This window comes from Eucalyptus grandis, chromosome 8 (assembly GCF_016545825.1).
Source record: "Eucalyptus grandis isolate ANBG69807.140 chromosome 8, ASM1654582v1, whole genome shotgun sequence".
Taxonomy (NCBI): Eukaryota; Viridiplantae; Streptophyta; class Magnoliopsida; order Myrtales; family Myrtaceae; genus Eucalyptus; species Eucalyptus grandis.
The window spans coordinates 58769067-58913245 of record NC_052619.1 but is presented as its reverse complement, the minus strand read 5'-3'; the positions used below and the strand labels follow the sequence as shown (position 1 = coordinate 58913245).

The window sequence follows — 144179 nt, the reverse complement described above, 5'->3', positions numbered from 1 at the left end:
AATTTTCAAATTGATCAAGAGGGAAAGGTTTCTAATGGGGCTGACTAAGAGAGAGAGTCAAACATTTTGCAAAGGGAGTTAGCTAGGCGCCGGGTGACACGTGTCGTCCGGTGAGTTGACTCATATGATGCGACACTTGCCATCACCTTGACGTGTTCGCACATGCCAAATCGGCAAATTATTAAAAATTGCTCGCCCCCTCTATTTAGCCCCCAGCCTTGTTTCGGTCAATTCCTATTATAGGAATGACGCACACAGGCTCTGCACACTGGATTGCATTACTTTTTTATTTTTTTCTGCACTCCCCCTCAACGCCCCTCAACCTTCCTCACCTTCGAACCCTAAGTCGCTCTCCTCACCCTCTCACATTATGAATGAGGGTGACACAGCTGCACTTTTTGCAGGCGATTACTATCGTGCGTTCGATTATCAACGGGAGTTGATTGTTGTGGCCTCTTATGGGCCAACCTCTTATGTGAATTTCGACGGCACTTTGGGGCAGGGCTTGGACGGCATCAAGTTTGTCTACACGAATGTACTTAATACTGTTTATCGTGTGAGAGAAGTGAATTCGCACATGAATTCAATAACAGGGTGTTGTTCATGTGTTTGCACATGATAAATATGCAAATTACCAAAAGCTGCTTGCCCCCTCTATTTAGCCCCTGGCCTTGTTTCGATCAATTCCTGCCATAGGACTGACGTGCATAGGCTTTGCATGCAAGATTGCATTACGGTTTTTTTTCCTTCACTCCCCCTCATTGCCTCTCAACCTTCCTCACCTCCGAACCCTAAGTTGCTCTCCTCAACCTCTTGCACTATGAATGAGGGTGACATAGTTAGGCTTTTCGCAGACGACTACTATTGTGCATTCAATTATCAGCATGAGCTGATTGCCCTGGCCTATCATGGGCTAACACCTCTTCTGTGAAATTCGATGGCACTTTGGGGCAGGGCTTGATGGCATCAACTTTGTCTACACGAATGTACCTAATACTGTTCATTATGTGAGAGAAGTGAATTCGCACATGAATTCAATAACATGGCGCTGTTCACATGTTAGCACATGACAAATCTACAAATTACTAAAAGTTGCTTGCCTCCTCTATTTGGCCCCTAGTCTCATTTCAGCCAATTCCTGCCCTAGGAATGACCCGCACAGGCTTCCCAAACCAGATCGCATTACGGTTTTTTTTTTCTTTTCTGCAGTCCCCCTCATCGTCCCTCCACCTTCCTCACCTCTGAACCATAAGTCGCTCTCCTCACACTCTTGCATTATGAACGAGGGTGAGACAGCTACGCTTTTCGCAAGTGATAACTATCATGCGTTTGATTATTAGCGTGAGCTGATTGCGCTGGCCTATTATGGGCCAACATTTTTGGGGAATTTTGACAGCACTCTGAGGCAAGGCTTGGACGGCATCAATTTTGTATACAGAAATGTACCTAATACCGTTCATCGTGTGAGAGAAGTTGATAAGCACATGAATTCAATAATAAGGCGCCGTTCACGCGTTCACACATGCCAAAACTGCAAATTACCAAAAATTGCCTACCCGCTCTATTTAGCCCCCACCTCGTTTTGGTCAATTCCTGCCCTAGGAACGACATGCACAGGCTTTGCACGTGGGATAGCATTACATTTTTTTTTTCCTACACTCCCCTTATCTTCACTCAACCTTCCTTACCTCCGAACCCCAAGTTGCTCTCCTCACCGTCTCACACTATGAACGGGGTGAGACAGCTGCGCTTTTCACAGGTGATTACTATCGTGCGTTCAATTATAAGCGTGAGCTGATTGTGTAGGCTTATTATGGGCCAACCTTTTCGATGAATTTCGATGGCACTCTGGGGCAAGGTTTGGACGGTATCAACTTTGTCTACATGAATATACCTAATACCATTCATCGTGTGAGAAAAGTGAATTCGGCACATAAATACAATAAGAGGACGTCATCACGCATTCGCACATGCCAAATTTGCAAATTACCAAAAATTACTCGCCCCCTCTATTTAGCCTCTTCCTCGTTTCGGTCAATTCCTACCATAGGAATGACACGGACAAGCTCCGCACGTCGGATTGCATTACTTTTTTTTTTTTGGCACTTCCCTTCATCGCCCCTCAACCTTCCTCACATCCGAACCCTAAGTCGCTCTTCTCACCCTCTCGCACTATAAATGAGGATGAGACAGCCGTGCTTTTCTCAGGCGATTAGTATCGTGTGTTTGGTTATAAGCGTGAGCTGATTACCCTGGCCTATTATAGGCCAACCTCTTTGGTGAATTTCGATAACACTTTAGGGCAGGGCTTGCACAGCATCAACTTTGTCTACACGAATGTACCAAATATCGTTCATCGTGTGAGAGAAGTGAATTTGCACATGAATTAAATAATAGGGCGTTGTTCATGCGTCATCACAATCTAATGCAAACCAAAACCTTCTTCGAGTTCATCACAATCGAAAGCAAACCACAAACAATTGATAGCATTTTCTTATTCCAATTCAACGCGAAGTCCACAAAAACCGGAAATCACCTAAAGCAAGCGTTGCAAAGAACCACCGAGAACTCACTAGAGTCAACCAGATGATGACGAAACGTTAGAAAAAGTTCCTTTTTAGGTAGGGCTTCGGTTCATGCGCGCGGCGGCGTGCACTGGAAGTATAACCCATTTTACTGATATGGTTTTGTTGTGGGCGAGTCCAGAATCATCATCTTTCCTTTTCTGGGTTCGATCTTTTGGTTGCACCTAAGCTAGCTCATCGACGCGTGAAACCACTGCCCATGCAACTTTCCACTTAGACACTCAAGGAGCCGTCGGATGAACCACACTACCTTTGCCTTTGCCCTCCGAAGCGTGGTGGCGGGCGTTGTCATCCATTGGAGGAGTAGTGGATGAAGGGACAAAGGGGAACGAGAAAAATATTATTTGCAGCTTGGATGCAGCGGCGGCTGACGAGGCGAATAAGGAAGCGGCAGTGGCATGGTTCCTCGAACATAGGCTCCATCGTTCGTCGGAGAAGGAGTAGCGTGACTAAGGCATAGAGCGAACGAGAAAAATATTAGCTGCAGCGACGGCCGACAAGGCAAATACGGAAGCTGCGGCGGTGTGGTTTGTCGGATAGAGAGGGCGAAAGTCCCACGCTCCATTCAAATTAAGCGCGAGAGAGATGGAAATATGTTGTGTGGCCCAGTTAATATTTTCTGGAAGAGAGTGATCCGAATTTTTCAAATTGACCGAGAGGGAAATGTTTTTGATGGGGCTGTCCAAGAGAGAGTCAAAAATTTTGCAAAGGGAGTCAGCTAGGCGCCGGGCGACACGTGTCATTCGGTGAGTTGACTCATATGATGTGACACTTGCCATCACCTTGACGTGTTCGCACATGCCAAATCTGAAAATGACCAAAAATTGCCTGCCCCCTCTATTTAGCCCTCGGCATTGTTTCGGTCAATTTTTGCAATAGGAATGACATGCACAGGCTTTGCACGCAGGATCGCATTGCGATTTTTTTTTCTTCACTCCCCCTCATTGCCCCCTCAACCTTCCTCACCTCTGAACCCTAAGTCGATCTCCTCACCCTTTGGCACTATGAATGAGGGTGAGACAGCTGCGCTTTTCGCAGATGACTACTATCATGCGTTTTATTATTAGCGGTAGCTGATTGGCCTAGCCTATTATGGGCCAACCTCTTCTATGAATTTTGACGACACTTTGGGGTAGGGCTTGGGAGGTATCAAGTTTGTCTACACGAATGTACCTAATACCGTTCATCGTGCGAGAGAAGTGAATTCGCACGTGAATTCAATAACAGAGCGCTGTTCACGTGTTAGCACATGACAAATCTGCAAATTACCAAAAGTTGCTTGCCCCCTCTATTTGGCCCCGGTCTCGTTTTAGCCAATTTTGCCCCATGAACGACCCGCACAAGCTCCGCACACCAAATCACATTACGGGTTTTTTTTTTCTTTTCTGCAGCCCCCCTCATCGTCCCTCCACCTTCCTCACCTCTAAACCCTAAGTTGCTCTCCTCACACTCTCGCATTATGAACGAGGGTGAGACAGCTGCGATTTTTGCAAGCGATAACTATCGTGCGTTTGATTATTAGCATGAGCTGATTGCGCTAGCCTATTATGGGCCAATATTTTCGGGGAATTTTGACGGCACTTTAGGGCAGGGTTTGGACGACATCAATTTTGTATATAGAAATGTACCTAATACTGTTCATCGTGTGAGAGAAGTCAATTCGCACATGAATTCAATAACAGGGCACCGTTCACGCGTTCACACATGCCAAAATTGCAAATTACCAAAAATTGACCGCTCGATCTATTTAGCCCCCGGCCTTGTTTTGGTCAATTCATGCCCTAGGAACAATGCGCACAAGCTTTGCATGCACAGATCACATTACATTTTTTTTTCTACACTCCCCTTTATCACCACTCAACCTTTGTCATGCCTCGAACCCCGAGACATGTGAACAACCCGCCATGGTCATGTAAATGCGACATTCCTATGTAGTGTCGCTGACCCCATTCATTTATTATGCGCATGTGGAACGTACTAAGAAAACCCTTACAAAACTTACGGATGGGAAAGCAGGAAACCAAATCTTTCACAAACATACTTTCATATATAATCATTATAGAGTTTACATACATCCAAAAATGGGTCAGAGACTATGTGCATAAAAAATGGGTTAGTCTGCATAATAGGGATTGGTCCACCAAAAAGAGGAATAGTCCTAAGACTACTAGTTGGACTCGTTCGTCAATCTCACATCTTCCACCTCTAACTGCACTGGGTCTAGAGACGACAGATTGTCCACTCCACCATCAGGAAGGTCAGCTACACCTTCACCCAAAATGGCATCCACCACAGCAAGTGGAATATCAAAATTATCGAGTGGACCAATCCTAAAGCCATTGGCCCCAAAACGGAACCATGCCTTAAACCTATGTGGCACCCTGGCATCCACGGTCTCTTGAATCCAGACGGTGGACCTGATCAGCTCATAGACCTAATGACTTTCAGGGTTAGGAAAACTGTGCACTTGCTCGACAATGTGCACTGGGATGCCATTTTTCTCTGGAGGTCCTGCCATCTACGGCCCTGTAATATTTTCCCACAATGGGGTGAGACATTGTCTCAGTAAGTTCACCCCTCCTAAACTCATATTAGAAAGAAAATACGCCCAAGAGTGGTCTAGTAACACATCACAGAAGACTCACCTCGTCTTATTCCCTTCCTACAGATTAGTACAGTTCATATCACTCAATCATAGGTAGTAATAATAACTTAAACCATTGGAACACAATCAATTTCACATAATTTACAATCATAGCATGTGTTTCAATTATTATTCACTACCACACAAGGGCATAGCCTACTCGCAGTTCGGCTATCTACTGACATATAACCAGGCATCGCCTCCCCACCTTGGAGCGCGGCTTCGTCAGAACGTCGACGGTGTTCCCGAAGAAGCATGAGCCTAGAATCAACTGCGACCCGCATCCGTTGTATGGGGCATCCCATATAAGGGCAAATTCAGCTCAATAGCTCAAGACAATTCCTCTTAATTATCATACAACAATTCATACTCAACTCAAGACACTTTGCATATCACTCAAATACTCCAATTACAATATTAATTCTTAAAAATCCCATTTTGGTGCCAAACCCGAACACTTGGGATTTTCTAAATAAAATACATATTTTTCACAATCAACACTCAATTTGCATTATCCACCCATCAAATTTAAATTCTAAATACATAGCGGCGATCAACACGAAATTTTGCGCAATTGAGATCAGAAATATTTTTTTTCGATTTTTTTATAATATTATTTTAATGATTTTTGGTATATAATATATTATTAAATAATCCAATAATTTCGAAACATTTATTTAAATCATATATAAATTCCTTTAAGTCACATCAAGGCTTATAAAAATAAACACTTAGTCATCAAACTAAACCACTCTAATGAAGATTTAATGAATAAACTAAATAAATGACGAGATGAGCTTCAATCAACAAAGCTAAACACACTTAGGCATCATTAACCCTCTAATGAAGATTTAGGATCTCACTTTCGGTTCCAGGCGGGCCGGGCTTTCGGGGTTGGGAAGCTGGCCAAAACGAGCCAAGACCAGGCTGCAATGCCCACTCGGCGAGCTGCTGAAACGGGGTTGAGAGGAGGTGGATTTGGGCTCGATCGGGCGGAGGAACGGCGGAGAAAGATGGCGGTTGCTCGGGCGGTGTTGGATGGCGATGGAGACAATGAAGGAGGCTCCGATGACGGCGAACGACCAAGGGTAGCGGCTGGTCGATGGGGCTTGGTCATGCGGGCGTAGGGGAGATGGCGAAGTGACGAGCCGTTGCACGGGTGACACGCGGACGAGCGACGACCGCGGCGGTGACGACGACAACGGCGACGGTGAATGGGCGGACGGGCGGACGGCGTTGCACGGGGAGGGGGCGAGCTTCTGGTTCCCGTCGGTCTCCTCTCTCTCTCCCCAAGAAATCCCAAAATTCCCAAGCTTGAAGATGATGGAGATTGGTGAGGTGATGTCCCACCTTTTTGGGGTTAGATCTCAACCCTACACTTGTCAACTTCTTCTTCATTTGCCCCAACTACCATGACCTAAGATGACATCACATTCCACTCACTCAATCCTTCACAATCTGTTCCAATGGGTTCAATTTCATTTTTGCGGGCATAAAATCTTGTACAACAACTTCTTCAATTCCACTCGATTCTCTTCCATTTGAATCAAATTGAACTCCATAAAATTAATCCAATGTCACCACACTTCAATTTACATCTTCACTTGTCCATAGAACCAACTTAAGTCCCAAAAGCATGACCAAGGGCGGGCCTACTAATTTCACGAGCCAAATTAGCAATTCCTTGATTAATTTGCTGAAAAATTCTAATTACATGAAAAATCTTCCGAAGATGAGTCAATGTTCCTAAAATGATTTGACACACCATGACTTCCAATTTCTGAATTCAATCTCAATTTCACGATTAATTTTACTTCGACACGATACTAGCGCGTTCTAATCTACCGGACAGCTTTTAAAAATTTTCAATGCATTTGACCTGTGGTTGATCAATTCAACCCACAATGTACATCTTTGATACATTGGTGACTTTCGGTTGTCGGGGTAATTTCAATGTTTCAAATACGGACACAGGGTACCCAATCGATAAAAAAGTCGGTCTAGTGCCGATCGACAAGAATTGTGCGATCTGGTGGAATCACCCACACTCGATCACATGCCTCTGTCGAATCGACATATCTCCGGTCTTTAATTGATTTTTAATTGTGCCGTAATGACCCTTGCATATTAGCTTGGTCGAAATGTCGCTTCTTGGTCAAATTCTCAAGTCTGATGCATTCGAATCTCTAATGGCTTTACCTGATAAACTAGTTTTCACATGAGTGGCCGACTCAAGGAAATGGACTATATGTGTGCCAACGCAATGCCCGTCTCAATTTACTGAAAATAGAATTGGAAAATCAAGATGTCACAACCTTGCTCACCTTCGAACCCCAAGTCGCTCTCCTCACCCTCTCACGCTATGAACAAGGGTGAGACAGTTGCGCTTTTTGCAGGCAATTACTATCATGCATTCAATTATAAGCGTGAGTTGATTGTGCTTGTTATAGGCCAACCTCTTCGATGAATTTTGACGGCACTCTGGGGTAAGGCTTGGACGGTATCAACTTTATCTACACGAATATACTTAATACCGTTCATGGTGTGAGAAAAGTGAATTCGGCGCATGAATACAATAAGAGGACATCGTTCACGCATTTGCACATGCCAAATTTGCAAATTACCAAAAATTGCCCGCCCCCTCTATTTAACTCCCGACCTTGTTTCGGTCAATTCCTACCACAAGAATGACGCACACAAAATCCGCATGTCGGATCGCATTACGGTTTTCTTTTTTTGGCACTCCTTTTCATCGCCCCTCAACCTTCCTCACATCCGAACACTAAGTCACTCTTGTCACCCTCTCGCACTGTAAATGAGGGTGAGACAACTGCGCTTTTCGCAAGCGATTACTATCGTGTGTTCGATTATTAGCATGAGCTGAATGCCCAAGCCTATTATGGGCCAACCTCTTCGTTGAATATCGACGACACTCTTGGGCAGGGCTTGCACAACATCAACTTTGTCTACACGAATGTACCAAATACTGTTCATTGTGTGAGAGAAGTGAATTTACACATGAATTCAATAACATAGCGCCGTTCATGCATCATCACAATTTAATGCAAACCAAAACCTTCTTCGAGTTCATCACAATCTAAAGCAAACCCCTAACAATCGACGACATTTTCTTATTCCAATTCAATGCGAAGTCTGCAAAAACCGGAAATCACCTAAAGCAAGCGTTGTAAAGAGCCGCCGAGAAATCACTAGAGTCAATCGAATAGAAAAAGATCCTCTCTAGGTAGGGCTCCGATTCATGTGCACGGCGGCGTGCACTAGAAGAGTAACCCATTTTATTGACATGGTTTTGTTGTGGGCAAGTCCAGAATCTTCATCTTTCCTTTTCTGGGCTCGATCTTTTGGTTGCACCTATGTTAGCTAATCGATGCGCGAAACCACTGCACACGCAACTTTCCACTTAGACACTCAAGGGGTTGCCGGATGAACCACGCTGCCTCCGCCTTCACCTTCCGAAGTGTGGCAATGGGTGCCGTTGTCCGTCGGAGGAGCAACACGATGAAGGGGCAAAGGGGAATGAGAAAAATATTAGTTGCATCTCAGATGCAGCGGTGGCCGACGAGGCGGATGCAGAAGCGGCGGTGGCGTGGTTCCTCGGATGCAAGCTCCGTCGTCCATCGTAGAAGGAGCAGCGTGATGAAGGCACATAGCGAACGTGAAAAATAGTAGCTGCAGCTCTGATGTAGCGGCGGCCGACAAGGCAAATGTGGAAGCGGCGGCGGTGTGGTTGGTTGGATAGAGTGGGTGAAAGGCCCACACTTCGTTCAAATTAAGAACGAGAGAGACGGATATGTTGTGCAGCCCAGTTAATATTTTTTGGAAGAGAGAGATCCGATTTTTCAAATTGACCAAGAGGGGAAGGTTTTTGATGGGGCTGACCAAGAGAGAGAGTCAAACATTTTGCACAGGGAGTCAGCGAGGCGCCGGGCAACACGTGTCGTCCGGTGAGTTGACTCATATGATGCAACACTTGCCATTATCTTGATGTGTTTGCACATGCCAAATCTGCAAATTACCAAAAATTGTCCGCCCCCTCTATTTAGGCCCCGGCCTTATTTTAGTCAATTCCTGCCACAGGAATGACACGCACAGGCTCTGCACGTTAGATCGCATTACTTTTTTTTTTTTTGCACTCTCCCTCATCGCCCCTCAACCTTCCTCACCTTCGAACCCTAAGTCGCTCTTCTCACCCTCTCGCACTATGAACGAGGGTGACACAGCTGCACTTTACGCAGGCGATTACTATCGTGCGTTCGATTATCAACGTGAGCTGATTGCAGCGTGAGCTAATTGCCTTGGCCTATTATGGGCCAACCTCTTATGTGAATTTCGATGGCATTCTAGGGCAGGGCTTGGAGGGCATCAACTTTGTTTACACGAATGTAACTAATACCATTCATTGTGTGAGAGAAGTGCATTCACACATGAATTTAATAACAGGGCGCCGTTCATGTGTCATCACAATCCAAAGCAAACCAAAACCTTCTCCAAGTTCATCACAATCGGATGCAAACCACAAACAATTGACGACATTTTCTTATTCCAATTCAACGCGAAGTCCACAATAACCAGAAATCATCTAAAGCAAGCGCTATAAAGAACTACCGAGAAATCACTAAAGTCAACTGAATGATGATGAATTGTTAGAAAAAGATCCTCTCTAGGTAGGGCTCCGATTCATGTGCGCGGCGGTGTGCATTGGAAGACTAACCCATTTTTCTGATATGGTTTTGTTGTGGGCGAGTCTAGAATCTTCATCTTTCCTTTTCTAGGTTCGATCTTTTGGTTGCACCTAGGCTAGCTTATCATCGCACGAAACCATTGCCCATGCAACTTTCCACTTAGACACTCAAGGGGTCGCCGGATGAACTACGCAGCCTCCACCTTCGCCCTCCGTAGTGTGGTGGTAGGCGCCGTTGTCCATTGTAGGAGCAACACGATGAAGGGGCAGAGGGGAACGAGAAAAATATAATCTGTAGCTTGGATGCAGTGGCGGCTGATGAGGTGGATGTGGAAGTGGCGGTGGCGTGGTTCCTTGAATGCAGGCTCCGTCGTCCGTCGGAGAAGGAGCAGCGTGACTAAGGCACACAACGAACAAGAAAAATATTAGCTGCAGCTCGGATGCAGCGGCGGCCGACGAGGCAAATGCGAAAGCGACGGCGGTGTGGTTTGTCGGATAGAGAGGGCAAAAGTCCCACGCTCCATTCGAATTAACAATGAGAGAGACAGATATGTTGTGCGGCCCAGTTAATATTTTATGGAAGAGAGAGATTCAAATTTTTCAAATTGACTGAAGAGGGAAAGGTTTCTGATGGGGTTGACCAAGAGAAAGAGTCGAACATTTTGCGAAAGGAGTCAACGAGGCATCGAGCGACACGTGTTGTTTGGTGAGTCGACTCATATGATGCGACACTTGCCATCACCTTGATGTGTTCGCACATGCCAAATCTGCAAATTACCAAAATTTCCCTCCCCCTTTATTTAGCCCTCGGCCTTGTTTCAGTCAAATCCTGCCACAAGAACGACGCGTACAGGCTCTGCACGCCGGATCACATTACAGATTTTTTTTTCTACACTCCCCCTTATCGCCCCTCAACCTTCCTCACCTCCGAACCCTAAGTCGCTCTCCTCACCCTCTCGCACTATGAACGAGGGTGACACAACTGTGCTTTTTGCAGGCAATTACTATTGTGCGTTCGATTATCAGCGTGAGCTGATTGTAGCGTGAGCTGATTGCCCTGGCTTATTATGGGCCAATCTCTTATGTGAATTTTGACGGCACTCTGGGGCATGGCTTAGACGGCATCAACTTTGTCTACATGAATGTACCTAATACCGTTCATCATGTGAGAGAAGTCAATTTGCACATGAATTCAATAACAGGGCGTCGTTCTTGTGTTCGTAAATGTGAAATCTGCAAATTAACAAAAATTACCCGCTCCCTATATTTAGCCCCTGGCCTTGTTTCGGTCAATTGCTGCCCCCGGAACAACGCGTAGAGGCTTTGCACATCGGATCCCATTATGATTTTTTTTTCACTCCCCCTCATCGCCCCTCAACCTTCCTCACGTCCGAACCCTAAGTCGCTCTCCTCACCCTCTCGTACTGTGAGCGAGGGTGAGACAGCTTGCTTTATGGAGGCGATTACTATCGTGCGTTCGATTATCAGCATGAGTTGGTTGCGCTGGCCTATTATGGGCCAACATTTTGGTGAATTTTGACGGCACTCTGGGGCAGGGCTTGGACGACATCAACTTTGTCTCCAAGAATGTACCTAATACCGTTCATCATGTGAGAGAAGTGAATCCGTACATGAATTCAATAATAGGGCGCCGTTCACACATTCGCACATGCCAAATCTACAAATCACAAAAATTGCCCACCCCCTCGATTTAGCCTCGGCCTCGTTTCGGTCAATTCCTTGCTCAGGAACGATGTGTAGAGGATTCGCATGCCAGATTGCATTACAATTTTTTTTTCTGCACTCCCCATTGATCCCCCCTCAACCTTCCTCACCTTCGAACCCTAAGTCGCTCTCCTCACACTCTCCCATTGTGAACGAGGGTGACACTGCTGTGCTTTTTGTATGCGATTACCATCATGTGTTCAATTATTATCGTGAGCTGATTGCGCTGGCCTATGATGAGCCAACATCTTCGGGGAATTTCGACAACATTCTGGGGCATGGCTTAGACGGCATCAACTTTGTCTACACGAATGTACCTAATACCGTTCATCATGTGAGAAAAGTGATTTCGCACATGAATTCACTAACAAGGCATCGTTCACGTGTTCACGTGTTCACATGCCAAATCTGCAAATTACCAAAAATTACCGGCCCCCTCTATTTATTCCCTGGTCTCGTTTCGGTCAATTCCTTCCCTAGGAATGATGCGCACAAGCCTTGCACGCCATATTGCATTATGGTCCTTTTTTTCTACACTCCCCTCATCGCCCCTCAACCTTCCTCACCTCCGAACCTTAAGTCGCTCTGCTCACCCTCTCGCACTATGAACGAGGGTTAGTCAACTGTGCTTTTCGCAGACGATTACTATTGTGTGTTCTATTATTAGCTTTTGAGCTGATTGCCTTGGCCGATTATGGACCAACCTCTTCGGTGAATTTTAACGGCACTCTGGGGCAGGGTTTGGACGGTATCAACATTGTCTACACAAATGTACCTAATACCATTTATCGTGTGAGAGAAGTGAATTCACGCATGAATTCAATAACATGTCGTCGTTCACGTGTTTGCACATGCCAAAAATGCAAATTACCAAAAATTACCCGCCCCTTCTATCTAGCCCCCAGGCTTGTTTCAATCAATTCCAGTCTTAGGAATGATGTGCAGAGGCTCCATATGCCGGATCACATTATGGTTTTTTTTTTTTTTTCTTCACTCCCCCTCATCGCCCCTCAACCTTTCTCACCTTCGAACCCTAAGTAGCTCTCCTCACCCTCTCGCACTATGAATGAGGGTGAAATAGCTTTGCTTTTCGCAGGAGATTACTATCGTGCGTTCGATCATCAGCATGAGCTGATTGCGTTGGCCTATTATGGGCAACCTCTTCGGTGAATTTCAATGGCACTCTGGGGCAGGGCTTGAATGGCATCAACTTTGTCTACAAGAATGTACATAATACCGTTCAGCATGTGAGAGAAGTGAATTCTCACATGAATTCCCTTGGCCTTATTTCAGTCAATTCTTGCCCCAAAAACGACATGCAGAGGCTCCGCATGCCGGATTTCATTACAGTTTTTATTTTTTTATTCTTTTTTCTGCACTCCCCCTCATCACCCCTTAACCTTCATCACCTTTGAACCCTAAGTCACTCTCCTTATCCTCTTGCATTGTGAACGAGGGTGGGATAGCTGCGCTTTTCGCATGCTATTACAATCGTGCATTTGATTATGAGTGTGAGTTGATTGCGTTGGCCTATTATGGGCCAACATCTTTGGTGAATTTTGATTGCAATCCGGGGCTGGGCTTGGATGGCATCAACTTTGTCTACACGAATGTACCTAATACCATTCATCATGTGAGAGAAGTGAATTCGCACATGAATTTAATAACAAGGTGCCATTCATGCCTTCGCACATGCCAAATTTGCAAATTACCAAAAATTACCTGCCCCCTTTATTTAGCCCTCGGGCTCGTTTCGGTCAACTCCAGCCCCAAGAATGATGGGCAGAGGCTCTGCACGCCGGATTGCATTACTGTGAGAGAGACATATATGTTGTGGGATAGAGAGGGCGAAAGTCCCACGCTCTGCATTCAAATTAACCGCAAGAAAGACAGTTATGTTGTGCGGCCCAATTAATATTTTCTGAAGAGAGAGATCCAAATTTTTCAAATTGACCGAGAGGGAAAGGTTTCTGATGGGGGCCACCAGGAGAGAGAGGCAAATGGAGTTTGAGAGGCATCAAATGACATGTGTTGTCCATTGAGTCGACTCATATGATGCGACACTTGCCATCACCTTGATGTGTTCGTACATGCCAAATTTGCAAATTACCAAAAATTGCCCGCCCCCTCAATTTAGCCCCCGGCCTTGTTTTGGTCAATTCTTACCATAGGAACGATGTGCACGGGCTCCGCACGCTAGATCGTGTTACGGCTTTTTTTTTTCCTGCACTCCCCCTCATTGTCCTTCAAGCTTCCTCACCTCTGAACCCTAGGTCGCTCTCCTCACCCTCTCGCACTATGAACGAGGATGGGGTAGCTGCACTTTTCCAAGTGATTACTATCGTGCATTCAATTATCAGTGTAAGTTGATTACGCTAGCCTATTATGGGCCAACCTCTTCGATGAATTTCACGGCACTCTGGGGTAGGGCTTGGATGTCATCAACTCTTTCTACATGAATGTACCTAATACCGTTCATTGTGTGAGAGAAGTGAATTAGCACATGAATTCAATAATAGGGCGCCACAGCTTTACATTCTTGGGACCTATGCTCTGGGTATCGAGGTCAGATATTTCCATCAGGTATGTTTTGTTTTATTGGTGAATAGATTGCGTCGAGAGTGCTCCCAAATTACAGTGGTAGATGATAGGGTTGAGGAGTTGTTTTACCATTCCGTCAATCATATATTGGTTTTAGACATGTCTTATTACTCCTTGCTTCGTTGAAAAGAAAAAAACAGAGAAAAAAGAGAATAATACTGACGGTGCAAGCATTTAGTTTCTGTTGGAAGTTATAGGTTTGAAAGAGAAGAAGCGGTTGCTTGAAGTATTACACCAAGGCCACTAGGAGAGAGAGGCAAAGGGAGTTTGCGAGGCATCGGGCGACATTTGTCGTCCATTGAGTCGACTCATATAATGCAACACTTGCCATCGCCTTGACGTGTCCATTGAGAGCAAAGGGAGTTTTGGTCAATTCCTAAGGCATGTGCACGGGCTCCGCAAGCCAGATCGTGTTGCGCTACATAAAAGCTTCCTGCGAGCATATGCTCATGAAATGCAATATGTACTAAGAAAGTGTGTTGAAATTTGTTTACTAAATGATATGACAACTGATTATTGTTGGATGAAACACCCCAATCTTTAATTATTTGGCAATTCATAATAAAAGCGTATCATATGTGCCGCCACATCATTTAGTAAAGAATATTATAGCAAATACTTCGTGTCCCTAACGTTGCTCTATGGCCATGTCAGGTGAGTCTTGACCCATTCAGCATGAAACAAAACTCTCAATAGAATACTTGACACCAACTCACGGCACCTAAGAAACTAGGACTGCCAACTTATAGTCGACAGACAAAACCAAGATTTGAGGACCTCTGCCCATTAGGCAAAAACATTTGCCGATTCTACTTCGACTTTGCAGAGAATCTCTCTTTCCTCAGATTAGCCATTACCCGGTGACAACTTAAACACATGGAACCAAATATATTAGCCCCAGAGGTTCCCATGCATTTTTGTTGATGCGCATAACCTTGCCTTGACTCACTTGCAGTTTAGCCTAAAGTATTAAACAAAAACCAAACTGAATAATCCTTGCTTGCCAGTCAAGCTGGCTGACGGATAATGCATTTGAAGGATCCATGAACACCATATAAACCATCATTCGACACAACCACCTTGACACAAATTATGAAAGGGTAAAGTGGTTTGACAACCGCTGCAACGAGAGGACGACAAGACTGGCTTTCAGACAACCACATTGTAGCAAAGCTGGGCGACAACTCTGGACCATCTCAACCCTCAAATAGGTCCTAGTACTCACTAGAACGGTAGACAATTGCTTATCAATGAATGCACGAATCAAGTCGCACTATAAAACAAATCGAGGATAAAAACTTCATGAACATTTACTGGCTCAACATGGCTGTTTATTATTTTTCCAACGAGTTCATTGATAATTTTCTAGATGGTTGAGAGAAAACAACGATAAATTCAGGTAGCGGGATTATAGGGAGCACATTACACAATGGACCTAATCATTTTCATCCTCTGCTGGAAGGGGAGATTCCTTAGCCACAGATGGTTTGTCGGCGCCTCAATTCTGTTTGTTGCACTTTGTCCAGAATGGATAATTTATGTTACCGCATTGCTCACATTTCCAACTACCCTCAAGCATTTTTTGTTTTGAAAGCAACTTTACATATGAGTACTAATATAGACAGACACGAGGCAAGCAACGTGGCCACTAGTGATAACTAACCGTAGCTTTTATCATAGTTTGAAAACTGCAGTTGAAGAGCATAAAAATCTGTTAATTTAGACCAATAAGCACTCTTCGGCTAAAACAAATTGGTGAGAGCAAAATTAGAGCTCAGGAATACAACAAACACATAAAAGAAAGCCACAAAGTTCAATCTCCTCAAGCTGCTAAGTTGTTTGCCAAAGCAACACAAACCAGTGATCCAGGCTTAGAAGCATTGCACTTCCTCATGTTGCCCACTGTTCTAAAGGAGAAGTTAACATTTCCACAATTCGGCACATCCAAACGTTATCATGTGTTGCATCTACAATGTATTACAAGGAAATCTAACATCAGTTGGAGAAATTAGGAGCTCACACAGAGCGCTGTGACCTCCTGTTGCGGCTAACATCAGTGGGTGTATCCCTCGGCATCAGGGGTATTCACATAACTTCGCTCATTAGGACACGAACCAGATCAATTAGTCCATCCTGTGCCGCATGATGTAGACCATTAAAACCAAGAGTATTATTGAGCCATTTTTGAACCTTGTACTCTTGTATAATTGCTTTGAATGTTCCCCATTTGAGTCCACTCTGATAAGCTTCTCACTGTATCACCTTGCTTGTTTTTCAGTTTTCCGATGGCCCCGGCAAAGACAAGCAACCCGAGAGCTTCCATGTGACCATTTGCTGCGGCTCTCATGGCTGGTGGATATCCATCGGCATCCTGTTATCATGCTCAATAAGCTTTTGCAAAGCTTTGATGTCATTTGCTTAAGTTACAAACATCAAAGGACAAAACATCTTGGCATTGCTCAATTGAGGAACTTTCCCAGCTCCAATGACATCCACGACCGCTTGCTGGAAGCCAAGAGTCCATTGAACTGATCTAAGATCTATTCTACTAACCAACTAGCTGAACAAACCAATGCCATGTCTATGCCGGCTGAAGCCAAAACCTTCACACATTCCTCATTCTGACATCTTGCAGCAATCATTAACGCAGTCTCTCCACATTCTGTCTGTGAATTCAGACTGTAGCCAGCAGAGATCAAGCAACTGAAGAACTTTAGGATACCCATGGGGCACTGCCAAACGAGCGGGTCATATTCCAGTTTTAGGATAATGAGGAGAGATGGCTTAGACCGGATAAAAATTTTCCATGGAAGAGGTGGGATAAATGTGGATAGGAATTTCTAGCATCTATAATTGAAAAGTTATTTTTCTTGAATGAACAACTTTTAAATTAACAAAATTAAAAGTATATCTCAATATAAATAATATTTGAATTCTAATGTAAGAAATTTAAAATAAAAAAATAAAAATTTAGTTATTTTAATTTAATCTTATATTTATTTATATATATATATTCTAATTTAATTATATTTTATAAAATAATTTCAATATATAAATATATATTTACATTTATTATATGTTTTAGGCATTTTAGTATTTAGGTTTTATTAGTGCAATCTAATGATTAATAAAATTTTATTAGAGAATGATGGGAAGGGAAGAAAAAAAGATATTAATTAATAAAAGAAAGGAAAATCAAATGAAAAAATCAAATAAAATAAAGTAAGCAAGAGTGTCGCAAGAGATTTTTATTATCTCCGTTTGTAAAATTTTTAGTTCATTTTTACTAATGTGTCGTTTATATTAAACAATATAAATGATATGATGTGAATATATCCGATTTTATTAGTGCAATAACCAAACAGTGAATATGATATATCAAAATCCCTTAGATTTCATATCCTATCATATCCAGTCATATCTTGATTAGAAATTCGGATGACCAAACGTAACCTTAGAAGATTGAAGCAATGCCCTGTCAGTTCCATTGACAAACAATGGATATGACATATCAAAATTCCTTAGATTTCATATCCTATCTTATCCTATCCAGTCCTATCATGATTAGAAATCCGACGACCAAACGTAGCCTTAGAGATTGAAGCAATGCCCTGTCAGTTCCATTGACATCCGCACCTTACTGCATTAAGCGATATTGCAATCTCAGTTGACATCTCATATTCATCAAATAGAACGAGATTTGTGTGTTTCGCTTAGAAGAAATGGGTAATTTGCTCAAAGAGACAAATACAACTTGGAGCAACACAACTAAACTTTCCCTGGTACGAATAGCTAAGGTTATTGCACTTAGTTCTGGCTATCAAAGTCAAGAACCTATTCATTTTATCCGTGACTTCGAAACTGGCAATTTACATCTCACGTAATTGTTGAGCCAAATGATGGATAAAGACTTGATTTCACAAAATTCAAATTTTGCTTTAAGCCTTAGTTGGGGTTGATATTTCCTGATTCTGCTTGTAAATCTCTGTGGTTATGAGTCCACAGAAGATGAAAAAGACTTCTTCTCGTGACTGATCAGCCATACCCTGATGAGTGCATCAACAACCGCAACAAACCCTCAGTAGCATGCAAGGAAAAAAGCACGAACAACAGCATGCGGATCAACAACCGCAACAAACCCTCAGTAGCATGCAAGGACAAAAGCACGAACAACAGCATGTGGATGGATCATTTTCCAGATCTACTACTTTACTTTTACCAATGAAAAAGGTTAGAAAAGAAAAGAGAAAAAACAAGGTTTGCTATCCAATTGATGAACCAAGATCAGCATGTAAGGATCAATATAATTACTGTCTTTGTTATGTTTCAGAAACAGCGTAATGTTATAATGTTCTAATATGGAGTCAGATGTTTTTTTTTTCTTTTTTTTTTTTTTTGGTAAAGATATGGAGTCAGATGTTGCACTATAGATATCACCAAGAAAATGGATCAACAGTGTTGGCCTAAAAAAGCATAAGATAAGCAATATATGAGGTTAACTACAGATTAAAATCCGTACAAGCATATAAAACTTTAATTAAAGAGCCGAGACTAATATTTTCAGATTAAAATCCATACAAGCATATATTTAAGAAGCCAAAACAAATATTCAAGTCATAGAAAGAAGACCACTGGTGACTAAATTCCTTATGTTCTAAAGGGGAGTCGCGGCGATGGCCGACACGTATGCGGTTTTTAGGGTTTATTTTCTTTTAACTCGACCGGAATCCAAGACCGGTTTTCTCTCTTTCTTTTTCTGTCCCCCTCTTTACCACCCCCAGAAAAAAAAAAAAAATCTAAAACCTAAACACAGCCCTCCCCTTCGTCTAGTGGACTAATAAAACCAGTTAATGTGTTTTGTTTAACCCATCTATAATGGATGAGCCTGCATGCTCAATAATTATTAAAGTTGTTGAAAATGTGTTTTTTCAACACGTGCTGAACAACAGAGAGCAATGATGGACAATTTAAAATTTACCTATAAACGTGTCACGTAATATACTAATTTTATGATCAACGCTAAATACCAAACACAGGTTACAACTTCTAATGCATTTAATTTTTCTAATTATCCTTAATCAACGTTTTGAAAATGAAACGGTTCATCATTTAGAATTCTTCACAAATACGTCAATATTCCATTTCAAATTTTAGGGTTAAGTTACTCGATTATGCAAAAAGATGACTAGAAGGAAAAAGCAATGTTTGACCAAAGTTTCAGTATGTTTTGCAGATTGGCCATGCTCAAACTTTGTTTCCACACATGCTCCTGCAAATTACTTCCATCGTTATGAACAAGTTGACGACTCAACCAACATATGTAAATTCAATTTTGAACAGCCTTTTTGCGACTATATTTGCATGTGTACACAAAGTAATTGCCATGCAGCGCCTTAATCAAAACAATTGCTCAATCTTGATACCTTATATAACCTCCGTAAGAAGTGACCACGCAATGAGCTGTGTTTGCCTTCTCGGAACTGAGAAAGATGAAGAACTTCAAACAAGATCAAGTGATCAATTCTGAAGATGATTTGTATTTCAGAATGATGATCATATCATTGTATCTTCGTACAATTGAAAGACAGAATGTGAATACAATTTCTCTGTTCTATCTTCTAAGAGTAATTGTACTTAACTTGCTTCAGCATTACGAACTTGAGCTGTTCTTCATTCTCTGTAGCTCTCTTCTCTTAGTACTGAAATCTCTTCAGCATTCGTTGATGATCTTGATACCTTGTTTAACTCTTGCACTTCCTCTCTCTCTCTTCTTTCTATCAGTTTTTCATCATCAATTATGTAAAGCAAAGCAGAGTATTTATATCAGGATATGTAACAGAACTTGGTTACAGAGGAAAACTGAATATAGTAACTACTTTAACAGAACAGCCTAGTTGACTATGTTAAAGACTTTGACTATCATCCGAGTCATTGATTTTGGCGATCCGAGTCATTGATTCCTTGAGCATCTTCGTTCATTGATCGTCGATCCAGGCTGGTCTTCTTTTAAGATCTTTGCCACTGATTTGACTTTATGACTTAGCGATCCAAGTCATTTGCTGGCGATCCGAGTCCTCTGTTTTTGCTTTGCTGATTTGCCGAATCCTCGAGTCCTCTGTTTTTGCTTTGCTGCATTGAGCATCTTTGTTCCATGTATACTTAATAGGAACAACCCAAGAATTGGCTAACTAGAGTCATATTCCATTCATGTATAATGAGTAAAAATTTGCACCAGAAAACTTCGTGATACAAAATAAATCTCACTGGATAGCAGAGATTGCAAAGCCCATATCGGTTCGCTACAAAAGTAATCTCACTCGCCAGCCAAAGAAACATCATGCAATTTCAAATTTTCAATGCCTTTTTTCTCCAAAGTAGAACAGCTCATACAACCAAACGTCTCATACAGCCACATGATTTAATTGCAACACTTCATAAGATGATTGTTTCTGACAATTCTATGTTATTTGGCATACTGCCTGAAACTTGGGAGTATAGAGCCTGATGGAAAACGAAAAATCGAGAGGAGACAGCAGTAGACCCGTGGCTCCAAATAAAATTTTGCCACCATCTTGTCTTTCTGCTCCATTATGTATGAACAACCTAAAATTGTCTCTAAAAGAAAATGGTAATCCAAAAATCCCTATTGTAAATCTTTAAAGGTTTGTTCAATTTCGGATTTTATTTTTTATCAAAGGATTTTAACAAATTCCTGAGTTGGATTTTCCAGTTGACGCTTTTTTCCATGTCTTGTATTGTTTTTGTAGCTTCAAACCTTCAACAAAGCATCAAAGCCATCATCAGATAGAGCAACCTATGTCTACTTCACCTTAAGTTAGACCCATAAACATGCGAAAATCTTACAAATAGAGCTTGCTCCCAATGGCCAAAACAATTTGAATATAAAGGGTCTGTTCATTTCACGGAAAATGACTTCTGGGAAAATACTTTCCGGATTTTCCAGCGTTCGTTTCACGGAAAATGAACTAGTCAAGGAAAATGTTTTCTATCATTGGAAAAAACAACATTTAAAAGTGAGGAAAATGAAGTGGAAAACATTTTCCATAACTTCTTCCATCTTGCTTCTTTTTACCAATATATTTTCGTTTTCTTTTATGCTTTCTTTTTTTTTTTTTTTTAAATCGAGTTTTTAATTTTTTTTTTCCTTTCTTTCTTTTATTTTCATCTTCTTCTTTGGCCTTGGCCAGTCACCAGCCACGACGGTGGCCAGCAACCGACTGCAAGCTAGCTCGAGCCTCACCCCAGGCCGGTAAGGCCGAGCTCGACCCTCGCCAAATCGGGCAAGGCGGAGCTCTCGCCGGCCTGGGACAGAGCTCGGGCCTCACCAGATCCGGCAAGCTGGGCGGAGCTCTGGCCTCACCTGAGCTCGCCGGAGTTCGCCGGGCTCTAGCGAGCCGCGAGCTCGCCAAATCTGGCGGTGGAGCTTGGGCTACCAATCCGGGCAAGCCCAAGCTCGTTGCCAAATCCGGCGAGCTCATGGCTCGCTAGAGCCCAAAGAAAACTCGGCGAGCTCGGGCGAGATTGGCCGAGCCTTGAGCTTGCCGGATCTAGCAATCGGGTCTTGGTCGAGTCGCTAGGCGAGCGGGCCATCATCGGGCATGCGGCGGGAAGGAGGAGGAAGGAGGAAGGAGAAAGAAAAGGAAAAAAAAAAGAAAAAAAAAAAAAAAAAAAAAATTTCGATTTTTTTAAAATAAAAAATAAAAATATTTTTTGGTCAATTAAAAATATTAAAATTCAATTTTTGATAATTTTTCCCAAACAATTAAATTAGTTAACAGACGGTGAAAAATATTTTCCACTCAAAGTTTAGGTTTCGGCCAAACATCTGAAAATGGAGTTATTTTCTTGTAAAATGTTTTCCGGAAACATGATATTTTTGCGAAACGAATGGACCCTAAAAGAAAAATAAAAGAACTAAAGCCTGAGACTTCTGGGTAAGTTCAATTTCTAGCCAAATTTCATTAATTATTTCATTATGAACTGACATAGAGATGACAAGATATACCATAAACTAACAAAATCTGTTTTGGTTGTGTAACACTTCTTACATGGACAACTAGTACAAGAATATGCTTTTATTATGTAATTATGCTTTCTACGGTACAAAATGTACAACAAAAACTAAAGAAACCAAGATGGACCAGCAAAACTAATGGTTCACAAAAATATTTGGTATGGATCAAAACCTTGTATTGGCTATGATGATGGCCATGCTATCACAAACAAAACCAATTTGGACCATTGACACCCCAGAACAAAGCGATGAATTCTTTTTACCAGATTCAACAGGGCCATATATCAAATAAAAAAAGACACATATCCTTCCATTCCCAGCATCTGGATATCCATGAAGCAAGCATAGAAGCTGTGTGGCGGCGTAAGCAAACTAATCACCTCTTTTCCACTTTCTGCGCAGACCACTTCGGGTCCATATTTTTTCAATGCACCCGCAGCCACTTTAAGATTCACCTTAGTGTGATCAACAATTAGAATTTTTTCTTCCTAGGAGAAGATGCTGCAGATATAACCCGGAGACTTCGCCGTTGTGGCAATTTCCCTTGTTCCCCACGTTACCCATGGTTCGCTGTAGAGAAGCAGCCACCATTCTACCCTTTAGAGGTTTGACTATGAGCACCGGAAGTCACATTGTCGCTCTGGGTTGAGCTAATGGATTTCTCTTAAAGGAAGAGTTTTGGAGAAACCTTTTGGTCTGAAGCCTTAACTGATCAAAAAAAAGAACTGACAAATCCAAATCATTGTCCCGACCTCCTCTTCAGTGAGCACCATGTGGATTCTGGGGTTCCTGCTTTTTAATGACGACAAAACTTGATTAAAGTCTCAGACGATCTCGACTTGGATTCAAAGCCTCTTGACATGATGCTTGGATACTGTGGCTCGAACGGATCTGGGATCCACCACTAATGCTTTCATGCCCTCGACTTCAAGTTCGCAGAATTGGATTGATCTTTCGTTTGCTGGCTCGTGTACTCATTCAAATTGAACAGCCGTTATTGAAGATGGCCGTGAAGGTAAACATGGATCCCACATTCGGTGTATTCACAAATCTTGTCTCTCCATTCATGAGTTCAACCAAACACTTGCTCATGCTTAGTCCTATGTCCGTCCCTCCATGTGTACGGGATATGGAAGGACATATGGAAGGACCAACTTGCATGAAGGGAGTAAGAACACAAGATTGGGCCTCAAATGGGATCCCAACTCCCGTATGCTCAACTGATACAATTAGATTGATGGGGTGGTACGTAAACGAAGGGTAAGGACAAACACTGTATTCTTGGCTAATGGTCTTGAATTTCTCCCAGCGAGTTGTCTCTCAGCAACTTGGAAATCACTCAAGGTATTCTTCGATGATGACTCGGTCTCAACATCTAAGGAGTCCATGACCTCTTGAGCAAGATGCACTGTGACAAAGATACGGACTTTCTCTGTGTACTAAATTTATAAACTCAAATTTAGTTATCCATATGGATGCACCAAAAGATCAAAAGAAACAGTTCAGACACATTCTTGTACAGATCGGCAAAATTCAAAACAAGTTTGACATAGTGTTATATGGGTTGAAGATTTCTCTGGAGGCAAAAATTAATTTTGAAATGCAGTCATATGGCCTACAAGATACCTACTGAAATCTGAGTTTCCCGGAAGGTTGGTTATGATTTGTTGAAATCTTCCAGGGTCACCAATTAACTTCTCTGGAACCTGATCGGAAATGAAAATGGCCAACTGCAGATTTTTAGAAGTTGAAATGTCATCCGTGAGACTAGCACCAAACTGATATATTAAGTACAGATCTAATTCTAGAAGATAATAGATACCTTCACTCCTTTTCCTGAGACTTCCCAAAAAAGAGGGACAATACATCATCGAGTTTTGCATGCAGATCAAATTGTACCGCCTCAAGTTCAAGTTTACCAGATTCATTGCTTTGTAGTGTCAATGATTGCCGTTACCCTCCTATACATTATATTATTATATGAATTTTGCATTCATCTATTGTTCTCTTTTTGATTGGATCAAAGATAGTTATTCTTTTTCTAGTAAATGATCAGAAATTGTAATTGCTTTGGTATTGACATGTCTTTTTTCTTCTCAGGTGATACTTTGGGGGGTCATCTTGATGAAGGGACGCAGACTGGAGCAAACCTATAGTTAGCTTGAGGTACCTCATAGTTCTTCCCACCTTTCTCACGAGTTTGCTTGAAGAATAAAGATAATGGAGTAAATGTTTTTGGAATCTGACAATATGTACTTCCCTGACAGTTTGGGATGCAAAGCTATCTTTCTCTTGGGAGGGGAGACTAGACACTAGACAGGACCATCCAATGGCAGTGTTTATTCAATGTGGAGATGTTGTACTTATGGCCGGAGAAGCAAGGGAATGCTTTCGGTACAAGTTCCTTTGCTGCTTTATTCCTTGCTTTCATTCTTACTTAAAGTTATGCCGTCTTATCTTGAAGCGCTTGAATGTGATTCTGAGTCTACACGAGTTACTACTCTTCGATGTATCATATGTTCAGATGTAAGATAACTATCCAATATGTTGGTCGTGGAAGTTCCTCACCCCTCTCTCCTGTCTACACTTTTAATTACTCTTCAATGTATGTCCAAATCAGAGGAGCAGAACCGTTAGTCTGGCCAAATGACGATCCTTCTCCTTGGTCAGAGGAATAATAGTAAGAGACATAGCTTAACGAATAATTTTGCCATTCGATAATTCCAATGATATAGTTGGAAACAGAGGAGAAAATGTGACTTCAAGTTTTGCTTGGTTCTAAAAATATTATTCTCATGTTTTGCTAGATCCATGTCCATTTCTCCTTCAACTTGCTTTGGCTACTGAAAAACAGAATTTCACGATTATAGAGTGCCTTGCCAGGAACATTTGGCCTCGTTCACTTTTTCTTGTTCGACTTGGTTATGAGTAATATCTATTGCTGCTTTAATTGTCACAATAGAACCTTAAAGGATTGTCAAATTGAAGCCTTCACTCCTGTAATAAGCCTCCTAGCCAAAGCAATTCACCAATAGCATTCGCCAATGTAAAGATAACTATGGCACCCATCGTGATTTTTAGAGGGGAGCAGATATTTAACCTTCTAGGAAAAATTTCACATAATTCCCTTGAATTTTGGAGTTAATAACACATTTAGACCAAAATTTTCAACTTTTACCCGTTAGTTCATGGACTTTTATTTTGTTACATCTTTTCAAGCAAGTGCGATGCTTTTATAAATTTCGCAAGTATTTTTATATAAATTAACCATTTTAATATACAAAATTACTAACCAGTATTGCAAGATGAGAGGGACAGCAATTTTAGGACCTACACTGCCGACAATCGCAAGTGTAAAGGTTGATAAATCCTTAAAGCAGCAACTAAAGCATTCACAGGCTCTCCTCGGGTCTACTCTTTGGAGGTCACTTATCTTTATGGGCTGCAGAGATAATTTTAGCTCACTTCGGACCTTGGAATTATCATTTTGGAAGCAAAAACTGAACTAAAACCATGTCGCGAGGCATACCCTGAAAATGTATGAGTTTCCATGATTGATCTCTCTCAAACAGTTTACAAAGGCATTATAGGGATCCCTCTCTTGAGCACAGACTGCAGCTTCGGCCATCTGCATGACAAATTTGACATCCTCTTCTCCGGTTCCACACTGGAGGTAAATAGTTCATAAATAAGCTGCTGATTTCAAAATGAAGAGCTCAATATTAAACACCTGAGCAGCAGTGATAAAACATAAAATGCATATGCAAAGTGCTAGGGATATTCAAAGAAAACAGAAAGCACATTTCCACGGAAGATGTCAAAATAGGGCATATCCTCACTTAAATAAATCTAAACACTGGACAGCTATACACTCAATTAAGAGAATTTTATCCTTTCAAGAAACATAGGATGTAAAAACACAGGCATCATGTAGTCTTTTAGCGGATATCTGAATACAGACAGGCTAACCAATTGATAGTATAAGCTGCAAACAAGGCATTCGCAACTCTTGCTGGTTAGGGTTCTAGAAGACTACCAAACCCAAATCATAGGACGACCTCAAATACCAATCTCCAAATAAACAAGATCACAAACAGATGCTGCTGTCATTCATATATCTACACATGGAGGGTGCCCAAATGTCTGATCTAATATTTGGTACATGACTTTATAATCTTTTGTTTTGGTAGGAGAGCGAGACAGCTTATCTTTTAGACAATCTAATTCAACGATGTCACATAAAAACGAGTGTAACTGCATAATGCAAACTCCTATTTTTGTATCCACGGTTTTTCTCACATTCGTGGTTGATCCAAATCTGCAGATCTTAAAAAAATAATAATAATAAATTAAAAAAAAAAAATTTAAAAAATGCAGGGGCCTGATTGCCTCAACACTGGACTGAGATTCACTTTTTTTTTGGGTTGTGTTGAAGGATTCCCTCCAATATGATGTTCATTCTTCTAGTGTAGTGCTTCATAACTTCTTTTGACAACTCTAGGTCCCTCATCTCTATTTTTTTCTTTGCTTCCTAGAATTGTTCTTTTTGTTCCTTTCAGTAGCCTTGAGACAAATCTAAATATGCATGATTTAAAAGACGATGGATAAGCTCACACTAAACCAGTCGATTTGGAATCCAATTCAGGGTTTTACTTGGGAGCTAACAAGAAGGAATTGGTTTGGAAGGAATCAGGAGAAGAAAGAGCCATGGGTAATGAATGGGAAGATTGCAAAATTGGAACGGAATATAATTTTTTGGTTAGACGCGTCAATTAGGCTAAGCATTCTCTTCTCAGTTGCCCTATACTAGACAAGTTCGTAAAGATCCTCGTATTAAAGTTGATGAAGATCAATCTTGCAAGGCCTAACACTGAACTCGGTCTTAGTAAAGAAGTGGTCACCGATGTTAAGGAAAGTCTGAGGAATGAGGTTTAACAATGCAAAGACAGTGAGATAAGCATAATAAATAGATGGATTGAGGCTGGAAGAATATACCTCTTCCCATAGTCTAACCAAGTTTATGCTATTTAAAAATGCAACAAAAAAATAGGATGGACAAATTAAGACCTACTGTTGATCTTTCAGAAACCAGGATATATAACTATTATATGTAGCAACGACATGCCTGTATTCTTCAGTCATGTCAATAGAATTACCATTAGGCCGGTCTAAGAAGTCAAACCACAGAGCAGTTTCCAGGTCTGAAGGAGAGCAATCCCCAGAAAAAGACCTCATATAACTTTCCAACAACTTTAGCCCTCTTACCAGCAAGATATCCATTAGTACGGGAGGTCTATAGCCATATACACCATTTTCTCCAACAATTATTGATTTCATAGAGCATGAAAAGAATTTCATTCTCCGGTACTTCAGACAGACCCCCATATGGAAAACCAGTACACAGGACCGGTAGTGCAGAACCATGTGACGTATGAGGTAAAATTGAGAGAATGCAGTAAACAGAGAATCTCATAATTTCTGCAAAATCTCTCATCAGGCAGGATGATATGTATCACAAATATGAACAAAACAAGATCATCCTCACTGCACTTAAAAATCAGATTTTTCACTAAGAAGTTAAAATTTGATATTTGGCTGGACAAATTAGTTAGTTCCTTCATCAACAATCTGAAGGAATCCATTGTGTCAAGCCCTTCAGCATATTAGATATTATTTATGAGTTTAATAACCAACAAAATCTTACCGTGCATCCCCATTGTATTGGCTTCAATGATGCCATGTCCAGATTAATCACTTCATATGATTTAAGACGACATCGAGCCTTATGCTATCTTGCTTGGTTTCAATAAACCAGCTGGCCAGATTTACTTTCTGGAGCTTCTTTCTCACTTTTGGGAAAGCGAAATTCGTATCATGGCACGAGCCTGGGCAGAGGATACAAGAACGAAGAAAGCAGAAGCCAACGTAACCATGCTCGCCAATACTGCTGATAAACATGATGACATAAGAGTTTGATATACATACAACATTCAATTGAGGTGGCCAGGTAGCAAATTACCACCGTTCCCAATTCGGCACAATTTAGAGGCAGAGTGAGCAGCCAGTCGAACAGGGGAAAGGGGCCGAACTGGAGAAAGAAGAAATAAGAGGGGCTTTTTAGTCTTTTCGCTGGCCTCGGTTCGGTCTATAAAACAAAGCTTTTACGAAGCCCTTACGTCGGTATTCCGATCGGAGCCCTAGGAGGAGGAGAGATGGAGAGGATCCCGAACGTCGAAGTCCTAGAAGGAGAGATGCGGAGGATCAGTCTTGCGACCACGACGATCGGTCGAGAAGAGATGGATCTGAGGATGGCGGCGGCGAAGCAGTTCGTGGAGGACTACTACAAGACGTTCGACACGAACCGGGCGGACTTGGTGAATCTGTACCGGGAAGAGTCGTTCGTGCTTTTCGCGGGCCAGAAGATCCAGGGCAAGGAGGGTATCGTCGCCAAACTCACCTCCATTCAGCAGTGCCGGTACCAAATCACCAACCTCAACTGCATCCCCGGCGTCGTGCCCGTCGGCGTGCTCGTCGTGGTCGCCGGCTACATGTGGCTAGACGGCAAGCCTGATGCCCTCGTTTTCAGCCATGTCTCTCCCTCTCTCTCTCTCTCTCTCTCGGTTCAAGTATCTATTAGATATTTTTATTTAATTCTTTTCGAGTGTCCAAGTTTGCCTGAAGAAATCTACCCTTCTTTTTTTAAGTCATTAGTTCTTGTGAACTCTTTGCAATTTCTCTATCAGTCGTCGTCCTCTCAATCGATTTAATCGATCGCAGTTGTGTACCCTTACCCTTGGAGCACATCTCAAGTTTCTCTAACGCTCTCTGCTCTGATTCTGCCCTCAGACGTTCCATTTGATGCCGGCACCAGAAGGAAGCTTTTATGTAGCGCAACAGCTTTGGATGACCTGTGCTTTCAACCAGCCTCGGACCCCCTTGGCATCGCCAGTGTTCCCCTTGGCATCGCGGATGTCCAGGATGAGCCTTGTGTAGGACTTTACAGAGACTCGGTCTTTTTTCTTTTCCTTTCTGGGTCTAGTTATGAGTTGCTCTACTTTGTTGATGGGAGTCAGGAAGTGGAACTTTGAAATTTCAAGGCCATCAGGGTCGTCCCTATAATAGGTTTCCTTCTACATGTTCCTGGCATTCTCTCTGAGCTGCTGCTTATATTCAAAATTAAGCACAGGTGTTTATTGTACAGAATGTCGAGAGAAACAACAATAAATTCAGGTAGCGGGAGTACGGGGAGCACATTACACAACGGACCTGATCATTTTCATCCTCTGCCGGAGGACGAATGAGTACCGATATGGACAAATATGAGGCAAGCAACATGGCCAGTAGTGATGACTTGCTGCAGTTTTTATCAGAGATTGAAACCTGCATTTGAAGAGAATAAAAATCTGTTAATTTAAACCAATAAGCACTCTTCAGCTAAAACAAATTGGTGAGAGCAAAATTATAGCGCAGGAATACAATAAACACATAAAAGAAAGCCACAAAATTCAATCTCCTCAAGCTGTTAAATTGTTTGCCAAAGCAACACAACGCTGTGATCCAGGCCTTGGAGCACTGCACATCCTCACGTTGCACGCTGTTCTAAAAGAGAGTTGACATTTCCACAATTCGGCATGTCCAATCACTATCATGTGTTGCATCTACAATGTATTTGAAGGAAATCTAACGTCGGTTGGCGATGAACCAGTCTTCTTATTGTTGATTCTCAAAGCAGTAACCAGCCATGGAATACAAACCTGCCCCCTTCTTTTGAAGTCTATCACCAGGGAAAAGTCCCAGCCATGGTCCCTGGGAGAATAAATACCAGAACAATGACATGGATAACATCTGAAAGAGCAACACTGAATAACGTAGTTGTATAGTGAAAAGGAAAAAGCAGCAACATCCGCAGACAAAAGAAATTTCACATATACCATGCCACCGGGGCCCATCGGAAGCCCCAGCCATATCTGTCCATCATAGGAGGCATCCCATACATTCCACCTGAGAAGGAACAAAAAGCAGCCATTACTGACAAGCTTTAACAATCAGCAACTATATAGTATCTTGTGGAGACTTCCTAAAGACAATACGCACGCAATGTTAATTAATGCTTTTCATTTTCACTCGTGTAACTCCACTAATCTGTGATTTAGCACAACAAGTGGAAAATCTTTCAAGAGAAGATGTACAGCATGAAAGATGAAAGCCAAAATACTCGGGCCAAACAATATTAGAAAACAACCACATAATTTAGAAGCAAGGATCTTTTACCGGCAGAAGTCCACCACAAGTGCCATAACTTGGCACGCCGGGACACTTAGGTGCCATAACTTCAAAACGGTACACTTAAGTGCCACTTTTTTTTTCGAGTGGGACACTTAAGTGCCACCTCCGGCGACCCTTGCCGGAAATCCTATGTGGCAATATTTTATTACTATTTTTTGCGTATGTGGCTCGCCGGAGAGCTAAGTCGGCCCTCACTCACTAGAAACGACGTCGTCTGCATAATAAAAGCCCCAAATCTTCCAAAAATGACATCGTCTCCCTAAATGCCCCAAATCTAAAACCCTAAATCGGCCAAAATCCCTATTGAAGTGCTCGAATTGAAGTCTCGAACCCTAATTTTCATTTGCCCAAAATTCCTTCGTCGAATCTTGGAAATGGAGAGCAGGACTTGCAGCAACGCCTCAATTTCCTCTCACCGAAGCGAAGGAGAAGGCCAGCGTTTCTGTTTTTGTGGGTTACCGAGTCCAAGGAGAACATTGTGGACTCAAATCAATCCTGGGAGAAGATTTTATGGATGCGCCCGATATAAAGAAGCGTCGAAGTGCAAATACTTCAAATGGATCAATGAGAAGTTCTCTCGACCGAGCCACGAGGGTGATATTGGATCTACTTCATAAAAGACAGCAATCTCCATCTGTGTTCGTGGACGACTTGGACGATGTTGACTCAATGCAAGCTCAAGTGTCTTCAGTTAAACTTTTGAAGAATGAAGTCTCAATGCACGCTCAAGCATCTTCAACTAAACCTTTCAAGAATGAAGTTCCAATGATGAAAATTGAACGAAAGTGTTACCAAGCGTGTATTATGGTGTTGTTTTGCTGTCTATTGTACTTTATGATGAAATGTAAAGTACTTGAAAATGAGAAAAAGTTTCTCCGACTGCCATAGTTAAAAATGGTGTTGTTGTGGAACAAGATCATTGTTGCTTTGTTGTTGTTTGTGTTGTCGTATGGACTTGCCATAAGTTTACCATCATCTTCTCTGTTTTGATGCAGAATCATCTTCTCTATTTTGATGCAGAGCAATATATACACAAGACAAGCATGAATGATTACCCGAGTGCCATAAGTTGTATTTAGTAATCACATAAGTGCTAGTCGCGATGAAAAAAGGATCACTTAAGTGTCAAGTTATTGTTAAAGTGATCGGTTAAGTGTCACTTGTAGTTAAAAGTGAACAGTTAAGTGCCAAGTTTTTTTAGAATAGGATCGCTTAAGTGTCAATTTTTTTGTGGGTTTTCTGTAAAAATTGCGCCAGCCACCAACACCGGCGACACCACCAACCATCACCACTAGCCACACTACACACTAGGCGCTCCAGCCACCACAATGTTGGTGGTGTTGCTGCACAAGATACTAGTGCAAGCTGAGCCTTGCACTAGTTTGCACCAGTACACATGGTGTAAGATGTGCAAACTGCACACTTGTACCAGTGTAGGTGCAGCCGCTTAAGCCTATAACCCCACCACAAACCAATAATCACCATGCATCACCACCAGCCACACCAGCACCCCACCACCACATTAGCACCCCAAGAACAAACCGACTACCACCAAACATCACCATCCACCATCACCGGATACACCAAAGACTCCGGTATCACCACGAACACCAACAAAGAAAGCGAACAAGTAAAAGCGGAATCCATGATAAACAATAACATAAATTGACAAGCAAACAAGATCATTTCATTGATATTTCATCAAGTTTGAGTCTCGACAACATCAATGAATGACAAACTAAAGAAAAGTTTCAAAACAAAAGATAACCATCCAGAGACTTTCTACATGCACGACAACATCATCATTTACATAACTGTTTTTACTCCTAAGCTCCACAAATATCACATCTCATCTCATCAATCAATATGCATGACACCCCCTGTTCGTCCTCCTTTCGATGGGCCTTTCACTTGATTCATAATTCTGGCACTCTTTCTAACTGGACGTGCAACTTCTTCTTCAACCTTCTTAGTATCCACTGACTCAGTTGGAGCTGCAAATGTCCTAGGCCGAATTGAATCAAAAGGAGCTGGAGCTGGAGTTGGAGCTGGGTTCTTTCTCTTATTTTTTATTAGCATGGTTGATGTTGATGTTTTCTTTTTTGTTGGTGCAGCCGTCGATTCTTGAGCTGGGCCCGAGATAAGAACTTCTAAACTTCTCCTGTGCTACAAAAAACAATAAATTGTTAGCAAAAATCTACAGCATAAATTAAATTAAATGCAGCTAATAAAACTTACATTGAGAACGACTGTTCCAGTATGCTCATCTGTATAAAGGCCATAGCCATATTGTCTTAACCTCTTCCCAAGTGCCCCTCTTGTTTGAATAGGGCGTCACTTTCAGAACTTGTGATTTGTTGCCCATTTTTCCTGCTTTCTTGGGCCCTTTAACTACAAAGGGGCTTCTTCGACCAATTGTGTCTTTGGGCGTCTTCTAGATGGCCTTTGTGTACCTGCCCTTCACCCGGCCTTGTTCTAGTTGTCCTTTTGTGTAGCCCTTCAACTTCAAAGGTGACACCTCTTCTCGTTGGGCCTTCCGGTGGTACCGGTGGTGGTACTTGTGGTGCCCCTTGCAGGTGATTCTTCCGGTGGCTCCCGTGATGATCCTTGAGGTGACTCTGTGATGGTCCTTCGCCTGGCGCTGAGTTCCAACTTGCTTTCTTCGAACTCCGAGAAAGAGGCCAAAAGATACCATAAATATAATATCGAGACATATAATAATAAAAACTGAATACAAATTGGTTGAATTTAGCACTGGGTATTTCTTTCGCTGCTGAAGAACAGTCGACTGCACTGGCCGTGATGCTGCTTGGGCTAATCCTTCAGCTAGCCGTGATGCTGTTTGGGCCAATCCTTCACCTAGCTGTGTTCTACCTTGCCTTCTTCGAACAGGCTGTTCGGTTTCATAACTTACTGAGGTTCTTCTTGTGACCTAACAAACACATTACATACAAGGCCAAATAGGATATTATGTATATTTTTATGATGAATGACAAGAAAGCAACATAAACATAAAATAAATTTCATGACTTACCGGGGTTCTACTTGTTGACTGAAGAACAGTCGGGGTTCTACTTGTTGACTGAAGAATAGTCGACTCACTTGGCCCTGCTGTGTGCATTTCTCCAACTGTCTCTTCACTAGGCCCTTCACCTTGCCTCAACCGTTGTTGCTTCCTCAATTGACAACCTTTAATATTGTGGCCTGTTAGGTGACAATAAGAGCACGTGATCTTTGCACCCTGTCTGCTCATTCTTTGCTGACCCGAGACCTCTCCCTCCGCCATTCTTCATCTTCGTTTTGTCCTTCCAATTGTCTTCTTCAGTGGCAAAGGTTGAGGTGCTTCATGATCCGTGGGCTCCCAAAACTTGCTACTTCTAATTGGCTGCATCATGAACTGATAGGAAGCAAGATATTTTGATTTATGGTACCAATCATTGATGTAATCATATGTATTGTCGCCCTTCAACTGGATGGCACATATGGCATGTGCACATGGAATTCCACTTGCTTGCCATGCTCTACAAGAACACTTCCTACTTCCTAGATTGACAACATACTTATCTGCACCCTTCATTATCTCATATCCGTCATCTCCATTCCAAATGGGATGACAATGCGTACTTGTAGCCAAGTTCTCATCCAATTTCTTCACAATCCTAGGACCATATTGTCTTGTCCACTTTGTAGCCTCATCTCTTTGTTTCTGCAGCCGAGTCATAACGAGTACTCGTATATCTTCAAGCATTGAGATGACTGGTTTGCATTTGGCATCTATTATCTTCGAATTAAATACTTCACAAATGTTGTTGTCGACGTTATCGCACTTGAACTCCTCACTGAAGAATGCCCTGCACCAATGCTTCGGTTCTAGTTGAAATAGAGTAGCACAACCTTCCTTTGTCAACTGAAGCAGTCATTCTTTGGCTATTCTAAAGTCAGCCATGTTTGCACTCTTTGCTAATTGCCAAAATTGCAATTGCAGCTTATCCCCTTTATACTTCTTTGCCCAATTTTCGTATATGTGCCGCGCACACATTCGATGTTCAGCATGGGGCAACAACTCACCATCACGGAACCAATCCCCGCAATAATTCAAAGTAAGAAATACTAGAGCAAATTACATGTTCATATTACAAAGCAAAGCAAACTATTGACTAAATTTTTCAAAAAACAAGCATTACCTTCTGTTGGTCGCTCGTGAATGCCCACCCTTCCTCGTTTGTTATCTCCAAGTCAGCCATCAGATTTTTCAAGAACCAGGACCAATTGTCCTTGTTCTCAATCTTTACAATAGCCCAAGCTAGTGGGAACATTTGGCTATTCGCATCTCTTCCAATCGCTGCCAATAATTCTCCCTTGCACAAGCCCTTCAAAAAACAGTCATCCAATCCTATAATCCGTCTACAACCAGCTAAAAATCCTCGTCTGCATGCATCAAAGCACACATAGAACTTATCGAACTTGGTCCCATGATCAGGAAGCGGTCTCTCAATCACCTCTACATACACTCTACTTGTAGGGTTTTGCAGCCTACACTCCCAAGCATACTCCCACACCTGCCCATATTCCTTAGCATACTGACCAATAAGTACCTTTATCACCTTTTGCTTTGCTTTTTTGCACTGATTCCTAGATACATTGATGCCTACACGCTCCTTCACCAGCATCCTAAAGTTAGCAAGTTTCAAGTTGGGCATCACCTTGATCACATCGAAGAAGTGCTTGGACAACCATGCACTTGTTACCCTTTTGCTTTGAAAATTAATGGAACAAGTGTGTTCCTCTTGGTAGGCTCTAATCTGAAAAAACCCACTCTTCTTAACAAACGCACCGTAAATCTTCCATGGACAGTTTTGCTGCGAACACCTAGCTCTTACAAATTTATTGGTATTTCTAATGAAATCAATATTTCTTTGTGCAGCAATGGAAAAACTCAGTATAGCTTCCCTAAATTGTATCGCATCATGGAATTTCATACCTACTGACAAAGTAGGAGACGCAATGATGGATCATAGGAAGGAAACTTACTTTTCCTTCTACGCACAGCTCGTTGATCTTCTTCAACTTCGTCCTGGGAAGTTGCAGTGTCGATGCTTTCTTCATAATTTGTCTCCAGGACCTGGCCAGCAACACCAACATCTGCAGGGCCTTCGTCTCTGTTTGGATGAACAGTTACATGCAAAGTTGCAAATCTATCGACAAAAAGTCCCTTTGTTTTTCCTTGACTGTGTAAGCTCCTCATCGTCGGCGTCACTTAAGATTAACAAATTTTCAGCTTCAGCCGCCAACCCTTCATCGTCATCGTCATCATCACCGTTACTAGATTCAGCTACTTCCCAATCTAATTCAGTGATGGTGACATCACCCATGTCACAATCGCTCTGGTGAACAGCATCTGCGCCCCTCTCCTCCCCATCATGTCCATCATGACCTACTTCATCTCCTCCTTCTCCTACTTGGGTGGTATCTCTGTCATCATCTTCGTCGTCACTATTGTTTTCAACAAACACTTTCGCCTCTTCGCCATGAAGATAATGATATAAGACATCCCTAAAACCATTATCATCTTCCAAAACTCTCAAACCATCTCTCAAGCCTTTCCCGAACACAAAGATGCGGAACTTTTGTACTCTACAAGGCAAAATGTCACTATATCCCTAACAAATCCAATTTAAGATGCCTTTTTTATATCTACAAAGATAGTACCCTCATTCCCCCTCATACTCCCACTCATCCTCCCCAATCACAAAATCTCCACCGTAGTAAACGATGACAAAGAACATAGTCTTTATGCGCCATTTCGCAACAAAAAGGACAAATATACAATTAACTTTTGGAACCACATTCACATAGAACAGACAATTGCAAGTGGAGGTCCTTACACTCTTTATTAAAGAAAAGAAAAGAAGAAGAAGAAGAGAGAGGGAAGATGCGGTCAGACGACAGCTGCAGCTTGAAAACAAGAGGCCTCAGGACAAGGACAAATAAAAATAAAGATGGGACCCGACAACTGCTTTGATTATGCCGTCGCATTTCTTTAAAATATGGAGAGATTCCTCAGCATGGGTCCTCAACAATGCAATTTATTAAAAAAATATCCAGAAGTCCCCATCCCCACAACCTTCAATTCGAACATGTGCAAAGTCCAATACTCTGAACTCTAACAATCACCAATCATCACACATTTCACATCCGACCACTACAAATTACTTTCGCACATCACAATTCAACACCCTGAATGAATCACACATCACAGTGGATGAGGCGACGTCGAGCCCTACACTGAGCCCTAATTTTCCTCCCGCCGAGCCCTACACCGAGCCTATATTTCAATGCCGCTCCCAAACTGTCAATTCTAACCCCCCAATAGGATTGTAGCACTACATCTCAGCCATAAATCTCACATCAAGCCTGACCTTTCCCAGCCGACCCCCAAATTTGAAGTCCGAGCCCTAATAAACGAGTCGGAGCCCTAATTTCACCACGGGAGAGGAAGAAGAGAAAAAACCTGAGCAAATCGACGATGGTGAGCGATGACGGCGCTCGACGACGGCGAGCGACAAAGGCGAGCGACGACGGCGAGCGATCACCTGCGAACGGCGAGCTATGAACGGCGATGGATGGAGAGGACGTCAGACCTAGTGTGAACTGACGAAATATTAAAATCCAAATAAACCAAACGACGTCGCTTAACACTAACGAAAAACGACGTCGTTTAGTTTGGCCAAATGCACAGTGGATGGGGCGACGTCGTTTTCCTCCTCCACGTGTGCTTTTTTTTTTTTTAAAAAAATGCCACATCAGTTAAGTAAGTCGCCGGAAAATGCCACGTCAGCATTTTGACCGGTTTTTGGCCGGATTAGCACTTAAGTGTCCCATTTTACTCCGATGATGGCACTTAAGTGTACCATTTTAAAGTTATGGTACTTAAGTGTCCCGGCGTGCCAAGTTATGGCACTCCAGGTGTCCCGCACTCATCTTTTACCCATTCAAGACCGAGAATCCTAGTTGCCATTCAGCGATCAGTACAATAACCAAAGTCATAGCAAAATCAAAAGAATCATTACCATTTCCAATCATCGATCCACTCGAATAAGGTGCTGCTCCAGATAGATGAAGCCATCTATAAGGACTACCAACAGAAAGGCGACCGCCACAATTGTAATGATATGCTTAGCCCAAAAAATGGGATGTCATACGGTGGTATTGAGGAACTATTAAAGAGAGAACCACCGTATGACAAACTTCTGAGGAAAAGAAGAAAAGAAGACAAAAGATCTCAGCAAACATCAAGTTGCAATTATCACATTGCCAAAAGACGGCAGTGCAATCATAAACTAAGCCGAATAGCAACACTGACATCTTGACAATCGATCCTGTGCGATAGTGACTTAAAAGGGGCATGCCGGCACGTTGAAAGATTATATCCACCGTGCACGGGTATAACCGAGTAATTTATACGGATACCCAAAAAGTTCGATTTTAACATACAACTGGCCGAAAAACTTGCCCTTCACACGCGATTGGGCAAAGGAGAGGCACTTTCGATAGAAGTCCCGTCAGATCATGAAATGTAAATCAGAGAAAAAGAAGAATATTATCCAATTGTGTAACTTTGATAATTATCATTTGTGGTAAAAATAGTAGATTGCAAGTCAAATCTCAGAGGAGAATTATTATTATCTTCATAGCTGGTCGCAAGAAAGCGCGACTCATGTAGTGGCCAGATTCAGGATCTTCTCAATGAAGTTGTGCGCAATCTCTAGGCTCTGATCATCTGCGCGAGGGATAAAACAGCAAAAAAAGCTAAGCACCGGCTTAGATATATAGAAAGAGAATGTTTCTCTCAACGTGGAAAGCGGTCGTTATGCTCTCATTGTGGCCGCATTGGCCACACCCTGCACAATTTGCATTGAAGCACCGGTTGTAACCGGCCTGATACCGTCACTTGTCACGTTCGTAACCTTCTCTACATCACCGACGACAGAGCCATTGCCTTGCCTTCCTCCTCCCGGTCCTCCGATGGTGCCTCCGACCCTAAGCATGGGGCCGCAGATGCTCATGAAAACTTGTCAACCACACAAGCATCAATCGAGCGACCAACCTGTGCAGATGACTTGCGCGGACTCTGCTCGAGGCTGCCTTCCTTGATGCCAGCTTCTTCCCGGCCGCCACGCGGTTCATCATCCTCGGAGTCGGAGCCGACTTTGCAGCGATTCTTGCAGGTGATGGCTTGCCCCAACTTTGCCACTTCCTGACCCGCCCATGTCGCTCTTGGACCCACTATCCAAGAACCCGCAATGGACCCGTTCGATCAAGCTCAACACCCAAATGGGCCTCTTGGGCTTCAAGACCTTAGTGGACAAAATGTCCAAGCGGTAGCTCCACTCACCGGGCATCCAATGGTACCCGCCCATGTCGCTGTTGGACCCGCTATCCAAGAACCCGCAATGGACCCGTCTAATCAAGCTCAACACCCAAATGGGCCTCTTGGGCTTCAAGACCTTAGTGGACAAAAAGTTCAAGCAGTAGCTCCACTCACTGGGCATCCAATGGTAAGGGAATTGGGAGGTGCGGACGCTAGTATTATAGGTGCATGGCCACGCTTTATAAAGAGGCAAAGCAAAGTCAGAGAGAGAAGATATGACAAAAAAAAAAAAAAAAATAGAAAAACACGACCCAAATGCCTCTCTGTTGCATCAATCCTCTAACTTCAATTTGGACACGGCCAATGTCTCAACACAAGCACGAACCCTCCGACCTGACTACCAGAAAAGGCAACGACAATCTGGCTACATCACACTACCATTGTTAGGACTGCTACTAATGGTCATCAACTTGGCCCAATCTCTATCTCCACCTCTCATGCTTAGAAGTATGAAAAAAACTAGAAACTGCTCGGAACTGGACTAGACTGGCCCAAAACTGGTGGGTTGACCACTCTGAAGGTGGATTGAAGGTGGACACGGAGGGACAAACGATGCGGTCATGTGTTTTGACCGGAATTCGATGGGGACACTTTGCCGACCAAGAGCCATGGACAAGTGCAATCGCAATGGCAACTCCAACCATTTAGTCTTGAGAGTGAGAGTGCCGTTTCATGTCTTGCCCCGTGTGAGAAATTAGGAGCTCACCTAGAGCGGTGTGACCTTCCTTTGCAGCTAACATCAGTAGGGTGTATCCCCTGCATCAGGGCATTCACATCGTGACCTTTGCTCATTAGGACACAAACTAGAGCAATCAGTCCATCCCATGCCACATGATGTAGACTATTAAAGCCAGCAGAATTATTGAGCCGTTTTTTAAGCTCGTACTGTTGCATAATTGCTTCAAATGTTTCCCCATTTTGAGTCCACACCGATAAGCTTCTCACTGTATCGCCTTGCTTGTTTTCCAATTTTGTGTTGGCCCCGGCAAAGACAAGCACCCTGAGAGCTTCCATATGACCATTTGCTGCAGCCTTGGTGCCAGGTGTATATCTATTGGCATCCTGTTCATCATGTTCAATAAGCTTATGCAAAGCTTTGATATCATTTGCTTGAATCACAAACATCAAAGGACAAAACATTTTAGAATTGCTCGATGAGGAACTTTCCCAGCTTGAATGACATCCACAACTGCTTACTAGAGGGAGGCACCTATTTGGGGTTCCGTGTTGACGGCGGATTCCACCTGAGATTTGACCACGGTGAAGAGATTGGGACACATTTTTGAGTGGAAATTAGGGAAAAGTTAGGCAATATAAGTATTTTATACGTGCCATATATGTGCCATATACATGCAAAATACATGCGATATACGTGCACATACATGAATATTCTTAGTTCTCTCAATGGTCCTAAAACCAAAAAATATTTGTTACTGGAGGAGGTTGTTGTAGTAACTGTTGTCGAATGTAATGGGAGACTGCAAGTCGAGAGAGGCTAGATTGTCCTCCTCCGAGCCAGCTGAGCTCAGATAGTTATTTTACCTTATCTAGCTAAAGGGATGGTTTAGGTCAGTCTCAATGTAGATGTGAGCTATGTAGTTTGCACATTTTGCTTGTCCTATTGAATGTGAACCTGTTTCGATAGATTTGATGGGATAGTATCTTCTTTCTTCTTCAAAGAAATTTTACCGTCAAGTCAAAAGATAAAATAAATCTCCTATCCATAACTAGTGTTGAATATGACCAAGACTTTTACGCTTCATATCACTACTAATGTTAGATCCGCACCCAATGCCAATGATGATATTTCGTCTTGAAAGAAGCTCTTTGTTTTCCGAACAGTTCTCTTTCTTGCTATTAATCATCTCAACAATTATAAGCAAATCCTGTAGAATAAAATGCACTATGCAAATGGGTTAGGACTAAAATTGATGCTCTCTAACTGGAAAATAGGCACGTATGTCCTCTAAGAGTAATGAGAAAATCCACATTTGACCACAAGTTGTAGCTGTTGTTACATAGGATCGCGTGTTGATATGGCAATCCTATTAAAAGAGAAAAATTGAGGATTGCTATCTAAGTATATAAGCATCATATCCAATGAGATCTCAACTGAGATCTCATATTCATCAACGTCATGAAAAAATAAGATTCTAATTTAACATGTGGACAAGTCCAATGAGATGAAGCCAAAAAGAAAATCTAATATAATATGCGGTCTATAAGCGTGATCCGTTAAGGTGTGACGGCGCCATTTAGCAGGACAGCATCCACGGGTATGATCGCGCCCGCCGGCACATCCGCGTTCGCCGATGGCACCACCGGATCCGGAATAGTGCTGAAGAGTGAGTAGTTGATCCATATCCTCACGAGCGTCTGTTGCTTCTAAAATAAAGCTCTAAGAAAATGATTTGAGTCCGTTCACATAGATTGATTGTTGCTTATTCTAATTCTAAAATAGGGAGGAAAAAACTTGGGTGAACATCCTCGGTTGCCCAGCGAGTATATAACTTCCTATGAAGCTGGCAATGTGCAACCCCGTTATGGGTTCTATGAATGAGGTGACATCCATTAGATGGAATTGGGAATGCCCCAACCCAATCAGCATGGCTGAAATCGCATCCCCTCCGATCACGTGTTCCCCATCAAAATTGATGGAGGATTGGGATCCGAAGTAGAGGCCTACACTCTCTCTATAATGGTTGAATGTAAAATAAAAGCTTCCACTAAAAAATGAGTCAGTCGGGATAGCTTGAGCAGCCATTGCAGAAGAAACAAACCGAGAAAGAGCGGCAGGCTAGTAAAGAGAAAGAGGAAACTGACAGAGAAAAGCAGCGGAGCGAGAGGCTAGTAGAGAGAAAAACAGGTCAAATTGTGGCCACCGTCCAAAAAAGAGATACAAAACCACTTATTCTCTTTGCTTTTGTGATCAATGCTCTCATCTTCAGCTAACCCCTAATTTATTTTCCTTTTTTAAGATATATATTGATTCATAATTCTAGTAATCCAACTTAGTACAACGTCATCAATTAATGCTCCACGTCATTACTTAATGGTTTGAACAAACGGAAGGACTAGATGGAACATTTGTTAATAGTTCAGGGATCAAATTGAGCAAATCAAAAGCTCAAATTGAACATTATATGAAAGTTTAGTGACCATTTGTGACATTTTCGCTTTAAAAAGGAAAAAAGAGAGAAAAAGATTATTTTAAAAAGGAAGAGAGGAAAGCGAGTGGGGAGGGGGGCTTGGTTCAAAGAGAGAGGGAGCCACGAGCAAGAGAGTGGTTGGAGGGAGGGGGAGGGGGAGGGGGTGTTGTGAGAGAGAGTAGAGAGACTATGTCATGCAGTCACTCCGGGTGAGAGAAAGTTTTTAGAGAGGGAAGCTCTAGAAAGAAAGGATTGCTGAATAGTTGGATGTTACAAATGAGGGGCACTCCTTCTTATACTTGAGACCCTAAGATTACATCCATTGATTGAGTTTTCATCCGACGAACGAGATCGTACTGTCAAACCTACCAACAACTGACACTAATGGCAAGAGAATTCTAGACCTTGGCTTAATTACCGTATCGTCCGCCCTTGGAACGTTCCAGAAATCTTTTCTTTTGAAATCCCAGCAATTGCAAGAGGTCCCCCTTGGAAAGGCACGGCCCTTTAGTTATGGAAACCTCTTGGCCGTGATAGGAGCCTATGTCTGAGGCTTGCAGTTTTATTTTGACCATTCTTGTTGTTGATCATGTGTGTGAGCGTTTATAGTACCATCAACCAATTTTAGCCCCATCATTAGGGTTGTTCCTAAAATTGTAGGCAGCACTTTTTTCCTTCCACAATCTTACATTATCCCCTCTTTATCCAAATTCACCTGGATTACAAGACTCTTGTTTTGCCGTTTTAAATCCTGGGGAGCTAGATTTGATTCACTTGAATGTGCCACCAGCCAGATTGCACACCATGCGGCCCTTGCCGAGGTCGCGCAATCTCAAACGAGGGTTGTCGATGTCAAATCTAGCTGGCCAATTAGGTCATGGGATGATATGAGACTTGTAGGGGATCAAGAAGGTAATGACAATATGGATCTAAAAATGTACAAATTAGTTCATTATCAAGACTCGTAAACGATTTCCATAGAATGACAATGACATATAGATTCACATGAAAAAATGAAAAGAAAGTAGCAACCATGACTACAAATTACAGTTTCTAGAATAGATTAGGTTATTTCAACTTTTCCCAGTACTACTATTGAATGGGTGGAAATTAAGTTTGGCCGAGTAGCAAGATGGAAAGGAAAAAAAAGTTAAAAAAAAAAAAAAATCGGTGGAAACAGGAAAAAATATAATTTGATGAAGAGATTATTTCCAATTTTAGAAAAAGAATTGCGGCTTTTAGGCCATTAAACTGTAAGATTACATGTTATGGTCTATAGTTTTTTTTTTTAATGGCTGAAGACAATGGGGAGGTCTAGTGGGTCACGTTAGAAAGTCAATACGTAATTGATTGGGAAATTCAGATTTGCTGGATATTCCTCCAATTCAAGTGCGGACCTTTTCCTATATTAGTTCTTCATTTTAAGTGCTAATCCAACTAAATTTACATGCCATTTCATCCAATTTCAATTATGATTAATTGATTTAAGTTTTCAACTTTATTTCTACACATGCTGCCGGCTAGACTAATGAAAAGGCGTTGTCAAAGTCATTGCAGATTGACCAAAGTCTCTATGATCTAAAGCACAAGGGCTTTTGTTCCTCCATAGTGCGTCATTCAATGGGCTTGGCAGTGGATGGAACCAATTAGAAGTGCAAATCGTGCAACTGAAGCAGCACAACGACTTGGATTCGTGTCGGAGTTTTAAGAGCGAGCTACGACTCATGCGTTGTGGAGCTAATACAGATTGACCAAAGTTTCTGTATGTTTTGCAGATTGGCCATGTTCAAACATTGCTTCCACACATGCTCCGGCAAATTACTTCCATCGTCATGAACAAGTTAGACAACTCAGCCAACGCATGTAACGAGAGTCGGGTGATTTCTGCACAACAGAAAACAAGAGAATGCAAAAGCTACCAATTCAATTTCGAACTGCCTTTTCCCATCTATTTTTGCGTGTACACACAAAGTAATCAACGTCTCATGCAACGCCTCAGTCTATAAACCATCACTCAATCTTGATTTCTGCAACATAACGAACCAATGACAGAACCTCCAGAAGAAGTGACCACACAAAAAGCTTCGTTTGCCTTCTCAGAACAACCCAAGAACTGACTAACTAGAGTCATATTAAACTGTATCATTAAACTTTATTATACAAAATAAATCTCACAAGCTAGCAGATCTTGCAGAGCTGGTATCGATGTAGTAGTAAAGAAAAACATCTCATACAGTCAAACGTCTCATACAGCCACATGATTAAATCGCAACACTTGATAAGATGATTGTTTCCGACAATTCTGTGTTATTTGGCATACTGCCGAAGCTTGAAGTACAGAGCCTGTTGAAAAACAAAAAATCGAGACGAAACAGCGGTAGACCCGTGGCTCCAAATAAAATTAGCCACAATCTTGTCTTTCTGTTCCATTATGTATAAACTATCCTGCCTTTTTCTTGTCCTAACTAGAGAGAGAATGTGGACAAACGAAAGGAAATTTTCAGCTACCACCCCAAAATAAATGCATGTATTTCAGCCCAACTAGAGACAGTATAAAGAATGCCAGACGAACCCTTCCAATCAGCAGAGCTCCCTTCGCTGTACTCTTTCTGCTTCTCGACTAACCCCGGGTAAAGTTCGACAAAAGAAACTCCAAACTGACTTCCCACCTTGCGTAGGCTTGAGCTTGACCCAATCACAATTCCAATATCTGCCTTAAGGAGGCAAAGTATGTCCCCTATTGAATCTCCAATGTAGATGGTCAAGTTCCTCTTATCGTGGTCCTTGGTCTTCAAAATTTCATCAAATGTTTTGGCCTTGTCAATGGGAGATTCCATCTTCTTGACAATTTCACCAGTAGAAAAGGACTCATCAAAAGTCAACTCATTTGTATGTACATTCAGAAGCTGTAAATCCCCTGTGCCATGAATATCGTGAGTCAATTACATACCCTAGGCAGATAGCAATCTCTTAAGTTCTCAAATACACAGACTGTAGATGACTTGAGCAATAAAAAGATGGTAGTAGCAGTCCCAGGTGCTTTCTATGTAATTTAGTGCCCAAGCAAGTAGAAAGTCTTATGCAAAAGATGGGTAGCCCCCAAAAGGAAAGGAGTCTACCTGAAGAAAATGCTGATCTGATTAAATCACCACACCAACAGTACGAGAGCACATGGACATTGACATGCACCATCTCATTCTTGATGAGTTTCTTAAAGAAACTGGTGCAACCATCCTGAAGAATCATCCTCTCACCAGCTTTTTTTATGTCTTCAAGATTCAGACCCTTAAGGACCCCGGACTCGATCACTCTGGAATTTGCCCGTTTCTCAAAATCGGACAGCTGCTCGAGTGCTTTAGCCAGAGCTTCATAATCAAATGCCTCCGCTGCAAGTATTGAACCAAAATGAAAATAACATTCTAGACAGTGCTGGCAGGAGAATGTATCAAGGTGTTGAAGAATAAATGCCACAAAATGTACCTTTTTCAGCTGGCAAAATGCTTTCTATGCATTGTTCATGCTCCTCTGTATACTGTCTGGAAAGGATGTCCCATGTCTTCCTCAGTTCAGCTGATGACATCCTAGCAAGTTGACTTTCAGACTGAATTGTATCAGTTCTCGGAGCAGTAACTATGGCAATCTCAGCCAAAATGGCAGAAGAATCAACGACTGTGCAAGTCAGATCAAAATCAGAAAATAACATAAGACGATTCGCTGCCAAACTGGGATCTCTAATCAAGGGGACAACGGTAGGCTGGGCAAGCGGTTGGGCGAGAAAGAACTCTATTTCAAGTTTCATGGCTTGGTGATAAAGGTTTTCAATGACATCAAGCTCCTCGCCTGTCAAAGAGACACTTAGTTTATCCAGCAAGTCTTCAATTTGCAGAGCTGCTGCCTAAATTAAGAGAATAAAAATACTGAGCTATTGAAGTAAGAGGACTTTCCAGTAATGTATTTCACACCAGAGCTAATATAGCAAACTGAAAAGCACTTCATCTTCCAAGCATGAGAAAGGAGAAAAGGTCGCAGCTGAAGTGTATGACCAACCTGAAAACCCTCAGACGAGTAATTGTCAATCCACTTTTTGTATGGGTGACTGTCTTTGTTGGCATCTAAGAGTGCCTGGAACTCCTTACCCAGAAATGCATATAATCTCATGCATGGTGTCATGGCACCAATAGTGTAAGCTGCCACTTTTGTTCTCTCAAAGGGAGTAGCAAGTTTTCCAGGACCCTTGACTCCTTCAACCTTCCCTGAGGCTGTTGCCAACAAAAAATCAGTATATCTAACAGTTGCAGAGTTGGGAGTGCTCTCCTTGGTATCCTCTGATCCCCACTCCTGTATAACTCATACAATTAGACCAAGAAAGGACTTGCATGTATGTTGACAGGAATATTGGATGATTTCTTATAGAGAGTAGTCAAGCCGTTACTGTTAATCATACTAACTCAACACAATAATCTGCTCAGCCATTACTTGAAGTAGAGTAAAATCTTGGGAGAATGTTGGTACAGTCCTTTTCTCACTGTCAAAAAAAAAAAAAAAAAAAAAAAGATTTACATTTTCTAATCACAACAAGTGACTCACTTTCATGCCATGAGGTTACATCTGCATAGAAAATAATTTATATATAATTCCAAGACAAATGCTACCTTCACAAAATCAGCTGATGCAACAGGATATACTAATGAGAAACTGATGACTTTCCACATTTACAGGTGCTTTTTACTCTCAAATAATCTAAATCCTCCTCCCCAACATGAAAAAAGGTGAAAAGCTTCTTTCTATTTGTACCATTCCTCATAAAGGTCCACCTAGCTCGATTATCATATCTGACATCTCAATATAACATGACATGCAGCACGTTAAAACAAAATCCAGGAGCTACTGCATCAAGTAACGATAACAAAAAGAGGCCTCATTAGGTTTGAAACTTCTTGGCCCAACTACGTCCATGTCAAGGGGAACAGCCTATAATCTTGTTGGCTGAAAAAGGAATAGGAAGTATAAGACAGGCTCCCTAGTCCCTGAAGAACAGTAATTGGGCTGTGGGCACAATGAATTAAGTTACTGTCTCACCAACAGATAGAAGAAGCACATATATCAATTGTTTAAGTAACAAGCATACTCAAAATATATCCATTAGATAAATTGTTAAGTTAGCCTCCTTTATATCAATGCAACATAGAACTGTTCCCACACAGATCCAGAGTATGAATAGATGGCTAAGTTAGAAAGAAGTTTCTTGTCTACAAGTACGACATATGAGTTGATTCTTCTATAATGCCAACAGTCGAAGAAGGGTCTTTGGTTTCTTAATCAGTTGCTCAATCTGAATAGGATTCCTTCTGCATCTTCCTGGCATTATCTCTGGGCAGCTTCATCATGGCCAAATTAGAGCACAGCTTGGATGTGGGAGAAAAGCAACAGACACCAAATATACAGACTCGTGTGGTTGATAATAGCATGTCATAGATGAAAGAAAGTACCTTTTCTTAGTTTCTCGTAATCGAGCACTAAAGAAAAAACTCCTATAAGGTAACACCAAAAGACTCTTGGCTGTTACGTTAAACTTAACGGCCATTTTCTTATCAATGTATCGATAACATACACTAATTTTCTCCTTTCTGGTGCTCATCCATTTGGTATCAACCATGTTCAAAGGAACAAATAATGTTCCTCCTTACTGACCTGCGCAAATGAATCATGCATTCTCAGCTCCTCCAATACATCCTTCCTTAGTTTTGATATCGCGATGTTTGCCTCGTCATCATCGGTACACTCTTCTGCTAATTCATAACTAATGAATAGATCGGAAACAGGAATTTCAGTACATGTAAGTTAACAATTTCAAACTTTCTGCAAGAAAACAAATAAATGACTATTGCTTATTCAAATGCACCTCTTAGCATCACAAAGCACATCACATTCTCAAGGACATGGAAATATTTTCCTCTTCAGTAATAGAAATTATCCAAAAAAAATTCCACCATTAGATCACAGCCTACGATTTTCAAGGTTCAGCTATAATTGAGACAATCCAGCACCTAGCATCTCTTTTCTCTTGTACAAACTTAGTTCAAAGTGAAAAGCTTCACGTTCACTAAAAATCACATATTTGCTAACGAGAACAATTAAGCAAGCAACTCCCAACTTTCTCATAGATGCCGTCCCACCACTTGGTAGGATGTCGTTTTCACATTTTCACACCCAAATTCCACTGAAAGATGAACATTCATGAAGAACTACAAACGGCTAGCTTATTCCAAGATCCCCTAACTTCAAAATTTTTCTATTTGACTCAATTCTTGCATCTACATCAAGATTTCCAAGTTTGAATCCCTTTGAAATGTAGATGGACACAACAACGTCCGTCGAAAATGACTTATTCTACCAAAATTCGCTCAGAACGTTCTACAAGGTAGTTAAGCAATGCGAAGACAGCACCGAAACTTTTATTATTCCTCAATAACTCCATCCTTCGTCAAAACGAACAAATGGACCGAAATCGCAGCAGCGCAGATGACAAAAAGACTCACGCTTGAGCGAAGGCTTTGAGGAAATAGACGTCCTGGGCGATGTAATGCCTGAAGCCGTCGATCTCCAGGTTCCCGGCGGCCAGGCGGAGAGCGAAGGGAGTGTACATGGCGAAGAGCGACTCCCGGCGGGACTTGATCCAGAACTTCCCGGCGAGCCCGACCTCGTTGTCGACGGCGATGGACGACATCGGGGCGGCCCTCGGGATGGCCATCGGCGGCGGGGGGAGCGGGGATCGCCGGACGATCGGAGCCGATTGCGGGCGGGGGAGGGGGCAACGAGATCGGGGGGAAATGGAGCGGAGGGAGAGGAGATTCGCGAGCCGCGACGCGATTGGCTTGGAAGCGGCGACGAGCGAGGGCATCAAAGAGAGAGAGGGAGCGCGGTGGCGGATGGCGGTGGCGGAGAGCGGCGGTGGCGGTAGCCGTGGCCGTGGTGGTGGCGGTGGTGGTGGTGGTGGAGGGGGTCTGGTGGTGCGGGCGTTTTGTCAAAAAGGGAAAAAGGAAATGGGGGAGGGGGAGGGGGAAGGGGAGGGGGAGCCATGGGGTTTTGCTAAATTAATTAATGATTAATTATATGATAATCTTGATTATCTGTTTCGATGTTGTTTAGCAATTTGTGGGGTCCCCCTTGCCCTCTTGTAGCGTAAACATTACTGCTTGGAATTTTTTTTTTATATATTTCATTTTGTTTTCCTCTTTTCCGATTTTTTTTTTTTTTTTTTTGGACAATGATTTTTTTTTATTTACTAACTAGGAAGGATGTCTTTTTCTTGCTTTCCAGGGAGAAAGGCATGTCGCAGTACTTTCCTCCCTTCTCCTTAATATAAATTGTGTTTTTAGCGTTTGGTATCTTCCAGCCAAAATAAAATTAAAAATAAAAAGAGAGAAAAGGACATAATAACTTAACTTTTGTATAATTTTCGAAACCCTACTCTAATTTTTTAAGGAGGGAGATTATGGTGAGTACAAAGCCGAAAATTAAAGAACGTACCAAAAAACCTAGTTTTTTATTTTTGCGAAATTATGTACATACTTAGTGTCTAAGAAACAATTGAAAACTCAATAGAATCGCCCACTGTTTATTTTTGTTAAAAATATAAATATGCGCGGGAGCATGGTATAGTTTATATTTGATAGAGGATGGACAAGGGACAATATATGATAGTTGGAGGATATAAGACATGAGATATGGGGGAAAATAGTTTCTTTAGTTTATGAAAGTAATTTTACAATGGTTGAAGGAAGTGTTGGTGGAGGAGTTCATGATATGGTTTTTATGCTTAGCTCCCACACCAAAACGTGGAGCACTTGCTCCTTTATATAGGCTGCCAAAGTAGGTGGAGGAAGTCTCTAAACTTCTCTACAAATAGCTACTAACATAAGATAGAGAATTCTAGACTTCTCTTGAAGCATGGACTTATCTAGACTTCTCTTGCTTGTTTTAGGATTTTCTTTGATGCTTGGCTTTTGCTTGCTTGCATTCCCATGTGAATCTTCTAGATTCAACTAGCAATCCCATTCTCAACAATTCTAGAATGTTCTCACCTTCATGATTAAGTTAGTAGTTTCTAGATATTTTTAGAGAAAATGAATCACAATTTCCAATAATTTTGAATACCTTGAAATTCGCTTAGTTGTCCAACTTGCTTCGCAGAAGATTATCTCCTTTTTTTGGGGATTTTTTTTGACATTTTAGCAACAGATAGTTAGATATTGCTTCTTTTAGTATATAAATAGTCAAGCACACGTCTTAAAACAATACATTTAGATATTTAAATGTTTTCAGGTCTGTTTCTTCTACAATTTGCTAAACACTGATTTTTGTTAATTAAGCGAGGAAGATAATTTGAATATTAATATCAGAAGGTCATTCGAATCCAAATAGGAATTGGCCACTCTTCTTTCCCCAACATTGACTCCCAAGCTTTGTCTACCATTGGCTGAATTGAAAGCAACAAGAAGCCAAGATGGTCTCAAACAGCGAGCGTGCATTGCCGAGGAATAAAATAAATTTATTTATATGGGAATAAAATTTAATCCAAAAAAGGATAATGCATCAGCCATATCTACATCCAAATGACTCATGCTGACTCTTCCGATTTATTTATCATCGGGAAGTTTAGTATAACACTAACATTTGAATTCCTTTTCTTCGATAGGCTATCAATAGTTAGCTAGAATCCAAAATGGATCTAATATATATTGCATTAGAAGGGATTTTGTTACGTTGCATTTAGTATTTACAAGACAACTCTTTTCATTTTTAAATACGGATGTGATTGTTTCGAATAAAATGAATAAAAATATATTCTAAAAGTTATTTACCGCATCTATCATGCTTCTTAATAAAATTAATTGTTAAGCAGTGCCTATTATTATGGTTTACTCATTTGAATGATTTTCTAGGGATAATAATAATAATGATAAAGCACGATAGAAAGATCGCTGATTTCTTTTCTATGGTAAATTTGCAATATTTTATTGAAAAAAAAATAAGTAACTCCTCAATTCTCTGAATATCTTCTTGTTTTTCCTTATTTTCTTTCTCTCCTTTTTTGGGCCTTGAACATGAGCTCTCTTGGGCCGATCCGGGCCTGGATGGGCCGAGTAGTTTCTGCCTTGTTTCCCCGAAATCAAACAAGCCCAATTCGCAAAGGAACTTCAACAGCAGAAAAGGAGTTATGAAAGCCCAGAACAGAGCTCGCGCAGAATGTGTAAATGAAGAGAACGGCGGCGGCGGCGGCGGCGGCGGCGAAGAGCGGGAGAGCGAGCGACGAGGACTGAGAGGAGCATGCCGATGTCCAGGTGATGGCGCTCGTAGAGCTGTCGATGTTTTCCGGGAGAAACGCGATCTCCCTCTGCTCTGCCTCCATTCGCTCGTTCCGCTTTCGCAGTTCGCGTGCTATTTCGAGCAGGGCTCCTAATCCATCAGCGAGCTGCGCGCGCGGCGAATCTGGAGCCGGCGGCGGTTTCGGGAGGCTCCGCGATGCCGTGTCCCGCTTCGACGCGATCGTCGAGATGCGACCTCTGCCTCCCATGGAGGAATTCAGCCGGGTGCTGTCCGTCGTGGTTCGGATGAGGCATTACTCTGCCGCCGTCGCTTTGATCGAGGAGATGGGTTCTCGCGGGGTGGCCTTGAATGTCTACATCTGGGGGATCCTGATGAACTGCCTCTGCCGCTTGAGGAGGGTGGAGCTGGGTTTCGCCGTTCTGGGCAGGGTCTTGAAGCTCGGGTTCGAGGCCAACTCGGTGATGCTGAACACGCTGATCAACGGGCTGTGCGAGGGTGGAGAGATAGATCGGGCGGTGAGGCTGGCGGACGAAATGGGAGACCATGGGTTGAGGCCCAGCGCGTATACGTATGCGGCCATTCTGAAAGGCGCGTTGGGGAAGGGGGATAGAGGTCTGGCGATGGAGTTGCTGAGAAAGTGGGAAAGGCAGAATTCCAGGCTTAATGTGGTCGCGTACAATACTGTGATCGAGGTTCTCTGTAAGGACGGGTTGGTATCAGAGGCCTTGAGCCTCTGTAAGGATATGGTCGGTAGAGGTGTCGAACCGGATGTCATCACCTACAATTCCTTGATCTGGGGTCTATGCTATTTAGGCCGGTGGAGAGGAGCTCTCGCTTTGTCGATCAAGATGGTTGGGAAAGGCGTCCAGCCTGATTTGTTGACTTACAGCTGCTTGATTCACGGCGCGACTCGTCAGGGTCGGTGGAGAGAAGCTCTAGTTTTGTTCGAGCAGATGGTGCGGGAAGGCTACGTGGCGGATGCTGTTACTTATACCTCGTTGTTTGAGTGTCTATGCAGTTCTGGTAAACGGGTAGAGGCTAGAAGGTTGTTGATTGATATGATGCAAAGGAGGGTAATCCTGGATGTTCAAACTTTCTCCCCTGAGGTCAGGGCACTTTGTATGGAAGGGATGCTAACCAAAGCAAAATGCGTCATTGATGGGATGAGTCAAGGAGGTGTAAAGCCTGATGTAGTTACATCGACATATTAATGGATGATTGTGTTGTCTTACGCATCAAATTATGCTAAGCTGCTCAAACTGGTGGTGAACAAAACTGCTTGCCTGATGTTAACACTGAAATAAATGCTTACTGTAATGCTAGAAAGTTCGATGAGGCAATAGAGCTCTTCACAGAAATGCCTGAGGAGGGTTCGATTGCAAATGTGTCACATATGACACTCTGATCGGTGGCTTATTCCATGCTGGCAGACCCGAAGCTGTAGCAAAGCTATTTGATTAGAGGCAAGCTGCTGGCCTGCTTCCAGACATTTTCACCTATATTCTGCTGGACGGCTTTTGCAAAACTCAGAAGCTTGACAAACTGTATGATGCACGGTTGCAACCGTTGCACATTAAATATTCTTGTAGAAAGCTTATGTAAAGAAGGGAAAGAAGGGAAGCTAGACAAAGCCCAAGAGTTGCTTAAAGACACCTAACGGAATGGATGCTCTCATGATGCTGCCACTTACAACACTTCAATTAGAGGATATCTGAAAAATTATGATTACTTAATGGCAGGGCAACTTCTTGTCGAGATGGTCTAGAAGGGTTTCTCTACTGATGCATTGACAATGGAGTTGCTTTTTGATTTGTCATCTGGCAATGAAGTTGATCCTGATCTCTTACAACTGATATGGAAGTTCTTGTGAACTTTGCTGGTCTCAAGTCTGTGAGCCTGCTGTAAAATAGATTCACACTTGATATTAAGTCCAAGCAACCCTGGTCAGAATTTTGTGTATGCGGGGTTACGTGTATATGGTCCAATACTATTTGGAGAGACGCTTCAGTTGCATATGATATTGATAGTCTTGTTACATCTGCAAACAGCAACGGATGGTCTAGGGGTAGAGAATTGCGTGTAAAATGCATGCTATCATGATCATGTTATCAGACTCGCAGAAAATCATAATGATTTGTGGATGGATGATTCGGGAGGCGTCACCTGAATGGTGTGGATCGCATTGGCATCTCTGTAGAGCAGTCTAGTTTATCCAAATTTTGAATTAAGTGAATATGTTGTGAGAAAGATTTGTTCACTTAAGGGAGTCCAAATATCACTATCAGGGTTGGAAGGAACACTACAATGTGAAGAGCATTACTGGATAAAAATTTCACTTTCTTTGCCATGTCTGGCATAGCGCTGAGGCTTTTTTGACTGTGGTAAGGAACAGAAGATACCCATCTTTTATTTGAAATGAGATTTATGATGTTAGTTTGGCCAAATCTTGCCTAAGGCGGAACTCTGATGCATTCATTACTCTTGGTGGTGGGCAGGACTGTTTTGCTTTTGAAGGGCTTTACTGAAGTGTGATATCGTCCTTCAGATTCCTAGCTTGATATGGTGTAAGTTGCCAAGAAAACAATCTACCACGATTCATTATTGTGGCGCCTTTGTCTATTGAAGCCGAGTCGATTAACCTTAAAAAAGGGTCGTATCAACATCAGAAGGAGAATTCCTCATGGCTTGGTCCTCATTCCAAACAAGATTTCATCTCCTCGTAGCAGATCTATCAATGGCGGGTGAGGTCGTGGAGCAGCCTGCAATCATTTCGAAAGCTTGCATTCTAGTGCTCTCGGTGCAGAAATTGGAATGACAGCTCTCTGACATTCTCGGTGCATAGCTCTCTGTAACTCTGGCTCTCATCAGCTGAAAAGAAGGTGAAGGAACCGAGACACGATCCAAGCTAATTTATGATCATATGCTTGAATGAAATTGCTATCAATGAAATGCTTGAGCAGTGTACTCGTTAGAATACAGTCAGGGGCCAAGACTTGTATATGCCATGGAAAAGCAGTAATATTCGCAAATCCTATAATGATAAAGAAATAATTAGTCAATAAAAAATATTTTTATTATTAATAATAATTATGTCTAATTATTTTGTTCATTCATTTTTATAAATGATAGCATATGATTATTTTCAAATTAGATTTTTATATCATTCGTTTTTCATTAAACAAACAGATCTTTAGTGATATGTGATGGCTTTATGTTATCAGTAACTTCTAATTAGGAATACTAATTTTCACTCAATCCATGTAGTAGGCAAATTTTCAATGTTGATGATGAATTTTCATATAAGAAAGGATATTTAATAATATAATAAATTGGAGTTTCTCAAGGTGGTGACATCTAACTACTTAGTAATTAAACAATAAGCGAATTTTACATACATCTAAGAAATTTCGATATATTTTGTATAATTTCGCAGAAATTATTTATGTTATTAATCATAAAAAAAAAATCGAGAGAATTAAGAATTATACTATTCAATTCAACTTGGGAATCACTGTTTCTAATTATAGCAATAGATTTTCCTAGATCAACTTTCGAAATAAAGTGATCATTTTTGAAAAATTTCCACCAATCGAGCGATTCCCATATTTTTTTTTTTAAGATAGCGATTCCCATATTTTCTTCCTCGTTGCTCGAATTTATCCGTTTATCTAATTAAATTTGGGGAAAAAGCATTCACTAATGAAAATCCAAAATGGATGAAATTCCAGATATTTTATTTTCCTTTTTGTTTCAGATGTTTTATTTTTCAAGGAGAGAGAGATTAACGTCCAAAAACTGCCAAACCGAGCGACTGGCTTTCAGCTCAGCAGCAATGGCGACCCTCCTCCTTCCTCAGCCCCTCCCCGACCTCTCCTCCTCCTCCTCCTCCCCTCGCTCCCTCCCTCGCCGGAGCCCCTACCGCCTCCTCCCTCTCGCCGCCGCCGCCGGCCCGCTTGTCCAGACCTCTCACCGTGCGCTTTGCCCTGACGAAGTCCGATCCCCCGCCATTGCTCGGATCCGACTCCTCCGGCCCGCTCCTCCTCCGAGAACTCGCCGTAAGGGATTTTCCAAACGCGTTTCTGGTTCGCTCGCGCGTTTCGGTGCGGTCGGCGTTTAATCGTGTCCGGTGGCGTTTGAATTGCAGGAGAGCTTCGACCTCCCTTCGGATTACTTCGCGCGGCTCCCGCGCGACCTTCGCTTGGATGTAACTACTGGCGATGGGTAATGAGTCGTCACTCTTCACGATGAGCGGCATTCTCATCGAACTATGGAGTGGGGGCGTGCGTGAATGCGGATTGCTGTTACGAGGGGGTGTCGCTGCGGCCGTAGGCTTAGTTGAAAATGCACGTTACAACCAGCTTCATCAAAGCTGTGCAACGATACCGTTTCAACCCCCAAAGTTTACGCCCTTTCGTAAAACTAGAGGAGATGCCCATGCTTGTTGATCATTATTGTGGGGGATTATATGCCCATTCTTGATCGGTTTGAGTTTTTCATGATGAATTTTTCTTTTTTTCCGGTACATGTTGAAGCTGAATGATGCGGCTTTCGACCTTTCAAATGGGCTAGTTGTTGATGAGGTTTGTGTCTTTTCAAAACAATATTTGTTCATTTTTTTTTCAACTTCTTCCGATTAACACCTTTGTTCATTTGGGCAATTTTAGAAATGATACATTTGTTCATTTTGCAATTTTTCACAAAAAAATTGCCTATGTTTTAAAACTTTTTTATATATACATGTTAATTTTTAGAAGAACCGTGTGTGATCATTTTATCTTTTTGAGTCTTTTTTAAAAAAACTATAGCCCTTTTTTCAATTATTTCCTAGACAGAGCTTGGAGAAATATTATAAGTGCTATTTAGTGACATAGTGTCTCTACTCTTTCTCACGATGCCCTCCCTCCACTCTCTCGCTCGCAGCTCCCTCTCTCTTCAAACTAAGCCCCCTCCCCACTCGCTTTCCTCTCTTCCTTTTAAGCTCGGCCAGCAAGCGTGCATGACTCCTGCCACCACTAGTTGCCTTGCTTGCTTGGACCCGACCTTATCGATCCTTTGCCCCCACCTACTCCTCTAGCTTGTACCTTGCATTCCTGTCTTTTTGCGGAAAGTATTGTTGACACCTAAATTTCGTCATTTTATTTAAGACTTAATAGCATTAAAAGTTAGAAATTAATCACTAAAAAAAAAGAGAAAAGTAAAAAAAAATCATTAAAATGCATTGTGTTTTCATTATTGCACCGCATATTGAATGTTCTTTTCTTAATTTTTTCCAAACAAAGTTCGCCATTAAAAAAATTAAAAATTATCAAAGGAAATTAATTACAAAAAAAGGAGAAAAGAAAAAGAAAGGAAAATGTAAAATGAGACCGGGCCGGGGGCAGGTCAGCTCCACCCCTCTCTTTCCCTTTTTCTTTCTCTTCGCCTGGGCCGGCCCACTTTTCTTTCATTTTTGCACAAGATTTGCCCAACCTTCTTTTCCCCCCTCTCTGTCCTTCACGCATTCTGCAAAAGAGGGCAGGAGAGCAGGAGATAGAGATGAGGAGGGGCAGCTGGCGGCGTGATTCGCGTGTCGGGCGCGCCTGCTGGTCACGCCATGCGCGCCTGCTGGTCACCTTAAAAGTGAGGGGGTTCTCGACTGGTTTTGGGGGTTCTCGGCTGTTCTTGGGTTCAAGCGAAGAACAGAGAGCACTGGAGAGCGAGCTTGAGAGAGAGGGGGCGAAGGACAGAGGGTTCAAGGGAAAAACGAAGCGAAGAACAGAGAGCGCCGGAGAGCGATCTAGATAGAGAGTGCAAGCTCGAGAGAGTGTTTGGTCGTCGCCGGAGGTCCGTTCGTCAGCTGCCATTCGCCGCAGTCCTCCTCTCGAACCAGGTAGGCTTTTGTTTCGACCGTGTGTCCTTGTTTCTCGGGAGGCGTCGGGCCGGAGCTCGTGCCGACTAGTTCGCGCGAGCTTCAGTCCGAGCCGGTCCTCCTGAAAGCTACGAGCTGTTCTAGTATGCGTCGTGGGGCGTCTCGCGTCTGGAAAATTTCCGGCGTCAGTAGCACAATGCTTGTGGAAATGTCTAAACGATATCTAAGTCCTGCAAGTTTGTTGAAGCCCTTGTTCTTCGCTCATATCTGTTCCGACTGTGATTAACCTGTCCATGAGTGGATCTTGAGCATTGCTTTGTTCTTCGTTCATATCTGTTCTGACTGTGATTAACCTGTCCATGAGTGGATCTTGAGCATTGCTTCGTGTTGATGTTTGCCCAAATTTTTGTGCCAAGTGAGCCTAAGACCTCTCTCTAGCCGATGCACCTCATCTGATTCGCGCCTGCTGCTCATACATATGTTGGACCGTGTCTGCCTTTTATGTTTTTATTGCGATTCCATGCAATTTTCGGGAGTAATCACGTGTGTTTGGGCCGGGGATGTTTGCATCCGAAAATGGTTTAGCAGCCGCCGGAGTTAGGTGGCCGGCGGCGGTCTGCGCCAGTCGGGGTGGTTTAGCGTTGGAGGGGACGTCGGGTCCTTCGGCTGGTGTTGTTCCGTTGTTGTTCGGATGGGTTTCGGTGAGGAAGCAGTTTCGGAAGGGGGTGTCGCGAGGAAGGAGAAGACACGCTTCGGGAGGAGAAAGAGGGAGCAGGGAGGAGAGAGAAACAAAATAAAAGGAAAAGAAAAGAAAATTGAAAAGAATTAAAAAAAAAAAAAAAAAAAAACGGAGGAAAAGACGTTGGAGGGGAAGGAGACCAAAGGGCAAGAGGCAAATAAAATAAAAAAAAAAAAGAAAAAGCAAGAGTAAAAGTGCGGCCAAAAGTAAAAAAAAAAAAAAAAAACAAACAAAAGTTGCTTCGGGAAGGAGGAGTGACAGAAAAGAAAGTGCAGTAGAAGAAGACAACAGGGAAGAAGACACATGGTGTAATAAAAAAATTATTAAAAATATTAAATTTAAAATATTAAAAAATATCTTTAAAAAATTCGAAAAAATAGCTTTTGTCCGACTGGATCGGATCCGGGTTTAGGCCGGGTCAGCGGGTCGGATCGGGCTCATCCGGTCCGAACCCGCTCCATCGAATATTATAATATTAAAAAATTCAAAAAAAGTTAAAAATTTCAAATTAAAAAAACTAATTAAAAAATCAAAAAATAATAAAAATTCAATAATCCTTTGAAAATTCAAAAATTCAGAAAACATAAAAAAATTCGATTTAAAAAAAAATTCAAAAAATTGTAAAATCTGGTTTTTTGGGGAAATTTGAAAATTCTTTTTTTTTTTAATATTAAAAACCGAAAAATCCGAAAAAATTCTAAAAAAATTAAAAATCTTCAAAAAGGTTAAAATCAATCCCTTAGGTTATTTTCTCCTAAAAAATGGAAGTATTCCAATTTAGAATTATGCTTAAATCGATTAAGCCTTTAGGGCTTTACCATAGGGGTTTTAGTTGTCCTTAAAGATGAATACCTATTATTGCACAATTTTGGTATATTAATTTTGGGTTCCCTTTAGTCTAGTTAGGATTAGTATTTGTCATTTCTTTGATGTAAAATCTTTGCTCTCCCATGCAATTTATTAAATGCTTTCCTCGGTTGTTAATTGTTAGGTTGATGATTGTGTATCCTCATGATCACTTCGCTTGTTAGTGGATATGTGTAAAATCAATTCAAATTACCTAACAAAAATATTTTCTTCTTAAATGAACAAATATTAGATACCGAAATGGCACTAATTAGTCAATTAGTGTAATCAAATCATCGACTCTAAATTCTCTGATTGCTTAAAAAGTGAAGTACACTCACATACCTCACTTGTTTTTAGCCGACCCCAATAAGCTAGTGACGACTCTTTTTTGTGCAAAATTCCAAAACAATATCCCAATATCGGCTTAGGAGAGCCCGTGCCTAATCAAGGGTCATAAATCCATTATTTAGGCAATACCTTTAAATATGTTTCCTTCCCCCGATGGTAGGTTGCGATAAGCATGAGAGAGAGGAAGAGAAAAGGAAAACCGGCCCGGTGAAGGAGGTCAAGTCAGACCCAAGCCAAAAGAAACGGATAAAAAGACAAGGAAAGAAGGCTGGGGCAACTTGGCCCCAGCCTGGTCTCACTTGTTATTTTTTTTTAAAATAATCTTTTTTCTCTCTTTTTTTTCTTTTTAAAAGAAAAGAAAAAAAATTGGTAGGTTTCAAGTTGACTTAAAAGGACATATAAATCCAGTGCTGCTAGCCTCTCATGTCGCTCTTTCTCTCTCACACCTCTGCAAACCCTAAATAGTTGCTGAAGCTCTTCCGGCCGGTGCAGAGCAATTGATTATGGCTGCACATTTTTGGTGGGCAATTTTATTCAATAGAGTGGGTATGAGCATCTTCTATGGACCCAAATCCTCCCTCAATTTCGATGGTACGCATGTTAGCGAAGAGAATGCAATTTTAGTGATGTTCAATGGGTTGGGGCATATTCCCATTTTCAATGTGATGAATGTGACCTCACTTGTTGAATCCACCATGGGTTACCACAATGCTACATTCTTGGAAGTTATACATTGGCAACAGAGAATGTTCAATCAGGTTTCTCTCCCTCTCTATTTTAGAATAAGCAACAACCTATGTCTTAGATGAGACTGGCTCAAGTCGTTTTGTTGAAATGACCTTAGATGTTTATTTTAGAGGAACACATCATCCATTCACTATTCCGTACAATTCCGGATCTACTCGTGGCACGACTGCCAAGACCGCATTTGCCGATGGCACGACCGCCTCTGCCGGTGGCACGAGCGGATCGGAATTGTACGGAACTGTGAATGACGGATGTGTATCCTCTAAAATAAACATCTAAGGTCATTTCAACAAAACGACTTGAGCCAGTCTCATCTAAGATATAGATTGTTGCTTATTCTAAAATAGAGAGGGAGAAAACCTGATTGAATATTCTCTGTTGGCCCGCCAGTGTATAACTTCCAAGAATGTAGCAATGTGGTAACCACGAGTTCAACAAGTGAGGTCACATTCATCACCTTGAAATGGGAATGCCCCAACCCATTGAACATCGCTGAAATTGCATTCATGTGTACCATCGAAATTGAGGGAGATGCTCATACCTGCTCTAATGAACCAAGGGTATGATAAAACCGCCCACCAAAAAATGTGGTAGCCGCAAACAATCGATTGCGCCTGCACCGGCTGGAGAGCTTCATCAACCATTTAGGGTTTGCAGAGGTAGCTGAGAGAGAAAGAGCGACGACAATGAGAGGCTAGCAGTTACTAGGTTTATATGTCCATTTAAGTTGCCCCGAAACCTACCGATTTTCTTTCTTTTCTTTAAAAAAAAAAAAGAGAGAGGAAAAGATTATTAAAAAGAAAAAGATAACGAGACCAGGCCGGGGCCAAGTTGCCCCCAGCATTTTCTTTGTCTCTTTGTCCGTTTCGGCTTGAGCCTAGCCCGACCTCCTTCACTGGCCCAGTCTTCTTTTCCTCTTTCTCACGCTTTCCGCAGAAAGACGGGAACGCAAGGTACAAGCTAGAGGAGTAGGCAGGGAAGAGGATCGAGCAGCATGCTCCTAGGGTCGAGTCCAGGCAAGCAAGGGAGCTGGCGGTGGCAGGAGTCATGCTTGCTTGCTGGCCGAGCTTAAAAGGAAGAGAGGGCGAGTGGGGAGGGGGGCTTTGTTCGAAGATAGAGGGAGCCGTGAGCGAGAGAGTGGCTGGGGAGGGAGCCACCTCGGGCACTTCACTCACTCGCTCCGGTGAGAGAGTTTTTAGAGAGAGAAGCTCCGAAAAGAAATGATTGATTGCTGAATAGTTGGATGGTTACAAATGAGGGGGAGGGCACTCCTTCTTATACTTGAGGCCCTTAGATTACATCCATTAATCGAGTTTTTCTCTGACGGATGAGATCGTATCGCCAAACCTACCAACTATTGACACTAATGGCAAGAGAATTCAAGACCTTGGCCCAATTATTGTATCATCCGGTCTGCCCTTGAAACGTTCCAGAAGTCTTTTTGTTGGAAATTCCAGCGATTGCAAGAGGTTTGTTTTCCTTAACCATGTCTAAGGCTTGCAGTTTTATTTTGACCATTCTTGTTGTTGATCATGTGTGTGAGCGTTTATAGCATCATCAACCAATTTTAGCCCCATCATCAGGGTTGTTCCTAAAATTGTAAAATAGATTCACACACTTAATATTAAGTCTAAGCAACCCTGGTCAGAATTTTGTGTATGCAGGGTTATGCGTCTATGGTCCAATGACATTTGGAGAGACGCTCCAGTTGCATATGATATGATAGTCTTGTTACATCTGCAAACAGCAACGGATGGTCTAGGGTGGAGAGAACAGCATGTAAAATGCACGCTATCATGTTATACGACTCGCAAAAAATCATGATTTGTGGATGGATGATTTGGGAGGTATCACCTGAACAATTTGGATCGCATTGGCAGCTCTGTAGAGCAGTCTAGTTTATCCAAATTTTGAATTAAGTGAATATGTTGTGAGAAAGATTTGTTCACTTAGGAGAGTCTAGATATCACTATCAGCGTTGGAAGGAACCCTACAATGTGAAGAGCATTACTGGATAAAAATTTCACTTTCTTTTGCCATGTCTGGCGTAGCACTGAGGCTTTTTTTGACTGTGGTAAGGAACAGAAGATCCCCATCTTTTATTTGAAATGAGATTTATTGTGTCAGTTTGGCCAAATCTTGCTTAAGGCAGAACTCTGATGCATTCATTACCCTTGCTCGTGGGCAGGACTGTTTTGCTCTTGAAGGGCTTACTGAAGTGTGATATTTTCGTGTCCCTTCAGATTCCTAGCCTTGATATGGTGTAAGTTGCCAAGAAAACAATCTGCCGCAAGTCATTATTGCGGCACCTTTGTCTATTAAAGCCGAGTCTATTAACCTTAAAAAGGGTGGTGTCAACATTGAGAAGGAGAATTCCTCACGGCTTGGTCCTCATTCCAAACAAGTTTTCGTCTTCCTCATAGCAGATCTATCAATGGCGGGTGAGGTCGTGGAGCAGCCTGCAATCATTTTGAAAGCTTGCATTCTAGTGCTTGGTGTAGAAATCAGAACGAGACCTCTCATATGCTTGGCGCATAACTCTCTAACTCCAACTCTCATCAGCAGAAAAGAAGGGTCAAGACTTTTATATGCCATGGAAAAACAGTAATATTTGCAAGAATCCTATAAAGATGAGAAATAATAAGTCAATAAAAATATTTTGGTCATTCATCATTTTCAAATAAATAATTTTTATATCATTCATTTTTTTGAAACAAATAGATTTTTAGTAAAATGTGATGGCTTTATGTCATAAGTAACTTCTAATTGGAAATACTAATTTTCACTCGATCCATGTAGTAAGTAAATTTCCAATGTTGATGATGAATTTTTTTTTTTTTTTTTATTCCAGGAACCCGCGCACCGTACTAACACGGACGGTGCCATGGAAAACAATAATATTTGCAAGAATCCTATAAAGATGAGAAATAATAAGTCAATAAAAATATTTTGGTCATTCATCATACAATCATTTTCAAATAAATAATTTTTATATCATTCATATTTTTGAAACAAATAGATTTTTAGTAAAATGTGATGGCTTTATGTCATAAGTAACTTCTAATTGGAAATACTAATTTTCACTCGATCCATGTAGTAGGTAAATTTCCAATGTTTATGATGATTTTTTTTTTTTTTTACCTAGAGAATCCACGCACCGTACTAACACAAACAACCCGATAGGCTCGGGGTAATGAGGGTAAACCCCGACGTCGCACTTAAGATTTCGTGCGGCCAGTGGAATTCGAACTCTTCTTCTCTCGCAAAGGATCATGGGAGCACTTAGTGTTTGGCCTCGGAATAAAATCGGGATAGATATAATTTATCCTATCCTACGTTCAATCTTCACTGGGATAGGATAAAGTCGGATATAAGGGGATATATTGATGGATAAAATTATCCCATGGGGAGGTGATAAAAGGTGGATGATTTCTAATGTCCATAAAAGGAAAGTTATTTTTCTTGAATAACAAACTTATTAAATTAAAAAAATTGAAATTATATTTCAATATAAATAATATTTGAATTCTAATTTAAGAAAATAAAAATTTATTTTTAATTAATCTTATTTTAATTTCTATATTCAATTTTAATTATATTTTATAATAAACATTCAACCTATAAATTAAATATTTATATTTATTATATATTTTAGGTATTTTTGTATTTTAGGTATGTTAGTACAGTTTACTATTTGATAAATTTTTATTAAAGAATGATGAAAGGGGAAAAGAAATAATAATGAAAATAATATTAAAAAAAAAAAAGAAAAAATAAAATAAATAATAAATAATAAATAAATTAAGAAATAATGTTACGAGATATTTTCACTGTCTTTATTTATGAACATTTAGGTTCATTTATAATAATATGTCGTTTATATTAAAAAAAAAAAAGTACATGATGTGAACATATCGACTTTAATACCGCGATTCACCAAACACTATATGGGATATAAAAATCCTGGATTTCATATCCTATCCTATCCAATCCTATCCCGATTAGGAATCCTGACGACCAAACGTAACGTTGCCGATTTTCGTATAATAAATTTTCGTATTTAAAGTATATTTAATAATATAATAAATTGGAATTTCTCAAGGTAGTGGCATTTAACTACTTAGTAATTAAACAATAACGGAATTTCACATAAATCTAAGAAATTTCGACATACTTTGTATAATTTCGACATCCATGTAGTAGGTAAATTTCACATAGGAACTATCTATGTTATTAACCATCAAAAAAATTGAGAGAATTAAGAATGATATTGTTCAATTTGATTTGGAAATCACTAGTTCTAATTATAGTGATCGATTTTCCCAAATCAATTTTTGAAATAAAGTGATCATTTTTGAAAAATTTCCACCAATCGAGCAATTCCCCTATTTTCTCCCTCGTTGCTTGAATTTATCTGTTTATCTAATTAAATTTGCGGAAAAAGCAATCACTGATGAAAATCCAAAACGGATAAAATTCCAGATATTTTATTTTCTTTTTTGTTTCAGATATTTTATTTTTCAAGGAGAGAGAGATTAACGTCCAAAAACTGCCAAACCGAGCGACTGGCTTTCAGCTCAGCAATGGCGACCCTCCTCCTTCCTCAGCCCCTCGACCTCTCCTCCTCCTCCTCCTCCCCTCGCTCCCTCCCTCGCCGGAGCCCCAACCGCCTCCTCCCTCTCGCCGCCGCCCGCCGCTCCCGCCGACGGCCTCGCTCGTCCGGACCTCTCACCGTGCGCTTCGCCCTGACGGAGTCCGATCCCCCGCCGTCGTTCGGATCCGACTCCTCCGGCCCGCTCCTCCTCCGAGAACTCGCCGTAAGGGATTTTCCGAACGCGTTCCTGGTTCGCTCGCGCGTTTCGGTGCGGTCGGCGTTTAATCGTGTCCGGTGGCGTTTGAATTGCAGGAGAGCTTCGACCTTCCTTCGGATTACTTCGCGCAGCTCCCGCGCGACCTTCGCTTGGATGTAAGTACCGGCGATGGGTAGTGAGTCGTCACTCTTCATGATGAGCGGCATTCGCATCGAACTATGGAGGGGGGCGTGCGTGAATGCGGATTGCTCTTACGAGGGGGTGTCGCTGCGGCCGTAGGCTTAGTTGAAATTGCACGTTACAACCAACTTTATCAAAGCTACCCCCAAAGTTTACGCCTTTTCGTAAAACTAAAGGAGATGCCCATGCTTGTTGATCATTATTGTGGGGGATTATATGCCCTTGTTTTAATATCTGGATCGGTTTGAGTTTTTCATGATGGATTTTTTTGTTTTTTTTTGTACATGTTGAAGCTGAATGATGCGGCTTTTGACCTTTCAAATGGGCCGGTTGTTGATGAGGTTTGTTGTTAAGCTCCAATTCCTACCTTTTGTGATTCATTTGTTTCAGGTGTATGGTTTCACTGATTGAGTGGAGTTCAGATTTTCTTAATTGTCCTTGGGAACTGGAAGAAGCTCGAAGGGAGATGGATTATATCTGACATCTGTATGCTGATTGCTTTAATACAAAAGTTAACAAGTTTTATGTTTTTTATTTCCCTTTTTCCAATGGCCAGTGTGGCGAAGAACTTGGAGATATATTGTTAAATTGGTCGAAATCATGGGAACAGGCAGATACATTGACATCTAGGACTTTGGCAAGCAAACTGCCTCTGCTAGAGAGCTCTTTGACTGATAATGCTAAATCAGGCATGAAGAGAACACTGGCTTAATACATGCTTAATACATGCTTAAGGGTCTGTCATGAGCCTCATGATCATGCATTTGGTGATTTAGCATTGGGAAAGCGCTTATTATCTGCTGGAAGGAGGTTCCAGTCCATGGGACAGTATGGTCAAGGCGAACTTGCTAAGGTATTTTGCAGAACTTGTGAACTCTCGGCTTAGTAAAAGTTGGTATACTCTTGCTATGTGAGCTTAAATGTAAACAAAAGGTATTTTGGGTTAAAAAGAGCAATTTTACTCTGCCAAAGAAGCAGAAAATGCACACTTGAAATTCAGACTGCCCTACCCTATTTTAATCTGTAAATTTGTTGCATGTCGGAGTTAAACACTTATAAAACTAAAGTAGTTAGGAACAAGAATTTCCTATACTTTTGAATGAGTATTTGAACCCAGTCATTGCATGAACTCCTTTTTCCTTGTTTCTCAAACTACATTTTTTTTTTTATCATTGACTTCTTATGAAAGAACTGGAAGCAATTAAGGAAAAACCTTGACTGATCATGCATAAGGACCCCTAATGATGTGAGCCTCGATGTTTGGAGAAATCTTTTCCACTTTGAATGTGGCATAACTACTGGATTTATATGAGGTGTGTAAACTGTTTCAAATTGTTGTTAGATTGCAAAGATAATGATTGCAACAGGAAAGCATTTGGCTGCAACCCAAGTATCTGCTGCAACGGTTGAAGAACCTAAGAAGGATGCCCGAACTTTTAAGGTTGGTTCTAGCTCTCTCCTGGTTGAGGTCTCAAGGACAAGCTTATTAACATAATGTGATCTGTCACTGGTTCTTCACATTTTTGAAAATGCAGTTTGGAGAACTTCAAGTAGAAGTTACATCAGATAAAGCCAACATTGGGGCTGCTATCGGTTTTGCATTTGGGTAACTGATGCTTTTTGTCATGATTGATTTTTTTTTTTTTTTTTTTGCCTAGTTATATTAGGTTGAAGAGTATTAAATTGAAAACTACCATTTATAATGCAGAATTCTTTCATGGCAACTAGCTCAAGGCGTTCAAAGCATCCCAGAGAGCTCTTTGCAGTATGCAAATGATAATGCTTTGCTGCTGGCCAAGGTTTCTGAGAACACCATCTTCAACCTTGTGTGGATGTCCTTTCGTACTACATTTACTGAACACTGATATATGGAATCCTTTCAATGCAGTCTCTAAGGGGTGCTCTACTTGCAATGGGCTATTCATCAGCTATCTTGTCCACAGTTGCATCCTTTGGTCTTCTTGTGCTTGCAAGACAGCTTAAATCTGAGAATAAGTGAGTTTTGCTTGTAGATGACCATTGACTTGAGGAAGAACTGAACATGACCAACAATGTATTACTATTGTCGGTATGAATCCATCAGTTATGGATACGTACTGATAGAATATATCATTATGTGCATAAACTTTTCAGGCATGAAGAATGCTTCTTGGCATGTTCCCTGTTGCCCCATAATTGGGGGAGCTGATCTGATTTATTGCATCTTGAAGCAGATGTTGCCCTGTTCTCCTACCTCTTCCCTTCTACTGTTCCACCTGTATTGTAAACTTCCAAAATTTGTGATGGAAGAAAATGCACCAGCAAAATATGCGTCATTTCATATTTGCTTTCAGCTTTAACGAAAATGCAATGAGAGAAGGCATTAAGTTACAAAGTCCTCAATTTAAGAGGTGCTGATGTTACACCGAGAATGAACAGGGAGGGAGAGATGGTTTGGCCACCAAGTGTGACATTCTTGACCTTTACCTCTTGATAGTTTCATAGTGATGTATAATAACCTGGCTGAAACCATGCAAGTGAAAGTCTCGAAGAAGTACCAAGTGTTAACCACCGATGAAGGGTTCCAAATTACATATCACCTCGGATTTTTTTACCAGTCAATGTGGGGCTTGATTCATATCAATTAACCACCAATCATTTACTCCTTTTGATTTTGGAATTGTAGATCTCTATTTTACTTTGGTACCTTACTACTTAAAAGTCCAAAACAACTTGAGCACTGAAAGTTAGATGCATGACCGTAATTGCTATTTGATGTAATATCCTCGGACAAGAGCTTAGCTCTTGGGGAGTGTGATTTTTACCTTTTACATTGAATTCAAAATTGTTGATTTAATTTGATTGTCGACAACTTTTATCACATTTCTGTGATTAGTTTAGTGCTATTGCTTTTTACATTTGAGACATTTGAGTACCTTAGCAGTGCATTTTGCAGTTGAAGGATCCAGCAGTAGGTCAGCTAAACCTTTGTATTCAAATCTTATCATATATCAACTAAGTTGATGACGAAGGTATTAGCCATTCTCTTATTGTGGATATTCTTGCCAATGCCATTGTGATGGGACAATTTGATAGGTGGTTTCAACTCATGTCTCTTCTGTGAGTATTTGTGGATAGAATGTTGGAAGCAATTTGTAAGTATGGCATCTATCTGTATAAACATTTTTAGGCCAGGCTTGCTATTCTCCGTGTTTTTTCAGTCACATACTAATGTTCTGGATACATGGTATATAATCTTCAATGCTGGCTAATAGTACATTGTAGAATCCATTAAATTGTCACTCTTTTCTATTTGCTGATATAGGACATAAACGTACTTGTTTTCTGGTTGACCTTATGGAGATTACGTCAAAAACTCTGCCCGGCATCCAAGATCAGAATCTGATGAGGAGTACCTCCTGTTTCAGCATGGCTAATTATTTGGGTAATCAAGTTTACGGTTTTCTCTCTCCTTTGTTGCTGTCATTGGATAGGAGATTTCATTTAATGGATTCTCATCATGATCAATCCTCCAATTGAATAAAGTTTATGAGTAGGGATGTTGTCGCCATCTGATAGGCAAGGTGCTTGGTGTATCCTTTCTTCAAAATCGTGGTTGTTCTAGCCCTCTTGCATAATTTTTAATGGAGCAAAAACTAGACCCTTGAAAAAATTTGGCATTAGCGAATGTAGCTTCCTTGAGAATTCACCCTCTTGATTTTTATTTTTTATTTTTTCTGACCTTAGTGCTATCTTACTAATTAAATGGTCTTTGCTTACCTGATGAAGTTGGCTTGGAAAATTAGAGTTGACAAATGCATTATCTGCGACCCACGTCCAATTTCCTTTTCTTTATTTCTTTTTGGCTGATGCATGCGATGATGAGCTCATCAATATTAATCTGGAAACATTCTTTAAGATAAAAGTTTTCTGTGGTTTTTGCAGGCTCTTTGTACTTGTATATTGCTTGTCTGATTCCATTCAAGGAGTGATTGTGTCTCTGCTCCGCTGCATGTTTCTTTGACATAGACACCGGGAATATCTGGCTTGAGCTGTGCATACATATTATAATGCTGGGTTTCTCTACCATTGTGACTTATGAGAATGGAATATATATATGGTTGCAAGATTCCACCAATGCTATAAACTGGTCAAAGAGCTTGGAGTTTTTAAAGTTAATTATACCGTCACAGGCAAATTAATCGGTCATCCAACTTGAGGTTTTGCCGTTTCAGGTTTTGGTGCGAGCTCGCTGTTTTACAATCCCTGCCGGTCGAATTTTTTTGCTGACAACTGCATCTTCAAGATTCATGAATGATCCAAGATTCCAAGTCTCGCAAGCAAGCTATTGTTGGAACTGGTCTGACCATCTTTAAAAAATGCCGTAAGCAAGAAATTGCTTTTCCTTCTTGTTTGCATATGTCAATCTTGGCAAGTAGGAAATAAAGAACACTCCCAACCGCCATCATATGTATTGATACCATGTGCTGCTCTAGTCCTAGAGCTTCAGAAGATGGTAATTCTTCATCCATGTGAGTTTAGTCAACTTTTGACTGTTTAGGTGAGTCTGTTACCTCGTGATCTTGTTTTCTGCATGTTTACCCATTTTTTCTCTTCTAGCAGACAAATTATACAAGAAAAAAAAGAACCAAGCTAAAAACAAAGAGCATGCCCTGTCGAATGGACCATTTCCCTTTCTGTTGATACATCATCTGTCCTTTGAGAGCTGCCCCAAAACACTACCTTTTCGCAGCATCACGAGATTGTCTACCACGGCAAAAATTAATAACAAAAGGGATGTGCTTTAGTCGTCATCTTTTTTTTTTTTTTTTTTTAATGACTCGGGATTAGATATGTGCATTTTGATGTTGACATAGATAAGGTAGAACAAATGCTAAGAACACGCAAGCCACGGATTGGTTGCTACTCTCATTTCTTTCTCCTCTCTTTTTTTTTTTTTCCTACTTGCAAATTATAACTGTATCACCAGAAATAACGGTGAATTTTTTAATACAATTAGCTCGCAGCTAATTTCATTATCTAGTCTTGGCATATCTGCCCTAAATTCAAGATCTACAGCCAAAGAGAGTGGCCGTCAACATGGTTTGAACTCTATTTCACTGAAACCATATAGCCATCAAATGGGTCAGCAATTGTTTTGAAGTTATTCAAGAGTATAAAAGGTACAACTTGTGGTTGAATGTGATGGCTTTTCTCATTATTCTTGGAGGACGTACATGCCTATTTTCCAGCTTAGAGAACATCAATTTTGATGGATGGATATTGGTAAAATAGGTGACTTATACATATATATTAATATATAATATAGGGCTGTTGAATTCATTCTTGCAATGTTGTCACGTGCAACAGACGACTCAAAAGTTGAATTGAGCTACCATTACTATCGTTAATCGTCATCTCATCTTGGCCTTTGTCCGTTTCCTGAGCACTACAAGGAAAATTAGAAACAAAGAGGGATGGCAAAGGGCTTTTCCTTCCCTTGTAGGCCTAGAGGACCGTCCCTGATGAGTATCGATGACGGTGAGATCACTTTCAAGGACAGGTTTAGCTTGCTTGGAGGTTGTTATCAGCAGCAGCAGTGTGTAGTTTGAGAAAATGACAAATGATTTCTGAACTTTGATTTAATGTATGATGTTATCTATAAATTCTAAAGTTGTTCAATGTAATCCTTGAATTTTAGTTTAATATCTACTATGACTTTTAATTTGTTTGATTTAGTTTATGAACTTTTGATATTTATTTAATCTAATCTTCTGACTATATGAAAATATTCATTATTGTCCATGAATTTGAATTAATAAAAAGACAACATTGAATTTTTTCATATAGTTTGAGTATTAGATTGAATATGTACCAAAATTTTAGGGAATATATTGAACAAAAAAAAAAGTTTGGGGACAATATGCACATTAGACTAAAATTCATGGACTATATTGAATAAATTCAAACTTCATTAACCACTTCAAAGTTCAAAAGCCTTTTGGATAATTATCCCAATTAGCTATGAAAGAGACACGATGATCAATTGCTATATTTATGGTTCACTATAAATCTTAGGGTGTATTTGTTTTATCAAAAACTTATAATAAATGAATATATTTTCCCCATGGGAACATTTTCAAGGAAAATGCTTAATTTTTATTTTGTTTGGTGATTTAAGAAAAGTGATTTCTTTCTTACGATAAGGGAAAGTCATTTTCTCCTTATTTGAGCTTATTGTTTTAAGTTTATGGGAAACGTTTTACATAAATCAATTAATTTTCAGTCATTCAAACACTAAAAAGTTCGAAAATAATTTTTCGAAATAATTTCCCTTCAAATGTAATATTTCTCATGTAATTTTCACGTCGACAAGTATCGCTGTGGCGACACCAAACCGATTAGCATTAAGCAAGAGGAAAATGACAAGTACAAAGCACATAGACTATTACGCGCAATCACGATCAATATGAATATACATCGTGACGATTAACAAGTTAAATCGAAGTCTTATCCCCGCAAAAAAAGTACGGCGACATCATCATGTGTAGATTCCGCACCACGATTTTTGTCCGGTTTCATCCACGTCATCGTCACAATGCAAAACAAAAACAAAGAGATCTGAAAGCGGGGCCACAATTGCCACGTGTCGATCTGTAGATGGTTTGTTATGAATCCTACGTGGCACATTAGATACACCGGTATTCTCTCGTGGGAGAAGTCGTCGTCTTCTTCTCTCCCGTCCATGCCCTATATAAACGTAAACCTGCACAACCATAACCAGACAGTCCTTATCCCTATATCCCTCTCTGAAACACCGCCATCTCCATCCTCATCTTCACTTCGAAACAGCTCCGCCGTCGTCGAAACCCGCCTCCGGCCATGGATTTCAAATGCTCCGCCTCCGACCTAGCCTCGCTCGCCAACTCCACCGCCCCCGGCTCCGACAACGCCCTCCTGGCCACCTTCCTCTGCGGCCGCTTCGACGCCATCTCCGACAAGTTCGCCGACACCGCCCACGCGGTCGACAGCACCTACCTCCTCTTCTCCGCCTACCTCGTCTTCTCCATGCAGCTCGGCTTCGCCATGCTCTGCGCGGGCTCCGTCCGCGCCAAGAACACCATGAACATCATGCTCACCAACGTCCTCGACGCCGCCGCCGGCGGCCTCTCCTACTACCTCTTCGGCTTCGCCTTCGCCTTCGGGTCCCCCTCCAACGGCTTCGTCGGCCGCCACTTCTTCGGCCTCAAGAAGGTCCCCTCCGCCTCCGTGGACTACAGCTTCTTCCTCTACCAATGGGCCTTCGCCATCGCCGCTGCCGGCATCACCAGCGGGTCCATCGCCGAGCGGACCCAGTTCGTGGCCTACCTCATATATTCCTCCTTCTTGACAGGATTCGTGTACCCGATAACATCTCACTGGTTTTGGTCCGGCGACGGCTGGGCCAGCCCGTCCCGGTCCGACGGCAACCTTTGTTTGGGTCCGGCGCCATCGACTTCGCCGGGTCGGGCGTGGTCCACATGGTGGGAGGGATAGCCGGCTTCTGGGGAGCCCTTATCGAGGGCCCGCGCATCGGCCGGTTCGACCATGCCGGGCGGGTCGTGGCCCTGCGGGGCCACAGCGCGTCCCTCGTGGTCCTCGGCTCGTTCTTGCTGTGGTTCGGGTGGTACGGGTTCAACCCGGGCTCCTTCCTCACCATCCTTAAGACCTACGACGGCGCCAGCGGTGGGTTCTACGGCCAGTGGAGCGCGGTGGGGCGGACGGCGGTCACCACCACGCTGGCCGGCTCCACCGCCGCCCTCACCACGCTGTTCAGCAAGCGGCTGCTGGTGGGCCACTGGAACGTCACCGACGTGTGCAACGGCCTGCTCGGCGGGTTCGCCGCCATCACGTCGGGCTGCTCCGTGGTGGACCCGTGGGCCGCCATCGTGTGCGGGTTCGTGTCCGCGTGGGTGCTCATCGGGTGCAACAAGCTCGCGGAGCTGGCCAAGTTCGACGACCCGCTCGAGGCGGCGCAGCTCCACGGGGGCTGCGGCGCGTGGGGGCTGATCTTCACGGGCCTGTTCGCGCGGCGGCGGTACGTGGACGAGGTGTACGGCGGGTCCGGGCGGAGGTACGGGTGGTTCGTGGGCGGCGACGGGCGGCTGCTGGCGGCGCAGGTCGTGGAGGTGCTGGCCATCGCCGGGTGGGTGACGGCGACGATGGGCCCGCTCTTCTACGGGCTCCACAGGCTGGAGCTGCTGCGGGTGTCCGGCGACGACGAGAAGGAGGGCATGGATCTGACGAGGCACGGCGGGCTCGCCTACGTCTACCACGACGACGGCGGCGGCGACCGGCCGAGCATCATTGCTCCCGACGGGAGGAGGGTGGAGCCCACGGATCGGAGCCCCGCCCCGAATGCTGATGATCGGAACGGCATGCCGGCCGTCTGATCGGCCCTTGAACGGGAGTGGGGCCCACATACATGCGCGGGGTTTGGACGGCTGCGATTCGCTTTCAGGACGATTGGGGTTTTGTCAGGAAACGCGAGGACGTCCCATCCCATGTAATTACAGCATTTTGTCGACGTCTCTCTCTCATGTCCTTTTCTTTTCTTTCCTCTTCTTTTCTTTGGACTAATCCTCAAATCGAGAAAAAAAAATAAAAAAAATGGTGAGGATAAGTTATTTATGCGAGTTAGGTTGTAATTTTAATGTGTAAATTATATAAAAAAATAAGGGTTTTTCTACTCCTTTTTTTTTAGGGTGAAATAGACAGCATTCTTGGTTGTGCATTCTTCTTGCTTTGCATTATTTCCTGAAATTTTGTGGAAGTGCAATTAAGGGTTGTGCTCAAATTGTGCTACGAAGAAGAAGAGAGATATTGGCATGTGCGCGCGAGCGTGGGCACACACAAATCTTGACAAGGACCATTGAGGAGATTCCAAAACATAAGAGTCGCGTTCTCATCGAGGTGGATCTTCTTGAATCTCAAGGCTCTTTCGATGTCGAACATCCGAAAAATCGTGTAGTATTGGATAAGATCGATTTTTTCTTAGATGTTCTTGCGATGAACACTCCCTCTTGACAAAATCCAGCCGGCAGCGGCTGCGCCACGCAATCACCCTCCAGTTACACATGGGCCCAAACCACCGCGTGTAGTCTCGTGATTGGCGGTGATGAGATCCTCTGTGACCGCCCCATGCTCCTCTTAAGGAAAGCTCTTGCATGCCGCATGCAAAAGGAGACGAGAAAAAAAAAATGGAGTTGAAGAGAAGCGTCTTCGGATTCTTCAGCAGCGCGAAAAAGATCGACAAGCACTTCTCTAAGCTCAAGAATATATATTAGCTCCCGCTCAGCTCACCTTCTTCCTCATCCGCATCCACAGCGCTAAAAAACACTGTTCATCGAGCGCCATAGAGCTGAGCTTCGACGTCTGTAGAGTTCCGGCAGAGAGTCGGAGCCGAAAGGTACCGCAACTCAGTCGCGAATACATTGTCTCGGAAACTGTGGTCACGGTCGGGACCGTGGGTCGAACAGCCACAGCACCCACACAAGCAGCAACAAGGGTGGCTCGACTAGGCCAGAAAGTTCCACGTCTTGTTGGGTTCACTGAAGCTGCTGATAATCCCACATTCCCAATCAGGATGATCAGGTCTATGAGCCCGCATCAGGTGTACTAGTACTTGTACGTTGGATTTTGCGAAAGCATGTGTCTGCAAGTGTGTGTAATATGTGGCAAGGGAACTGAGAAATGGACAAACGACAAGATAGAATAGTTGGAAGATATAGGTTATGGGATATGGGAGAAATTGTTTTATTAGATGAACAAAATAGTTTAATAGAGGTGTTGGTGGAGGAGCATCTTGATATGGCGTTTTAAGCTCATCTCCCCCACATGAGTCATGGTAGAGGTCTAAGACCTCTCACGGTGGAGGATTCACCCCCACACTCTCAAATGAGATGAATTACAGGCCTATTTATAGGAATTACAACCGACATAGTAGCGGACAAACTTTTCTTTCTTGTCCAAGATAATTGACCTCCACTTTTAGCTAAAGCTTTCCTTTTTTGACTTGACTTCCCGTTGCCCACGTTCAGGTTGCTTCTTTAGCCACTATTCTTGACTTTTATTCAAGCTTACTGTTTCGTCTCTTGCTGGTGCTTGCATTCCCACCCAAATCTTTTAGAGCGCTTTTCTTCTAGAGAATAATTTCTGATCATATATAATTTTTTATTTTTATTTATTTCCTTGAATAATTCTAAGTATTTTAACCTATTTTGTGATTATCCAAAATTTCAATTCCTAGAATAAAATTGTATTTAGTACTATTCTCAAAATTTCTACTTCAATTTTTTTTTTTTTTAATTTTCAAATAATTTTAATTTTTTTTTTTTAATTTTTTTTTTCCTTTCTCCTCTTCTTCAAGGGTTGCTGATTACCGGCCTTGGGATTACCGGCGACCGGCCAGACGTGGGCCGGCGACCTTGCCGCAGCTTGGTGAGACTTGGCCGAGCTCACGCGGCCGCCGACAAATTCGTCGAACCTCACCCTAGCCTGGCAAGATCTCCAGCGATCGGTGACGGTGGACGATAGCGGCGGCAATTAAAGAAGAGAAGAGAGGGAAGAAAAACAAAAAGAAAGAAGGGAAAAGAGAAAAAAAAAAAAAATGGGTTAGGCTTGATTCTGAAATTGTTCTCGAGAACAAAGAATCAATTTTTTTTTTAACTTCTCGATTTTGTTCCAAATCTACTTCCAAGAACAAAAAAATAGAAATTTGTTCCCAGAAATAAAAATTTTACCAAACAAATTTATATTACAAATTTACTCCCGAAAATAAAATAACAGAAATTATTACTATTTGGCAAGTTGCCAACCGCACCCCTAGGTTAAGCTAGTCATTCTTCAATTTTGTAGCCATCACCATTGAGGATTCTTCTAGTTTGCAGGCTGTATGTTGCTTGGTTCTAGTTGTCCATTTTTATTTTATTTTTATTTCCTCATGATTAAGTAATAGTTTCTAGATAGTTTGGAGAAAATGGATCGCAATTTCCAACAGTTTCGAGACTCTTGCCTTCAAGTTGCTTTTTTGGATGAACCTTTCTCTTGTACCGTGGCTGGTTGTCAATTTGTGCTTAGCAGTGTATGCCTTGGAATCATCCGTCTACTCGTAAGAGGCTCCGGCCAGTTTCAATGGCCTATTCAATTGCTCGATGACGTGCCATTTACAGAAGTTCAATTTGATATTTGAAGCGCCTAAGCTCCTATTGTATTTGCATGTATGAATATTCAGTTGTGTATGTCATTTGTAATGCTTCTCATTCAAAAAGGACTTTTCCTCACTTGTAACAGTGCTTTGTGTAGATGTGTATCACTATCAATTTATAAAGTACGTCATTTACCTACAAAAATACCATTCTCTAAACATTTTATATAATTCCATTGGCTTTTCTTTTGCCCCTTTCCTCTACTATATCTAGGGATTGAATTCAACTACTCAATACCCTATATATAGATATCCGGACTCCCGGAGTGCCAAAAATTAACATAGGAGGACATTTAAATATCAAAAGTTAAGAAAGTAATTCTTAAGTGCCAAAATTAGAGCAAAATGGATTAATTAAGTACCAATGGTGAGAAAATCCGGCAAAAATGTTGACGTGATGATTTTCCGACAAGACAAGTACAAAACGACGCCATTTTTCATACCGATGTAGCTAAATAATTAATATAAATATTAACTAAATTAAAATTAAAACTAAATTAAATAATATTAATATTTATAAATAAAGTAAAAAAAAAAAAAAAAAAAAAAAGGAAGAAGATGAAGATTGCAAAAGGCGAGGGCTAAGCCCTCGTCACCACCTCCCTACCATTGCCAAGAAGGGCCGACGATGGTGGGGGGCCCTTGCCACCGCTTGGCCAGGGTTGCCGGCCCTAGGCTAGGGCCCGTGACCTCGGCCAACCCTCCCCCACCTGTCGTCAACCCTTCTTAGTAATGGTGGGGAGGTGACGGCGAGAGCCTCGAGAAGGGCCGGCGAGGGCAAGGGCCCTCACCCTCGCTGTTTTGCGAATGTTTCTTTCTTTTTTTCTTTCTTTTTTTAATTTGGTTTTAAATTTAATTAAATTAATATTTATATTAAAATTTAAATTCACACAAAAACGACATCATTTTGGCTTTTTTGTTGAGTCAGCTCTTTGGCAAGCAATATTAATAAAAATTGACAAATATGATTTCCAAAGGGATTCGCCGGATTTGGCACTCAAATGTCCATTCTTTTTATAATAATAAAAAAATGGTACTTAAGTGCTACTTTTATAACTTTTGGCACTTAAGTGTTCATTTCGGGCATTTGAATTACTGGTAGAATATCATTTTTCTTATGAAATGTCCCAAAAATCATTTTTGGGGGGCTGATGCGATTAACATATAATTAATGTATATATATGCGAAAGAAATTTCGAGAGGGAGGCAGTTACCGTTGCTCGCTGCCCGGCTCTATGATTCAATGCAGAAGAGGAGCAGACTACTTTGCCATCTAAGTCGATATACGTTGCCATGTTTCTTATCGACTCGTTCAATCAGTAAATGCAACCATACTCTTCCTTAGTACATCAACCAAAATCAAAAGTCTCAGAATGTCTAAGGAAACCACTTCTTGCGAACTACTTCGCCACGATTCCTTGAGACGTCTCGTACGTTTCTTTGCCAAGATCCACAGGGACCATCACAGGCCACTCCACCAACGTTTTTGTCTGTACGAGGACGGATCCCTCGCGGAGCCGACCTCGTTTCTTTTTCGTGTTGGGTGTGAATTCATACCTCGCCGCATTCTTTCACGGGCCTTATCATAATCACGTCAAATGTCCTCGCCAGTTTGACTCATTCCGTTCTTATAACTCTAGTACCGTTCCTTGAAAGTTCCCTCTTCTTCTTCTTCTTCATTGCCTGAACGATCCTAAACCTATTGTACAGATGTCGATTCAATTCTAAACTTTTCGTTTTTCTAATTTAATCCTAAATATGCTTAGTGTACATGGGTCTGGGAAGGGACATGTCTATCTAGGAGGCCGACATTTGGCGGTACGAGATGGCAACCGTGATAGTAGAGGCACCGGTCCAATGGCTATGGTGGAGGGTTGGTGATGTGTGAGAGAGAGAGAGAGACTTTGGGAGTACTAGGAGTGTGCAACAGAAATTCAATACCTCCACTCAAGGAAATTACCGAGAGAGAATCTAAGTCCAAGCCCGTTTACATATGCAATTGAATCCACTTTTACACACACAAAAAAAAATTAAGTCAATGAGTTATGAGCTAAATATGATATATTAATTCCTTTGGAACGCGCCAATTCTTCAATGTGGAATTTTCTAACACAATGCACAAGAGCAATTCAACAATGAGTTGAGTTTTAGGTGCAATTTGATCATTTTGATATGATTGCACGAGGTTAACTTCTAATTTCAGAGGATTCCAATTAGAAAAGAACATTAAGGAATGACATGAAGTATATTTAGTACAATCTCTTTAAGGTTTACACTGTCTTGAATCTAAAATGAGCCCCACGTCATTCCTTTCCTACGTTTAGGTAATCAGTGCATAAGAATTATGAAAAGTGTTGGGATATAATATGCGAAAACGACATGATCTTGCAATTTATGTGAACGTAAAATTCCCAAATTTACGTCGTTCCGTTCGAGTATCGGAACCTATGTCTACGGGGAGAGCCAGTAACAAATAATCCATTATAATCACAGTATCGTAGTTTACAATTGCTCAAATGCTCAAGTGTTTCCCACATCTAGATTTAACCCAAAACCCAAAGTATTTATAAATAAATAACTTAAACTGACGGCATAAAATTCTCATGCATTCAAGCTTTAAACAAAAGGCTCTACGTACACCAAAATCAGGAACTCCAGCATTCGTATTTGGTCCGCGTACGTACGGCTTCGCATATCTCTTAAAAAGCTTCGTGCGGTTTCTCTAATTTTTTTTTTCTCTCTCTCTTTCGCGGCTCCCTTCTACAGCTTGTTTCTGCGTAAAGGGCTTCGGCGGCAACAAAAGGTTTCGTTCCCTTTTACATGCGTGTGTGCTTCTTCCCTCGGCGACATCTTCCTCAATTTGGGACTGCCACATCAGCGTGGTCCCGGACCACTCACGGGGCGCCATGTGTGAGGGGAGGGAACCAAAGGACCTGCCCTTGCCCTGTCCCATTTCTCTAACGCTCTCTCTCCTCTTTCTCTTCTCTGTCTCCCTCCCCTCACATGTGGCGCCGCGTGAGTGGTCCAGGACCACACTGACGTGGCAGTCTCGACCACCCAATATTTTCTCCCTCCTGCAGATAAAGAAAAGAAAAAACCCTTACTCCTTTTTTTCTTTTTCTTTTGTGCAGCTTCAAAAGTCCAGTAAATCACATGTTGCAAACGCTTAAATGACATCATTTAACAAAAAGAGTATCTAACATCACAATTCTAGTTCCTTTTAATGGTTGATTAATATGAAAAATTTAAGACTAAACTAGTCAATAAAATTGCCGAGCTAGCTAGAACTAGTCGAAATTCCCTACTGAATTTGAATATGTATTTAACCGAACCATTTGACCCATCGGATACTCTCACTAAAACAATTAGATGATGTACTTTTCATCCTTATTTAATAATAATAATAATAATAATAATAATAATAATAATAATAATAATAAAGGGAGAGAGAGAGAGGAGAGGAGATCCCACAGAAGCCAGAAGTGTTCCACTCTAAATATCCATTAGATTGTCCCAGAACGTTTCAAACATGCCTAAGTTTCAAAGCATTGAGTGGACGAGTGAAATGTTGTGTTCACAGGCTTGAACACGCAATGAGAAGCTTCTTCAGGCATCCGACACATGAACTTCGTCTCAAGCTAGTTTACCAGAAGTCAACGACAAAAATAAAATGATCAAATACGAAATGAAAAGGGCTTATAAGAACACCCTCTTGGATAGATATGAAGCCTATATCGATTTGCACTCCCTGCAAGCTCTTCGCCTCTCGAGCAGGGGTGAAAAAAACATCAGCTCTCTTTGTTTGAAAGCTAGCACAGATCAATGTCTGGCATCAACCTTACTCCAGCTGAAGCTCGGAGGTTAGTTTGTGCATGTTTCCCTTGTTCCTTGTTAACTGTTCCTCCTTTGGATCGCAAGCATTAAGTGATCTTGGCTTTCTATGTTTACTGGAACTTTTCATTTGCACAACTTCTGCAAATCCATCCATACGATCAAGAGTCAGTTATGACTTTAACAGATTGATCTGTTTAGACTAATTATATGGACCTTGCATGTCATTAATGCTGAGTTCTAGCTTGTAATTCTAAATTCGCATGTGATATGTCATAATGGAATATGGGAGAGAATCTGACCATCATATTTTATATGCACAGTCAATTTTACTCATTGTACGGTTTCATTTGTGGATGAGCAAGCATGCATCAAGCAAGCTTTAAGCATATGGTGGATCGCTCCTAGCTACATGCTTGTGTTATTTACTTGTGCCATAAATTAATTAATTCAGATTCCGTTGCTCTTTTTTGGTAGACCGGAAGAACAAGAAGATGTCATCATTAAAAAATCGAAAGATTTCTTGATGTCCGCGCTTAGATGGTCATTTGCTCTTTTTGGAGCCAAGGATTTCCTTATGAAAAAGCAAGTGCCTCTCATTGCCTTTTCCATAGCTCTCATTGCGGTCTTAGGCATCAATTCACGAACACGAAGTGAACGTGGAATGACATCTATCAATTTTTTGTTTCTTATATTAGGGTGTCTCATTGTTGGAATAACAATTGACTCGATCATATTGAATTCTTGCATCAAGTGGGTTATCTATTGTTTGTTCATTGCTTCGGCAATTGTAAATCCCGAATACCAAAAAACTTTTCGGGAGATGCAACAAATCTTGAAGTCCATATGCAAAGCAACTTCTTCAAGACTCAAAAACTCGTTCAGTCGAGTACAAGTGGCTATCCAAAATTGTCTGAAAATTATTGCTAAGGATCAAGAAGAATCACCGATGACTAACAACCCTGCAACTCGACCGGTTGGTGCTGATGGAGGCGTAGCTGGAGAGAACAATGTCTAGCTTATCAAGATATGGAATTTGCCATCCCTTATCTCCGTTTTTGCTTTTGTACAATAAGATGTTTGTGTGATATGTAAATGTACATCTGACCATTTTCCTATGTTGTATTGTGTTTGTACGATGTGTAAATGCATGGTCAAACTATAGTAGTTCTCCATCCAGACATAAAATTTGCAACTTTTGCATATGTACTCCATCTATATGAAATTCTTATTGATCACTCTTGTTTTCTTCAAAGCATAATTTGCACCATAAAAAGTTGATTTGACTGATAACGATTGTTGACGTCTAAATTTTGGTGATCCGATCATTCATTTATTGCATATAATCCCAACCATAAACAAAAATATTAGAATTAAATTGCATAACATATAGCTTTAGGAGCATTTATTTTATTTTATGTTGCATTTGCATTGGATTGGTGATGGAAATTTGAATTAACAGTTCTAAGCTTTAATTTGACAAGTTAGACTAAGTCCACGGTGATGAAAATTTGAACTGGCCCATTAGTTCCCGTGGCCTGAAATTCATTGAGATGTTTATCGAATTAAGAGACTGAAGAAGAAAGGAAATTGTAGTCATTTATTCAGTTATGTGAGATTTGCCTAAGGATGTACTGAGCAAGATTACGGACAAATATATTTCAATGCTCTGGAAATTTGAAAGAAGACGGATTTGGTCAGGCGGAGGGGATAATATTGGTAGGGGCATCATACAGCTTGATACCCGAGGGATCTTCGATCAATAAAGAAAGGAACAAAAGCAATTGAGGAATAAGAGAATCAGTCCATGTGCGCTAAAATGGAGAAAAGAATTCCCCATTGATCACAGCACCAACTCAGCGACAAAGGAAGAGATACATTTGTCCAAAGAAGAATAAGCTTTCTCACGTATAAAAAGTGTACTTGATATATTAAGGGAGATATTTTGGTCGGACGGGGAGAATTCATGAAGATTCGTAGCAACACGAAAACATGGAACAAAAGATTATTTCTCTGTGGAGTAAAAGACAGAACAGGAAAGAGAGAGAAGTGGAGAAATCGGAGGGTCTTTCCGAATATTCACACTTCTGTTTTGAGGTTCCAAAAGGAGACAGAGAAGACGTCTTAGAGAGAGGGCGTCAACCTCCTTGTTGACTGGGAAAAGACGTCTGTCGGGAGATCTCGAACCAAAGTTCACGTTCAGGGAATTTTCGAATTCTAGCACGCGGGGTCCTCTCGGCCGCCGCGCTACTGTGCATCGTGGATCGCATTCAGCTACTCAAGCCACACCATCAGTCGTTCTTAGGCGTCATCCGGTAGCGTTATCCGACATTCGTCAACCTCGAAGCCACCACCCCCGTTGCTGCTCCTGTAACCTTAGCTTCAGCAAGTCCGGCGTCACTTCTAGCAAAACTCGGGTGCCCTGCACTTGAGCGCTATTGACATTCCGATTCGGTTGCTCCGCCATCATCCGTTTTGGTCCACACTGGCCAGCAACGGCAACCCCGAGCCATATCGATCGCCTTGCTGTGGTTGTTGAATTTCTTTTGTAGGTTTTTCCAACGCGCCAATACAGTCCATCAGGAAGCTTATGTTAAATCAATGTCTCAAGTTTGAATTCGGAAACTGAATTTGTCAATAATTTTTTTTCCCAAGCTGATTATATATATATATTAAAAGAAAAAGAAAGAAAATAGGAGGGGTTCTTCGACTTACCTGCAACTCGTCAGACGTCACCGAAGAGAGAATTAGGCCATGGGCCCAAGTGGGCACACGTATTGAAGATGCGAATTTCCTCATCCGCTTGCCTGCAGAAGCCGAATTATCTTCGTGGGGCCCAAGTCAAGACTTTGACTTCCTGGGCATACACACAAGACAATAGGGGTGTGCATGGTCCGGTCGGGCAGTTCCCGACCTAAAACCGGGAACCGCCCTCTAAGGACCGATTCCGAAAAATTGGAATTGGATCCACCCGTTGTTGCATGGATCCACTCGAACCGGACCGCCGGTCCTGTCCTCTGGTTCCGGGTGGATCCATGGAACCGATCTTGACGCAAAACAATTTTGATTTTCAACATAAAACGGTCGGGTCTATGAGTTGGGAAGGAGGAGAAGAGGTCTATGATCGGGTTTTCAACATAGGACGGTCGAGAAACAATTTTCCGTGGCTGTGGCGGGTGGCAGCCGACGCAAGGGGGCAAACAACAGCAGCGGAGGGGCAGCGTCGATGCTCGGAGAGGAATCGAAATGGCGATAGGATTAGGAGGAACGAAGAAGAGACAAAGAGAGAGAACCGAAGATGAAGGGAGTGAGGAGATGAGATCTAATCTAGGGTTTCTTTTAGTAATTTTTTTTTAATATTAAAAAGGTTCCGGTCCAGTCCGGGTGGGCGGATCCGCCCATGGAACGGGAACCGGACCGGTACCCACCGGTTCCGAAAAATTAACCTTAACCTGACTGATTCTCAAGAACCGCCGGGTTCCTATTTCCGGTCTGGGCCGGGCGGTTCGGGTGGTTCCCAGGTATTTTGCATACCCCTACAAGAAAAGGCTGGGGTTTCATTTCTTTTTTTCGGCCAATGAAGACAAAAGGAATGAAGCCTCTGCACGCGTGGAGACAAAACGTGGTGGGCCCAGGTCAAACTTTGACCTGGGTGCGCACACATATAAAAACAGAATTTTGTGCAGGTCTTCTCTCCCTTCCGAAAGTTGCCGCCGAAGCCCTTTACACGTAAAGACTCAAGGAGCGGCCGCTTGCTGAAGCTTACGAAGAAGATACGTACATGAAGAAAGAAGGACGTTGTTCTTGTTTTGATGTACCTAAAGCGTTTTCGTTTGAGCTTGAACGTGCCGTGAGTTTATATCTAAGTGAGTTGTTTATAAGTGTGGGAAACATTAAACTATTTGCTGCTGGCTCTTTTCGTGGACATAAATACTGATACTTGGACAGAATCACGTAAATATCTAGTGTCCTTATTATTTCTCGTTTATTTTTATGGTGATTTCGCATTGACATAAATTGTAAGATCTCGCCGTTTCCGCGTATTACATTCCAACAATTGGTATCAGAGCTTGAGATTAGATTTTGAGATTAGATTTCTTAATCGTGATTTAGAGTTTTTGCTTGTCTGATTATTATCTGGAAATTCTGTTACTGCAATTATGTCTGAGAGGAACAACTTTGTGTTATGGAGTATCAAGATATGAGCATTATTGACAACACAAGGTTTGGCTAAGACACTAGTGAAGATAAGTTGCCGATTATAATGAAAGCCTTTGGGAGAGTTGAGTTAATGGAAAGAGTAAAGAGCACAATCTTGTTAAATTTGTCGGATGACCTCTTAATAGAGGTTAAATTTGTCAGATGACCTCTTAATAGAGGTTATTGAGGAGAATGATGTCGCAGCATTATGGGCAAAGCAAAACTTCAAGCAGGTTTGAACAATCGTTTGTATATGTTGAAGAAGAAAATGTTTCAATTTAGATATATTGAAAATACGTCTATCAGAACACACCTAGATGAATATAATAGACCCATATTGGATCTGAAAAACGTCAATAAGATACTTGATGAATTTAATCAGTCATTCTCAGGTGTCTTCCGGTAGCATTATCCGACATTCGTCAATCTCGAAGCCACCACCCCCGTTGCTGCTCCTATAACCTAGCTTCAGCAAGTCTGGCGTCACTTCTAGCAAAGCTCGGGTGCCCTGCACTCGAGCGCTATTGACATTCCGACTCAGTTGCTCCACCATCATCCATTTTTGTCCACACTGGCCAGCAACGGCAACCCCGAGCCGTATCGATCGCCTTGCTGTACTTGCTTAATTTCTTTTGCAGGTTTTTCCAACGCTCCAGTTCAATCCATCAGGGAAGCCTCGCATGTTCTTGCTGTCATTGCAGCTCCTCACCACCGTGACCAACTTGCTCACGACCTGTTGCTGGTGTCTCCTCAAGCTCACTGTTGTTGACTCTCATGACTTACCAAGTCCACCTTTGGAGGAAGCCTAGATAAAACTTTCGCTAAAAGAAAGCACACCCACTTTGAAAATTTTCTCCGGGGGGGAATTTCTCTGAGGTCAACGAAGACTCTCTCTCGATATCCGCTCCTTCATCGAGAACGCTTTACTGATTTCAACAACAAATTTTGGTGGCCAGCAAGTGCCCAGGCTGCTACACCTCCCCTGTTCCTCCATCGATCCACCACCCAATCGTGGTTCGCGACTTGCCAAACTTAGAAGCTAATATTCGAATTAGGTAAAAATATCTCATTTAGAATAGCGTGGATATATTTGATGGAATAGCTGAATGATGTTTTTCTTGAATCGCCTTTTAAATTATGGATTATTCAATTAATTCACAATGTACATACGATTGACATTCCAACTTCATGCTCGAAATATGACTTGCAATCGCACGAAAAAATCGCTAATTCAATCTCACACTCGAGATATGATTGAACCTTGTGACAAAGTTTAAAAAAAAAACATCATACTTGTCCTGGTTGGTAATGGCTTGGGTTAACAAAATGGTCAATCCGGTCTCATGCGCAAATACGATTCATCAATTTATTAGATGGGTATCAATCATATCTTGTCTGATTTGCGGCCATGTTGTTTTTTTTTATGCCTTTACTTGAATTGATTTTGTTTCCGTAAAAGAAAACCCAAAAAATAATAAATATATTCAAGTTGGATTGGCTTCATGTTAGAATATTGCCTATTTTAGGATAGTTTGCATGTTTAGATTAGGAAATTTATTTATTTCGAATTTTTGAAATAAAAAATTCCAGAAACATTAATTTGGGATGTTAGATTTTTCTTTCCATTAATTTAAATTGCATGTTTAATTGTTGGGCAATTTTAATTTCGAATTTTATAAGAAAAATAAAATAAAACATAAAAATTACCATGCGTGTGTCACATAGAATTAGATCATTCCTTGCACGTCATTTAGTCATTGCATGTTTAGGATCATTTGAATGCTTGACATATTAGTACAGTTGCATTTAATATTTTCTTGTCATTAAATTGTGTTATATAATTAATAACATGTGACATATAATTTACATAATAGGTTACATGTTACATATCATTTTAGTTAGGTATTTTGGTTTGTCATTGCATTGCATTCCACGTAGAAAGTTTCATATAAATAAGAGAAAATCCTAAAAAAGATTAAGCGATTGCATGTTAATTAAAAATCATATCTAGGACTATTAAAGTAAATTCTAAATTAACATTGCAGATGTTTTCGTTACCATAAGATAAGTCTTGTATTTTATTTATTATTTTATTGGATCTTAAATTGATGGATTGCACACCCGCATAATCACACCCACATGTTAGGGGATAATAAACTAAATTCAAATTGCCTGATAAATATTTCTTTAGAAAATTTTATTATAATCAAGTCTCTGTACTTAAATTCTCTAGCTCATAGGAGTAAAATAATTCTCCCGTTATTTTATTTAAGTGTTTAATCGACCTACCATAAACTAATTAGTGGTGACTCTTATGCTAAAAATTTGAATTGAAATCGCAAATTGATATAAACTTGAGAGAGCTTAAACTAAGTAGCTTTGTAATCAATTAACCAAATCCTAAGTGGTACACTCAAGTTTAGGTCGTGACGATGACACATGCTCTTCGACTCACCTTTTAATTGCATAATTTTTATATGTGCGCAAAAGGACTTTCCATACCTTGACCTTTTGTGCAAGTTCTAAACGCGTGGTCCTGCAGGGTTAGAGGACAATGGATAAAGTAAGTGAATTGATTGATCAACACTCCAATTTTGATAAAGTTAATATGCAGACATATCTTCTGGTTATTAATTGATTGATAGATGACAGAAAACAATGAAACTTTTCGGATATTAAATCTCTTCCAAAAACAAAAATCTGTTTATATTCATTAAACTTGCTTATTTTGCAAGTTTTCTAACATTCATCAACGTGAGTTAACACCTTTGTTTTACTTTTTTTGGTTTATCGAGATAAATGAAGTTTGTGCTTTAACCCCAGAAATTTATACGATTTATAAACAAATCTAACACAAATTGGCGGCCCCGCAAAAGAAGAAGAAGAAGAAGAGTTCCTTTTGATTAAAGATCCCATCTTTTTGGTTATTCAATTCAAGTATAAAGCTCACTTGATGACAACTAGGCAGTAATTAGCGCTGCAATCAACATCTGTACGTTTCCAACCTTCTTCACTATGTTTTTATTCCATCTCACGGTTCACATTATCTCCCTCGTAGTCCTTTGTCTCTCTAGTTTATAGTTAGCTGTAGTTAATCGTACTTAAGACAAAACTTCGAGTAGCCTAACTTGATGTTTTGTCATCGCGCCATCGCTCGGACCGAACATAACTCGATTGAAGTCACGAACCCTGAGATAGAAAATTCATAAGAGGGGCTTGGGATTTTAGTGGAGAATAGCGTGGAATTCGCTTAATTAATTACATAATCAAAGAATTATGTTAGACAAGGAAGCTGGGAGAGACTAATTGATTTCGATTTTACTACTAATTAATCTGACCCGTGATGAAAAATTTCGATCTAAACCCCGATGATGGATCACAAAATATTTTTCGGGTCAGGTCGAGTCGGGTCATGGGCATTGCGGGTTCTTCCCAGGCCCGCCGAAGTAGAAGTAGGTGCCCCACTCGTTGCTGTAGGAGCTCTTGATGTCGTAGCAGTTGGTGTTCTCAGCCAGGGTGGAGATGCCCTGGGCGGAGCTGAGGCTGTTGTCGGCGTCGACCACCTGGAGGTTGCGGAAGTACCCAGCCTTGCCAAACCCCTCCTCGGCGAACCGGCCTGAACCCATTTGTGTGGTGGTGTGCCCGCCGTTGGGCCGGGAATTCACCACCTCCCCGCCCCACTCCACCATCGTCGCGTGGTCCGCCAGGTGCGTGAACAGCTCCGCCGGCCAGTACCCCACCAGCGTGGTGTCCCCGAAGCTCATCCACCAGTTCCCCAGCTTCGGATCCTAGAACCACCCCGGAGATGGTAACGAAATACTTCAGCATCGGTCGGAACATACGATATAATGAAAGATCGGGATGGGAGAAAACGAGGGCGGAAATTGAACCTTCCAAATGAGGATGGTGATGTCGAATTGGCTGCCGGAGAAGGACGAGATCGGCGAGATCGCCGCCCCGATCGCGATCCTGCTATTTGTCTGCACGAACCCCGCGCACAGCAGATTGTAGCATCCCGTCGCTTGATACGAGTCGCTCTGTTGAATCCAAATTCAATCATATAATATAAAACCTAAAAAAGGTCGACCTTACAAAAAAAATTTCATTATTTTTAATCATCTTTGAAATTGCAACATGATAAAGCCGACAGGTGACGTGAAATCTTGTTATGCATGAATGCAAATAGGGTTTTGATTATATGGTAGCGATTCTGTCACTTTCTTCATAATTATTTAACACTTTAATCATTTTAAGATAAAAAGGTCATTCAAGTTGGACCCTTAAAATGGATAATAAACAAGCTATTCTCGGCCTGATGACGTAATAAATAGGAATCATGTAGTGTTGGGCACGCAAAAATCCATCGCACGTAAAAGAGATTTTTGGAGTGGATCTGAAGTGATTGCGCGGCACGTGGGGGGTTTTCTTATTATGCCCTAAATTCCAAGCATGGCCACGTGGCCGTCTATTTCATGGGTGGTGTTTATACTTAGATTTAGCAAGGGGATCTTCATATTAAATTTGGAATAATGACATAAATAACCCTTAGATTTTAATTTAATGTGCAATATAACTCATGAGCTTTTAATTTGTTTAATGTTACTCTTAAACTTTATTCAAATGTGTAGTGTTGTTCGTAAAATTTTAAATCCACAAAAATTTTATCTATATTTAATCTAATCTTTATACTATATAAAAATGTTCAATGTTATCTCTTAATTCAAATTAATGAAAGGATAAAATTGAACATTTCTTTATATGTAGGGACTAAATTAAATATTTATCTAAAGTTTGAGACTACATGAAACAAACTTAAGATTTAGGTCATTTTCCCAAATTTTATTTTTGATTTATAAAGTTGATTATAATGTATGAGGAGGAGAATATAAATTATTCTAGATTTTTTTTTTTGGTCGAAAAAATTATTCTAGATAATACTATAGGTTTTGTATCTATCTCATCAACCCATGAAATGAAAACCCTTAGGTTGAAGTTTGACTTTTCACTGAGCCTTTCCCATATGTGGGCGCATTTATAGACTGACAATCTAGGTGCAATGTAATGCATGCATATGGTCAACTACCTTGGAAGTGATATGAATTTTAAATTATTTTTTCATTAAAAAACCATAAATTAATTGTCAATTCCCATTATAAACAAATGAAACTAAATGCACCCTCGACGGAGGAGAGAGAGAGAGAGCTGACCGTCCAATACGTGAATAATCTGGGCCGGCTGTCACCGTAGAGCTCCGGACTGACCCGACTAGTAAAACAATCAGAGCTTTAGAAAATCAATTCATCTTATATTATTTTAAAATTCTCTTTTAAAATTTGAGAAATGTGAGGAAAACGGGAATCAATAATAATAATTTTTCTTTTCAAACTTTGGAAGATGAGATTCTCGGAATGAATGAGATTCTTCTTCTCCTCCTCTTCCTTCTCTCTTAATAAATTTGGGGAAATTATTAATAAAATCGAATTGGCAGGAGCAAGGGGGCGCTGGGATTGGGTGCGGGCGAGTGCAGAGAGATGGAAAGAGAACCTGCCATCCGGCCTCGATGCTGTTGAGATCAGTGCCGTCGAAGGATCCCGAGAGGATCCAGATCTGGGAGAGGCTGAACTCGTTGACCTCCTCGATCGACGGGTCCCACACGTTTATCGTCGCCTTCGCCCCGTAGACCTCCTGCGTCGATCCCGTGTACGCGATCGCATGCTACCGATCGTGCAACCGGAACCAAAAACCAAACAACGTTCGATGATTACAATGTCCAGATCGAGCCAATCACATATCAAGAAAATCGAAAAAACATTAAAGGTAATTAACACTACGAAATCCTGAAAAAATTATATTAAAAGCTTTTTGATCGCGTCGACCCCTAAATCAAATTAAGAATTGCAGGTCGGGCTCGAGTTATCAATAATGACAATCATCACAAGGTCAGATTAAGCTAATCACACTTCTTAAAAGAAGGGTAATTATAGAAACGAAATCACCTGAAAATAAATGACTAAAAAAGCTTTCGATCGAGTCGATCTGAGTCGGATTAAGATTGTGAGTCGGGTTATCATTAGCGATGGTCGATTCGGCTCGAAGTCAACTCTATTCGCTAGATTGATACGATGTATCTCGATATTTTAATTAAACTATAGGAAAATGATATATTTTTTGTTGGGGTGTGTTGAGAAAACAAATGCAAAGGACACGGTGCCATGTTGTCGTATTATGGCACAGGAAGTCTTAAATTGGAGTTCAAGGAAGGTCACCTAAAATCTATTGGGATCCACTGAAATAAATGTGACATGATCACCTCCACTTACCTAATTATTACTACAATCAAGGATGTGTGTGTGTGTGGGTGGGATTTTTTTCATTTTTTTTTTGAAGTTTTACCAAGCTTGGGCTAGGACAAGACTCATTGCTCAAGATCATATTCTTTTGAAAAAAAAAAGTGACCTAGTGGAATCAGAAATTGTATGTTATATGCCCACATGGAATTAATATTATCTCCAATTGAATTGTTTGATAAGAACATTATGATGACCAATCAATGTCCAAATAGCAAGTTGCAAAAAGGAAAAGTTGCCGTTCACCGAACAGGGAAAGAGAGGAGGGGTGTGGTGTACCTCGTGGCCGTTCCCACTGACTACGTCCGGGGCGTCCGGTAGTTGGGCGAGGCCCGGCGGGTGCCGCTTCTTGCCGAAGTCGTACAAGGACTTAGCCCTCCGCACGTCGTGCGCCGTGCTCCGCCGCACTGGGACCGTGCCCCTCGGGCACCAGGTGCCGTTCCGGTGCCACGCTTGCCACGCGCCCTTCGCAGCATCGGCGCTGTTGCTCGGGGCCGGAGCGGCGGCCGCGGCGGCATCGTCGTCACCATCCCGTTTGCCCACGGTGGATCTCCTCTTGGGCATTTCTGGCGGCGCTTTCTGTTCCCCAAAACCATCATCATTCAGTCACTAATTCTTCTTCACGTAGAAGCTACAACTGACATGGAGAAGAGTCAAAAGGAGACTTTTCTTTTCTTTTTTTCTTTTTTTTCCCCTCTTTTCTCATTTTGCATATCAAAACTACATTTTGGAGAAAATTTTCCAATGTATATTTTCACTTATGCAGCTTCCAATTACTGATGATTTACTAGTATACCAGATTTTCCATAGTTTTTCAAATTTTGTTGCACTAAAACAAATTGCATTTTGGGGGTTTGACCGAGGATCAAGAGCTAGAAAACACATGGAAATGTCCAACCTGCTATGAAATATATGCTAATCTAAAACCCCCCACCCCCAAAAAAAGAAAAAAGAAAAGAAAGCAATATATATAGCTTGCATTTCCATTGTTTCAAGCAGAATGTGTATCCACAAAAGTAAAAATAGGTAAATGAAGGAAAAAGAAAAGAGCGGAAATGTTGTATTTGCTGGTGCACCTGGATCTTGTGATTCTTTAGGAGGGGGTGATCCAAAGCTGGCTGTCTTCTTTTGTGGATGCAGTCTATGATGTCTCCATCTGGGCTCTGCAAATTACAACGAGTTTAACCCACCAACAAAGGAATGCAAATGCAAATGCATTGCCAGAATGCAAATGCTGATCAGCAAATAGGCTCATCAAAGAAGGAAAAAAGGGAAGTGCATACCTCAATGGTCATAACAGGTGGCTTGTTGATCTTGTCCAAGTGCCTCTGGATCCTCTTTAATCTCAAGCTACTAACTTGTCTGTAGTCAGTGTAATTTAGAGCGGAAGACGTCTCGAGGAAGATGGAAAGATAGAGGACCACGAGAAGATAAAGAAAAAGATGAGGAGGAGGGGAAGGTGGAGGAAGGAGATGTGTCTTCCTTCTTTGAAAAGCACCCCCCATTATCCTTGTGTATCTCATTCAGTGCCAAGAGGAAGAAAACAACACTGAGAGCGAGAGAGACAACGAAGGGAAAAGGAAACCCAAGGACTATCCCGCCATTACTAGCAAAACGAGGTTGCTGCAGAAACCCAATTTCAACTTTGTTTCGACTAACTCCACGCACACAGACAGACCCATTAAAAGGACATATACCAAGAAAATGACCCCAACCCAACACCCTTTGTGTTTGTGTGTGTGTGTGTGTGTGTGAGAGAGAGAGAAAAGAGAGTTAATGGTGAGAAGGAAAGGTGGGGGCTGAGATTAAATGAAGATATGCAGCTAAACCAACGGAGACCATCATTGCCTCTCTGCTGCAGGATCTGATTCAATATTTAGTACGTCTGTGTTGAGTTCAATCACTTGTGCTCTTGGGTGCAATTTGCTGCTTTAGAGTTGCACCCCCCAGACCCAAACGAAAGAGAATAGAGAGAGAGAGAGAGAGAGAGAGAGAGAGAGAGAGTTTTCAAAGCTCTTCCTTTTTGGTTTTTTCAACGGAGATCAGAAGAGGCATTTATAAAAACTCAAACCTACCCCAACTCATTCAACAGCCCAACCCTTTTATTGCACTCCTTCAATGTGTGCATCTGCCACCATATACTTTGCCATTAATACTCCCTCCCTCCCTCCTTCCCTCTCTCAAACTTTCTCTTCCCTCCTTTCATTTTCCTTCCCTTCTCAGGTTCTCCATTCCCTCCTGATCAAGCCTTCTCCCTCTCCCTTTTTCTCCCACCCCCCTTTTCCCTCTCCAAGACTCCAAAGCAAGCACCACCCAATATGTATATGCCTCCCACAATTGGGTTGACGCCACGTGGCACTGACCCCACATCTCTCCTCCTCTACCTAAATGTAGGTGTATATGTAGCCAAATGTGAATATGATATGTTACCACATTCAGGGAAAGAAGAAAAGCAAAAAAAAAATATAAATAAATAAATAATGAAGTGTACCTCCACACATACATTTAGTTTCTAATTCCAATACCATATTGAATGCTGCGGAAGAAGAGACAGTAACTCGTCGTCATCAGCAGCAGCATTTGAGCACGTCTACCGCATTGGATTCAATTCATTTACATCGTTGGTACAGATTGGAAAAAAAACACAGGAGGAAAATAATCATAAGATATTTCTTGAAACAGGAGTCCATTGACAAGTGGCCTGATCTGTAATAAATACGATGGCAACATATGTTTCTATTTTTTGTCCTTTGAAAATAAATTTATTAGCTAATTGCAATCCATAGACTTACCTTGTGATTTGAACATATGACGAGACGAGCGACATCGACAAGTTTATGTTGAATGGTCTCGCATCGGGTTGGTTATAATCCGATTAGGGTTACCTCGTTTTTTCCACTTATCTCGAAATGAGCTGGCCTAGGCCCTTTGACCATGCATGATGCATAAATAATATGATTTAGTTTCGCACTTTACTGATTAACAAACAGAGTTAGCTAATCAAAATGGAGAGCTAGGAAGTCGTACGAGGCCTTGTTTTGTAGCTATTATATTATGTGTTTTCTTTACCTACTAAGAGAGAAGGAAGCATCTAGGGTTTGGACATTTGAGGTTGATGAAACCCAAGGAAGGAAAATTAGCTGTTTGAAATTGAGACTTCGATGTATTGGGGAGGCTTCTATGCTGGCTGTTTTCACCTTGGATATTATTATTTTTTTGACTTTTTAGTGGGTGGAAATCCTTGATCTGAGATACCATGCACTCATCTCCATGTGGGTGTGCATCTTAGGGAACGTTGCGTCATTAAATTCATGCAATTGAAAATGATCTGTCACGAATAAAAAAATTCTAAGTGTTAGGGTTGTAATTAATGTGGCTAGCTTCCAATTCTCGAATCTCGAACGCTTCTTCTTCTCTCGCTGAAGAGAAATTTGGTCGTCAGCCTAGACTTCGTCGCCTGGATCTCCGGAAGTTTAGACTCGACAATGTCGAGTATTGAGATTGATTGTCTAGTGACCCAGCGCGAGGGAATCGAGCGCCTCTTCGTTGTAGAATTTCTTGAGAAATTGCTCTTGCAACCTGACGTGACCGCGAGAAGTTAGGTTGGTCGAAGCATGCTTTGTACCATACCATTAGCAAACGAGATTAAAGCGTTGAGACTGATCGTGTCACCTTACGATGCAACAAAAGCACGTACAGGCTGTACAAGCTACTCAAAAAGGGAGCTCGCTTTGAAGGCAAGACGCGAACGTGTATACACAAGACCTCCTTTGACGGCTAAGGGAAGATAACCGCATTGATCTCCCAGTTGGTACCAACCCAAAAGAAAAAGAACATAATCATGAAGCAAATATCTTAACGACTTTCAGCTTTACAACAACGGCAAAAGCGACCTCGAGTGCAGCAAAATAATCACTGGGCAAAGCAGAAAACTATGAAATTGTAAAAGGTGTCGGCCAGTAGTTTCAACGTTTACACACTGCTGCTATCAAAACTGTGCTGTTGGTACAATGACCGGTAGTAGCCGAGAAGAATGAAAAATTCTCGATGTGGAATCAACACAAAGCACCTCGGAAAACATTGGTGCGCATAATTCAAGGAAACAAAAAATGCACTCACTTAATTGGCTATACCTATTCAAGAAGGTACAAAAAACGGGTATCACATGCACGTCACTTGTTGATCGAGTATTTGATCAAACATTGAGTCTTGAGGCAAACTGACCCTGATGAGGGAAAAACGCAGGGAGGACATCTCTCAGGTTGTCGGTCCACATCCTCGGGATGCCGACGTGTTGCAGAATTTGACTGCGGTATCCATCCTAGTATAAATCTTGCTAACCTTGTATAAAAAGGATCATAAAATAAAAGAGGACCAGCAAACAAAATTTTAGCCACTCGTCCCCTCATCTTCGCCGCCTTCACTATCATCACTGCACATCAAATATTCAGAACCATCAGAAAGTTGAGGCAACCAACTTAGGCAAGTAACATTGTCGTATAAAAGCGACAACATGACACGTGGATAATTAGATTGTACTTCATATGAACTAAGCAAGAGACTGAAAGAATTGTGAGAGCATGCCGATCTACTAAAGAGTTTCACTCAAATAGTAGCAGGCGAAGCTCTGATTAAAGAATGCAGCATAATGATGATACACTTGTAAGTAGCCAAGAAAAAGAAAAACCTGCGACTTTTCATCTGTAAAATATATAGATGCAGTGTTTACTTCCCACCTTATTTTGCCACTAATGCAATAGTCAATGAATTCAATGAGAAGGAAAAGGCCATAAATGCAAATGCTGTCAGTGGAACACAGACATGACTGTCATGATGACTTTTAGCATGGTGAAGTAAGTTCTGGATGTGCCTGTTACATAAAAAAACCGTACCTCATGGGACAAATGCAATATGTAGACTATACTATTGATAATGTACACAATCAAGGGCGGCCATTTTCTTAGATCTCTACAGAAACCACCGAAGGAAACAATAGCAAGAATATATTCAAGCCCAGTTGAAGTCATAAATGAGATAGCAATGACATGCCACTCTTGCAAAAAGATATACCTCTGTTCAGGTAACTTGGATATCCTTCTAGCATCTAGACCAGTGATATATTTTTGTGCTGCATGAACATTTTCAGTACCTGTAGAGAAGAGTACTGGGTTAGAAGAAGTGGTGCTAGTTCAATTTCTGCAAGAAAAGGGGGACAAATTGAACTAATGCACATCATATTAATGGGAGATTATTTCAAAACAGTGAGAGAGGTTAAAGAAAGTACTCTTCATCAATTGGAAAGTGTGCAGACAACATCTCTCTGCAGCAACTCTCACTGGAGTACTGGGATCTTTCAAACATTCCGCGAGTGCAGGGCCAACAACTGAAAGATTGGCCAACAATATTGTGGAATTTACCTGCAAGAAAGATAAGTCCTGAGAGCACATATAACTTCATGGTAAACAAGAGGTAGGTATTCAATAGAAAACTGTACGTACTTTTGCAACAGATTTTAGAGAGGATAGTGCCCTTCTTCGAACTTCACTGGAATCATCGCGCAGCGCAGATACAATGCACAACAAAATATCTGAATGCGCAGTGTTACTATGATCAGTTTGACTTTGGTGGAGTAGTAATCTTCCCAAGGCCTTGGTTGAGGTTTCACGAATAGGAAACTAAGAGAGAGAGTATGTCAGAGATTTGTACGAGCGAAATATCAAAATGGTAAGTTCAAATTCTGCAGAATGAAACCACCTTCTCATCAGTTAAACCGCCTTTAAGTAGATCAACAGTAGACAGGAATGATGGCGATCCACTGACAATTGAAGGATTATGCCGGAGCATTGATGCTATCGTAAGCACTGATCCATGCCTTGTGGACCAGCTTGAAGAAGAACCCAATGTCAGGAGTTCTTCGATAAGATCATTCAGCTGGGCATCTTCCATGTGCTATATTATCAACATCAAAAGGATGAATGGTCAGTTGTCACTAAATATGACTATAAAACCAAGGCAAGTCCATCCATGCATAATAAAAGTGTCAACTCTGAAAAGCAGTAATGTGATTAACCAAATATGAACAGATATCCCAAGAAGAACTCCATGGGCAAGTTCCGCCGTTTGTCTCATTCTTAAAGATAACTAGACACAGCCTGAAGGACATAAAAGCAAAAATAAAAGAATTGCCGGGTGTACTTATGGCAGACCTGAGATATGATGCCCAATATATCTGCAGCAGATACTCGAACTTGATCATCATCATGATGAATCATATCTTTTAGGAGCATGTATACCCGAGTTTTCACAGCACTGCTCAAATTCATTCCAGCATACTTCACCACACCCTTTAAAGCAGTCAAATTGGCCTCCCTAATTCCAGCATCCGAAGCCTGAGGGCAGTCCAGATTCACTCTGTTAGATAATAGTCTTTCCAGGACATTGTGCATCAAGAAAGACAACAAGCATTACCTGCAAGTTGGACAACAGGTCACTGACCAAAGGGTCAATCCTGGGACTGAGTGCACTGAGCTTTCCAAGGGCAAGGGCAGCACTTGAGCGGACACTCCTGATTAATTTGAATGCGCGTCAACATGAAGAGCTGTGACAAGTAAAAAATGCAAAAGCAAGATCCACAACAAGAGGGAGAAGGACATTCCTCCAAAACAAAGGCATTCCCTGCAAGAATAACATACAAAGTATTGCCCCTACCTTGTATTGTCCTGGAGACATTTGACAAACGTCGTCTGCAGTTGAGGAAGAAAAGGTTTCAGAGCCAATCCTCCCTTTCTCAGTATGATGCTTAGAGTAGATAATATTGCACTCTTCACTTGCCAAGGAAACCGATCACCTATAATCCGAATAAGTGGTCTGCATCCAAATGAAGTTTAAATGTTAGGGACGGAAAAAGCTAAACCATTGGTAGCACCCGCAAATGGAGACATTAACCATATAAAGATGAAATGCATCAATTACCGAATTAATAATCTAAACAAAGAAGAAATAGGGTTCAAGCTACATTTGGTTAGCTCAGCACAAAGACAAGAAGATTTATGGGGGAAAAGGAGTTACTTGAGCTGTTAAATTACAATCAAGAACTTAAGAATGACAAACTAAAAGGATTATTAGACTTAAAGAGCATTCTCTAGTTTCTCAAAACGACTTTGCAAAAGCAAAATTCAATTCACATTTCCAAAATTTCCAGTAGTATAGCAGCATCTCTTAATAATTACTAAAAACAAGAAGCAAAACTTTAGACTGTAAGTGCTACGAATGCAGTTCTCATCAATTACCAATTTACAAAATTCCAGTAAACTTTTTTTTTTTTAAATGGATTCCAGTCAACTAGATCTTAGATGTTGGGATCATTCGGAGCAAGACATCCAAGAAACAATACCCTGTTATTTGGATTACAAACTCCTTCAGAGCTTTTTCACTTGTCACTTCAATCAGCTCTCCAAGACCTATTGCTGCTTGTTCTCTTAATTCGGCAGATCCACTCATTAGACCCTGTAGGGACAAAAGACATAATAAGATGAACTTGCCGCTCAATCAAAATATTTTGGATAAAAAACAGGTGCTAATGAAACCCATCAATTATGGTTTTGCCAAAATCCTTGGAGCCAAAAATAAGCTTCAGTGTTTTCAAATGCACTATTGATTATAGAACCTCTGAGAGTTGTTTGTAAGTCTTGACGTCAGTCTTACGATTAGCATGAATTAGAAAACCTATAGCTGTGCCTCATAAAAAGAATATGGTCAGCAGGACAAGTGAAAACGACATTGTAAAAACCCTTAAAGAGATATCATGGACACACACATCAAGACTGTTGTCTACAGATGTGCGCCACTAAAATTATCATAAAAAACACAATGCAAGTTCCTTTGCTTTCTCATTTATTTTTAATAAGTTCCTGTGCCTTAATTGAGCATGATATCACTGCGTGCAAAAGGAAATAAAAATCCAGTAAAACTACCGATAAAGTAACTGAAAGTTGACAATGCATATCTGACAATAAACTCATAAAGGCAAATATAAGTATCTCAATATCCATTTTGCCATAGTCTGAGTCTTTTTAAGTTTAAGAGACACTGCTGTCCTACAACCTTACTTATGAAATAATAACCACCAAGCCTGCCACTAACTGGTGTCGATTGTATATATCCTCTCGCACTTTTGCCATGTGTTAACATCCATCGGGACCTCTGTAAAATCTAAATATCCATCTTTCCTTTTCATCTCTTTCTATGTTTACTTAGATATTCCCTTTCCCTTAACACTTTCAACCTACATTTGCATCCCATAATTCAATCTTTGACCTTACTATCAAGCACTAAACACAGCACAATAATTCAGATGAAAGTTGGCAGCGTTAGCCATAAAATTTCTACAGATCTGTGAAAGCAAAGGGTGGAAGCTTTAGCGTATTCTATTCTCATTACTGAAAAACTCCCCAAGGCTCAAATTTCAAACTATGACAAGCCATAAGTTACAAAGGTCTGATTTTCAACAGCAGCATTGACATAGCAAAACTAACAATAAAACAGCATGTTATTTTACCACCTAACAGGATTCGCTCGAGATTTGGTTTCCAGTGGAATTCTCTCTTGTGACTATTGTTGGTTTGTAGAACAAAAACAATTATAAGGAATGCCGCTACACAGGGCTTGCATTGTTATGCCCGACATAACTACCATCAATCTCTTTCATACCTTGCACAAGATTTGTCGACACCACCCATGTCCATGTCTTTTAAGGCAAATGTCATACTCAATTGTTCATCAAAGCATATCAAAGCATATTGACCAAACCATAGCAGGATCATACATTTTCTTGTGAAATTAAGCTATTAGTACTGTCAACAACATAATCCATATATATTATTTCCAAAGTTGCTAAAGAATAAGAAAAGGAGAAGCAAGACTAGGAGGGGAGGCAATACTTGCTGAAATATTGGAAGCACTGGCTGAAGAGCTTTTGGAAGACAAAACCCAGGCACAAGAACAGGACCACCCTGAAAGTAAGAAAGTAAAAGCATGTAGAATTTCACAAAAAATCCAATATGAAAGCCCAATTAATTAGTATGAAATACTCTGCATGCGTAATTTCCTCACCTTCTTTTTCCTACGCTCTTTATCCCTGGAGCTAGATACTGCATCTCGCACCAGTTTTATATACGAAGGAAGTACCTCCTTCGGAACAGAACCAACCACCCTCAACAAAGCCTCCCAGGAGACCTGTTCAATGACAGTAAGCAATGGAGATTACAAGTTCAAGGACCTGTTAAGAAGAAAAAATAGTTGTCATAAAACATACCACTACAGTGGCTGAATCTTGGTCACTCAGTAGAACAATCAAGGTAGATATAACGTTTGGAGCTTCATCTACCAGATACAGCTTGCTGTTCTTAAACAAGTAGCCAATAAGGTAGGAAGAACTCCTCCTAATTGATGCCTGAGGCCAGAGTCAGCAATATAGACAATGAGACAGGAGTCATGGTACAGGAACATGAGTCAAGCCTAGAAGGAACATAAAATTTCTAACAATGTACCTGACTATCAGCAACGCCCTTGAGAAGTTCTGAAAGTAAAGACTCGACGCCTTCTTCATCTATCACTAAAACCACTGTTTGTGCTGCCTCCTTTGCCACTGTTTGAACTTCCTGAAAATTGGTCATAAAACTAAGTTTTCCCATTGTATAAATAAAGTACAATGAGAAAAGGAATAGATATGTCAAGGCTGAGAACATTCAGCAGAGATTGTAATGAATGTACCATGTCGTCGCCACCCATGGCAGATAGTAATGCGGGAAGCACAGTGCCCAGATGAAAGTTTAAACCAGGTCCAGCAACTTCTGCTAGTGCTCCCAGGGCATGTGCATTGAAGGCACTACACAAATAAAGCTCGTTTGAAGAAGGAATTATGTGATATGATGAGTAAAATATCAATTGATCAGGAAGTAGCACATACGATAGAGGGGGTTGAACCAGCTTGGGCAGTATATGAGGCAAAACGGCTGCAGTTCTGACACTGGATTTACATACATGGAAAATTAGTGCACCAAAAGTGAGAGAGAATGCAAACAAAGGTACCCAAATAATCCTGTAGTTTACCTTAAGATTTGTTTGAGGCCATCCAAAGCAGTATCGGAGGACTGATCGTCTTCCAATGCACGCAGAAGTGTTGGGACAATTTCGTCGATTGCTTGCATTCCAGCACTCTGCACCACGGGTTTTCAAATTAAAATTTCAGTAAGTTCCTACTTCACAACATGCTTCAACGAAAAGGGAGGAAAAGAACCTTGTAAAGGGTGCTAAATGCCAGGCCTGCTGCTTCCCGAACTTCAGGTGTGCTGTTGAAATGAGAGCAAACTGATGTTTTCAATAGCAGTGTATAAACCAAATAAAGGGAAATAAACAAGGGGAGAAAAATTAACCTATCACAGAGTGCAGTCCGGATGGTAGGAATAAGCTCATCCATGAAAATCAACAGCTGACTCTTACCAGCACTGGCCATCACCTCACTCAGACCGATACACACACCCTATAAAATCCATATAACATTACAAATCTGTAGGTATTCAATATGTGACACTATGAAAAACTGTTCTTTCTTTATTTCTTTTCCTTCTTTGTTTCTTTGTTCTATATATTTAATATATTTATCTAACTATATTATATTTAGATATAAATAATTACTAATTTATTTATTTATTTATTTGGTGAAAGTAAGCAAATTATTTATTTATTTTCCCTGTTTCTAAAAAAATTAAATAGAATAAAATAAATAGTTGATTTAGAAATGGAATTTTTTTAGTTGGAAATTTCTAATCCTAAGAAAGATAATACTGACTAGAACCAGGGATTAATTTTCATCTTAATTGGGGAAACTCTACTGCAAATTTTTTATCCTCCCTCCCTATACAAATGGCCTAAAGAAAGTAAAGAACATCCTTATGCGAAGTCTCACTTGGAAACTGATAAATTGAACGGGAAAAATAAGAGCAAAACATCTCACCTGTCTTCTCCCAGCATTAGGGTCTTTCAGCCCCTGTGCTAATATAGGAATAATCATAGGAAGAACTCTCTCACCAAGCTTCCTGACAAGCTCACCTAGTGACCTTCCAGCAACCTACAGGCAACATTATTATAAATTGATCATATAAGATCTTCAAGAAAATTCCAGCTTCATAATGCAAGTAAAAACCTGGCGCCTTTCCGAAGATGATGATGCCAGAGAACTGATCAGAGTATTCATCAAAACTGGCATTATTTCCTTCAGCGTCTTTGGAGTATTCGCAACTATAGTCTTCCAAACATGTAAAGCAGCCTGATGACACGGGAATATAACACTCAATTATACAATAAATACAATATGGAGAACTGCATTTCAGCCAGATAACATGCTCACTGATATATTTTGGCTTCATTACCTGACGAACAGATAGGCTCACATCAGTTCGAACCATATAGAGGGCTGCAAGAACTTCATTGCGCCTGTCCTTTCCAAGAACCTCAATTATAGCACGTCCATGCGCTTCAGTACTAGAACCTTCATCGTCACTACCACCCTCAAGCAAAGCTTTTCCAGAAGTTCCAGCAACCTGAATAGCAAAAAGATTAGACATATAGCATCCGGCTTTATGAATGATAAAAGACTTGTAACAGTTCACAGTGACATACTTTAAACAACAGATCACCCAATAATTCGACAGAACTTTGGCGGATACGCCAACTGTCGTTGAAGATGCCATCCTCCACAGCTGGAAGGAGAAGAGGTAAAGACCTGATATTGGACATAGAAATTGGTTGTTCTGGTTCAGAAGTCGCGACAGCTTGCAAAGACTACTTTATTCATTTATTGGGAAAATAGTAAGTTGTGTACACAAACTTTAATATATACATTTGCCCGTTACATAAATAAATCATACACATGCTGCATATGTATCTACTCATGACTCAGTTAATTACTCCAATGACACAGAAAACACCACCTGACTATGCACGTTCAATCACATAAGAATGCTGCAATATATCAACTCCCAACTACAGAAATATAACAATTTTACAAAGCCAAAAATTAATAACTTTTGCTATTCACCCATAATTATTCCCCCTTTGTAATATTCAATTGTAAAATGCATTACGCATGCATGGATGCACCATATATTAGATGACTTCACACATGTAAACCAATCTTCACTATGTCAATGCATTCGATGTAAGATTGCATGAGTTCAAGTGTAGGATCAGTCTCAAAAGCATCAAGATTGCATACGTAGTTGCATAGTGTTCGACTAAAACATGCCCAGCACCCAGTGCTGCATCTCGAACAGATTCATTCTCATCTGCTAGACCTGTAAGAGTAGGGAACAGTATTATTTCAAAGCTACACAAGAATTTTTTGGCATGAGATATCTGTCCTTAGAAAAGAAAGGACAACTACCATCTAATATTGCAGGCAACACTTGCGGCAGATAGCTCTGAAATTGGACGCCCAAAGACCGGGGAAAGTACTGCAAATGATATCCATAGGAAACACATCAACACGATGAATTGGACGCCCCAAGACTGGGACAAGTACCATCTAATAGTGATCAATATAGCACATGCACAGCTGTTTTCAAATTTCCACAATAGCACATATTTACGCAATTCTATACCCATGGACATTAAGTTTTAGTGGCAGATAGACAGAATCAGCAAAAAACCAAAAACAATAAACTTATGAGTGAGTAGCTAGACCAAGAACTTCAGGAGTTGCCTCCATATTCAGAAAGAAAACAATATGCTGTCCACTTTTTTCACCTTGAATAGCGTCAAATACCCATCGCGGACAGAAGCCTTCTGGTGAGAACAGTTGCGGATTATGTCAGGAAGTAAGTCCTCAAAATATGCCATACCAAGAGCAGCCAAGACCTGGATGTACCACAAACCACATGTCAGCTATTAAAGTACACAGCTCAGACAGATTATAGATCTATACTCACAATGAAACAGTATGACACTTCAGTTGACAAATGATGATAAGATAGGGAAAAATGGGGGTTTATATCCTGAAAAATCCAGGAATGAGAGTTGCCAACTTGCGAAGAATTTATTTTACCAAAATAATTAAAGTTTAAATTGAAGCTGACAAGCTTGAAGCTCTAACGTGTTTCATCGAGAGAAAGAAGGCATGTGCTTACATAACACCAGAGAACAGTCATCATAGATTACTCGCAGTATGAAAATGCTGAATTGTAAATGTCAGCTCAACGACATAGCTTAAATCCAAAAACCAATACTACTAGGAGGTCTACATTTAGTTGGTACAATGGACATGAACAGAACCATTTAAAAACAAGTTAAACTTTCACATAGATAAAGCACATCATCTTAATAACAAAGGTTTAGTTTTCGAAAGAAAAAGTTATGGTAAAAATGACCGTCTTACTGAGATTGCAACTACTACAAACCAAGCATCCTACAAGCTTGACACAAAATGAAATATCTAGCACAACAATAATTAAGTTCAAACTGTCTTCTAAATATCTAAGTTGCATGGACTGAAGTAAGACATCGCTTTCTTTATAATTGTAAAACTTGATTAATGAGTTGCAACAACCCTGAAATTCCAATGGTTTCAACAAACAGAAATAGGGCCAAGTGCATATGCTTAAAATGGCTAAAGCAAAAAGTAGTTAAGGGTAATCTTGAAACCAGATCCCTGAATGAAAAGTTAAGCAAACAGAGAGAGAGAGAGAGAGAGAGAGAGAGAGAGAGAGAGTCATATTGGGCAACAAAAGACCTCAGTCAATCCTTGAGCAGCTCCAGAACGCTCAACATTGCTACCATCAGATTTAAGAGTATCAAGAAGCCATGGAACGAGATCAGGGAAATTCTCTTCTCCCATTCCTCTGATAAGAGATCCAAGGGCCCTTGCTGCAACAGACCGTACTTCGGGAATTGGATCCACGAGAACCTAAATTTTAATGGTGCCATATACATCAGGGACTTCAAGATCTTAAACTCAAGAATAAGAGCAACCATGAAAATACCTTTTTGACTTCAGGAAGAAGTAAGCTTATATAAGGAATCATATCCTTTGGTTCAGTCACTAATGAACACATATTGCCAACAATTTGTGCAGCTTTCTTCTTTGTGTCAGCACTCCTTTCTCTTAAACCTCTATGTACTATTGGCACCAACAGAGCAAGTGAAGGGGCATCAATTGAATTTACAAAAGTAGTCTGCATAAATCATCAGATTCAAATATGAGTAGGTAAACAACAAAACCAACGACACTTCAAGTATAGAGTGTAATGCCACAGGACTTACTTGGAGAAGAATATCAAGGGAGTATTTGGTATGGTCATTTGGGTCTGTAAGACCCATCAGAAGAGTAGGCACAAGTGAAGCTATTTCCGGATTTTTTATCACACTACCCACCTGAAAGAGAAAAACTAAGATAAGCTATATTAATAGGCATCGAGTAAGCTGCAACTACAAAGGTAGTGCTGGTTATAACCTGCTGAAGAGCCATTTGCCCTGCGGACTGAACTTTGGGGTGCGTATCCGTCAATACCTGTAAATGGAAAGATGTGATGATTATTTTTCTACCTTCCAAAGATACTATCCATATTATGTTTTCTGGTATTTACTTCAGTCAGTTTAGGCACGATCTTAGGAAGGCACTGAGAAAGTTGTTCAGGAGCGCAGTAAGCCATAGCACCAAGAAGTTGTACGCTACTTTGCTTAGTTCGCCAAGCTTTGTCTTCCAAACCCTGAATAAGCAAAATATGACGATAAACTGGCTTGATACATAATAGTACCAGCAGCAAAAATCCAACATGAATAATACTCTTATTCAACAAAAGGGAAACACCACAATGATGATGTCTCAGACAGTACAGCTAAATGAATTGAAGCCAGATGAACCTATGCTTCAGGCCCTTTTACCAAGGAATTGCCCATTGCACTAGATAACAGTGCATAAAAGAGGAACGGAATGTGGAGCTCGAGAACAATTAAGGCTGTAAAGACATCCTTCAATGTTGACCCGATAGAATATTTCTTTATCTATCTCTATGATATCATACTACATCATTAAAATAAAATAAGGAATAAATAAGGACTCTATCCACATAAAGCAAGCATAAACGAATTAATCAAGTGCCTGACATAAGTAACTAAAAATTCAAAAGTAACACCTTTAGAAGAGATGGAAGAACCAGTTTAACCCCCTGAGCAGTGAGTTGAGACATCATTGCACGTGCAGCACATTCTGCAGCTTCACGAACTGCCACAACTTGATCAGAAAAAGATACCAACAGTAAGGGAAGCATCTGTATTACATACCTATACCAACAGCACAAGAAAACATATGAGACACATGGTTAAAGAATGAAAAAAAGAAAAATATGACAAAAATGACACGTAAGGGATTCGGTTCATACGGTTCAAATAATTTTCCTAGCTTCTCACAAAGACACTCAAATGCCATGAGCGCTCCTTCACGGCATTTCGCTGAGTTCCTAAAACATTTAAGAAGACAATGGCAATGAAAGTTAGGTTAAAAGGTTCAGAATACACAACAGATAAAATTTCTTGGTTAAGTAACCAGATTTCTACTGAGCAATATGGAATGTAACCACATGCACATGCACAATCAGACAAAAGGGAGTGGGGGTTTAACAGATGAGGCGCACAAAAAGAATTAAATATGAGAGTGGAGATATGAGATCCATGCAAGAAAAAAATAAACAAAAATAAAATAAAGAACAGTCAGGATTGAACGGTGAAAAACTTGACCCTCATTAGTACAATGATGTACAGGCTAAATACGAGCTAATATAGAGACTGGGTCTTGTATCGAAAAATAAAGAGGCTTAACTGGACACAATAGGAAGTATGAAAAGAATAGACAGGAAAAAAAACAGGGGAAGCAATATGAACAGATGACTACAGCAAGCGTCTTCTATATAAATTAGAGATTTATTATGTAGGGCAGAAGAAAGGCTAGCAAAATCACCCGGTTGTACATCAGATCAGAGTAATAAATGATTTATATTGGAATGTTGCCTCGGAAACCCGTTTGAGATTTCTTAATAGGATAGATTTAGCATGACATATAATATTAAACAAAGATATTAAAAAATTGCAACATGGAATGTGCAATTCTCATTGTCCGATGCTTCGCTAGCTGACATTTTGCACGAAGCTTGCCATTAGTGAAGAAATGTCTCCTCTTTGACCAGCAAAGTGGGAAAACGAAGTAGTGTACTTAGAGCTGCTAAGAACCAACCTATCAACAAGAGCTGCTCGCAGTGAAGCTACAATCCCATACTTCTTCAAGCAAGATAACCCAAATCCCTTAACCGCACCAGCAAGTCCAAAAGCTGCCCCGCGGCGTTCCCCATATTTATCACTCTTTAGGAGCTGATCCAATAGTCTAGAGAGCACCACTTGTGCATCATCCTGTCAATTTTACATGGTTAAACTATATATAAGAGGACCAGGCGAATAAAATTTGATAAGATTTACAACAATATCTTTGACCTTCAAACATCTCATCTGAAAGATGAGAAAAGAAGGGCAACCTTGCATTCAAATCATACCTATTAGCCACCAACAAATGCACTTATAACCAAATTGGTTAGAAACGGATTTTTTTTTTTTTTTTTTTTAAGTAATTAGAAATCAAAAGAAAGAATCAGTATGCCAAATTCATCCACTACAACAGCCACTTAGATGATGATTTATCACATTGCCATTAACTCACTCATCAGTAAAAAGTGGATCGCTACCAAGGTTAGATCTAATGGAACATTACATCAACTAATCATTGGATCTTGTGACAATATATATTCATTATACAGTTCTCTATCGGTTTATACTACATGCCATCAATAGCATAGGATCAATTCCACTTCCACACCAAGGTTAGAGGCAGAATCACTGGAAGCACATGCAACTTGAAAATGGAACAAAACAGCGATAGATGAAGGGAATCCACTTGTTAGCACAAGAATCATCTCAAAATACAATACCAGATCACTTGGCTAATAAGTTTTCAGATTATATCGGAAGCTTTTTTGAAGCATTCTCCTAATGACATGTTGCCCATCCCATCCCCCCATTTTGTTAGAAATGGAGAGTAAATTGAAGAAATGGCCTAAAATCTTTCTGTACTAATCCCTATTTGAATTGTTTGGGATTCAGAAGTGAAAGAAATCATTTTATCTACTAATGCTGGACAAATTCACAATTGCATTTGAAGAAGTCGTCAAAATAATTCATATTATCTGTGGAACCTCTGTCACCAACCATTTGGTTGACAAAACACGATAATTCCTCATTTAACTAATACGAAGAACACATTTCACAGGTCTCTACCCTGCATGGAAGTTCTTCAGTCAGTTTAGAATTTTCAAGACAACAGTGGTAACAACTTTTTCTTCTGAAAATGAAATGAAAAACTTGAAAAACTAACTTCCACAAAATATAAACACAATTGTTTTTGCCCACCTTAAGTTCAAGACAATGTACAACTTTATTTACCTCAGGCATCTTACCAATAGCTAAAAGCCTTTTTGCAATGCAAAAAGAAACAGCTTTATATTTCAATTTCGATTTTAGAATATGGCGTCACTTGGAAAATCTTTTCAATCTGTTGTTGTCAATAGTCTTCAAGGTATGCTTGTCATCTAAATATATAGAATACTAAAGTTGCTTTCACCTGTTTGTTTCTTGAAATGGTTCAAAATGTCTAGTGGAACCAATTTTCAGATCATGATTAACCAACTTCACAAACATTACTAAAAAGATTAAAAATTGGCTTTATTTTATGACACACGTTTGGGGAAAAAAACACAGAAATGCAATAGAAATCCTTTCAGTCAGAACAGTTTATTACTTTGGATTACTTTGGACCTCAGAAGAACTGAAGTCTACATCAGAGAAAATAAACTAAAACATTTAGCAAAGAAGAATCACCACTTATTAGCAGATGTTGCAAGAGTCACTACTTGTTAACAGATTAAGCAGGAAAAAAAAATCATGTGTAGGATAGTTTGAAAACCAATAAATCAACTTCCTTTTAACAGCCAACAGACCTAAAAAGTTCCTTCAGATGATATTAGACATGACACCAATTTTTGTCAGCTATGGAGACTTTTCTATTGTTCCCGAGATAATCATCCCAGGACATCGTCCCCAACACATGCTGCCCTATCTATGATAGATTAGAAATATTTTTAAAAGAAACTGAAAACTGATAAAGCGAACCCAACTAAATCGCTAAGTTTGGTTTATTGGTTTGGGAATTTCTGTTAATGGTTTATTGGTTTGGTTTTGTTTATGACTTAGGAAACCGACAAAATCGAACCAAACAGATAAGTTTATTAAATATATCAGTAATAAATTTTGTAGCTTAACCCAACCAATTAAGTTCATCCTATCATGATAGCTCTAAACTATTATATGAAGGATCTCTACTTAGCACTTGGCCATTATCAATTGATCATTAATCTCAAATAATATTTACGATAGCGTATAACATGATTTTTTGTGTTCTTACGTTAGTTAAATTATACTTTTTATGTTACTAATAACCAATTTGATTTAATTGTGTTTATAGTCCTTTTTACAACAACTGTGCAGAAGAAGGTGCCTCTTGCGTTAGTCTCCATTGCATGTTGAAATTAGATAGTCCAAGTATGTGCTAAACTTCGTCACTCTTAAGTGGGTTGATGGTAATGGTTTGGAACCAAACCAAATCAATAACGAACCAAAGTCATTGACTTGGATTGAGTTGTAACTTCATTGGTTTGGTTGGGTTGGGACTTAGTTTTTCTTATATCAATAAGTTCGATTAGGATTGAAAATACCTACAAACTGAACCATGAACATCCCAGCGGAAATAAGCAAAAACCTTGGAGCTGTCTTACTTGATAAAACATAATCCAAATAGAAAGAGCAACTAAAATTCCAGCCAATTAGAAACTATAACATACTTGCTTTGATTGCATTAAAGGAGATAGACAGCTTGAGACTGCTCGCTGAACGGCTTCAGATGGTGTATTTAAAACATCCAACAATTTCTCAACGACTGTGTGAACTTTGGGATCATCCTGTTCCAAAAAGCGCATGAATCAACAATAACCAAAATTTAAGGCAGTAAAGAGAATGGAAAAGCAGCTAATTCAAACCTTTGCCAGGTGTTTAGCTAAGGCTCCAGTGAAAATAACAACACCTTCCCGGACCAAATCATACTTCTCCTCATCAGATGCCTACGTAAGAAACAAAAACAGCAAATAGACCTCATCGAGTGTTCAAAAGAACAACTGACTGTAGCAACTTTCAGTAGTTCCATTGTTAAGCGTATCAAATCTGGTACCAACAAAAATGAATCCAGATATTTTACAACGGATCAATGGTGTTAAACATTTGCATTTATCTACCTTTTTATTCAAGTAGTTCTCAAAGATCGGAAACAGCAACCCAACATTTTCCTTTCCATGCTTATCGATAACCATAACACCAGCATTAATCATCCTTCCCCGAACATCAGCATTGGGATCAGCCTGCAGCATTGGGAAACAACATAAGATGAAACTTGTCATTTTTAAGGTAGATTATGAAGAACATTTCACAAACTTTCCATGTATGAAAGCTCCCGGGACATGTATTCCAATGATTCTTTGGAATATCTATCTTCAACAATCTGGACACTTGTCCAGTCCATGTCACGTGTCTTAATTTTATAAAGAGATGAGTCATTTGCCAGGACACGTAGTGACACCAACATCCCTAATTAAAGCTGGGGAGCATTCCAACTGAAGATTGAGGAGGTTCTTTGAATGTCCAGAATTTATTTTCAGAAGTATATACTACTGACTGTTGACCATCTCTAGGCCCCATAGAAAAAACCAAGTTGCCTAAAATGTGTCCATGACACCCAGCATCATGTCCCTAGGATTTGTGTAGATTCTACATCAAAACAAATGTTAAAATTTGTCACCAAGTCCTACTCATATAAAATTAGTATTAAAAGGAAAATCGTCTCCATAGTAGAATATGAGAGAATATTTGAAAAATTTACCCTACAGCATTTGCTATCTTGAACTGCAGACCCTGTCCCCTAATAACGCAGACATGTGAAAAAAGCCAAAGCAGTAGCACATTGCAACTGCATCTTATCGATTTCTTTATCCCTTAATCTGGTTTGGAAGCTACTACATAGCGAATATGACAATAGCAACTGTCACAGTGTTACACCAAGAGTCAAAACAAAGTGCTAGATACATGTCGAGACATCAGAAAAGCAAAGAACCAACTCAACTAAGATAACAAGATCAAGTATCCAAACTCAACTCCATAACAAAATCTAAGAAATTACCAGAGCTCGCGAGATCAGGAAAGTCATAACAACGGGAAGGTCCTTCGTCCTCAACACATCTGCCGCAGAATGTAATGCTAATGCTATTCCTTGTCGGCTAAGCCAACCAGAATCGACATTTTCATCACTAAAACCAGCTTCACGGATGTACAATGAAAAAAGTGTTGAAAGAGATTCCTGAAAATACACCATGGGAAACTGACACGTCAAGGTCATCTTCAACAACCAGCAATAAAGACACCATTCAAAAAGAAATAAAATAGACTGGAAGTGCATTATAGTACAAATGGGGATAAACTCCATATTCCCAAGGGGAAGCTAAACATATGCTTACCTGTAAGGAGTCTGGGCAGTCATCCAAAGCAGCAGCTAATGCCTCTGCTGCAGCTAATCTCACATTGTAATTGACATGACAAAGTGCTTTGAAAAGTCCAGAATAGTTAGTCCCAAAATCATGATTATAGCGATCCCATATATCTTCAGCCACTTCTGCAACTGACTGATGAATATATAAAGTCAAGGTCACAGTATAAACATCGTCTATACAGAAAAAGATTTCAAAGAAAGTCTATCAGATAAACACAAGATACTGCTGAAGTAATTCCCTAAAAGACAAATTTGATAGAACTGCAGAATCCAAGAATAAAGAATACATTCAGAAAGGACAAATCAATAGCCAAAATGGCCAAGAGAAGACAGTGGTCCCAGATTAAGCACACACAATCACACACTACCAGTCAGAATAGATTGTCTTCTTTTATAGCTTTTAGCTGGTGCCAACCAAAGGAAGGTGGTGTCAGATAAAAGAATTTGAATTAACCTTTCACTACAAGCATGTGAACAAAAAAATTCCCCCATTCAATCCATGAAATCTGGAACAAAATTTAGAGAAAGTTTGTGTTTGCAAGACACGTGTTTCTTAGACAGATTTATCCTGTCTTTTGATTTTGCAACTATAACAAAAAGACATTGATTTTTCTCACTACATTTCTGTTAAGCATATGACTGCAGAATTCCTTGAAATAGGTGAAGGACAATCTTCGTGCACAAAACTCAACACAACTTGAGAGATATTGCCACCTTTAGTCTCGATAGCATTTCACTGTCAATTCAGATAATTAATTGGATCACAAGACAAGAAAGATGCTTTTGATATGTAAGATCCATCTTCCCTGTAATCTTTTCTTCTTAGTATTTCACAAAATAATAGCATTTTCCCTATCTTTAGATTTAGCACTTGTGACCTTGTCCCAATTACTCACAGTAGTAGCTCAAAGGTACAGCAGATTTGCTCATGCAAGATCAAGGTTAAGCAATATCATCAAAAGGACAAGAGAAAGCATGTTAACCTTCTCAGCATCATGTAATGCAATCCAAATCCTCGTCGCAATCTCAACATCCTCAGGAAGAGCACGACTAGCAACGGATGGAATGCATTTCACAGCATTTAAGCAAGCCATCCTTACATGAACATCTTTAGCATAAACTCCATATAATGCCTGTGAAATGCACAAACTATCAGGAAAGAAAATTAACTCCAGCAAAGCATTAGATCGTCTGTTACAAAAAGTAAAGAAACCTACAGAAGCAACTTCATCTGGTTGCAGCCCAAGACATAGTTCATTTAATGCTGATCCAACTAAAGCTTGATAAGCAGGAACAACGCCCAAGACATTATAAAGAGCCTGAAAGCAGGAGACTAAAATATAGTGAGCTAAAAATTAAGTCAAGGGAAATGGAAGCAACGTGGAAAGAAAATGGAGTATCTCTTGTGGAGATTAAATTGTAGAAATACGCAACCGATATCATTCGAAGTCGAGGAAGGGGCAATAGAGGATCCAAATGCAAATTGATTATTTGGAGCACATCATCATGGAGGCCAGTCTTCTTGGACGACAACAGAATCCTCTCCATTATCTGGATACAAATTATTGTCACCTTGTATTAAATTGACAGATACATCTAAGTGCACAAATTAATAAGGAAATACGATATCCTTACCGGAAAAACAAAAGTGAAGGAATCTACAGGAAGAGCGCCTGATTTGCATGATATGGATAAACCATTTATTACATGCTCAAAAAGACCCAATGACGGAGTTCCATTCGCCTCCCCTCCATCAACAGATGGAATCCAATTCAAAAGCATGTCGTTATCCTCTGTCACAATCAGGCGAAGAGCAGCAGCAATATCAATGGCCCAATTGCAGAGAGGTGATGCGATACATCGGGAGAGCTTCACCAGGGTTTCATACGCCACATCACCAACAATTCGTGACCGTAATAATGGATTGACAAACCTAACCTGAAAGAAAATGAGAATCGTAGCTAGGTCTCTCATACAGCAATCAATAGCTATACAAATAACAAGAAAAGCATGGTCAGAAAACTCCGACAACAGAAGCAAGAAAAAAACACTAATCAAGCAAAAATAAATGCCATAGAAACAGCAGGAATTGCTGACGTCATCCTACATTATTTGTCTACAAATTTCATGCTGGATTTATTGCATTTACCCTTCTCCATCTAATAGCAAAACTTATAGGTAAAAAAACCTTCCACGTGTGGTCAAAGACATTTGTTTCAATCAATTGATGATCCACCACTCAATTATCACTCATTCAATTTCCAAAAGCTTAAGTTTAATTAGATGAAGAAGGTATCTGGATATAAAACCAGTGTGAACTATGGGATAACGCTGACATGAATGATAGAAGAAAGCACAAGCAGATGGCTGAAATCAGTCCTCATGGATACACATAGATATAAAGTCAAAGGATACGCACCACAGAAGGCAGTTGACTATGAGCAAACACAGGATTGGCAATGGCCATCTCTCCAAGAGCTCTAAGCATCAAAGTTAGGGTTTCTTGTATTTCCATGACCCTCTCACGTGTAGATGCCTCTTCTTTCAGCAACAATTCCCGTGCCTCTTCTTTTGCACTTTTTGCTTTATCTAAACTCATCAAAGCCATGATGGTGATTTATGTTAAAATAAGTAGTTAATCATGAAACCAAAATGTCCTCACAAAGAAAGTAAAACCTGTTTTCTTTGTCAGCTTGCTAGAATCACGTTTCCCACCAACTGAAACCTCTCTATTAGCCAGCTCTCTCCTCACCACATGTTTAGTGGTAACATCATCCTAGAAACAAAGTTAAAGCCAGTCAATATTGATCTGCGCACAACTGTAAGAGTCAAACAATCCAGGAATGACTAATGGTCACCATCCCATCTTCATCCTCATATGCCCGAAACCGGCCCTTCGCAAGTTTTGTGTTCTTAGAAGCAACTGATTCAGCGACATATACTCCTTGCTCGCTGGAGAGTACTCCATCAGGAGTTTGGAAAATCTGAAATAATAGATGAAGCCCATGCAAGTCAGAAGATGATATATGCAAGACAACTAAATGGCAAAAAAATCAAAATAAGAGTCAGATACATATCCAAAAACAAAACAAAAAAACAGAAGTGAGCTTTCCAAAAGGTTCAATTAGTTAATAACACCGTGTATTTCTCCTTGGGAGTCATCAAGTCTTTTCACAAGACTTCCACTAAAACATACTTTTAAGCTTCAAATGCCAAGGAAATTTCAAGAGGAATCACAACTCCTCACTATGAAAAACAATTGAAGTTGACTAAGTAATGATGCAGAATCCATATGAGAACAAAATTTTCACGTTAAAATAAGAAATCAGAATTGAGATATTAAAGATATCAAAATTGCATACACAATAATTGCAGTAATTTCATCAGTTGAAAATGCACCAAATAAACAATCAAAGTATCTCAGAATGGTTCAATCTTGATGAAATTGCTTCTTCATCCATGCTCTCAAGTTTCTACTGTATCTATGTAATTTCCCACACCCAGTGTAAGCACTCAAATGCACCATGGGGCAATCTCTAGTCATGATAGCTAAATCAGTTCATAGCATCTCTTTCATAAACCCAATGATGGCGAACTAGTTTATTAAAGTTCACACTTCACAGACCGCTTCAACAACTTAGGCCATAACCAACAATATATTGCCAGTACTGGGAGTTGCATGAATAGGGAAGGCAGTACTGAGTATACATATAATCACACAATCTAACAAAACTATGCCTAAACCTCCCACCAAAAATGAAAAGAAAATGAGAAAAAAAGAACCCAAAAGACACCAGCCACCATCAAAAGTTATAAAAAGAAGATAAGGAGAAAAGAACCCCAAAGACACCACCCACTATCAAAAGCTTTCCATGCCTTTTCCAAGGTCTTGAGGAACTACAACCCCTATTTCCAACATTGCTGAGGTAATATTATCAACTTTGCCCCCTACTACCTGAATTACAATGTATAGACCGAATGTCATGACACATGCCACCATAAGCAAAATTCCTTAACAACATATCTAGTAGCCCATGCATATGGTGGATAAGGATAATAATCATTCTATTGACCATTAGTATGTACTTGTTATAATCACGATTGGCCAGGGCAAAGAATGGAAAAAACAACTACCTTGTCGAATAATTGTAGCAAAAGTAGAGGGAGAACCACTCCCCAACCCACCAAAAAAAAAAAACACCCTTAGGTTTGTATTTTCCAAGACAAGATTTTCCAAATGTCTGCACCACGAAATCTAAAGGGTTTATTTTATAAGAAAGAACTAAGAGGTTGCGTTTATAATATATAGGCTTTTTCATTCTTCTTCATTAATGTGGATCATGTAAGAAGTTCTTGTTCACAAACTCAGGTTGATCATTCTTAGCTCATGATTTTGATATTATATGTTGGCTCGCAACGCATTGGCATCTGTGATGAGTTCCATTACTGGTAAAAGAAGATCCAATAAAACTGCTAATTTAAAATGGCAACTTCAGCACAGCCATGTAATAATATGCAATGAATTAAGACCGACAGCCAATCACTATTACCCGTATGTCACTTTCGGAGAGCATATCATGGGAATGGCGATGAGGGTGGCTATTCAAATGCTGGGAAAAGAAAAACAGAAATTAATTTAGCCAGCATTAAAGCAGAAAAAGGACTCATTCAGGATAAGACTAAAGGGATCATGTTAAAACCTTTTCGAACTCTGAGTAAGTATCAGCAGGTGCAATTGACATCAAGGTTGCCAATGACAATATAGCAGCCTGCTGTTCCAGTTGATTAGCATTCATCAATCCCCTTGGTCCCAATAAACCCTGGAGACAAAATAAAGCCATCAGAAGTTAGTCAAGATATGCGGATTTCTAAAGCATTTGCAGTGGAAATCAATGAGTTCTGTCTAATGCAACCCAAAAACAAAAACAATGTTAGCCATGCCCCATAAGTAATTATCAAGCAGTGGCTCTTGACTGAAAATCGCCCAGATTTCCTGACCAATCCATGTAGAGCTACAGTTCAGAAAAAAGCAATCACATTGATAAAGGTGCGCCTCAAATAACTTTTGCTATTTACTTCTCGTAGTTTCTGCTTTTTCTTCTTCTTCTTTTTTTGGGCAAATCTTGCGGCTTACGCACTTCCACTTTTATTAAATGTGCAATGCATGAAACCTTTCAAAATATACAAATGATGACTTGTAAATTTACATATCCACATTTTTACTTTTAGAACTGTTGAATGATATTATAGATCTTAGGAACAAAGTGAAACAGAATTGCCTCTTACTTTTCTTAAGCAAAAACAAATGCACCTTTTAAAAATCTTCACACACACAAACACAAACACACACAAAAAGTCAACAATATCTACACCACAATTCATATAGATTATTGTCAGAATAGCACAACTTACCTTACACACGTTTGACACATCAGCAGAAATAATGCCAATAATATCAACACCAAGCGTTTTTAGACACTTCTGAAGCCTCTGGAGAACAAACAAGAAAGTTATAAGCCATATTCAATAAATTAATGCATCACTACATCAATAAACATAAAATCCGAGGGAAAATATGCATAAGAAATAGGTCAGCTTCCCAAGCCACTCCATTCAAATTTTCAAAATATAATAGCCTATTAACCTAATGGGTGGGGTCTCATTTATTGATAGAGAAAGCTTCCACCAAACCAACCCCACTCCCCATCCCCCCTCCATCTGCCAAAATCATTTTCAGAATTTTTGCCACTTTCCAGTACCTATAGTCATCTTTCACCTTGCATGTTCAAAGTAAATTCCAATGACTGCAACATCAATAGTCTGTGCTCCAGTGTTGCTCACACTTTCGAGATGCAAACCTAGCGAAGTCGTGCAATGACTATTGTAAAACAAAAAAGAACATGAAAAATGGAAGGGAGGGGGAAATGAGGGAGCCAGGAGCAAGGTGCTCATTCTGTGAATTGCAGTCAGTATTCTACAAAGTGCCAATAGTGATAATGAGCATTATGGAGCAACTACTTTAGACCTCTTTTTTTTTTTAAAGGTGAAATTCTGCGGGATAGCAAACATATTTTGAAACTTGATAAGTGATAGCATTTTCCAATTGTTATATTTATGACCCATAATGATAGACCATCACGATACAGTAGAATTTTCTCAAAAATCACCTTGCCTGAAAAAGGACCGAACACATGCTTGGATTGTTTTCCATGCTTAAAAACCCCCATCAGTGTCAAAAAAAAAAAAAAAAAAAAAAAATTCTGAACGCTTTACCTTCCAAACTGTATCTCTTTTGGCAGAGCCAATCATGTATGGATGATGTGCACAGAGGATGACTTGCACACACAAACTTGGAGCAGCTGCTAAAGTTGCAGAGGATACAACAATGAAAGCCTTCACCAGAACCTCCACTGCAGGAACATTAGGCAAGTGTGTATCCAGTGTATTTTCTGTGTCACTAGGAATTATACAAAGTTAGATTATAGATCAATGTAAAATATATCAAGGGCAAGGGTCATTGATCTTCCAAGTTTCCAATAGGCACTCAAACTTTCTATTGTTTTTAATAGAACAGTTGGTAATGTTTACTTTCAATCATTTGTGCAAGGATCAGCCAGAAAATGTCTGAAACATTTCTTTCATTATCACCTAACCTTAGATTAATTTATTTAATAGCTACTGAGATATAATCCAATTTAGCTCAACTTTCAATAGAGATCGATGTTAAAAGGACAGACAGAGGGAGCTGTTTGAAAGTAGAAGCAAAGTTGAGTGACCAGATTGAAAAAATTGAAAGTTGGGCGACATCTTAGAAATATTACACCAAGTTCAACAACCTCCAATGATATTTACTCACACCCACTGGCAATAGGACGGAAAATCTCTAAAGAGGAAGGGCATAAAATTAGAAATGCCACCAAACAGCAAAAGAGTTGTTGCAAACACCATGTAACTAAACTAAAGAGGGTTTATTGGATTTGCAAATAATCACCAAATCATCAAAGGCAATCAATCATATCACAACTCATTTTGCAAATAACTCTCTGCTCAAAGATATTTCACCAAGACAAAAACGATAAAGGCAACCAGGGTCTCATATCCATCACAGCCGTATAGTACCTTGTAGCAGCTCTTTCACCAATGTTGGATAGGAAGCTGGTGAACTCAAGCATAAGAGTTTCAGATAATAGTGGTAGAGCTGAAATTATCTTTCTAGTAGCATCATGAGCCACTTTTCGAATGTTCCAACTTGGATGACAAATCAAAAAGAGTATCAACTGCACCCAATCAACTATTAATGAAAACCAGCTCCTCTACATGGAGGGAAATCAATATCATCAACAAGATTAATGTCATGATCTTTTAATACCTGTACTAGTAACCTATCTGAGAAGGCTTCCAACACTCTGCAAGACAACAAACCGATTGATTCCAATCAGTCTTCCCTTTAGATAAACATACAAACTCCTCTAATTGTGACTGGTGCATATGTCTAACCTATGCTGATGTTCCACAAGCAAAACCTCAAAAAGATCGATGCATGCCATGCAATCCTCCACTGGTAGTTTGGAGACCTTGTAGTAAAAGACCAATGATTGGTGTTAACATACAGAGATCTTACATCCAACTATCTGTTAATAAATTTATAATTAAAAAAAAGGACAGAAGAAAGATATCGAAGAGAGAGATACCATAGATATGGGAATAAGAGAAGGTTCATTTTGAGAGACCAAGGACCATATCTTTTCCTTCGTCACAGTCTCCTCTGAAAGGGCAGATGGCAGAAAATGAACTCAAGAAGAAGCCAAAAACAATGGCAAGGCAAAAGAAGTACAGGTTGTGAAGATTTTCCTTGAGACATTTCCCCACAACATTCTGTCATACCTGCTTTAATGTCAATGGCTGCAATCTTTCCGACCAAAAGAAGTGCATAAACACCATCCAACCGCTGCACTGGTTTAGTAAAGCCAGTTTTAACCAGTTGGATGAGAGGCCCAAACAACGAAGATATCTGAAATTTATCAGAAAAGTTTACCTAAGTAAAAGTTTGACATGAAAACCAACACTTGAGTGAACTACATAATAATATGCCTAATCACCTGCATAACAACATCAGCATTCTCACAGATAACTCTCAGGCAACGAAGATGTGCCCTTCTTAAAGCTTCCTTCTCCTTCAGGCCAGAAGCAAAGAAAGCAACTAAATCTGGTTGAACAGCTTCAGATGATCGAGCTGCCCAGGAAGCTATAGCAGATAGAACTGCTAATTTCACCTCCTCATTTCCTTTCATTTAAAGAGTTTAAGATGACATCAGAACATTGGCAATGCTTACAACATTTTGGAGGCACAGAGAAATACCGACCAATACCAAAATAAAAAAGGAAATCAGGGCACCGGGAGCAACACATACCTTCATTCTTGTAGCAATTTAAAAGAAAGCTGCAAATGCTTTGAGATAGACTCTTGATGTACTTTCCTTCAGGAGCAACTGACAGTTCTTGCAATGCAGTGATCATTCCAATTCTCTGGTAAGGGAATGCTAGTCTCCCCTCTGAACCTGTGGACAAAGCCATATTGAAATAATTATGAAACCGTATTGGTGGACCCAGTCTTATACCCCAAAAGAAATGACAAAGGGAATAACAAACCTCCAATGATAGCTTTCACGGCATTGAACATCAATTCTAAAGCATCTGGATTACTAGATTTCTGACTTAAACACCTGATTATGGCCAGAGCACCGACCCTTCTTCCTTCCTCTGCATGGCGAGCTTGGGATAATACCACAGAGATAATTTCCGATGAATACTTGCTCAAGTCAAGATTGACTGAGCTTAAGAGAATTCCAACTGATTCCAGAACAATCTCCGGGTTACGCTTTAGCAGTTTAACGGCAGATGGAATAATGGTAGTTTGAAAGTCTTCATGAGACAAGTGTCTAAAAAGTGAGTGAAACGCTTCACTAAGACCTGGTGCTGGTTTTTCTCTTGCATTTAGAACAGCTTTAGCATATACACCCAGAATTACTGACTGCCCAAAGCAGAGCATCAAGACAAAACAAAGGCAACAAAAGAAGTTAAAATAGTAATAATAATAATAATAAAAACAGCAATAACACATAAAACAATTGAAAAGGCCCAGAAAACTAAATACTGTCCTCACCTTGTACTCTTCAAATAAAGAAGGGCTATTGCTCGCAAATTCCAGCAACAACAAAATAATTTCAGGGCTATCTTTGTAAGAGATCCTTCCATTCTGTAATTCCTCTATGAAGATTTTGTACATGTCCTTTGACTGAAATATAAGAAACAAACAAATTTATCGAGCTAAAACCCACAAAAATTAATTATAACCTAGAGAATCTCATGTCTTACAAAGATTAAAAAATAAAAAATAAAGAAGTTATTCAAGCCAAAGAAGCTGTAAAAATAAAAGTAATTTGGGCTAAACCTGACTAAATAACTGAAAAAATAACTTTTTGCAAGCTCTTCGCTGCCGAAACGACTGTCGCATAAGAAGCGGGAGTAAAGATGCCTGCACTGCAGCGACCCTACACACAGCATTCCTCGAAGCTGCAGCGAATTGACTACTACTCAAGAGGATACACGACCACTTAAGAAGCCTGTAACAACCCACGTGGGATTGAACCTTAAGCAGCTTATCCATATACTGAACAAGGGTAGCAGCAAAACACTTCATGAACGCAGCCTCGCCAAGAGCCTTCACAATCAGCGCATCGACGGCTTTCCTCGACCGCAGATCCTCATACAGGAACAGAGTTTTAAAAATGATTTCAACCAATTGCGATGCGACCTCAGCGGAAATCTCTGCACAAGCCAAAAGAACGATCATTTAAACAAAACTCCCAGGCTGATGAAGCATGCACCCACCTCACGAGGCTTAAATTACAACACATTCCAAACAGTCGTGCGAAAAGAAAAACCCAGAATTCGACACGAACGGGGGGGGACAAAATAACTTAATTCCTTAAACCTCTAAGCCAACAACCTCAAGCAAACACCCACGTTCAAAAACCACGATAAACACACGCTTGATTGGTTCAACATAAAGGCACCATCTTTACATCAACACACGCACACACGTCCACGCCCACGACAAGCCTCTCGCGAATCCTGAAACGCAACTCTCCTCTCTCGCTCCTCACTTTTCCTCATCCTCCTCCCCAGGCATTCCTACATTCACAAAAAGCACCACCAAAAACCACTGCAAATGCGAATCGAACAGGATCGAATCCACGCCGGCCCGACCTAGATCGCTCCAGAGGGACGGGACTTCGTCCCGGAATATCCTGACGCGCTCCTTGGGGGACGGGGCGGAGACCTGCCCGGCGACGGCGGCGAGGCGCTCGAGCGAATCCGCCATTTCCCCGGGGCGGGAAATCGAGCTGCCGTCGCTAGGGTTTTACCGCTCGCGTATGTGAAAATTCTCTCCGCCGACGAAGGAAGAGAGAGAGAGAGAGAGAGAGAGAGAGTGGCGAGAAGGGAAGTGCGGAAAGAGAGCAGAAGCAGCGTCAGCTGACGAGGGAGAAGGAGAAGGAGAGGGGCTGCGCAGGCTTTTGGAGAGGGAGAGATAGAGAGAGAATCATGCAGCGTCGCGAGAGGCTCGGGGAAGACGACGGGCTTCCGGGCCCGTTCGTTTCGGGCTTTCGGGCCAGGCCCGTTGAAAGGGAAGCCTCCTCGCTTTTTTCTTCGGGTTGGGCCGTCGGGTCCCGACCCGGTCGCCTCAGGTACCGGCCCCGACCGGCTGGGAGGGGGAGGGGAGGAAGTGGGATTTTGGGGCGGCGCCACCATGGGGGAAGGAGGGGGAGGTGGTAGTTTTTGTAGAGGGCGGCAAGGCAAGGGCTAATGTTTTCTGTTTCAAATGTAATCTATCATGTTAAATTATGGGGAAAAAATGATATCAAACGCGAGATGCGTTAAATATCGTTGTCAGTTCGTGATTAGGGCATTAAAGTGTCTTTCATGATCGATCATGCAAATTACTCTCGACAAACATGTCTTAAGATCAGTCTCTTCATATGCATTTTGAGTTACATTCAAGCTCTTAGATTTGATGGACTTCACGTTAAATATATCTACATTTATTTCTATGGATGTGTAGAAGGTTGCCTTCATGTCTCCTAGTAAACCATCCTTGGAATTCTGCAACATTGTTCGGTGTGGTTCAGTATGGTTCATTCGATAGCAATCTAGTGGTTTTGCTATCACCACCCTTTTGATATGTTAGATATAGATCAATGAACAAAAAAAATTCATGAATGAACAGCTTTCTTGAGCCTCTTCCCCATCAAACACTCCATATTTCCTACACAGTTATATCTTTCGACTCTAATGATCACGCTGTCTACACTCGCATACGCTCACATTGTTAGGTTATGTTAAGCTTATTTTTCTATAAATGACTTTATTTTTCCTTTTGTTCTCAATAACAAAGAAGTAATTTTTTTTTTAATTCTTAATTTTGTTCAAAATCTAGTCTCTCATCATTGATTTGCTCTAGAGAATAAAAAATTTAGCTAACGTTACCAAACATATTTTCCTGCCCCCAAAGAGCAAAAGAACAGAAAAATAGAGGAACAAAAACATTACCAAATAGGGCCTTAATATCTCTAATTCATTATTTTTTAATCGTATTTGACATTTTAAATTAATTAAAGTTACACAGTGTCCTTATTTGTCAAGACATGGGTAATATCTAGAATAGATATACTATTGCTAATCATATCCAATATTTAAATTGGTGAATCAATATACTCTATGTAGTGGGCATACGAAAGAGGTGTCTCATCAATTTATTCATGTGATGTGACGAAATTATGCGAGATGCTTAAAGTGCCATTCACTTAAGTAATCACTTATAAAGTATCACATCAACTATGGAAAGTAATTTATTAGATAGATTTTAGTATCTTGTCCAAATAATTTTATTGGCAAGGTTTTTTTGGTCGAATATTAGCAAGGTTGAGTTGAATCGATTTTACTAATTTGACTTGACATATGAGGAATTTCTTTTTTTTATTTAGCTCAAATTACTATAACTATAATTGAAAATAAATAATGTTCATTCTCATCGGCTAAGTGTGGGTGATGCCTTGAAGAAAAAGATGATTTATGCAAAACCATCATAAATTTGCGACAAATATATATTATTTATCTATGCATTTGTCGAAGATATGTATTATGCAAATACTTGTACATTAAAATTAGGCTCACGCATCTTTTGCCCTACATATGGTTGCTGACATCCTCGTCACTTTGGATGGGTGTTATTACCCTTGAAAAAACCATAAGATTAAGGAAGGGAACTCCTCCTATTAAAAAATTAATGGATTGCCTTTCAAATTTACCAAAAGACAGACAGCTACCACTACCCCTCTCAAAAGACTATTTTTCAATGTAGGCCGCTTCTTCACACCCCTTTCAAATATAATTCCATGTAATTAAGTGTTGGGGAGTTTTTTCCTTTCGAATTTGCATGATTATAATGGATGTTGAGAATTTTTTTATATATTCAACTTTGTACTGTTAATTTTTTTAAAAATGTCTATGAAAAACATCATGCAGTGATGACATGGAAAATAATTAAAAATTGGACTATGAGATTCACTAGATAAATTAAATTTTATACGGACTATAAAGTAATAACATATATTAATTTTTTTTACTAAAACAAATGCATTCAATAAAACTAGTGGATAATTTTCTTCATTCTTACTTGTGCATAGGTTATAAAAAAAATAATGATTTCCTAACATCATACAGTTGGTTACCTGTTAAATAATTTTATTATTATTATTATTATTATTATTATTATTATTATTATTATTATTATTATTATTATTATTATTATTATTATTATTATTATTATTATTATTATTATTATTATTATTATTATTTGCAAAAAAGAGTCACGAGTTTTGGCCCAAATGGAAAACAAGAAAGGCAAAAAATAAGCGTAAATCAAGAGAGCCCCAGATTTGACATCAATTTCATTGCTGAAGTGGGATTTGCAAGGGATAATGCGGTAAATCCAAAGTGATAGGTGGTGTGTACAGCCATGTTCAAGGTAAAAAAAAATATCCTGAAAATATGGTCCATCTAAAGAAAAAGAATGGGATAAAAACAGGTTAACTTGATTTAAGTAGGTCCAATATCTAGTGATCAAATCTCAACGCATTTGAAACGACCCTAATGGCCTGGATTCGAACCCAGCCAAACCTGCTGTTTGCCAAGTGTACTTTGAATAATTATTTTTCCATCAACCTCAATTGTCATATGTTCTCCATGTCTATGAACCAAATGGCATGGACATTGACAGATTTGGATCGCAAAATATAGTAAACCTCAACCATTTGTTAAAAACTTTTTTAAGGTTTTGTATACTATTGCAACGCTTCATGTACGATTTACAACAAAATGACCATAATGAGATGTTATTGGCTAAGCTTTTTGAAGATGAATTTCTGAAAATTTTGCACTTCCATGATGCGAAATTACTTTATGAACTTAATATATGTATTCAAATAAATCAAAATTATCAGATCTAGCAAGACTCACAATTTTGAACGGTGTAGATTCGACTCAATCCATATGTTCTATATCACTTAATAACTCAGACGACCAACACATGATCAATTACATATCAATTTGTCACGTAGATATGGTTCTCATGCATGGCTTCCTAGAAGTCTTCTCCAATCGGAGGCAATTAATGAGAGCCTGGAAAGTAGCTCAATTTTATACCTAGCAATTCAATGGGACATCATCAATTGGTAAGGGTGTTTGTTCAAATGCTTAATTCTCCAGCTAAGTCACGCTAACAAAGGAAAGTTATGTAGGTAAAGTAATTGGCTTGGGGTGGTCCACGAGTGATGCCCAGTTAGGAGTGCTTACTAGAGGAGTAATTAAGGGTTCTTAGGTCCAAGTCTCTTCAAGTACGAAAGCCCTGGCCATATGATAAACATGATGAAACACAGCAATTACTCCATACATCATAATGGCTCCCAAAGAGGCAAGGGGGGAGATTCATTGTTAATACAGATTAATCCTAGCTGAAATTAAGTTCAGCTGCAAGTGCTGCAAGTCAGCATGAGAGCTGTGAGAGAGTAGTTGCTGAACCTAAAAGATTTTGGAGGGTTAGACCGTGTGTGATTTGATAAACACCGTTTGTCACACAACATCAGCTATCGGCGAGGTATATATTTAATGGGCTACATATTATTCTTGAGAAGCATATCAAGCTCTTGAGATTGCTCATTGATGTCGATCATGTGTGACCTCTCTTTCTTACCCTAGTAGGTCGAATGGATGGAAAATACATCTTGTATATTGGTTATATAACTGACGTGGTATGGTCGATCGACCATGATACTTATATAAATATAAATCCTTTGCAAACTTCCACATTTGAGTTATGAATCTCTAGTTTCATAATAATTTCTACTCATGGAGGCCAAACCCCCAAAACACCCTTGTAACACTGTCGTCATTACCAATTTGTGAGATCTTATTTTCTCAATTCCTGTCAATATGAAGTCAATCGCATATCAATAAATGATGAACATGAAATTTACGCCCTACAACTTTTTCGAAAGAACTTCTATAGTATCCATCACAAAAAATGACTTCTTATTAAGACAATATCCAGAATGCGTAACACAAAACAGAGAGGGAACTCATTTATTGCTTAACCTATAGTCAATAGTTTAGCTGGGGATTATTTCCACAGTAGCTGGTGACACTTAATGCCATGGTAGACCATGAAAGCCAGCGTGTAATTTGCTTTAAAAAATTGCATCGTGATGCCTTTTAGATCCAATATGGAAACTAGGACTGTGTTTCCAACCGAGATCAATGAGCTGTTTTCAGTTCACGGAAATGATATAAGTGAAACTTCATGAATGCAGCAATATCCACCTGTAAAAATAGTTCGTGTTGTAAGGAATTGTAAGAGGAGTTGGTGCCACTCTTAAATTTGATCCTTGTTTGTAATTAACAATGCAAAACACCTCAATTTTTTTCCCATTCCATGTTGGGTTCCAACGCATTGCCATTAAATCTCTCTTTTCAAAACCCTAAAGAACTCGAGAATTCATAAACCTATCCATAATCAATTTGTGAAGGCGCTCAAGCTCCGTATCTAGGTCGCAAGTCCGAGTCTCGTGACCTCAAATACGAGACGTGCAGCCTCGAATATGAGATCGTGCACCTCAACCGCAGGAGGCAACTTCTATCGATGGAGATCAACCCTAGAGCGAGAGAGAGAAGCATGGCGGCGGCTATTGAGTTAATGGTGTTTGTAGTGGCGGTGGTTGAGTTTCGGTTCAACGCTGGTGGCAGCTGAATTTCGATTTGTTGGGGATGGGAACTGAATTTCGATTTATAAGTGATATCGAACATGCAGAAAAAGGGCAGGATTACCTGTATCATTATCCAAAGATAAATTAGACGACAAATAGTACTACAAATTAACTTTGAGAGACTGCTTGAAAGAGGAAGAAGATGTTGATGTTCGTGGTTTCTTAATCACTAAGAAGCAGGTGAACCTGCACAAAAACCCTAGTCCCCCGTATTTATCGAGTTGTGTCCCTTTAATGAATTGATTACCTCTTGTAAACCTCTTATTCTTTCTTTAACCCCAAACCCCCTCCTCAAAAAAAAAAAAAAAAAAAAAAGAAAAAGAATAGAAATAAACCTCTCAGTTTTATGTTGACATACATTCTCTTTGAATAATAATTCGACTTTAATTATATGGGGCAAGTAAGATACAAAAGTTCATGTGTGATTTATGTAGCCAATCCAAAAATTCAATGACTAGACATTGACTTTTCAATATATAAAAGCCGCTTTCATCGTATCCTATGATTGTGCTTGATTTCTTACGTAGGTGAGATTTGACATATAGCTTGAGACATTTGACATTGATATAGCATGAGACGTTTGACATCGATCCAACTACTTCACACTAAATCAACCGACAACAAAGATTATTACTAGGGCTATAGCGCTAGTTGACGCATGACCCACTTATACAACACAAGGCAGAACTGGAAGTATATTGATGGGATGGATAGGCTTTTATCCCTAGTAAATCGTTTCAAGGTTTCAGAATATTAATGCTAATGCAAGCCTGTACATCTTAAATGTAAACAAAACTTAGAAACACTTTTTATTTTTCTTTTTTTCTTCTTATTTTCTTTCCTTTCTTTTGGCGGTCGCCGGCCTCGGCCATGGCCGGCGGCGATCGCCGACGGGGGCCGGCGGCCCTCGCCCGGCACGGCGAGGCTCGCCGGCCCCGGCGAGGCCGAGCCTCGCCGTAGCCGGGCGAGGGTCGGCCTCGCCGGGCCGCGAGCCTCGCCGTGCCCGGGCGAGGCCGCCGGCCCTCGTCGATCGGTCGCCGGCCATGGCCGAGGCCGGCGACCGGCCAAAAGAAGAAAAAAAGGAAAATAAGAAAAAATAGAAAATAATAAAAGAAATAAAAAAATTATACAAATTTACCAAACGTGTTTTTATTTATTTTTTGTTCCCTAACAAGTTTACCAAACTCGTTTTTTTGTTCGAAATTGTTCCTAGGAACAAAAACACTTTTTTTTTTTTTTCGTTCCCTAAAACAATTTTTAAAACAGAAAACGCAAACAAACGCACCCTTATTCTTTCTTTAACCCCAAACCCCCTCCTCAAAAAAAAAAAAAAAAGAAAAAAGAAAATAAACCTCTCAGTTTTATGTTGACATACATTCTCTTTGAATAATAATTCGACTTTAATTATATGGGGCAAGTAAAGATGCGAAAGTTCATGTGTGATTTATGTAGCCAAACCAAAAATTCAATGAGTAGACATTGACTTTTCAATATATAAAAGCCGCTTTCATCGTATCCTATGATTGTGCATGATTTATTGCGTAGGTGAGATTTGACATATAGCTTGAGACATTTGACATCGATCCAACTACTTCACACTAAAATCGACCGACAACAGAGATTATTACTAGGGCTATAGCGCTAGTTGACGCATGACCCACTTATACAACACAAGGCAGAACTGGAAGTATATTGATGGGATGGATAGGCTTTTATCCCTAGTAAATCGTTTCAAGGTTTCAGAATATTAATGCTAATGCAAGCCTGCACATCTTAAATGTATATTTATATATAATGAAAATTGTGTTAATTTAGTCTTAAATTTTTTTGTTTTGTTGATTAAGTTCTAAATCTTTTGTATTTCCGTCAATTTAGTCAATTCGATCAATTTTGGTTGACTAATGCCAGCATCAATGTTGGTCGTTCTATGTGGTGTCACTAGAGTTGACGTGAATAATTTTTAATAATATTAATATTTTTGTTCTAATTAATTTATTTATTTTGTCAATTTTTTTTTTTAATTTTTCACTTCCTTTTTCCTCCGGCTGGTCGTCGAGACGACCAACCAAAGGTAGGGACAACGAGGGACACTGCTAGCTCATGCAAACCTAGCCATGGCTAGGCAAGGTTGCCCTTGCACCCTCTGGCGAGGCACGACTTCACCAAATCCAGTGAGGTCGTGCCCCACCCAACCATGGCCAAGCTTTTTTTGGCTTTAATTTAATAAAAGTCATTTGCAAATGCAAATTTTACAAACGGGAGCCCAAAGTTGCATTTCAAAGCAAATTTTAAAAAAAAAGAAAAAAAAGAAAAGAAAATAAATAAAAATAAAGAAATTCACCCAAAATTTGCATTTTAAAAATTATTCACATCAAAGCCGAACCAAACGAAATAGCCAACATCCAATGTCGGGTGATTGGCCAAAATTGGCCGGATGGAGTGAATTGATGTAAATATAAAATGTTTAGGACTTAATTGAGAAAAAAAAAGATCTATGATTAAATTGATATAATTACAATATATTTAAGACTTCTTTAGTAATTTTCCTTTTATACGCATCACCATGTCAACTTTAGATGATATATTGCGCAATAAATCAATCATCTCAGCTCATTTCATACTCTTGCAACCTAGGGAAATAGAATACTGACGCAAGCATGCCGAGAGCGATGAATTAGCCAGCTGCCTATGTGAAATTAAATCGACGGATCTTGAGATATATAAATGAATTAGCCAGCTTCTATTCTTCTTTATTTTTTTCTGGACAAAAAGCTAGAAGTGGTCACCGTTGGCACTGCATGCAACTACTTGCTCCAGAGAACGTAGCCTGTTTGATTATTGCAGTCACGTACCCAAGTGAGCATCTCACTTATATAGCAAACCCGGAACTCAGCAGTCTCTCTCTATCTCTCTCTCTCTCCCCTATGACCATGGCTAGATTTCTGCATTCATCTCCGGCGACCGTCCTTGTCGTGATCGGTTTAGTCGCAGCGAAGATGGGAACTTTCCTATGCCCGCCTGCGGAGGCAGCTCGAGCGTTCTTCGTGTTTGGCAACTCACTTGTCGACAATGGCAACAACAACTACTTGGCGACCACAGCCCGTGCAGACTTGCTCCCCTACGGCATCGATTACCCGACTGGCCGGCCCAACGGCCGGTTCTCCAATGGGTTCATCATTCCGGACTTCATCAGTAGGGTTTTCCATTTTCGCATGTTACAGTGCGCTTCAGTTTCCATCATGATGCAAATGAGGCCCGGTTCATCAGCTAAAATGTGATTTACTCAGGTCAGCAATTGGGTTCGGAGTTGACTTTGCCGTACCCCGGAGCGGGACAGAAGTTACTAGTTGGTGCTAGTTTCGCTTCTGCTGGAATCGGAATTCTCAACGACACCGGAACGCAATTCGTAAGCATCACCTGTTCTAAGCTTCCTCTAGAATGAACGATATTTATGAACAATGAATCAGCATATAACATAAGAGCTCTTCGTCGACTCGATTAAGTCAACAAGTGAAGAGTAATATTCAGCCTACTCATCGACGCTTGCATCTAAAATGTAAGGCCCCGGTGCGGACGTCGTATAATTGCTAGTTGCTGCTATTAACGTTACAATGTAATGATATCTTTTTGTCCTCAGTCTCATAAACCCGGAAAATATCGTGGATATGCACTGTCTGGGTGATTAGGAGCTGATTATGCGCACGATGCATGTATTGATGTCGACCTTTGTATGACATAGAAACTAATATCTCACACCCAACAGGCGATTGTCATCACTCATATCTCTTTCAGCTACTGATCTATTGTATATAAATGTCTTGTGAAGAAATGAAGTGTATATATTTGGGCAGATGAACATTTTAAGGATGCATACGCAATTTGAGTGCTTTGAGGAATACCAAAAGAGAGTGAATACTCTGGTAGGATCTGAGAGAACTCAACAGCTGGTGAACCAAGCGCTTGTGCTCATCACCGTCGGAGGGAACGACTTCGTGAACAACTACTTCCTGGTGCCTTAGCCCGGTCGCACCAATTCGCGATCCCCAACTACGTCAAGTTCCTCATCTCTGAGTACTGGAAACTCCTCAGGGTAATCGAATTTGACCCCTTTTGGCTTCCTTTGGATATTGTTGATAAGTCTCTTTTCATGTGACGTCGCATTGTCTAACCTTTCTTGTCATAACTTGCGAGTTCAGCAGTAGCTTTTTCTCCGTGCCTTTTTCTGGAGCATTGTTAGAAAAATTTTACTCGAGTATTAATTTATGGTGGGGGACCTAACTAAATAGGGATTAATTAACTTATTTAAACATCTAATTTTGCCTATATCTTCAAGACACTTGGTCCCACATAATTAAAGACATGTCTAATAACTATCTAATGTGTTCAACCAAACATATTAAAAGCTATAATTCTCTGATTACATGAAGAAACTATGTCCTGCTTGCAAACAAATAAAAAAAAATTGAATTTGATACTTGACCCAACCACCAGCTACCCTTCAACCCACCAAGCCAAAGCCATAACTAGCTGAGAAAACGTTGTACAGTACAATCTATTTTTACCAAATATAGGCATAAAAGATATAAAAGAGGACATAACCCTTCACATTTTTGTTCATCAATGAAGGTTAATGTTTTTATGGCAATTATGTTATTGCAGAGGCGTGTATGAGCTCGGGGCGAGGAGGGTGCTAGTGATGGGGACGGGGCCGATGGGTTGTGCCCCGGCGGAGCTAGCACTGCGGGGCAAGGAAGGGCAATGCGCGCCGGAGCTCCAGGAGGCTGCTTTGCTCTTCAACCCTCAGCTTACCCAAATGCTCCAAGGGCTCAACCAGGAGTACGGCTCTCCCGTGTTTATAGCCGCCAATACCGATCTCATGCATCGTGACTTCATCAGCAACCCTCAGGCCTATGGTAATTTTAATCATACATTCACAAACTAATATGCCAAATACATACATATCCTCCATATTGATATGTCATATGTTTTGGCATTGATCACAACAGCTTACCTAAATTGGTGGCAATTAGAGATCACCATATTTTGGCTTTGAAGCTGTTAATTATAACAAGATAGACTTTTGATAGGGAGGGAAAGGCATTATTCCACTTATCTCATGAATTGCTACAATGCAAAATAAAGTTTTCATGCCACCACTATGCAGATTCAAAGCCAAAATTTAAAAGAAATCATAATATGGTCATACTATGTTGACTAACAATATATCATAATTTACACATAAGTAATGATTTGATGATATTATATTGGTGTATGGTTTGTGACATCTGAAGTGGCATGCTGTGGCCAAGGGCCTTACAATGGGATTGGGCTATGTACCATTGCATCAACTTGTGCCTTGATCGAGACCAGTATGTTTTGGGATCCATTTCACCCATCACAGAAGGCGAACAGATTGATCGTCCAATCCATCATGAAGGGGTCTGCCGAATACATGTACCCACCTCAGCACCATATTGGCCCTTGATTCTCTTCTGGTCTGAAGAAATTTATCAATTCAAAGCTGTCCGAGAGGCTTTTGTTTTTGTTTTAATCATTTTCTTGATGCAGAGCATTGTCTTATGGTCTGTCTGAAGTTATCAAAGAGGACTTTGTGCAATTCCCACGATTGATGAATGGGTCCTGACGAAGTGTTCTTAATATCTATGTATGAACTATTTGGTTATATGTCCTCTTAATGGAGAACCTTCGAGTTTTAATCCCTTTTTTTTTTTTCGAGGTCAAATTAGCTTGTTGCATTTGCTTGTCAAACCAGTCGTCGATATAGATCAAATGGATGACAGGACAAAGGACGGACTAGTTTGACTATGGAATGAATGAATTGGATTGACTTGAGAACTAATTTGGAGTGGAGGACCGCTTTTGGGCCAATCTTGCATCAGTTACCAAGGACGAAACTTAAATTAGTTTGAACTAAACGGCTCATGAACTTTGGTCTGTCAATTCTTCCTACAAACAGCTAACAAAATTTAAAAATAGATGCTCTAATCAATTCGGATTCTAGGAAAAAGGACTCGTTCCAAGCACAGTTAGCTTCTTCTTCATCATCTGCTGAGGCCCAAAAAGAAAACGGGCCGTAACGGGCCACACAGTAGAAGAAAACAAATGAAGCACACGTGATCATGGGCCGAAGCTGAATCGCCCGCTAGGCATGCGCATCTAATGGGCGGCTTGAACGATGACCTTCGACCGGTCGGGAGAGTCAATCCTTTATTGATTTTTTTTTTATATGAATGGGTCTGCGCCGATTGCTCCCTTCCCAGCCTCACCTAGGCCCTTTCAATTTTTTCATAAATAAAAAAATTAATGACTTTTATAATCACGGGCGAATTGGCAGTAGGGCCTTTGTTCCGACGCAATGTCTAGGCTATCTAGGCATGAGCATTTGGACTATATACTCAAAAGGACTAGCCCAAGCCCATCGAGGCCTGCCCATCAATCAAGCCTACGGCCATGTAACCCCTTTGAGGTCTCATACATTAAGGTAGACATTGGCAATTAGGTGCTGACATGGAAATTATCAAACCTGGTAATCCCATATTGTATCATCACAACCAAGTTGAGTGCTCATTTTACTATTAGCCCCTTTAGTTCTATACTCATTGTGTGCTCGAATAGAACTGCCCAATACGAAACGAGATGTATTTACCTAGTCGAGTTAATGATGACAGCGTGACCATCGGGGCAGCAAGGGAAGTTCAGGTTTGTCGTAGATATTCCTACCATCGACGGACTGCATGGATCAGCAAAGACTCCCACGGTGCATTGCTTAGTCGAAACCTAAAGCAAGGAGTCTCTTTCGTTTTTGTTTATCTTCGTTGCTACGGTGATTTGTGCTGTTCTAACTTGGAAAAAGAACATTTTAATCTGAGTTTATGTTCTCCTCAGTGTTATCCCGTCGCCAAGATGGCCACGTGCCGTCCTAATCGTGGAAACTTCCGCGGGATCACCACTGGCGTCCTACGTTAATCAGGACTGTTTGACCAACAAAGGTTACGAATAAATGCCATAAAGTAGAAATTGGAAGATCAGCGAGGGAGTGAATGAGAGTAAAACAGCTCACAAGCCCAAAACAGAGGGCCAACTACTAGTACAACTTGTTTGGCATGATGGGTCAAATATTTGACTCTCAAGTTATTCATCTATGGTGTGTGTTCTTCTTGATCATGCCATCAATAGTGTCGGGAATCCGCTCGTTGGATCATGTAATAAATCCAACTTTAGTATGTCCTCTTTTCACTATATATACACCTGATTCCAATGTCGAAATGGCATCGATTACAGCTTTCTCTCCATTTTGATTTCGCCTTTGGTATCTCCCCTTTCACAAAGGTAAAAGCACTGCATTAGAGAGCTTCATCTGTTATATCATGAAAATCTTCATGCATGTTCATGATCCCTATCTTATATTTTTACTCCATTTTTCTTATTATTAGGTGCTCCAACGACACGAGTCAATGGCGAGCTCCAGCACTGGGATCGATAATGGACACGACAATGGCAGTGATAATTCTGGATTGATGAGAGTGTTGATTGTGGGTGATGATGTGCTTGAGTGTAGAGTCCATGAGACGCTTTTTAGCAAGCTCGAAGTAGCGGAAGAAGTCCAGACTGAAATGGCCACAGACAAGGAAGACTTGGATCTTCACCTTTCTGGTTCATCTTTTGATATTATTCTCATGGACATTGATTCGTCCCTCATGGATGGCCTTGAAGTAAAAACTAATTAACTATACATTCTATCTTTTATTCGACGTGTATATATATGAAGAATATCAATTTCACATAAAGTGTACGATTTCTTTCTCGTATTTGCATGTGAAGGTGACGAGGGAGCTGCGAGCGAAAGGGGTGAGGAGCATGATTGTGGGTCTGACTTCACGGAATGCCGAAGCAGATAAGGCAGCTTTCATGGCGGCGGGTCTGGATGAGTGCATTGAGAAGCCATTGACTGATGAGAAGATCAAGTCTCTTGTTGAGACCCTGGAGAAGAACAACTAGAGATGGGAGCATCAGCTTATACCTAAAGGAGGAATAATAAGTGATCGTGCGAGATATAGAGCTATAAAGTTCATGTAGTTATTTCGATTATATAGATTTATGACCGAGCATGGTACATGAGTTTTGTAACCATGCAAGTCATTTGCTGATTATGTTACTGCTTATTAATCAAGGGAAGTAATGAAAATCGTAGGTGTTTATGCTCCTCTCTTGCGCGATGGACTTTGTTAGCTGTTATTGTGAGGATTTACTGTCTTTTCTCCACATATTTTTTCCTATAATCTTGCAGTTTATATTAAATTTTATTCACTTAGTCATGTACTTATGTTTAATTTTCTGATAGCAAACCCCCACAGATTTGGAGGCCATTCTTGTGTATAACAGAATAAGTTCATAGTGAAAAAAACATAATGCACCCAACTTTTTAACATTTGGCAGAAATGCACTCTTTTGTTGCACAAAAGTTGGATGACTTTAGTAATTATATACAATAAGCTCATCGCGGATGTTTGATCATTTAGTGCAGCAAATTTCTTGTTTGTTATTTAATACACACGTGAGTTTTTCTTTTTCCCGGGCATGGTTCCTGGAAGGTAGGGAATGAGATACTGTTCTCCCAAGCCGCCACTTCTCAGCAGCCTAATGAAAAGAAGGTTTTAGTTCCACTTTGTTTATGAGCATCTAATGATATTGCGGCCGCTTCCAGAGATTATAAGACAAGACATGGCTTGCTTGTGGATTAAGGGTGCAATATTTCGAGATATAGTTTATTTAGCAAGTTGCCCTGTAGATTAATAAGTCTTCAGAAGTCGAATCTCTTTTCCTCTTCTCAACTCCACGGATGAGCTGTTCCACAACAACTATGATGGCTTGGTGATTTGTTGGATTTCCTCTCCTCCAGCTAGAACAAGGCCCATCATCTGATATGGAAGTGGTCTTCGATAACTTCCTCATCCTTGTTCTGTTTCACTTCCTTTTTCTTATACAAAAACAAGACTCTCTTGCATCATCTCGAAGCGGCAAAGATCAAGAATGGGTCATTTCTTCTTCAACAATCTGATGTTTTGAAAAGATTGAATTGGTTATCTAGGTTGCAAATGGGAAAACTATATCCATATCTATCTTCGTCCTGAAATTAATCTTGTTCTCAATATCCCCATGTTTGGTACCAAATACCAAAGTTCTTAACATTTCCTTAGTTGCAATGCACTCTTTCCTTGCACGAAGATTGATAAAATAAGTAATCCTGTGTAAACAGTGAGATTATCACCGCTGTTTTGATCATTTAATGCCGTAGGTGCCTCATTCATCAGGTGATTTTTTTTTCTGACTTATTTTTCCCAATCACGGTTCATGGATGGTAGGGAACAAGACAACGTTCTTCTCTCAAGCTGCCACTTCTCTGCCGTGTCATGGAAAGAAAGTTTTAGTTCCAGTGTGTTTAAATTTACGGATATTACAGTAGCTTCTGGAGCTTATAAGACATGGCTTCGTTGAGGATTAACGGTGCCATCGTTAATATAAGAAAGTTACACCTTTGTTTGCTCTCATCTTCACTTTACTTACTAGAAAAATAGGTTAAATAAGTAAAGCATCCATCATCCCCATATTTCTCCTGTGGCCATTTGTATTCTAATGAAGTTGTAAGTTTGATATCATCAAGAAAGGGTGATGTCAACATATCTCATTCACGGTTTTGTCGTGTCCTAAAAGCATGCATACCCCTCAATATGAATTCGAATGACACGCAACATGTTTAGAGAAATATCATGTGACAAGTCATTCTAGGGGAAAACGAATGCAGCTGACTCGCGCAGGTTTAGATTAGGCTTCATCCAGGATTTGAAATTTTCTACTGTCAATGAGAGGCCACTGTAGAACACATCTTTTTAGCTACTTTCATACTAAAGTCAAAAGAAAAAAGAAAAAAAATTAAAATCTTCTCACTCGAATAGCTTTAAGTTGAGTTTTCGCATTAACATTAATTTGTCAAGCTGCTATTATTAGTGGAAATCACTAACCAAGACCAGATTTAGCATGCTGAGCAGGAAAGTTGTTCTGGAACTTTGCTTTCCTGGATAGTGATGGACACCTTGCCAGCTATTTCGATTCCTAGGGCTGTATATGTGAGTGATCACTGATGTTTTTTCCAAACACTCTCTTGACGCAATTTGAAGACAATTGGAAATCGGCAGTTGTTTCTTTTTTGTGATACAGTTACGAGAGCATCAGGACTTTGATCTGGCAATCACATTATTTTAGATGATAAATTTCCAATTTCTAAATAATGCAAATGTCATCACTACAGAGAGGGAGAGAGAGAGAGAGAGAGAGAGATGATTATAAAGAACTATCTTTTATTACAAACCGGTCATACATGAGGTACATAAGTATGCCTTGATATACCGTATGCTCAAGTAATTATTGTTCTAAGAGACCTTTTATTCTATTTAATCTTTCTTTTATTTTTGGCCATACATTCCGTTTAGTTGTTGTCGTACCAAAATTGTGCCTGGAGGTAGTCAACCACCTTTTTGTCGACTTGGAAGGCCTTAGTGAGAACATCAGCAGAAATGGGTGGCTTCGCTCCAAAGACAGCATTAGCGATGGTAATGAGTCCTGGGTTCTGGCTGCTAAGACCGGCAAAGGCCAATGCGTACGTGTTTCCGATATTCAACTGGAAGTGAATGAGACCGATAGGGAACACAAACACGTCCCCCTTGTACAGAACTTTGGTGAAAAGAGTGTTGTTTAATTGGTTGGATGTAACGAAGCCAACAAGCAGCGTACCCTCCACCACGACTAGAACCTCAGTTCCACGTGGGTGAGTGTGGGGAGGATTTAGGCCACCGGGAGCGAAGTCGATGCGAGCCATGGATATTCCAAGAGTGTTGAGCCCTGGAAATTGGTCAACGAAAGCTGGTGTGACTTTTGATCCGAGCAGGTTCGATGTGTTTCTAGGAATCCTGAACCCCTTGAAGAGGAAATCATCAGCCGTGGCTTGGTTCGGGTCCTTGCAGAACTTTCCATTCACGAATACTGCATAAGAAACATAGTTCGTGTTAATCGCTTCGGCGTCCTAAGCCAGAATTGAAAGACATGAATAGTGCAAGAATTGCGGACCAACCTCCAGAGTTGAGGTCATTGGTGGCCACGCATATGTCCTGAAGAGGACTCGGGTCATAAGCAAAAGCAGTGGCAGTTGCCAAAGCCAAGATGAGAAAGCTAATCGGAAGACACTTCATCGTTGGACAGGAAATTGGGCTCTGATCTCGAGTTCAGAAGAATAATTGCTTCAGGGAGGAGTGAGGTGTCCTGCATGGGAACATGCTGTCTATTCATAGATGACAGTGCTTAATTCAGAATATTCAACAAAAGTGCTCTGCAGTTTGCCAAGTCTTTAATAGTTACTTCTTTCGCTTCTCCTCCTCAAGTCCAGGAGCAACGTTCCCCAACAACTGCGTTGATTTCCTCTTCTCCAACTTAAAGAATTCATATTCATCTGATACGGAAGTGGTAAACTCAAATTATTGCAAACATTTGATTATTTCTTCTTCACCATTTCAACTCTTGAGCATCAATGCAGCAGGGCGTCATCAATCACGTACCGTTTCTTCAAACCCTTACCTACCTGAAGAAAGATTGAATCGACAGGCTATGGCTTTGCACACCTATCTTCACCAGGTAAAATTTCAGGCTGATAATATACCCTGCTAATTTATAATTAGGAGACTTCATTTGATTTGCCATACCAGACACCAAAGTTCATAACCATGTACACCTAAATAAATAACCTTCCTTTAGAGGCCTTACTTGTCAAATGATGCTCGTGTATAACTCATTCTTCTTTCCAAGAATGGTTTATGGGGAGGTTGAAATAAGATACTTTTGTCGCAAGCTGCCACTGCTTTGCGACCTAATGAACAGAAAGTTTTAGTTTCATGCACGGCACCTTAATCATCTAGCGCTTACAAGACCCATTACTTGAGGATGGACTGTTCAACTTATTTACACTGGTGAATCTTGCAAACTGCTGAATTCTCTTGGAATTCTGATGAAGAAATAGCAAATAAACAGGAACCGCTGCTGCGGTCAGCTCTGCTACGGCCTGGGTCAGCAATACTTCCTAGTATATCATGGAAAATGTCTGTTTAGATGATGGCGACTTTATAACTTGTACCTCTGCTGTGAGCTTTCACATCTGAACCGTTGTCGATACTGAAATTTATGAGATAATTGTCCTCTGCTTTTGAAGTATGGAAAGTTCTATGGCTTAAGCGCTCTCCATTCTCCACTGAACACCTGCTCCGTATAAAATATTAGAGGGGACTCCAATTTGGCTATCGCGAGTCTCTGTCGCCCACTTATTTTGACCTTTCCATATTGAACTTTCCTCAAAAGAAGGAGAGGGAGGGAGTGGTTTAGAATATGATATTTTATTGCTCAATGACCATTGAGATGAATTATTGTTTATATTAGAGACTACATTAAATAAAAAAAACAGTTAATGATCAGATCGCTCAACCTTAAGATGCATAAAGAATTAGATTGAAATTTTGAGGTGCACATTCAGAGAACTAGTGAAATGGTTCCACGTCTGATAAATGTCGTGACAAAGAGCATTTAACATATTTAGATGATCCTAAACTTGTTGGCTTAAGTTTTTTGTTAAAGGTAAGTCCAGCAGAATATATTAATAAGTCTAATTAAGCTCTCTCAAGGTAATCTACCTGATGAGGCACGGCAACAACTGCTCTATTCAAGGATGAAGATTGGTTGACCCAGTGCAGTGCCTCCGCGTGATAGGCAGCATAAAATTTGCAAATCTTCAAATGTCATGCATGTTTAGTTTTAAACACAAAGGATGAATCATTCCACAACAACTAGAAGCACATGTCCATTAATTTCCTGTTCCTCAGATTAAGAAATGAACACCAACCTTCATGAAGTGGTGTGAAAACCTGTACTAAATCCATGGAGGGCCAAGTCTTGAAAGGAATATCAAGTGATCGGATCTGACCATGTTTGTTATACAAAATCGCTATCTAACACCGTTTCAAGCTCAACTTGTTTGAGGACTGACACAATATTGTATCTGTAAATGTTGTTGAAAGGGTCAATCTCCATGTCTTAGGAATATTTGCTTTTACATTCATGAAAGAAATAGTCTCTGGTTGCTGATGCTGTTCTTTTTTAAATTAGAAAATTCGACCCACTCTGTTATTTGGAGGAAAATACAAAGAACATTCAGAGCATATGCTTGCTTGCAATGCACTATTACACGTTGGGCTAAAACATATCTTATCCAGCACTAAATCATTTCTTAAGGTTGTTTCACACAGCTAGGCTTTGTTAAGAAGGTTATCTCATATTCTGTTGCATGGATTTCTAGATAGTCTCATACTTTATGGAATGGATTTGTAGATGCGTTGGATGAGCCTGCTTGAGGATCAAGACGATTTTTACTTTGACTTTTTATGTTGTTGTTGAAATTTGGAAAGTTCTTCAAGCAAGGACTACCTTAGTAAGCATGTATTATGATGTACCAGAGAGAGAACTATGCTGGGAATAGATCAAGAACTCAGGCAACACACCTGGACATGATTGTTTAATCCTGAGTTTAAACCCAAGTCAAATAAAAAGATTAGATAGACACAACTGGATAGCCATTTGATCCTGTTCAACACCGTTATGCTTTGGTTTAGTCAAGAAATTTGCTCACTAGTTTTTAGTTAAGGAAGCTTCAAATATGATGGGGTCCATTCGCGTTTTGATCCTGAAAAAGTAGTTAAGATCAATAGTTTCGTTATTGCATTGTGCTTCACCTACGTTCGTATAACTTAAGTCACAACACCTGAGGCAGTCCTGCAAACAAGTTTTTTTAACCTTTCCTGCATACAACATCCCAGGCAGCCTGCTTATTGAAGTAAATTGGATCCAATGAAGCTTTTTGTAAGGGAAATATGCGCAGGAAATCCATCGCCTTGCCTGTTGTATGTATTGCATTTATTATTCAATCATGTACTTCTGCTTTTGATTTTTTTAGCATTGCATGGATGTAAAAGTGCAGCACAATCGGCAGCCAACCAATCTTGGTTCTGCTTATTAGATCCAAAAAGAACATGTAGGGGGACGATGATTGAAAAAGAAAAAAACATGGAATAGAAGGGGGTTATTCTTGGACTTCTGCTAACGAGGACTTACTTGCAGGAAATCACAGAAGGGGTGGAGCTGTTAAAAGTGGTCACACGACAGTGACTTTGTTGGAGATGTGTCTTAGTGCTGCTAATGTTCTGTTGTTTTTCTTTGTTTTGTTTTTTTTTTTTCAGTCAAGTTTATTTATTATGCAGTTGGTTTGTTAGCTATTTTCTAGGAAGTGGAACAAGACGTTTGTGTGCAGTTATGTTTTGCACGTTTGTGTGCAGTTACGTTTTGCACGTTTGTGTGCGGTTTCAAAATAGGTTCTTATTTAGCTTGTACTTGATAGTTTTTTTTATTAACAATGTATGAAGTTCAATGTTTTGCTTCATTCCTTTTCTCTCAGTGTAACAAAGAAGTTTATGTTTTTAGTTGATTATATTAGCAATAACAGTGGTATCAGAGCTTTTGTGGGATCTTAAGGGACTGTGAAGTGAGGGTAAGTGAGAGAAGATTGCTTCCAATCTGCAAAGAAAAAGGCTGATGGAGGCAGGATCGAGTGGATTTTCTGCAATGGTTGCTCTAGTCTTTACTGGGGAAAATTATCAAGCTTGGGCTGTCAAGATGACAGCATTCTTGGAGGGTCATGATCTATGGGAGGTAGTGGAGAATGATTATGAGGTTGCTCCACTTCCAAACAATCCAACCTTGAATCAGATAAAGTATCATAAAGAGAGAATCACAAGGAAGGCCAAGGCAAAGTCTTGCCTATATGCTGCTGTCTCACCCTCTATTTTCACAAGGATCATGAAATGTGATTCTGCAAAGGCAATATGAGATTTCTTGAAGGATAAATACGAGGGAGATGAGAAGATAAGGAGCATGAAGGTGCTGAATCTCTTAAGGGAGTTTGAGAGACAGCAGATGAAGGATTCAGAGTCAAGTGAAGGAATATTCTGATAGGTTGATTGAGATAGATGAAAAAATCAGAGTCTTAGGGACTAACTTGAAGGATGAAAGGCTGGTTCAGAAGATCCTGATGTCTCTTCTAGAGAAGTTTGAAGTCACCATAGCTTCTTTGGAAAATACAAGAGACTTAGCTGACATAAACCTTGTAGAATTGTTAAATGCCTTGCAGGCACAGGAGCATAGAAGACTGATGAGAAGAGAAGAGCCTATAGAGGGTGCGCTGCAAGCTAGAGTGAAGTCCAGTGATGGAGGCAAAGGGAAGAAATGGAATTAGTCCAAAGGAAATGCTGGTGACTCCAAGTTTGTAGGAAAAGAAGGAAATTCTAGTGGGTCTAGCAAATGGAAGAAGAACAAGAAGCCTTGTCAATACTGTGGTGGAACTAATCATCAGTCTTTTAGATGTTTGAGGAAGCCTGATGTTAAGTGCAGAAGGTGTCACAAGTTTGGTCACATGGAAGCGATCCGCAAAAAGAAAAATTACCAGCAAATAGGAAAAGCACAAGTAGCAGTGAATGAGATTGAGGAAGAACATTTGTTTGTAGCTTCCTATTCTGGCTCTTTTGTTGAGAATGATGCATGGCTGGAGGATAGTGGCTGTACTAATCATATGATTGGCAATTTGAAGCTGTTTAGGAGTTTAGACAGATTAGTCAAGTCCAAAGTCAGAATTGGCAATGGACGGTATATTGAAATGTAAGGGAATGGTACAGTGGCTATTGAAGGAAATCATGAGGTGAAGCTGATCAGTGATGTTCTCTTTGTGTCAAAAGTTGACCAGAATTTGTTAAGTGTTGGTCAATTAGTTGAGAAGGGCTATAAGGTGAAGTTTGAAGGGAAGGGATGTCTTATTGATAATGCATATAGCAAAAAAGTGTTGAGAATGCCAATGAGAGACAAAAGCTTCATGTTCAAGCCACATGAGATGCAACAAATGGCTTTAAAGTGCAAAGAAGAAAATGCAGAGCTATGGCATAAAAGGCTTGGGCATGTTTACAGGAAGAACATGATGTTTATGCAAAGGAATAGCTTGGCAGATGACTTACCAAGTTTGGAGGAGGAATTTCCATAGTGCATAACTTGTCTTCTTGACAAGCAAGCCAGATTTCCTTTCAAAGGAGGAGGCTGGAGAGTATGTGAGAAGTTGCAATTAGTCCATACAAATTTATGTGGACCTATGTCTGAATCATTTCTCAATGGTAGCTGGTATTTCATTATTTTCACTGATGACATGACTATGATGAGTTGGATTTATTTTATGCGAGCCAAGTTTGAAGTTGCTGATGTGTTTATGAAGTTCAAAGCCTTAGTTAAGAATCAGAATGGGAAGAAAATTAAAATGCTCAGGTCTGATAATGGTTTTGAGTATACTGCTCATAATTTTAGATTGAATAGTGAGCAAGTAGGCATTGTGCGACAGTTTACTGTGTTGGAGAAATCTTCCTGAAGTATTTTGAAGCTGACAAAACGTTTCCATTAGTCTAGTATGAAGATTTGCAGACTCTACTATTTAAAGTCTGAAGACCTCCGAACTGCCAGACTCAAGACTCAAAGTCTATTCTCATTGACAATTTCTAATCCGTCGAAGAAGGGCTATCAAGGACTGGATGTTTTGTTAAGGATTTGACCTTATCATTTGGAGAAGATCTCTTGGCTGGATATGACATAACGGAATCCTTTATTGATTCAAAGATTGAGGATCCGATGATTGACGAAGTATACTTGGAAGGTTCTACTTATGGAAACTGAGATCCTAATTGTATGGGCGAGCATGATTGATGGGCTATCGACATGTTCCTTAAATAGCTCGAATGATCTTCATAATTGATTCTGTCCAACAGGAAGATTGGAAGAATTTCTTTGGTAAGTGCCAACGGGTATGATGGCATAAAGGAGTATATAAGGAAGACGTTCCAGTTGTTCGAGTGTGTGCGTGATAGAAGAATTCCAAAGTCTGAAGCTCTTTGTTCTTAGTCAATTCATTTTCTGAGTGAAATCTTGTATGCAAAAGAGAGTCCATATTCTTGAGAAACCTTGAGGAAGTGTGGTAGAGTATCTACACTGTGGAATCAAGGGAGAGCCTTGCTGTAACAACTCTTTTGTTCATAGTGAAATCCAGCCGGTGGGTTGTCAGTGCGGAAGAATGGACGTAGGCTTGGAATAAGCTGAACCACTATAATTTCTGTGTTCATTTTCTCTTCCCTACTCTATGCTTTACTTTGATCATAATTTGCTTTGTTAACGAAAGGAGAACTTCCTTTCTATTGTCTGCTTAGTATTGCTCTCTTATCTCGAGAAAATATTTTTTACACTTATTCACC

General features: G+C 40.5%; 7 protein-coding genes, 1 long non-coding RNA gene and 1 pseudogene across 8 annotated transcripts; 5 read left to right on the top strand and 4 right to left on the bottom strand.

Moving 5' to 3' along the window:
* The first annotated feature begins 28454 nt into the window (after nt 1–28454).
* On the top strand, nt 28455–29490 carry LOC104415353 (nuclear transport factor 2B). Its single transcript, XM_010026629.3, has 2 exons — nt 28455–28882; nt 29139–29490. Exons 1-2 carry the CDS (start codon nt 28505–28507, stop codon nt 29283–29285), a joined length of 525 nt encoding a protein of 174 aa, XP_010024931.1. The 5' UTR covers nt 28455–28504; the 3' UTR covers nt 29286–29490.
* A 14876-nt stretch (nt 29491–44366) lies between these two features.
* LOC104415352 (bifunctional TH2 protein, mitochondrial) lies at nt 44367–49171 on the bottom strand. Its single transcript, XM_010026628.3, has 6 exons — nt 48698–49171; nt 47850–47958; nt 46206–46496; nt 45639–46053; nt 45278–45544; nt 44367–45075 (listed from the first exon to the last, which is right to left on the bottom strand). The coding sequence occupies exons 1-6, from the start codon at nt 49057–49059 to the stop codon at nt 44663–44665; spliced, it is 1857 nt and encodes a 618-aa protein (XP_010024930.1). The 5' UTR covers nt 49060–49171; the 3' UTR covers nt 44367–44662.
* Nucleotides 49172–51415: 2244 nt separating this feature from the next.
* Nucleotides 51416–54437, top strand: LOC104417596 (putative pentatricopeptide repeat-containing protein At1g12700, mitochondrial). Its single transcript, XM_039301223.1, has 2 exons — nt 51416–53869; nt 53984–54437. Exon 1 carries the CDS (start codon nt 51506–51508, stop codon nt 52697–52699), a length of 1194 nt encoding a protein of 397 aa, XP_039157157.1. The 5' UTR covers nt 51416–51505; the 3' UTR covers nt 52700–53869; nt 53984–54437.
* Nucleotides 54438–57096: 2659 nt separating this feature from the next.
* On the top strand, nt 57097–62156 carry LOC108954751. Its single transcript, XR_005545721.1, has 2 exons — nt 57097–57357; nt 61684–62156. It is a non-coding gene; the product is annotated as an uncharacterized LOC108954751 (long non-coding RNA).
* A 2349-nt stretch (nt 62157–64505) lies between these two features.
* LOC104415351 (ammonium transporter 1 member 2) lies at nt 64506–73739 on the top strand. Its single transcript, XM_010026627.3, is given in 11 exon segments — nt 64506–64836; nt 64926–64985; nt 65304–65351; nt 65567–65699; nt 65787–65863; nt 66353–66451; nt 66546–66616; nt 66719–66809; nt 66899–66973; nt 71842–72457; nt 72460–73739. Coding segments are annotated over 11 exon segments (2466 nt in total). The 5' UTR covers nt 64506–64602; the 3' UTR covers nt 73422–73739.
* Nucleotides 73740–87455: 13716 nt separating this feature from the next.
* LOC104415349 lies at nt 87456–92844 on the bottom strand. Its single transcript, XM_010026626.3, has 7 exons — nt 91896–92844; nt 91689–91775; nt 90892–91191; nt 89810–89980; nt 89473–89526; nt 88156–88302; nt 87456–88053 (listed from the first exon to the last, which is right to left on the bottom strand). The coding sequence occupies exons 1-7, from the start codon at nt 92133–92135 to the stop codon at nt 87676–87678; spliced, it is 1377 nt and encodes a 458-aa protein (XP_010024928.2). The 5' UTR covers nt 92136–92844; the 3' UTR covers nt 87456–87675.
* Nucleotides 92845–94454: 1610 nt separating this feature from the next.
* Nucleotides 94455–121918, bottom strand: LOC104415348 (protein ILITYHIA). Its single transcript, XM_010026625.3, has 60 exons — nt 121625–121918; nt 120807–121183; nt 120519–120650; nt 120005–120386; nt 119767–119913; nt 119455–119639; nt 119240–119366; nt 119047–119120; nt 118853–118929; nt 118725–118761; nt 118475–118632; nt 117629–117812; nt 116768–116845; nt 116056–116175; nt 115906–115965; nt 114214–114339; nt 114032–114131; nt 113775–113944; nt 112991–113293; nt 112790–112906; nt 112573–112674; nt 112339–112488; nt 111324–111488; nt 110990–111166; nt 110052–110174; nt 109800–109880; nt 109605–109721; nt 106895–107067; nt 106047–106124; nt 105801–105948; nt 105252–105374; nt 105119–105175; nt 104929–105039; nt 104649–104840; nt 104399–104572; nt 103417–103527; nt 103055–103124; nt 102887–102965; nt 102292–102394; nt 102042–102212; nt 101816–101938; nt 101627–101740; nt 101046–101152; nt 100910–100961; nt 100723–100829; nt 100580–100639; nt 100384–100498; nt 100161–100271; nt 99926–100063; nt 99724–99846; nt 99552–99623; nt 98006–98118; nt 97321–97479; nt 97081–97177; nt 96819–97001; nt 96367–96561; nt 96111–96287; nt 95897–96029; nt 95683–95761; nt 94455–95044 (listed from the first exon to the last, which is right to left on the bottom strand). Exons 1-60 carry the CDS (start codon nt 121737–121739, stop codon nt 95002–95004), a joined length of 7875 nt encoding a protein of 2624 aa, XP_010024927.1. The 5' UTR covers nt 121740–121918; the 3' UTR covers nt 94455–95001.
* Nucleotides 121919–129731: 7813 nt separating this feature from the next.
* LOC104417595 lies at nt 129732–134754 on the top strand (annotated as a pseudogene).
* A 2412-nt stretch (nt 134755–137166) lies between these two features.
* Nucleotides 137167–138033, bottom strand: LOC104417594 (germin-like protein subfamily 1 member 7). The gene is made up of 2 exons (XM_010028843.3): nt 137882–138033; nt 137167–137793 (listed from the first exon to the last, which is right to left on the bottom strand). Exons 1-2 carry the CDS (start codon nt 137997–137999, stop codon nt 137240–137242), a joined length of 672 nt encoding a protein of 223 aa, XP_010027145.1. The 5' UTR covers nt 138000–138033; the 3' UTR covers nt 137167–137239.
* Between the last annotated feature and the right edge of the window lie 6146 nt (nt 138034–144179).

Bases quoted from the DNA above. Each gene is read 5' to 3' on its own strand.
- LOC104417596 (XM_039301223.1), top strand. From the start codon at position 51,506: ATGGCGCTCGTAGAGCTGTCGATGTTTTCCGGGAGAAACGCGATCTCC.
- LOC104415349 (XM_010026626.3), bottom strand. From the start codon at position 92,135: ATGAGATACACAAGGATAATGGGGGGTGCTTTTCAAAGAAGGAAGACA. The intron at 91,776-91,895 runs GTATGCACTTCC...TGTAATTTGCAG, and splicing joins CACCTGTTATGACCATTGAG to AGCCCAGATGGAGACATCAT. The intron at 89,981-90,891 runs GTACACCACACC...CACGATCGGTAG, and splicing joins TCAGTGGGAACGGCCACGAG to CATGCGATCGCGTACACGGG.
- LOC104415353 (XM_010026629.3), top strand. From the start codon at position 28,505: ATGGAGAGGATCCCGAACGTCGAAGTCCTAGAAGGAGAGATGCGGAGG. The intron at 28,883-29,138 runs GTCTCTCCCTCT...TTCTGCCCTCAG, and splicing joins ATGCCCTCGTTTTCAGCCAT to ACGTTCCATTTGATGCCGGC.
- LOC104415348 (XM_010026625.3), bottom strand. From the start codon at position 121,739: ATGGCGGATTCGCTCGAGCGCCTCGCCGCCGTCGCCGGGCAGGTCTCC. The intron at 112,489-112,572 runs GTAGGTTTCTTT...TGCATTTCACAG, and splicing joins AACCAGATGAAGTTGCTTCT to GCATTATATGGAGTTTATGC. The intron at 105,176-105,251 runs GTAAATACCAGA...TTCCATTTACAG, and splicing joins TCGTGCCTAAACTGACTGAA to GTATTGACGGATACGCACCC.
- LOC104415352 (XM_010026628.3), bottom strand. From the start codon at position 49,059: ATGCCCTCGCTCGTCGCCGCTTCCAAGCCAATCGCGTCGCGGCTCGCG. The intron at 47,959-48,697 runs GTGAGTCTTTTT...TCTATTCATTAG, and splicing joins CTCAAAGCCTTCGCTCAAGC to TTATGAATTAGCAGAAGAGT. The intron at 46,054-46,205 runs GTTGGTCATACA...CTCTTAATTTAG, and splicing joins ACTCGTCTGAGGGTTTTCAG to GCAGCAGCTCTGCAAATTGA.
- LOC104417594 (XM_010028843.3), bottom strand. From the start codon at position 137,999: ATGAAGTGTCTTCCGATTAGCTTTCTCATCTTGGCTTTGGCAACTGCC. The intron at 137,794-137,881 runs GTTGGTCCGCAA...TTTCTTATGCAG, and splicing joins CAATGACCTCAACTCTGGAG to TATTCGTGAATGGAAAGTTC.